The sequence below is a fragment of the Sphaeramia orbicularis genome, chromosome 19 (assembly GCF_902148855.1).
Source record: "Sphaeramia orbicularis chromosome 19, fSphaOr1.1, whole genome shotgun sequence".
Taxonomy (NCBI): Eukaryota; Metazoa; Chordata; class Actinopteri; order Kurtiformes; family Apogonidae; genus Sphaeramia; species Sphaeramia orbicularis.
The window spans coordinates 21,074,022-21,218,200 of record NC_043975.1 but is presented as its reverse complement, the minus strand read 5'-3'; the positions used below and the strand labels follow the sequence as shown (position 1 = coordinate 21,218,200).

The window sequence follows — 144,179 nt, the reverse complement described above, 5'->3', positions numbered from 1 at the left end:
TTTGTAATATAACACTACAACTCACTCTGCTGATTACTTATCAAGGAAAAGGAAAAGTGTATAATCCAGTGTCGATGGACATTTGTCATGCAGAGACAAAAAGGCATGCAATGCTTCCACAGAGACCGATCATCTTGCAGACCAAACACAGGGGTTTTAATCCAATATGATCATTGTCAGTCAATTTAACAAAAATATAGCTGCTCTTAACCCATAAAGACCCAAATATACACCAATGTCCAAAAGCATCTACTGATCTAAAATGTTTAATAACTTTCAAGCTATTACTCCTATCAATACATCTATTTGCGTAAAATACAGTGTCATCTTTTCATGGTCATCAGATATGACCCATTTGGATACTTAGAGGCTCTGTGATGAACACTGAAACACCATCATCTTCTACAACATTGATTCACCAGTAAAACCCATAGAGTTTTCATCGATGACAGTGGCTGGAGACACTTGGTTTATGCTCAGTTAATGATGAATTTTACCAATCAAGTCACTTTTTCTCAGGTTTTTTTCTGTTTTTGGTATGATAACCCTCAAATGTAATCTCAACATGATGATTAAAGTACATGATCAATAAATTAAATATAGGAAAATACCTGATTTTTACAGAAATAAATGCAAAATGGAAAGGATAATATGTGATAAATGGTGCTAAATCACATAAGAAAGGATTAAATAGAGATAAAAATTAATATATGAAGTCTCACAAAAGTAGCACTGGGTCTTTATGGGTTAATGTATAGACTTGGATCAGCACCTGAAGTCTATTCTCATGTGTTTTTCATGCCAATAACATCATTCTTGCCTAAAATCATGTTTAACCCTTTCACGCATGGTGGTCACTCCAGTGGACAGCTATTCAAAGCTGTTCTTTTGTATATGGATTTTTTTTGTTTTACTTGCAAATTAACCAACACAGTGGATGCTCATGCATCATTCCATACACTGCAATTCATACCATTACTGTAACTTTACTGTTCTTGATAAGCCTGATCTGCAGTCTAATTGCTGATTGTTATTACACCATAATTTTATTTTATTATTTTTTTTTTTTACACAAAACGTTATTTTTTTGCATATTATCTGAGTGAGTAATAACTAGTGTTACAGTATCTTAAAATGTGAGACAACACCAGATCAGCAGCATTAAAAATGTTTTTATTTCATAGTTTTCACACAGTATGTCAGTAAATGCATGTTTATGTGCGTCAAAAATTAAACACATGGTGTCCAGCTGAGTGGACATTTTTGTAACTCCATGAAAATAAGCTCATAAAACATTTTCAATCACATTGTTTTTTTTTCATGCCTAAAGAATGAATACACTTAAGAAAAAAAAAATAAATCTTGATTAAGGTTCTCATAATTCATGCATGAAAGGGTTAAAAACCTCAGATCCCACCTAATCTAGTCATACATAACAGTAAGGTGAAATGATATAGGAAAGTCCTTAAAAAAAGGGTTTTAAAACTACAATGCACTTTTGAGGCAGGTGAAAGTCTCTAAAAACAGTGTATTATTAATAACAAAGTGTTACTATATTCCTATGTGCTGTCTTAAGCATATGTTGGGTGTAGAATATTCATGTACAAGAGGTATTTTTTCAAAGTATCATGTCCTCGGGTGTTGTATCAGCCATATGTAGAACACTGGTGGGTATGTATTGTCGACACAGTGGCAGCTTGTGAACATCAAGAATACCGCTGAGATCCAACAAAAGTTTTATGTGATGTTTAAGTTTGTCAGGCGGCTCCACACACACCTCTGTAATTAGTTTGAATGCAGCTTCAAAGTTCAGCTTCATACAATTGAAAACGACAAGTGAAATTATTAAATAAATGGACCTACACTTTTTTCTGATAGGGACCAAGGACTTCCACTGTCTATTGTAAGTAATTCTTTATCAGACTCAGACTCACACTCAGTTTTATTGTCATTCGATCAATGGTACATGATAGGACAAAATGTAGTTACCCAGGTCTCGGTTTAAGCATAAGAAGGTAAAGAATAAAACTGAAAATAGAATATCTAAAGCAGGGGTGTCAAACATGCGGCCCAGGGGCCAAAAGTGGTCCGCTAAAGGGTCCAGTTCAGCCCCTGGGATGTTTTTGCCAAGTGCAAAAATTCCACAGTCTTGAATTGAATTAAGCAAAAAAAAATTTAGCTTGAATTAAGGAAAAAATCTTGAATTAAGCCAAAAAAAATCTTCAATTAAGTAAAAAAAAAATCTTCAATTAAGTAAAAAAAAAATCTTCAATTAAGCAAAAAAAAAAAAATCCTCAATTAAGTAAAAAAAAAAATCTTCAATTAAGCCAAAGAAATCTCAAATTTAGCAAAAAATCTTGAATTAAGCAAAAAAAAAACTTCAATTAAGTAAAAAAAAAATCTTCAATTAAGCAAAAAAAAAAAATCTTCAATTAAGTAAAAACAATCTTCAATTAAGCCAAAAAAAAAAATCTTCACTTAAGCCAAAAGAAATCTCAAATTTAGCAAAAAAATCTTGAATTAAGCCAAAAAAATCTTCAATTAAGTATAAAAATCTTCAATTAAGACAAAAAAAATCTAGAATTAACAACTTTTTTTTTTCTTTGTTTTAGTGCAACTAATAACATTAAATTATGAAAATATTTGCATTTACAAAATATCCTGTAACACTAAAAAGCGAATAACCTGAACAAATATGAACAACCTGAAATGTCTAAAGAAAATTCAGCCCAATTTTAACAATTTTTCTGCCTGTTTCTCAGTGTTTAGTGTCTTTGTAGATCTGATTCATAATGCACATGTAGAAATGAGAAGTTGAAGGCATGACATTGTTAAAATTGCTCTAAATTTTCTTATGTTCTTTAATTTAAATTTCAGTTTTTTCAGGGTTTTTTTTTTTTTTTTTGGATAGTTTATAAAAGTAAGTATTTTTATAATTTAATTTTTTTTTTTTTTTTACACTAAAACAGACAAAAATTTGGACTTGTCATTATTTATATATTATTATTTTTCTGGTCCGTCCCACTTCAGATCAAATTTAGCTGAAGATGGCCCCTGAACTAAAATGAGTTTGACACCCCTGATCTAAACGGTAAGTAGAGTAGAATAAAACTACAATAAAAAAAATAGTCCAGTTTAAAAATGATTGGTGGGATAGAGCTAAATTATAAGTCAAATCACTCCTCATCCTCTGCCCGTCTCAACCTAATACAATTGAAGGTGCTACATTAGATGCAAAGCTATTGGCAAAATATTTTCCTGGTACTAATGGACCATGTAATAGATGTGCCACTGTCCCATCCCACCTTGCCCATACCTTTTGGTCCTGCCCAAGGTTGTCTGGTTTCTGGAGGAATTTTTTTAAGAATATGTTTACAGTTCTAGACGCTGATATAACACCTTGTCCACTTATTGCCATCTTTGGAACCCCCCTAAATTATCCTAAGTTCAGCACATAGAAACTAACTGCGGTAGCATTTGCTTCTTTGATTGCCTGTAGATGTATCCTCCTTTTTTGGAAGTTGCCTAAACCTCCAGCAGAAGACACCTGGATAATGGATGTGATGTTTTTCTTGAAACTGGAAAAGATCAAATTTTCTCTGAGGATCAACTGAGAAATTTTGCATTACATGGAAGCCTTTCCTCTCTTACTTTGATAAAACATCTGTAGAAAACATGACAGAATAGAATAGCTGGAACACTTGTAATTAAGTGAATGTGGACCAATGTGGGTGGGGGGGTACTACTTTTCTCCTTTTTTTTTTTTTTTTTTTTTTTAGTTTAATTTTTTGTATATTGTTAGTTGTTGTTTTTTTTTTGTTTGTTTTTTTAGAAAACTGGAAAATTGGACCGATGTTTATACCTGTGCTGAGAGGACATGTGTACCGAAAATGTGTCCTAATAAAAAATTTATTTAAAAAAAATGCAAAGAAAAAAAATTGAAAAGGATAAAAAAAATAGTAAATTCTTAATATGTACAAAATTCACAGTATGCAGTAACAGTACAGTTTATTGTGTTTACATGGAATAATTGTGAACCTGACCTTGGTGGAGGGGTCTGAGTGCCCAAGTGATCACAGGAGCGATGTTGTAGGGCGTATTTAGCCACTGGTAGGGTCTTCCAACGCAAATTTGTCCAACACTGCAAAAATTTAAATCTTACCAAGTGTATTTTTCTCATTTCTAGTCAAAATATCTCATCACACTTAAAATTAGACATAACCTCCTAAAGAGTAACTTGTAAGTGAAATATAAAAAATTATTTTCAGACAATAGATCTTGAAAATCTTATTTCAAGAAATCTTACCGAGATAATTTTCACGTGTTCCATTGGCAGATTTTTATTTTAATTTTTTTGCTTGATTCAAGATTTTTTTTTTTTTTTTTTTTACAGAATCTGCCAGTGGAACAAGTGAAAATCATCTTGGTAAGATTTCTTGAAATAAAATTTTCAAGATCTATTTTCTAAAAATGAGTTCTTATATCTCACTGAAAAGTTTCTTTTTAAGTGATTGTGTCTTATTTAAAGTGCAATGAGATATTTTGAGTAGAAATGAGAATATTTAGATTTTTGCAGTGTAGGTGACGGATCATGTGATCTAAAGAGATAGATAAATAGCCTGAATTACCCCTGTTCCAAGTTTTTCTTGAATGTCAGGAATGGTTGTAAATTTATAAATAAAATGGAAATGACCAGATAAGACAAAACTAAATATATTGTGTTCATATTGTGTACAATAAAGTAAAATATTAATATTAATGTGATTTTCATGTTTTTTTTAACCCTTTCATGCACACTGGTCACTACAGTGGACAGCTATTCTACAGCTGTTCTCTTGTATATTCATGGATTTTGTTGTTCTTTTTGGTGTTGTTGTTGTTGTTTTTTACACATATCTTTATTAAAGTTTTAAGACACTACATATCTTTTCTGGCATGAACTGGTAACATTATGTAGATCTCTCCTGAGCATAAAGCCCCAGAATCACAAGCCCTCCCCATAGTTTTCACACAATTTATCAGTAAATACATATTTCTGTGTGTCAGAAATTAAACATGTGGTGTCCAGCTGAGTGGACATTTTGCAACTTCATGAAAAATAGGTTCATGAGATTTTTTTTTTCATTATTATTTTTTTTATGTATTTTTATTTATTTATTTTTTTAATTATTATTATTAATTTTAAAAATTATTATTATTTATTTTTCAGAAGAACATTTTTAATCGCATTGTTTTTTTTCATGCCTAAAGAGGAATAAAAACACTCAGGAAAAAATTTTGATTAAGGTTCTCTCAATTCGTGCATGAAAGGGTTAAAGCAGTAAAATCTTCATTCATCATTCTGAGGTCTCATAATTAAGGTAAATGGAGTCTAAGCAATGTTTGCTTATAATGAATGCAGAGATTTTCCATTGTTTATGCTAAGTTTCTTTGTAAAAAAAAAAAAAAAAAATCTCTGATGGCTCCTTGCATATGACCTACTACCCTATTATCATATTACCTTTCGCTCTGTCACTTTGATCAACACCTCATCTTACGCTGTCAAACTCTGACCTTCATCCGATGAGACTGTTTGGCTGATGGATGTTTGGGAGACGCCGGTGTGGTTGCAGGGCTGTGTAATGGAGGCGCTGTGGTTAACAGGGCAGAGACTTATATCCCCTTCAACTTTTCTTTGAAATGACAGTTGAGCCCATGTGTCAGAGAAAATAATGTTGCATACATGACACATCCAGTATTTCCAAAAACAACAATGCAAACTACTGCTAAAATGGGAGAGAATTCATGAAGTACTTAAAGGAATAAGGGTCTGTAGTCTATAAAATATAGTTACTGGCAGTAATGGGAATGAGGCAGTTTTGTTGTTGATATTTTGTTTGTCTCTGCTTCTGCTAATTACAGTCACAGCAGAAACCATGTTTACAGACAAGGTAGTGTGTTAAATGTCAGGTATGTTAGATTCAAGTCAGCTTGTCTGTTTTTGGCGTGCTTGTGTCAACATAACTTCACCTCACTAACCTGCCGACTGTCTCATCTGCCTAAATCCAAACACAATGCTTTCTGTGATGAGGATTTCAGGTAATTTTTCTTTCCATATTAATTCAATTTCTCTCTTCAATGGCACTAGTGATTAACTGATAAAGACCCAAACATCCACCTGCAACCAAAAGCATCTACGGATCTAAAATGTTTAATACCTGTTGATCCATTAATCCTATCACATGTACCTATGTGTAAATAATTGGCGTAAAATGCAGTTTGTCATCTTTTCATGGTCATCAGATTTGACCCATTTGGACGTTCAGAAGCTCCGTTGTGAACGTGGAAACAAGGTCATCTTCTACAACAGGGGTGTCAAACTTAATTCAGTTCAGGGGCCACATACAGCCTAATATGATCTAAAGTGGGCCGGACCAGTAAAATGATATAAATAATAGGATAAGAACTGATAAATGATGTCAACTCCAAAGTTTTCTCTATGTTTCTGAGTGAAAAAAGTAAAATTCCATGATGAAAATGTTTACACCTATGAACCGTACTTGAACCATGACATGAACAAAAATGAACAACCTGAAAATTCTTAAGAAAAAAAGTGCAATGTGAACGATATTACGCCTAAGTTGATCATTTATACATGTGCATCACAACTTAAAGATTTAGTAACAGGCAGAATATTGTTAAAATTCCATATACTTCTCTTAAGACATTTCAGATTGTTCATATTTGTTCAGGATATTCATATTTTTTGTAAAAGGATAGTCTGTAAATGTAACTTTTTTTCTAATTTTACTTTTTAATACTAAAACAAAGAGGAAAATTTGCAGTTTTCATTATTTATAGGTTATTGTGATAATATTTTAGTCGTCTGATCCACTTTAGATTGAACTGACCTAAAATTATTTTAACATCCTTGATTATTAATATCTTCAGTGTAATGTTTATATTTCACAAATTTATCCTAGGGGCCAGAATGGACCCTTTGGCAGGCCAGATTTGGCCCCCGGGCCACATGTTTGACACCTGCGTTCTACAACATTGATTCACTAGTAAAACCGATGGAGTTTGATCAATAACAGTGGATGGAGACGCCTGTTTGTACCTTCTGTTATTAATATCTTTGCTGAAAAAGACACTTTTGAAAATTTTTCTCTGTTTGTGTCTGAGGTTTAATGAACATCTACATAATTTTATTAATTAACTTAAAATATAGGAAAATACCAGATTTTTTACAGAAGATAATATTATAATAAATAGTGATAAACCACTTAAGACAAGTTAAATATAGAGATTTTTTTTTTTTTTTTATAACTGCCACAGAAGTAGCACTGGGTCTTTATGGGTTAATCAACATTTATTGTAATATTGTTCTCTTTGTTTTGTGTTTTTTCAGTGAAAATCAGGTATTTTCCAATGTTTAATGTACTGACCATGTAGATGTTCATAAAAGCTCACAGTTGAGGATTATTATATCAAAAACAGAGAAAACCGAAGAAAAAGTGACTTTTCCAGAAAATATATCAATAACTGAATGTAAAAACAAGTGTCTCCATCCACTGTCATTGATCCAACTCCATGGATTTTACTGGTGAATCAGTGTTGTAGAAGAAGACGGTGTTTCCATGGTAACTACGGAGCCTCTGAGCGTCCAAATGGGTCACATCTGATGACCATGAAAAGATGACAAACTACATTTTATACCAATTATTTACATGTATTGATAAGATTAGAGGATCAACAGGTATTAAACATTTTACATTACATGATGGATTTGTTCACAGGTTGATATTTGGGTGTTTATGGGTTAATGATAAGCTTCCAGAACACAAACTCTAACAGAACTGGACAGAACCAAGTATGTATGGATCATATTAAACACTGAATGGATTTCTTTCCATTACATTTTCAGAAAGTATTTTGAATAAGTGTTAACATTAACATTGTCCTTTAAGCCTCCCTCGTTGTTATTTTTTTCTCCTCATCCGTCTTAGAGGTCTGAAGCAGTCGGGCGCCCACCCTGCCATGCGCTCCAGGTTGGAGGTCATGTATCAGCACAGGTGGGGGGAACTGGGGGGTCTGATTGTTGAAGACCTCCTCTTCGGGTTACCATCTGTCTGACAGTGGGGTCAAACCGATCTGTCTCATAAATATGTGTGCGGAATGCAGAGCGAGGAGTAGCACTGATTAGGCATCATGTGGTGTCTTAGTGATACGTCAGAGTCTGTAAGTACAATGGTCGCCCTCAGTAACACACTTTAACATAATGTTTTGTTTGTTGTAGTCTGTGTTAGTTGGGTACAGATGTTCTAAGGTATTTTAACTAAGATTGGCCCACCACCAGTAAAAAGTCATCATTTTGTACTATTTTTATTCACATATTTTGGAAATGATAGATAAAATACCAATTTTTTCACCATAAGGTGAAAATTAACATCTGGTCAAAAAAAATTAATTACAATAATCTACACCAAACTTATATTTTTGGATAGGTAATTTCTTATATTTTCAGGAAAAAAATATTTTGAAATGAGAAAAAAACAATTTGAGGAGTTTTATGAGTGTGAATGTTTGGAAAGTGACAAAGTTTTCTGCCGTCATTCTGGGTTCATTTTATAAACTCTCATAAATAAACTACATTTATTCCAAATACATTTATATTTGACTATTATATTATTTATGTCATATGCTAAACACACAGTGTTTAAAATTAATAGATGCATAAATCTATGCAAAAATACATTTGAATATAATGTTAATATTTGTATGTTGTAAATATTGTGAAAAAACATGTATATGATATTGATAATTGAAATAAGAAATGTTTTATTTGATATTTACTTTTGTTGTCCATCCGTGATGCTGTCATTTGTCAAAACTCTTGCTATTTAAGTATGATAAAATATTTTTTTTCCTCTAACCAATCGTGATGTTGTGTTTCAAAAAAAAGTATACACTCAGAAAAATGCCTAAAAAATGAAAGTTCCATAAGTTTCAGAAAATATCTATACGGTTATTGATAGACCAAGGTCTCATGCTTTCATTACCACAATGGCAGGTATCAGCCATACCACGTGAGTGAGCATGGTCCTTGTACTTAATTGGGATAGAAAATGGCTTGCGCACAGATATGAGAGGGTTAAAACAAGATCAGACACCACAATTGGAAAGCTTAGGCAGGTGCTTTAATGCTGTGTAATTTACAAGAAAATTCAGTTAACCCTTTGTCTTCCAGAAGCCTCCAAACTTTGCACCCAGGCTGTGCCTTCCTTCACTCAAACAGCAAGTCCTTGCACGTCTGGTTCTGATCGTAGTCCATGCCAAAGAACGCAGGCACACACAGTTCAGTCTTCTACGTGGCCACCATTTCTTCGCAGGCACAGCTCTGCCCTCCTTAACATGTCATAAACCGCACGCCTTATCATTCCACCATCCTGCCTCAAAAGAGTTACTTCAGCTTCAATACGATCCTGCAGGTCATCCAGGTTTCTTGGCGGAGTGACGTAGACCTTTGACTTCAGATGGCCCCACAAGAAAAAGTCAAGTGGGGTAAGATCGGGGGATCTTGGGGGCCACTCAACGGGATGGTTCAGTGCCTAACATGGACTGTGGTCTGACAAATGTAAACAGTGCTTCTTAGCTTCCGAGAAATTTCAGTAGTCATGCCTGGATGGCTCAACCTGGGTGCAAAGTTTGGAGGCTTCTGGAAGACAAAGGGTTAACTGAATTTTCTTGTAAATTACACAGCATTAAAGCACCTGCCTAAGCTTTCCAATTGTGGTGTCTGATCTTGTTTTAACCCTCTCATATCTGTGCGCAAGCCATTTTCTATCCCAATAAAGTGCAAGGACCATGCTCACTCACGTGGTATGACTGATACCTGCCATTGTGGTAATGAAAGCATGAGACCTTGGTCTATCAATAACCGTATAGATATTTTCTGAAACTTATGGAACTTTCATTTTTTAGGCATTTTTCTGAGTGTATACTTTTTTTTTGAAACACCCTGTAGAGGGTTTAAGGTATACACTGAATATATTTTAGGATGAAAATATCATAGGAATTACACTTTTGAGAACTTTGTAATTTTTGCAAAAAATAGATGTTACTTTTTTGTCATCCATGACACAGTAGTTTTTGATATTTTTCATTTAAAACTATTTGAAAACTAAAATTTTGCCCTTTGAGTATGTTTAAGATGGCATTTAGACCTTTCCAGTTATGTATAATATTTGTCTTAAACTTGTCTGGTACAAAAGTTAAGAATCAAAAAGTGGTGGGCTGTCCATCTGTGACGCCCTTGACCTCACCCCATAGTTTCTCTGTATACATCCATACTGTGTCATTAAATCTGCTAATCCATATATTAATTACAGTACTTTAGTTTAGTTGGACCTAAACGTTGACCAAGAGACAAGTCATTATATTTTCAAAGGATGTTTGCCTAAGAGTGTCCATCCATGTTTTGCCTGGACTGTGGATATGAAGTTCATGCACAACATGGACTGGTTTATTAATACTACAGTTGGCATTAAACAAAAAATAATTGGACTTTCTCTCATGTTTGACAGGCGCAAAGTCACAGAACACAGTGCTAGAGGCAAACAAAGACCCAGACATAAATGCAAAACTGATAAGCATTTCCCTTTGCCATTTGTCCTACAAATGGTAGATAATTAGTTGGACTCATTTGCTTAAACTGGCCTTTGGTTAACATGAGCATGTTCATGGTGATCAAGCAATGTCATGCTTCAAAGATGTTTGACACAATAATAAAGGTGCATGTTTGGATACGCTGCTGGAGTACCCAAACAGGTCTTATAAAAAAATGAAAAGTATGTGGCCAGTGGTGAGAGGCAATTACTTTTTCCAGTTCCGAATGTGCCACCATTTAAACGATCATTTTACTAGACAAGAAAGTTGCAGTTTGGGGTAGTGAAAATAACGTAAATCTAATCTAAATCTAATCATAAAAGAACGTAATAAGCCTGGAGTTTATAAGTATACTTCTTCTCATTCCTTTTGGAATATGTATTATGTGTCTTATGTCTTATCTTTAAGTGTTTTGTTTATTTTCTTCTGTTTTGACATTTGTATTCGAAATCAATCAATCAATCAAGATATAGAGATATCTTCAGTGATTCTGAACAACCTGTGAAGAGAAATTATATTTTAAACTGTCAAACATGTTATGTATAAATGCTGGCAAAATAGAATAATAAAATAAAATTTAAAAAATGAAATAAGATCAAAAAATTACTTTTCCCTCATTTGAAATAAGGTCCCATGGGGTACAACTGGGAGGAACAGGACCCTGGCTTTCTATAAAATTGTTAAAGTCATCAATTGGATTAATTTTACTGGTCAGATGTGTATCTCAATAGGGGAAAATTTCAAAAGCACGCTTAATTTTACACTCAAATGTTACTTTTTCTGCCAGGACAAGAAAGAAAACTTTAACTGATTAACTGCTCTTTTTTTTTTTGTCATAAGGATTCTTCTATTACATCCTCGTACTGAAGACCATACACATCTTAGGGCTGCAAGGCTCTCTGGGAATGGGCCATCGGAGCCATCCAGTGTCTGAAAAAAAAACCAATGGCTAATGTTATCTGTTTTATGGGCCATTCTTAAAAAATAGGCCCCACCAGGAAAAAGCCCGATACACCAGATGGCTAGTCCAGCCCTGGTGACAGTTTGTGCGTGTATGTTCTTGGAGGTAAACCAGGTCAATGAGACAATATTTTAGTTTTATCTAAGTGGTTTTGGCCTTTGGGCTAAGTAGCCTTGCTCTGAATTAGTTCGCACAGTTGTTTTTCACTTGTGTATCTCTGACCTACATGTGATTAAATCATGTCTGTGTCTACAGTAGCTATGTGTGTGTGAGCTTTGTCATTGGGAGTGAAGTCTCGAAGTTGACATTTATCATTTTATGACGTCATATATGAAGGACAGAGAGGAGGGACGGAATATTTAGTCAGTCTTTTTGTGTCCGTCTGTTACCAGAGTAGGACATGTGGGTCACATGTTTTCTACTCCTATCATCTCGAGGACACTCATTGGCATAATGCATTATCTATTTCCATATGGTAGCCTTCCTAACCTTAACCATCAAAACTAAACGACCCTCAAATATCCTTTTAAAGGTCAGTCCCAAAGCGAATAACTCCTCATCTGCTATGGTCTAAACCTCATACAGAATTATATCCAAATCAGCTCACTTCAACCCTTTTCTGGTGACTTTCAAATTAATTTTTCTCTATATTTAATATTTCCTGTGTGATTTATCACCACTTATTATAATACTTTCCTCTACATTTAGCATTTTTCAGTGAAAATGAGGTATTTTCCTAAATTTAACGTACAGACCATGCAGATGTTCATTAAAGCCCAGAGTAAATTCAAAGGTTCGTACACCAAAACAATGAAAACTGAAGAAAATGTAACCATTTAAGTAAAATATAGCACTGTGGAAAAGTACTTGGCCCTCATGAGGTTTGTTGGTTTACTAAAGTTATAATGACCACTAGGGATGGGAATCGAAAAGAATTTAACGATTCCGATTCAATTATCAGTTTTGCTTATCGATCCAATTCCTTATCGATTCTCTTATCGATTCCTTATCGATTCTCATTGGGTGAGGGAATAAAAGAGTACAAATGGGTGTGTTTGCATTAACTGTCTTTTATATTTCCATCTCTGCACAGAAAATACACCATATACAATACGTACAAATAATAATAACAGATGATGCCTGGCCCGGTTTGGGGGGGGGGCACGTACAGTGAAAGTGAAACTACAGACTCTTTACTAATTCCTCTATTGCCGCATTTCCACTATGTGGAACCGGTTCGACTTGGCCGGTTTCCCATTATTGTGCACCTAATTTCCTTTCCTCTACCCTCGGAAACTTGTATTTGAGGGGGTACAATGTTTGTTGCCCGCACCGGAACCGGAACTGGGTCCGGATGACGGCCTAGTGTTCACTCTGCTGCTAGATTCACAAGCGCCGCTAAGTAGTGTATCAAATTAATCACATGCTGTGGACAAATGTTTGAGAATATTGGAGGGATTCCACCTTTTGAAGAAATGGAAGCTTTGACAGTGTTCCAGTGGACCTGGTGTCGTCTTTTTGGACTGTTTCTGCCTCAACGCCATGTTGGCTACGTTCCGACCAAAACAATGCAGTGTATGTGTGACGTCATCACGCATGTGCAACGAAGGTGGAATTGATAAGCAGAATCATTAAGCAGGCAGGCGAACGATTCCAAGGAATCAAGCTACTGGGATCTGGTTCTCGATTCCCATCCCTAATGACCACATATGCATTTCTCAGTTTCTGTGTTAACGCTCCCTTCACGTGCTATCCGTAAAATGATCGCTTCCACTTGTGAATTTGAAATTACGAGTGCATTGTGTTGAAGTGCTTTTGCTGTTGTAGTGAAATGAAAAATGGCTGACACACTGCTACATCTGCAACAGCATTTTTTGTAATTTATTTTTTAATTTTTTTGCTAATTATTTATGCTATAAATGTGCAAAATCATCCGCTAACAGCAGCAGAATCTTAATAAAAGCATTGTTTATCATCTGCGATGTATCCCTCATTGGTCTTCACCATGTTGACAAGTCCATAGGTTATTTCATCTCGGCAGTTTGTGTATCAACATTTTCTCACAGTTCTTCAGTGGACAATAAAACATGAGGGGGCGTTCATGTGCAATATTCAAGTTTGTAACTAGTATTTACTATAATTCCCATAGCATGTGAAAGCAGGATAAGATACAATCTGGATATATGGGAGTTTCAGGGGGAAAAAAAAAACAGCCTCTATAAATCAAAAAAGTAGTATTTAGTGTGGCACGACCTGACTCAGAGGAAGGACAAAAAGGAGGAACCACATGGGAGTGTATGTTCCCCAAACCTTTGGTGAAATTAATGAAACGCCACTGCCTACGATTATGGTTTGTAGGCCTGTGTCCCTACATATTGAACTACATTCCTATCATGTATGATGGACAGGGGAACATAGGGCTGACTTTGACCACACAAGACTCTTTATAGTATAAGATTAAAGCCAAATCAACCAAATTATCCAAACCAACAACCCAGAAAGAAGAAGGAGAATGCTTGCACCGGGCCCTTAATATATAGTGAAGCCTGCTTTGTAACTCAGGTGTGGACCATTCTTCCTGATAGGACCACACCTCCAGATCTCAGCAACAAGTAAAACAGGAACTGGACCTGAGGCAGGAGACTGTCACACCCCCTCCTTAAGAGTAAGGTGCGTAACATGTCCTAAATGGTTTTGTTCCAACAGTATTGAAATTTGTTGTATTAAATTTCTGATGTTTTACCAGGTTTCATTCAATACATGTCAGATGTTTCTAGCCAGGGTGCGATTTGTTGGGGGGAATGGGGGGAAACAACCTCCCCTCTGGTTTTTACATCCCTACTCCTGCTGACTGAATTTTTTCCTCGGGGGGGGGGGAGGCAACCCCGTCAATGATTAAAAACCAAATGAAATAACAGGCCGGTTGGGACTGAGTTTTCTTACACGTATAGTTGGGCATACTCGACTCTGTGGCTGTTCATGCGTACACTACCAGTCAAAAGTTCAGACTCACCCGGTTTTTCTTTATTTTCATGACTATTTACATTGTAGATTCTCTCTGAAGGCATCCAAACTATGAATGAACACATACGGAATTACGTAGTAAAAAAAAAGTGTGACATAACTCAAAGCATGTTTTATATTTTAGATTCTTCAAAATTGCCACATTTTGCTTTTATCACTGCTTTGCAAATTCTTGGCATTCTGTCAATGAGCTTCATGTTCAACTGCATCTTAATTGATTAGGTTTTATGTTCTGTTTTACAGTCTGATTGAGTTGCTCGTTCGCCATAAATCCTCTCCCATGCTGACGTGATCAGCCCCTATCCATGGTCCTGAAACTTAATTAGGCCACTCCCACATTGCAGATGGGACCATCGCAGAAAATTAAATATTTCATGTATTTTTAGTTTGCATTAAAGATGAATGTTCAACATGTGATAGGACCTACTGTTAACTTACAAGAGAATTAGGTCTGTTGATTGCTTGTTTTTTTAAGATTTAAAAAAAAAAAAAAAAAAAAAAACCCCTCTCTGTTTTTTTGACAAATCGCACCCTGTTTCTAACTGTTTGTGTTACTTCTTGTCATGGGTTTAGGGGTCACAATAAATAGTGACTTTAACCTTTAGAACCCATTTACTTCTGTTTTTTGTGTGTCCTTTACAGCTGTGCACATATTTCCTGTATTTTCTTGTTGAATCTGAAGAAAAGAGAATGAGAAATAAATATGCACGGTCATTTCAACCCTGCAAAAACAACAAAGCTAAAGGTGGCCTTTTACACAGTACTGTATGTCATCGACTGAACATCTATGAGAAGAGAAAGATGGGATTTTATGAGAATCAGTGTTGCAGAAGGTAACAGCGTTTTCACATTCACTACGGAGCCTCTTAATATCCATTGTATTATTCAGGTGGGGTGGGATTGTGGGAAGGATAAGAAGAAGAAATGAAAGAATTCAAGTTCTCTTTGTCACATTGCATTGTCATGTTGTTGCCTGTGAAACTGCTTCCAATAAAGAAAGTCCATAAAAAATCTCCATGGTATCTTACCTCAAATATTTCCATGTGATGACAGGATTAGTGGCTCAAAAGTTGTTAATTATTTTAGATCAGTAGATACTATACTAGTAGACACGTCTGTCTGTCTGTCTGTCTGGTAACCAGTGGTTGTTTAGGTTTTTGAGGGTTAATCCCATGGGATGAGCACAATAAAAAACAGTGAATTTGTTTCAACAATAGGCCAGTTTCACACATGACCTGGAAACAGTTTGAAACTATTGAGTTTGAGTACCGCTTCTTCTGATTTACTTGTAAACAATGGCTGAGGCGACATCAAAGTGTCACTGCTGTGTACCTCAATGAACCTAGAGTAAACAAAGGCAACCACAGTCCTGCACAGGTCCACTTTTCCAAACCAGCATCCGCCTGTGCCAGCAAAGCTAAGTACCGCAACCCAACCTGCTACCCACATATTTTTCGTGCCCAATCCGCTCCTGCATGCATTAGACCCACAACCTGACCCGACCTGTGATCAAACACATTGTCTACACATGAACTCACTTTTAAGGGCTTTATTTTTGGCTAAAACGCACACCATCAATAAATCTCAAATATGCGCTGCTCAATGACGTCTTTGGACGGATGTAAACAGAGGTGAAGCTCACTTCACAATAAAAAAAACTGGCTGTGGATCAACCATAGTGAAATTAGGTGATCATCATCATTAAATGTTGCCTTCAAGGATGTATGTATGTATGTATGTACTTATTTATTTATTTACTTTTCTGATATGTCTGTATGGGTGGGTATGTATGTGTATGTGAGGATGATAAGTGAGGTTAATAACTTGCAAAATATCTAAGGGACTTGACTTTTCATATATTATGTTGATAGGAAGCTAAAGGATAGACTGTTGTGTGGAGAAGGGGTGGGATTAAATAAGTTATACTTCCTCCCACTCCTTTTCGAATGTGCAAATACATTTACATTTACATTTATGCATTTGGCAGACACTTTTTTCCAAAGTGACTTACAAGGGAAAACCAATCAAATCAATCAATCAAATTTTATTTATATAGCGCCAAATCATAACAAAAGTTATCACATGACACTTTATATATAGAGTTGGTCAAAACCAGACTCTAAGACAATTTACAGAAATCCAACAGAATATAAACAAATAAACTCATGTATATGTATAAGTTTTGTTTTTTTTCCATGACTTCTTACTACCTGTTTTATTATTTTATTGCATATTCGAAATAAACTAAACTTAAAAAAAAAAAAGTCCTACAAATTGTTTTCATCCAAGAATCTTCTTTTATTTTTTACACTTCCTTGCCCACTATCACCTGCATTTTGTTTAATTTAAACCATAACCGCAAAAATTCTTAGCTTTTTTTTACCTGTTCCCACATGTTTTTGCTTACATATGGTTGCCTTTGTTTATTCAATGTACGTTGGAGTACACAACAGTGACACTTTGAAGTCGCCTCAGCCATTGTTGACAAGTAAACCCAAAGAAGCAGTACTCTGACTCAATAGTTTCAAACCGTTTCCAGGTAATGCTTGAAATTCCCCTATTGTATGAATATAAATCACTTACCTAAATGGCAATTAAATATCCCACTTCCAGTAATCTCACATTATCAAATCAAATTAATAGTGTAGGTGCTTTGATAAATGTTTCTTTTCAACATTATTTTGGTGGTACTGGTTAGATTTGGTTGCTTTTTACCTCATCATCATTGCCTAATTGCCTCTGAATCAACAATGCAGGCTGCTACAAATTTCATTAGTGTGGGCATGAATGAAGCAACGCTGCCATTTGTGATAATTGGGCTAAAACATGTAAAACCACCAATATGGGGATTCAAAACTCCCCCATCTGCTTCCATCATTCATCGGCTCTGTGGTGCACTCCAGTTTAGAGGTCATGTATGTGAACAGGTGGGGGGAATGTTGCTATTCTGTTTCTGGAAGACCTCCTTATGGGTTTACCATCTGTCTGGCAAAGACATCGAATAAATATGTACCATAATCTGATGCGTCCCATAGCCTGAAAAGAAATCTGTCCCTTAATCTGTTTTGTAATCTCCAAAATATTCAAAACTAATTGCAACACATCTATCTGTGACAACCAATGTGCTACATGTCTGACTCAGTGGGCAGTTGGAAAAGCAATTCCCCCACAGTTCTGCAACTCGGTCAAATGCTCCATGTCACAATGTTCTGAAAAGGTAGTCATGTTTCCATTGGATATCTACACAAAACTTTACCGATATTTACTAAAAGTCGAAAAAAAAAGAAGTGCGTAATGTCAATTTTTCCGTTAAATCACAAATACAATGATTTGTTTATTATCGCAAGATGACATGAGAAGTCATTCCATAAACATGGTGACAAATGTAAATATGGTGTTGATTTACAGATATATTCATTATTATTATATATTACCCCTCTATCTTGCACTAAATTAAAAAATGATCGTGTTTCCTGGTGTGTCCACACATATCACGACATGTTTCTTCTTCTTCTTTGCCTGTTGTAATGTACGTCAACATCCAGTTTTTTAATTCACCTGACTCTAGTTTCGAACTAGAAGCACTCGGAGAGCGCAGACCTCCGCCAAGGCTGATCAGTGCCCCCCCCCCCCCCACGCCAAGGAGGTTATGTTTTTGCCAGGGTTTGTTTGTCTGTCTGTCTGTTTGTCTGTTAGTGTGCAACATAACTCAAAAAGTTATGGACAGATTTTGATGAAATTTTCTGGTCTGCGCCCCCCCCCCCGTGGGCCCCCCCACCCCCGATCACCACCACAATTTAATCATTTCTTCCTTATCTCATTTCCAACAAACCCTGAAAATTTCATCAAAATCTGTCCATAACTTTTTGAGTTAAGTTGCACACTAATGGACAGACAAACAGACAGACAAACCCTGGCAAAAACATAACCTCCTTGGCGGAGGTAATAAAGGTCTTTCCATTGCAGTTTTGCGTGATACACCATTTGCGCTACACCTGAAAAACCACCTCTTGCCAGCACAAAAACTTTTAATTGAAAAATTAGACTTTTGGCGAAATTGTCATTTTTCCATTAGGCACATTTTTATGCGCAAATTATATTTGCCTAATTTGAGGGTTAATGGAAAGGTGACTGGTGAGAAAAATAAATCCAGGATTCACTCCTTTTTCAGGATTTGCTCCCAGGTTTTTCACCAAGTTTATGTAAAGTGCACAGGAGTCTCTGTATAATGCTGACTACAAACAAATCAGCAGATGCAAGCAATTACACTACTTTGTTGGCAGACTAATGTACACCACACTCCTGAAAACAACATTATACAAGACACGTTGAAGTATTTCATACACCCCACTCTGCTGTAAGTTTATTTGTTTATTGCAATGAATCCCTCCACATGTAAAGTAGTTCATTAGCTCGATGGAAGGAAAACCTGAGAAGGAAAATAAGTCAAATCATGAATGACCTATTTTGTTTATAATCTCCAAACCAAAGTTAACACATCTGATCCTTTCTGCTAATTATTAAAAATCCATCCATCCTGTGACACGTGCAGTAACATGGGCCAAAAAGGAGGTCAGGTTAAATAATAATTAAAAAAAAAAAAGAAGTAGTTTAATTGGTGTTCGTACAGAAACAAAGTAGACAGTCAGCAAAAGCAAACAAGCCCTCAAAGGGAGCAGGCAGGAAAAAGATCAGAAACTAGGGAGATCAAGAAAAAGGGAAATAGAACAGGGAGGTGGTCAGCATAAATATATATTAAAACAATGCGATAAGGCACTTTAGTAATACATAGATGTGCGCACATGACTTTACGGAAAAGACAGGCAGACTGACAGAAAATTATGCAAAAATCATACAAATGACTACAACTGATTGTTAGATAAATGTCAGGGTTTGCACAGACAATATTCCTTTAATTTGACAGGAATTCACATTTTTACACCCTACCATAAAATGTGAAATGTAACAGGAATTTTTAATGTAAATGAACCTTTCCTGGTTAAAAAATAGTAATATAATGCATCACTAACCCATCAGTGATATGGCAGATACAATCCAATCTGTCGCATTGAGTTTTCAGTCACAGTTTGTTTAGATTTAGGTCATAGATTGTATAAGAAGTGACTGAGCAACCATGACTCATTGGTTTGTGGACTAATGCTAAACACTTATTTACTGACTCACTAAAACATCAAAAAACAGTCTTATTAGTGTAACAAAGTCCACTCTATATCAAAGCCTTCTATTAGCCCTAAAAATTCATTACTGAAGGAATCATAAATATCAAAAAAATCATCAGGGTTTTATAGATGGAAAGCTCTTCCAACCTTTGTTTGTTTCCTTTTGGTGTATTAACCAAAACTACTGGTTAGGTTTGATAAAAGAGCACCCAGTTAATAGACATTTTGAAAATATTAGGACGCATATAAAATCATATGGCTGATTTTATTTTTTAGTTTTATTTTTTCCAGTTTTCTAGAAATTATCTGCCCCAGAGATTAAATTCATTCGAAAACAAATGACAAAGGTGCTGGTGCATATGTATGTATCTATGTATGTATGAATATGATAAGGAGTTTTTACACATAGATATTGGTTTATGTACATTTATATAAAAGATTTTAAAATATTCTTGTAGAAAAACGTGAAAAGTGAATGTATTGAAATGTTCAAACAATGTTTTGAAGTAGATGTGACAGCTCTGAGACAAACACTCCTGTTGAACTAAGATATGGTAAGATAAGATAAGATAACATCAGATAAGATTTTTTAAAAATTAAACAATAATGTTAATAATGATAATAAATTAAAAAAGAGAGGGGGAAAAGTATATGTATGTTGGTGTGTATGTTTATATATGTATATGTGTAGGTATGTAGACGTGTTGTGTAAGCGCGTATGCATTTGTTATTGTAAACATATGTTTGTGTATATTTGTATGTGTGAATGTATATACAGATATTTTATCGTCATTCACTATTGTGAACATGGGCAATTGTGTGTATATTTTTTATGAGTATATACAGGTGTGGAAATATGTATATTGTTATTAAGTATAGATGGGTATATTTATGTGCCTAGGAATTCTTTGTAAATCTCCTTCAATTAAATAAAAGTCTTAACAAAAAGTAAGATAAGATAAGATAAGATATGCCTTTATTAGTCCCACAAGGGGAAATTCCAACTAAAACCCATCCTCTCATTAATTCTCTGAATTTTCCATTTTGATCAAAGTCTGTATTTTTGAAACTTCAGCCAATCAGCATTTTTTACTTAATTTTGTCTTTGTTAGTATCTCAAACTCAAAGTAAAGTTTAATTATTTTTATTCCGGAGGCATTTTACTTGTAGACCAGTGCTATTTGTAGTACATGACAGTAACAGTCCTTGAAACTGAAATTAAACTCACATAGGTTCACAAGTGACGTAAACTTGCAACACATTCTATCAAAAGTATTTTAATCAGATGATGCTACGCGACTCATTGTGAAGTTGTTGACTTTACCAGGACAGTTGTTTGGAGAAGAGAGAGAATGTGTGGAGGGAAAGTTTGAGATGGAGATGGATGGTGTATAATTCAGAAGGCAGGGGAGACAGTCCTCCTCATCTGTCGACTGCTGCACCTGTTCTCTGTTCACAGCAACCAAACAGGACTGACACTCCATCGCCCTGCATGAAGCCACTGTGGGGAAGGACTTTGTGTAAAATGTGGTGTGTATCCTCTGGTTGCGCCTCAGGTCTGTGCTGTACTCGGTCACTTTGGGCTCAGTCACTTCACATTTTAAGAGGGACGTAGGTTAATGTTAGGCTGTGAATTTATGAACTGTTACCTTGCCTCCAAAGGTCGTCTGTGTTAGCAGATGGATGAGTACAATCTGAAGGCTAAAAAAGGCTAATTTACTGCATATTGCATATCATTCTCATGCTGGCACTAATGAAAGGTGGGTGGAAATGATCTGTCGGCCTGTCGATCCATCTGTTTAGGAGGTTTCATGACCTGCCCAAATAAAAAGGCAAACATGTTCTGTCATAAGTCTGTTTCTTTTACATACACCACGCTGAAGAGTCAGTTTTACCACAAATATGCATAATTTCCAGTTTACTGTACATCCGTGTCTGTACATATTCATATATTTAGTGAAGCCTTACTTGCTTCTGTATCTGTATGAAGTTTGTGTTTGTTGCCAATCTCTGACTCCATTACTATTTGATATTTATTAATGGCCTATTTGGCTGTTGGGATGAACTGGAGACACATGCTTCACAAGAATTAAGTGTTTCAGGAAATGGATGGATGGATGATTTATTTTATGGTGACATATATATGACATTCAAACATATACATGATATTCATTAAAAGTGATTAGAAGATTATGCCAAGAATCAAATTCAAAATACATTACATTTAACCCATAAAGACCCAAACAGCTACCAGCGACCAAAGTCATCTACTGATGTAAAATGTTTAATACCTGGTGATCCACTAATTCTATCAATCAATCCATGTAAATAATTGGTGTAAAATACAGTTTGTCATCTTTTCATGGTCATCAAATATGACCCATTTGGACATTCAGATGCTCTGTAGTGAACACGGAGACACCGTCATCTTCTACAACATTGATTCACCAGTAAAACGCATGGAGTTTGATCAATTACAACGGATGGAGACACTTTGTTTATGTTCAGTTAATGATAGATTTTACTGAAAAAGTCACTTTTTCTGCAGTTTTTTCTGTTTTTGATAAAATAACCCCCAACTTTACCCTGGTGCTTTAATGAACATCTTCATGATCAGTAAATTAAATATACACTACCTGTCAAAAGTTTGGACTCACTTAGTTTTTCTTTATTTTCATTAGTATTTACATTGTAGATTCTCACTGAAGGTATCAAAACCATGAATGAACACACGTGGAATTATGTAGTTAAAAAAAGTGTGACATAACTCAAAGCATGTTTTATATTTTAGATTCTTCAAAATGCACAGCAAATTCTGGTCTTTGGAATAAACTCCATGGGAGTTCAAATCAACTCGATTTAAGTGTACATGTGAGACCATAGAATACACTCTAGAGCAGGGTTAAAGTAACTCTTTTCAGAGAGTTGATCTTTTAACTCTTTTCAGGAGTTAAAATTTAACTCTTCTGGGAGTTACAAAAACAAGTCTCATGTAGAGTAAAACACAACTCTCGCCTGGAATTCATATTATGTGAACTCTGTCATGGAGTTAATATGTTAACACTTCATGGGGGTTAATATTCAACACTTAATGGAGTTCATATTTTGATTAAATTTTTTGGGGTGTGTGAAAATGATTATAAAAACAAAAAAACACCATCTAATGACTAGTTGTTTTGTTTGTGTTTTTTTTTAAAAGTGTGCTCAAACACATGCTATATAGATGCTCTTGCATGAAGTGCTTTCTTTCAACAATATAAATAGCCAAGGAGACAATCCATGAATTTGTTTGAGGTGCCTGAACAAAAGTAAAACAAAGGAAACGGCTCAACATTGTTGCTGTTTTAGCCAGTTATTGTCATGACTGAGTGAAAGACTGAACTCATGTGCATGGTGCTGAAGGGAGAAAATGGGTTTATTGTGGTGTACAGGATATGGAGTTTCTCTCACCCAGAGGATGTTGTGGCTTGTGGGGCGGGTTTTAGCACCCACAGTGAGTGTTGAAAGAGTTCCATGTTTTTTCTGGTGGCTGGAGAGCAATAAAGTTGGCTCGCTAGCAACTGGCTGGTTTCTCCTTTTTCCTCGCCACATTGGTGACCCCGATTCGAACATGTCTGATCCAGCTGAAGAGAGTGTTTCCTCTTCAACTTCGGCCGCGGACTCGGCCTCCTCTCCTCTCCAGCTCCCACAGCCAGCTTCTTTCTCCGCCGCCCCGACCACCATCAAGCTTCCAGAATTCTGGCACAGCGACCCGGCGTCGTGGTTCCAACACGTCGAAGCCCTTTTCCATCTACAGGGTGTAGACGCGGATGTTTCCCGGTACTATTTGGTGGTCGCGGCCCTGGACCAGCAGTCCACCCGCAGGGTTATGCCGCTGCTGCGTAACCCCCCTCAGAGCGGGATGTACGCCGCTCTGAAGCAGCTTCTGCTGCGGAGGTTCAGCCTGTCCTCCGCCGAAAGAGCGGATAAAATCCTCAGCCTGCCTGGTTTGGGGGACGGTACGGCCGTGGACCTTATGGACGATATGCTATCCCTCCTTGGTTCAGATGACGGCGGTTTTCTTTTCCCGCACATTTTCCTGCGTCAGCTCCCGCCGCAAGTTCGAGCGGCTTTGGCTAACTCTCCTCGTCTGATCGCTGGCGATTACCATGGTTTGGCGGAAGAAGCTGACCGGATCCTGCTGGCTACCAGACGCTTCATGGTGCAGAGTACTGCGGCGGAGCCCCAGCAGAGGACGGCGGAGGACCCGGCGGTGGTGTCTGCAGTCGGCGCGGGGACTCGTCGTCGTGGGAGTCCCCTGTGTTTCTACCACCGGAGATTTGGCAACAAAGCTAAATGCTGTGTCCCCCCATGCACGTTTGAGGTGTCTGGAAACGCAGTGGCTGCCGTGGGCGCCGACGGACGAGGTGAGCTGCTCTTTATTAAAGACTCCCTGTCGGGACAGCGTTTTTTGGTTGACTCCGGCTCTCAGAAGAGTTTGGTGCACCCCACCGGTCCAGGGATGTCGGACCGTGGGGGTGGCCCACTGCTAAGTGCGGCTAACGGTTCACCTATTGAGACTTTTGGCACAAAACGGACAACTGTTTGTTTCCACGGTCGTGAGTTTGAGTGGGACTTTGTAGTTTCCTCTGTGACTGTTCCGATCATTGGTGCTGATTTTTTGTGTGCTCACAGTTTACTAGTTGATGTTGCTAACCGCAGGCTTATTGATGCTGTAACTTTCACCACTGTTCCATGTGAGGCTTGGGGAGTTGGGCCGGTGACGCACGGGAATTTTTCAGCGTCTGGAGATATCTTTCAGTGTCTGCTGGCTGAGTTCCCATCCTTGACTACTCCTGCCTTTTCCTCCACAGTCACTAAACATGGGGTGGAACATTTTATCCCCACTAGTGGTCCGCCGGTTTTTGCGCACGCGTGGCGTCTTGACACAGGAAAACTAGCTTGCGCTAAGGAGGAGTTTACTACCATGGAGAGGCTGGGGATCGTGAGACACTCTAACAGCCCCTGGGCATCGCCCCTCCACATGGTGCCTAAAGCAGACGGGTCTTGGCGCCCATGCGGTGACTTCCGCCGTTTAAACAACGTGACGACACCAGATCGTTATCCTATTCCTCACATTCAGGATTTCTCCGTTCGGTTGTCTGCAGCCTCTGTTTTCTCTAAGGTGGACCTGGAGCGCGGGTATCATCAGGTTCCAGTGCGGGCAGAGGATGTGCCTAAGACGGCAGTAATCACCCCTTTCGGGCTTTTTGAGTTTCTCCGTATGCCATTTGGCCTCAAGGGGGCAGCCCAGACTTTTCAGAGACTTATGGACTCGGTGTTGCGCGGCCTCGATTTCGTGTTCGTCTATCTTGACGACATTTTGGTGGCCAGCTCGTCCCCCGAAGAGCACCACGCGCACCTCAGGGAGGTTTTCCGGCGCTTGGATGCTCATGGCCTGATTGTCAACCCAGCCAAATGCCAGTTTGGGTTGCCGGTGATCGATTTTTTAGGTCATCGCATTTCGGCGTGTGGCGCCGTTCCATTGCCTGTTAAGGTTCAGGCTGTAGCGGATTTCCCCCGCCCGGTTGTAGTCAAGTCGTTACAGGAGTTTTTGGGCATGGTGAACTTCTACAATAGGTTCATTCCCCATGCCGCCCATCTCCTGCAGCCGCTTTATGACGCCTTGCGTTCCAAGAAGGCTGCTGACACTGTTGTCTGGACTCCGGACAGGATTGTTGCTTTTGAAGGAGCTAAGTCTGCCTTAGCTAATGCAGCTGTCCTGGCTCATCCTGACCCTGATGCTCCTATCGCCCTCACGACCGATGCTTCTGATTTAGCTGTGGGGGCTGTTGTGGAGCAGCAGGTGGCAGATGCATGGCAGCCTCTCGCATTTTTTAGCCGCAAGTTGCGGGACTGTGAACGTAAATACAGTGTTTTTGACCGTGAGTTGTTGGCCCTGTTTTTGGCTACACAGCATTTTCGGTTTTTACTGGAGGGTCGTTCTTTTACGGCTTATGTGGACCATAAGCCTCTGACGTTTGCCATGTCTAAAGTATCAGAACCCTGGTCAGCACGTCAACAGCGTCACTTGGCAGCCATTTCTGAGTTCACTACTGACATACGTCATGTCGCCGGGAAGTCCAATTCAGTTGCGGATTGTCTTTCACGCGTGCTGGTTTGCCCCGTGCTCCTCGGGACGGATTTTTCGGCTATGGCCGCCGAGCAGCCTGCTGATCCGGATATCCTTGCTCTTCGCTCCGGCGGTACAGGTTTGAAGTTGGAGACGGTTGTGTTGCAAGAGGGAGGTCCCTCACTCCTGTGTGACATGTCCACAGGACGGCCTCGCCCCGTGGTTCCGGCAGGTTGGCGGCACCGCGTTTTTGACTCTATTCACTCACTTTCACATCCGGGTGTGCGCGCGTCGGTTAAGCTGGTTGGTTCCCGTTTTGTGTGGCCCGGTTTTCGTAAGGATGTTAAGGGGTGGGCAGCTGCTTGTGTTGCTTGCCAGCGGGCCAAGGTGCACCGGCATACCAAAGCCCCTCTTGAACCTTTTCCGATTCCTGCCAGGCGTTTTGACCATGTGCACGTGGATCTGGTTGGGCCCCTGCCACCTTCGAAGGGTTTCACTCATCTGCTCACTATGGTGGATCGGACCACCAGGTGGCCCGAGGTGGTTCCCCTGTCCTCCACTGCGTCCACCGATGTGGTTGGTGCCTTTCTCTCTGCTTGGGTGGCCCGTTTTGGTGTACCGTCAGACGTTACTTCTGACAGGGGCCCTCAGTTTATTTCAGAGCTCTGGTCTGGGATGGCGCATTCCTTGGGGGTACAGGTGCATCGTACTACGGCTTACCACCCTCAGGCTAATGGGTTGTGTGAACGTTTCCATCGTTCACTCAAGGCAGCTCTGCGCGCTACGCTCGTGGGTGATGGTTGGGTGGATCGTTTGCCGTGGGTCCTGCTTGGGTTGCGCTCGGCTCCCAAGGAGGATCTTGACGCGTCCCCCACGGAATTGGTATTTGGTCAGTCGCTCCGTGTCCCAGGTGAATTTTTGCTGGAGTCGGCCGCACCGAGTCCCCGTTCTTCAGTGGACCCCTTTTCGTCCGGTGGCGCTTTAGCCCCGGGCCCTGTGCACCACTGTTTCCCAGGGTCTTTCGTGCCTACAGCTCTCCTATCTGCACGTTTTCTTTTTGTACGTCACGATGCCCACCGCTCGCCCCTCCAGCCTCCTTATGATGGTCCGTTCCGTGTGCTTGAACGGGATACCAAGGGTTTTGTTTTGGATATGGGTGGGCGCAGAGAGCTTGTATCTGTTGATCGCCTGAAGCCGGCCTATGTTGTGGCGGGCGAACCTGTGTTGCTGGGCCAGGTTCCTCGTCGCGGCCATCCGCCTTCCAGGCCTCCAGTTTTGCCTCCTAGTACTGATTGTGTTCCTCATCCTGTACTGGACAATGATGTTCCTGCCCACTGTTCTAATGAGCACCTTGTTTTGCAGGTTCCTCACACTGACTTGACGGTGGTTCGGCGCAGTCGCTATGGGAGGCCAATTAAGCCCCCGTTGAGACACTGAGTTGCAGGTTGTGTTCCCTTCTGGGTGTTCGGGGGGGGGGCTGTGTGGTGTACAGGATATGGAGTTTCTCTCACCCAGAGGATGTTGTGGCTTGTGGGGCGGGTTTTAGCACCCACAGTGAGTGTTGAAAGAGTTCCATGTTTTTTCTGGTGGCTGGAGAGCAATAAAGTTGGCTCGCTAGCAACTGGCTGGTTTCTCCTTTTTCCTCACCACATTATTAACATAAAACAATACATGAGAAAGAGACCAAATCTGGGTTTGAAAACATCAGAGTCCACGAGAAGACAGGATCAGGACGGTGAGAGTCCAGGTTATGGCTCTGAAGTGAAATGGGATAAATGTCTGTGGAGGTCTGAAGCAGTGACAGCAGCAGCAATGATCTGGCACCATACTAGAGCAGAGGAGGTGCTTCTATGGGCTCCTAATGCAGATCTGCTCCTGGTGTGACAGGTGCCAGCAGGTGAAGTTGATAATTAGTCTGAGGGAGGGGTCTGTGGCAACGCAGGACTGCACCATGACACTTACTATTTGCTCAATAGCTTTGCTCTCAACTCTTGTATGAATTGTATGAATTACCGAAGGCTACAATGCAAGAAGACGTCGAGCTAAAATTAGCATGTTCGACATTCTAAATTTGCAGCAAGAGCTAATTTTAGCAGCTGGTTAGCAAGTTGGTCTGAACAGAAATATACACATGATACTGACAGAGCTGACAGAAAAGTTACTTCCAGTCTAATAAATAGCCTTGTTTTAGAAGAAAAATGGTAATTACACGACGCCTCACATGACATCCATGAGCACACTGGTGTTCTCTGTTGCTCTGTCCAGAAATCAACATCCATTATGGTGTTCAATCATGCTCCTCAACACCTGGTAAATGTACCTCGAAAATGACACCATCAAAGACACAAGCTGGAGTTAATCTTACAGAATGAACTCCAGAAATTTAACTCTTTCACTCTTTTTTACCTAACTCCAGATTATTTTACTCCACAGCTTTGCTGTGTAGCCACATTTTGCTTTTATTACTGCTTTGCACATTCTTGGCATTCTCTCAATGAGCTTCATGAGGTAGTCACCTGAAATGTTTTCCAAATGTCTTGAAGGAGTTCACAATGGTGCTGAGCACTTGTTCGCCATCTGTGATCCATCTCATGTCATTGAAATGAGAAGGTGAGTCCAAACTTTGACTGGTAGTGTAGGAAAATACATGATTTTCACCGAAAAAATTTCAAAATACAGAGGATAATATTGTAACAAGAAAAGCACTCGGAGAGCACAGACCTCCACCAAGGCAGATCAGTGGGCCCCCGTGCCCCCCCCCGATCACCACCAAAATTTAATAATTTCTTCCTTGTGCCAGTATCAACATTCCCTGAAAATTTCATGAAAATCCATCCATAACTTTTTGAGACATCTTGCTAACAGACAAACAAACATGCATGCACGCACGCAAACACACAAAGCAAAGCGATCACAATACCTCCTGGCGGAGGAAATAAGTGGTGATAAATCATTTAAGAAAAGTTAAATCTAGAGAAAAAATCATTCTGGAACTGCTGCAAAATTACCACTGGGTCTTTATGGGTTTAAAGGAGACATGAGTGCAGGTTTGTTAATAGACCACAGTTTAGTGGCTCTCTTGAAGGTGGTGAAATAACAGAGTTCACATAATCAGGCAGTGAATTCCACAGTTTTTATCCTTTCACACAGGGAGATGTTTGAGCTAAACACGTTGGACAGAACAGAACCTTGAAGCTGCTCTGGTGGATCTGACACTACAGGATACTACGCTAACAGCTGTCCCAGTTGCCTCCATCTATGATTATATCTATAATACACTTGGATTGTTTTGTGTGCAAAAATCTTATACAAACCTCAGAGTTTCTGATGCCTCTATTCTGCTCCTCTACAGTGGCAACAGTATTCAAAAACCCAACTAAGACTTCATAAAATCCTCCATATTGAACCTTTCATCAAAAAGATATATGTGTATTTGATGGTAAAATGTAAGTTTTCACTGTTGATTTGTATGGTTCAAGTTAATAATTTGTAGTTCCGAGGACCCCTTATCCACAGAACGCTTCCACAGTTTCAGCTGTTTGTGGAGAAAGCACATATGGCTGCCAAGAAAAAAATGTTTTGTCCAGTGCATTTATCAATTCAGAGCTTTTTTTTCTGTCAGCAGATGCTCAGAGAATTTCATGTTGAAAATCTCTGGACTTTTCTGAAAGGTGCTGGTGGCGTCACTGGTACTCAACCAGTGAGATGGACAGGCCTTTTCCTTCTGGTGACATGGGAAATGGAGGAGCTGGAGCTTAGAAATGATAATTAAAATAGAAGAGTCTATTTAGAGGAGGTGATCATCAGACAATGAATATGTGTTTTTCTTTTCATTGTAAACTAGTGTATGGTCACCGTGGTGATATGCTGTCATAGAAACACAGCCTACATGCAGGGATTATTTTATTTTTCTGTAGAATCATTTCATCCCACCACTCTGACAGTTCTTTTCTGGCAGAGAGGAGAGGAGTGGTGTTGAATAATGGTCAGAAAAGAACATCATGTGGTTATGGTGACGATCTTCGGATATGAAATGTCATTGTACTATTTCATCCTGTTTGAACATTTCTATGAAATTTTGTCATGTTATGTGTAAAACCATGTATTGTAAGGTAATCATGACCTTGACCATTAACTACCAAATTTAACTCAGTTCTTCCTCACATCTAAGTGAATTTTTGCACACTGGAATTAAATTATTTCAACTATTGAAATGACTTTCATCACAATTCTTTCTTCAAATTTGTAAAACCCGAGTGATAGAATTATTATCACTAATCTGTTAATCTTTCTGTGCTTATGCATCTAAAAATAAGTCAATAAAATAGCCCATAAGCCAAATAAATTTGAGGTATTTTAATGAGGATGTGTTACAAAAAGTAGTTTTAACTTTGATTTGAAGGGGTCATATTTTGTTAAACCCACTTTTATTTGTCTTTAGTACATTTATTTATGCATTTGTGGACCCTAATAGTTCATAAAGTTTGAATTTGAACCCTCCAGGTGCTGCAAAGCTATCTTTATATTCATTCCAGCAAAAATCAAGTGGATTTCTACAACCCGCTTTTATTCCTGCTTAATTTGTTACGTTGATAACTAGTTACATCACAACATTTGCACATATAAGGTCAAGACTTCCAACGAACATTTCTCAGAGTACGACATAAATGTTTGTCAACAGCAGTGGTTGTAGTCCATACTGAAAATATGTCCAAACTTCGAGCCAATTACCTAAAATGTTCAGTTGTTGTTTATGTTGATGGAGACAAGTAGCTGAACGGGACAGAGCAGCAAGGTCAACAACCTGGAGGCAGCGCTCAAAATGACCTTTCTGGTGTCATTACTCAGAAATATTGTTGAAGATGGGCCTGTGGAGTTGAATTAATGAAGAACTCAGACCCAAGTATAGCATTTACAGTTTATGTACACCGCAGGGAAATGTTTTAAAATGCATAATTCCATTTAAAATAGTAAAATATGACTCCTTTAAGATGTAGAAATAGATTTTTAAGTATCACATTACATCTGAAGTGCTTTGTTTGCATGTGTGGAGCAGACTCAGATGTGTGGCAGACCTGAAAATGTTTTGGCTGTGGATCCTGAAGATTAAAGACCTGCCAAAGATTAAAGCCAGGCAGCTGACAATACCCCGTCACATCACAGTTGTCTGTGATAGCTTGGTGAAGACAGTGCTATTTGTACCCAGGTGTGTAAGCGTACGTGAGCTAGAAAAACTCCCACTGGTAAATAGTGTGTCAAGTGTCAAGTCATGTCACTTTGCTTATTTGCATTGCTCAATATCACACACTCTAGGTTTGGGAGGACTATTTTGCAATGGAATAGTTTTGCCTAGCCATGTATTTTCTTCCCTTTCTTTATTTAATTTGAGCTCTCTGTGATCAGTTATTGATTTTTTTTTTTCTTTGTATTTTTCACAGAATGTAGTAGTAGTAAACCTTACCCCTTATCTTGCTTCCATTCACATCCCCCACCCTTCAGCTTATTGTTATCTCATACTTTTCTGCTCCTCATCCACTCTCAGCAGCCTGTGATATCCCTGTGATCTCGCCTAACTCCTGTCCCTGCAAACATCACCACTGTCCCCATAGCACTGCTCTGCAGCATCTCATCCACACATTACAAATGTGTTTGACCCATAGTGCTTCAGACAACACCCTTCTTTGTATTCTTGTTGCTTCTCAACAGGAAAGCTTTAGCCTCAGTTTGTTGCTGGCTCAAGCATTCATGGATACTGGTTTTTTCATAGCCACACAAAATTGTTGGCTTTACCCTGAAGGATCTGACTTGTTTTGTCTGGTTTTTCAATTGATGCTTGAAAATCAGAGGGAACCTATAAAGCTGAGGTTTTCAACGAGCAACACTTCAGAAACTTCAGACTGGTTGGGTGTCATTACAAGGAGGTAGGTTGTGGTTTTAGCTAAAACTAACATGACCATAATCTGTAAACCTGCTCTCCAAGGATGAAGCCAATGCTCTAAAACCAGCATTGTGCCAGAGATTTCACCTTTGAGCAGATGTTGATGAGTAACTGAAAGTTGTTAGAACAATAGTAGACACACAAAATGAGTCTACAGGGTGTGGAAGCAAAATTTACAATGAACATTTAGTTGTTTTTTCTCAGCAGGCACTACATCAATTGTTTTGAAACCAAACATATATTGATGTCATAATCATACCTAACACTATTATCCATACCTTTTCAGAAACTTTTGCCCATATGAGTAATCAGGAAAGCAAACGTCAAAGAGTGTGTGATTTGCTGAATGCACTCGTCACACCAAAGGAGATTTCAAAAATAGTTGGAGTGTCCATAAAGACTGTTTATAATGGAAAGAAGAGAATGACTATGAGCAAAACTATTACGAGAAAGTCTGGAAGTGGAGGAAGCAACAAAAAACGTACCAAAGCTTTTATTAAAGCTCTCAAATCCAAAATCCTAAAGGATCCAACCAAATCCATGAGAAAAATGGCAATTGAACTTGAGGTAGACAACAAGACCGTTAGAAATGCAGTAAAATATGATTTGAAGATTTAAATTCTCATGACTTTCAATAAACTAATTGATCATACAGTGTCTTTCAATCCCTGCCTCAAAATATTGTAAATTTTGCTTCCCCACCCTGTAGATCCTTTTCTTTCCCATTTATCTCACTCTGTAATAAAAATTTTAATCCAATAAAACAGCCAAGGTCATTCCTTCCCTCACTGCTCGCACTACACTGACCTGTCATATCCTCTTACACCACTGCACATGGACCAACACCCCTACAACACATGCAGTCGCACACTCATCCACAGGTCTGTTCTAACCTCTTGTACTTGCTGCACACAGACAACACATCTGTATAATGACCATGCAGCAGCAGTTGCAAGGTTATCATGTCCTTCGCATAATTACATTGTGTGGATCACAGAAAGGAACAATATATCATATATTCATTTTGCGGGCTTTTCTTTTTCTGCCTTTATGGACACAATTAGTTGCACAACACACGTTCAGAGTTCATTTATTGATATTAATCAGCCACAGCTACCATTGTTTATTGTCCAGTGTCTCACTCCTCAATAAGAAATAACTTATTTCCTGTGGCTTGATAGCACATGATTATTAGCAAAATTTTTACAAACAATACAGAGATGTTGTTATCACAAATAAAAGCGTGCATGCATTTACAATCACAGTGGAATATTAACACTATCAAAGAGCCAAGTGCTGCATATCTGTTACCACAGTACCAGACATTTGAACAAGTGCAATTCACAGTTCAATAACCAAGCTGGATACATTACAGTAAAGTTATTCTCACATAATTTTCGCTATAACAAATTATAAGTTTGGGCTAACACCTCTTTAAGTGTCAACTGGTACCATGATGAACCTAACTCATAGATTACAATTAACAGGAGTGAAAGTCTACAGCACCAAATGGCACTCCTTTTTGTCAGTATTGTTAGAGTTGTTGACATTAAGAAAAATACAGGGTAACACTAGTGTTAATTTTGTGAAAAGAAAGTCCAATAATCTTAGTAGAGAATCTAGTTTTCAATCAAACCTTCTGTTATCCCTAAAATCTTATTAACAGAGGGATAATTTGCAAACTAACTCTGCATTAGAAGATACTGAGGAAGCAGATGAGATCAGAATGACACCCAGAATAAATAATATTGACTTTTTTTGTTGAGAGAAGTTTGTGGAGACTATTTGGAGCCAGTGCTTATCCATCCCAGTGTCAGTGCTATTACACTTTAAAAGCAGAATGTGGAGACACACAACACTAATCCATCTCAGCCATCACTTCTTACCCACTAGAAGGGTTTTGTAGGGTATTTACCTGCAGGGACCCTGTCTTCTGCTGATAGTATATTGTTTTCTACTTGTTTCGCTGTGTTTGGGATGTTTCAGTGTATGGAACTGAGGGCAGTATGTTTGCACCTCCAAGAAATGTAGCACCACAGGTAGAACAAGACAAGAATGTAGTGATGAATGTACACTGTTTTCATGAAACTCATGGTAAAGTGCATGAAGTTGGAGTACCTCACATTTACAGCAGACACGAGAAAGCATGTGTATTGGTTGTATTATCTTAATTCATTTTTATTAAGCTACTTTCTTAATGTATGAAGGTGTGGACATGTTCATGTGTGTTAGAACATGACCACTGTGAAACAATCACAAAATTCTGTATTATTTCTGTTAATCATTGTACTCTTATATGTTCATTGGAGATATTGAATATTTTACCCTAAGTCCTCAATTTCACCCACATGTCCAAAACCACATCTCTGGTTTAAGATGTCTTCTATGATGAAGATTACGTTTACATTTTTGTAGCTTTTATTATATGGCATTGAGCAGGTTTTAAATGTGTTCAGGGGTCCCATATGTTAAGACAGTACTTCAAAAATAATAATAAAAAAATAATAATTATCTTATCATATAGAAGAGCATTTACAAAACTTGTTGAGTTGAAACTAAAAGTAGGTCATTGTTGCCATATGTGAGTTAAATACAAGATAGTGCTATGAAATATGAATGTTACCAAGTAAAATAGAATAAGTGCAGTGTCTTTCTTTCTTTTTTTTTTTTTTTTGCTACCTTAGTTGAAACAGAATTTGTAGAGTCTGTTTCCATTGCTTATTCAGATTTAACTTTATATATTTTACACCTTTTTCAAGTGCAAAATCATACTGAAATGTGAAAAAAATACTGATTATAGATCAAAGTGCAATCATATATTACTGAGTGATGATCACAGTAGGATTTATTATTAGTTATTTCCTTTATTTTCCTTTAATTCTTAGTTGAGGCACTTGTTTATGCGGATATGATATACAGTATACTAAAAACAGATTTAAAAAACAGGAGAATAAAAATATACGGATGGAAACAATGCAAATGCAAAAATGTTTATTATTATTATTATTATTATTATTATTATTATTATTATGACGACTTTTTTCTTTGTTTCTGTTGGTAGTTAGGTGTTAGTTGCTTGCTGACACAACTTGTCAGTGTTAGGAGTGATTACTTGTAATTGCTAAAAGCTAGATCTGTTGAAAACGACATTGCTTTGACCTTGACCTCCTCCGATTAAGCAATAATGTACATTTATTTTACACTGTTTTGATAGTGGGAGAGTTAACAAAGATGTTGATTATTTTGTAAGTTTGGGTCCCAAGGAGATGACAAAGTTCACCTTTGGGTCTTGAGCTGAAAAAATATATAGAGTATAGAGTATATACTATATTAATATAAAGAGATAGAGTATGTTGCACTGAAAAAAAATAGTGTGATGGCAAAAATAAGTTGGGATCAGACATATTTGAAAACCCCACACTCTGAAGTTACAAAACTTACAAATGGGATATGAACACTGGTTTCTTCCTGTACAAAATATTCAGACATTTTAGCAGAAAAAATGACTCTGCCGGTCGCTTTAACCCCATTAAACAATCAACCGGCACAGTAGTTTTACCGAGGTCAGGCTGAATAGAGCCACTTTCTCCTCTCCATACAAACTCTGTTTTTTCACATATGGGGGTCAGGGGAGGTTGGATCCACAGTATAAGGTGAATCAATTTTCCAGTGTGTGTGTGTGTGTTATGAGTCTGCGAGTGTGTCTTCAGCGATACAGCCGGCTCCTCTTCCTCCTTGTTAACCTCTCGCTTTTCGGTCTCGCTCCCAGCAATGCCAGAGAAAGATGGTGAACAGAAAAGGGAGGGAGAGATGAACGAGTGATGTTCCCATTACCGTTCTGTTCATTTGAGCCTCAGAGGGAGAAAAAAGAGAGAGAGAGCTGTAATAGACCACTCTGGACAGATGAGAGGAATACTATTAGTCTAGGTCTGCCCAGAGGAAATGAACATGTGAAGAAGTATCATATGTATGTATTCAAGAAGGTGTATGAATCGACAGTCTTTTATTAAAACATAAATCTGTCAGTTTGATCTAAATATCCTGCAGGTGCAACTATAATTTCGTGTTTCTCTTTGTACTTTAATAACAAGACATTCGTACAGGAACAAATGCAGATACAACAGAAGACGATTCATAGAAAAGCGTCAACTGTCTCTAATTGGTTTGACATGTGTCTTCTCCTGTGTTATTACCTTTCATGAAAAAGCATTGGGAATGTACTTCATGTCAGTCATTCACAAAAGGAGACAGCACTTCTAAATCCGAAGATGTCGAGGTCAAACTGCTTCACACAGTGATTATTTTTAGAGGCAGTTAGTCAGATATGTTTATCGCCGTTTATAGCGAGTAGAGCTGTTGACTTTCATGGCCTTGTCAAAGAGAAACATTAAAAAAACAGTCAGAAAATAAAAGCATGTCAACAGCGACCAAAGGGGAGTTATCAGAAATAGTTCAAAATGTGTGATTAGTTATTACAAAGCAACATAATTTTACACAAGGTAACAAACATATACATTTGGATGTTTTGATACCACAGAAATAATGTGTTGTACTATTATTGTCATTGGTTAGTTTTAAAAAGTAGCACTCGAAGCCTTTCAGGGCAAAGGTAAAAGCGAAACTCACTGGGTGTTTTTTCCTTGAGAAAATTATGAATGCGTTAATCAAATGAAAGATAGTTCTGTGCAGTTTATTACTCCAGTTGCAACCTCACATTTGTGATGTCAGCATTAGCCAAAATGATAAATATTTTCAAACCACTATATTTATTTTTGTGCATTTTGTCCACAAGACGACAAACCCATACAACAGAAGTAATGAATACTTATATAGATTACTGTTTCTTTAAAAGTCATATATGCACACATTACTAAGTAGGGGTGTGTATTGGCAAGAATCTGGCAATATGTTACAAATCACAATACTAGGATCATGATACGATATATCATGATATATCATGATACTGTTAAAAAGGCAATTTTTGTTTGTTTCTTTTTTAAAATGATTATTTCCTTGAAGAATTGAATTGCACCAGAAATATGCACAAATTCTAAAAACATTTTTATTTGATCAGAACAGGATCTAATGCTATATCACAAAATTTTCCTGTGTTAAAACTTAAATTATGTTTTAAAGACATTACAGTTTAGAATCCTGTTCAAATGTTCATATTCTATTAGTTTATAATGAACATCATAACATTATTTTGGTGAAATCCAAACAAAGGAATTAACATTATTTAATAAAAGAGTGTTAAATAATAATAAATAAAATAAAAAAAAAAAAAAAAAAAAAAGAACCTCCACAATATCTGCATTTGAATAAACACCTAAAAATATCGATACAGTACTTTTTAATATCGATATAGTATTGTGAAATGAAATATCACGATATATTGCAGAACCGATATTTTCTTGTACCCCTATTACTAAGTCACTATAGACTGGATGCCGCAAAGACACTGTGCTATAATTAATCAACATTTCTTTTATCTATTGGTGATTAAATCAGTGTATTACCTGCAGTAGTTCTCTGTTGGCACTGACACATGTACCAGTGTTGTGGTGAAATCTACATTAAAGCTGAATATGTCTTTCGTTGCCATTTTTTGATCAAATCCATAAAACCAGAGTCACAGCCTAAGTATCACGAATGCGTAAGCCTGTCCGTGATTACACACCTGAATCTCTTCCCTCACGATGAACATTTTCGAAGTGTACTCCAACATAAACAATCCATTTGTTTGTTACACATTTGATGAATCATTGGTAACGAAAGTCATACGCAGCTTTAAGTACATGTACATACCAATACTATCTGGAGGGGCCATGGTTTAACAATCAAAGACCACCATAAGTGGCTACAATGGCCATTTTTCCAAAATAATTGTACGCCTGTGCTTCTTTAAAAAGTCAAGTAAAGTGGGGTTCATCAGTTTTTCAGAGATGTTACATATCTTGTATTTGGATGTTGAGACACTGTCATGAATATGTTTAGACCATTACATTAGGCAGCTTAGATTCATTGTAATATCTTAATTTGAGCTCATAAAGGGCTATACCAATGCCTAATATTTTGAAGCAGGCACATGTATCTACAAGCTATGTCTACTTTTTATTTATTTTAATTTATTGACATATTTTTTATTCTCTCTTTCTGTTAGCTCAGATATTATTTTTTTATATCACAGATGTGTTACTGTTTGTACTTAATTTATTTTCTACTGCACACAGACTTTGTTATAATGTTCTTTTTCTTGCTGTTGTCCCTTCTCAGAGGGCATTAGGGTTGGTTTGGGCATGGGGGGGAAATGATATAAAAGGTAATGTATAATGCATGCACTGTAATTCCACTTCTTTGTATGTACTATTTCATTACTCAAGAAAAAAAGAATAAAATTAAATAAAATAGAGGGCTATACCTTCCCTAGAAAAGATTAAATAATAATCTTTTGAAGACTAAAACCTCTACTGTATGCTCTAGTTTCAAAATTAAAAAATACAAATTTCCATGAATTTGTGCAGCATTTTTTGTGCCATGTAATACAATCATTTTCTGACAAAGCAAATGTAAAATTCTGACTTTAAACTACGCAACTGACATTGAGCCTCTCCTGAATGAGATGATGTTTGACACCTCTGCACAAACGCATTAAACTTTATCACCTAGTTCCACAATTTTGCCACCTACTGACCAAAATTATGGGCTTTTTAGATTCCTCAGTGTGCAAATCACTCTCTCCGTGGCCAGGTTGGGCTGTAAACTCTATAAACCCTCCTCCACCATTAGCATAGGGTTGTTTCTGAGTCATTCACACTTCAGCTTGACCTACAGTCCATTTTAGATCATGAAAAATAACGTCGTGAGGCTTCTGTCTGTTATATATTACTCTCTGACACACACGAGATCTTTCAAGACCAACAACTGCAGCAGAAATGTCAAATATTAATTTTCATGATCACATGTTTTTATTTATAATTCATATATTCAGACTCAAACATTCAGTGATAGCTTTTTTTCCTCACATCTCTCAGTGAAACTATAGTTTTAGAAACCGTTTGGTAAAGTAACATCCAATACAACTGGTGTTAAAATGAAAGTAATGTCATAAATATAAATGTATTTGATAAGTAAAGAATTCTTGTTGGTTCTTGAAGTTTGTTCTTTTGTCTAAGATTGTCTTGATTGTTGATTTTTGTACTATTATTATTATTATTATTATTAATTATTATTATTAATTATTATTATTATTATGTTTAACTTGTTCACATATGTTACATTTCATTACATGTTCAGAATAAATCACTAAAATCAAATCAATGTGAAAGACAATATTCTGAAGGTTCTGCTTAAAAGATTTATCATTAACAAAATATGGGAGCCTCTTTTACACTGGGTGAATATGTTACCTGGCCTGGATCTGTAAATACATCTTAATTGTTTATATTATTATTGACATTTATTTATTTATTTATCTAGTTATTTATTTATTTATTTATTTATTTTCTTGAATGTACCAGAATGCATTGTCTTGACTGTCTTGTTATGCATGTTTTGTTTGTATTGCCTTTTTTTTTTTCTCCATGGGTTGAAATTATAAATGTTATATTTGTTAAATGAAAAGTTCTATAAATGTTGAAAACTTTTCTAAACAAAGTTAAAAAAAAAAAAGATTTATCATGAACAAAGTGCATGACAAAATACACTCATAATTTAGTTCAGTATAATTATATAATATAGTACTTGCTTAAATTACTTCCCTGCAGATCTAACATAACCTTAACCCCAATTACTTACGTTAACTACAATTAAAATAGAAACCACATTAAATCATTCTGGATTAAACTGGGGACACCAATTTTGTCACCAATTAGATACGCTGTCCCCAGCCAACTGGTCAAATTGCCCCAAACCACACACAGAGAAACAACACTGTCAAGAACAGGTATGTCAAGAAAAACCTCCCGTGGGAAGGGTTTAGTTTGACTTTCATTTCCCAGGTATTGCATAGACCCATTTTTGTTTCTGAGCTTTCAGGGCACAAGAGATGGGGAGCGATGTAGAGCGTGAAGCCATTTAAGTGGGTTTGGGAGTCACACTGACAGCCTACAAACCTCACAGAGATGTTCATTACCTCACCTACTTTCACCAACACTCTCATACAAACCCATTTTGTACACTGCCTGCTTCACTTACAATATGTCTCCTCTGTGTATTTCTAACAGTAATGCATGACAGTACATTTGCAGCTGCAGAGAGCAGGGACAAAAGTAAAAAAAAAAAAAAAAAGAAATCCAGCCTTTTTGATGCAGCTGTAACCTTTTACCCCATTGGCTTCATTATGTTTGCATTTTAATCCCCTAACATCTATTTTCATTCCAAGCTCATAAAAAAACAAAAAAAATTCTTCAATAGGTATCATAGATTTGTTTCTCAAGTTAGTGATGTGAAATGATATATGTGCAAATATGTGCATTTGTCTTAATAAACAGCATGAGTTTGTTAAAATATACCTTGGATTACCTATTTGTGAGGCTTAAACTGTTCTGTGCCTCTATAAAGTTAGAAAAATTCAATCATTTCTGCACAACCTTGCAATTTGTATCCAAACACTTCAACTTTGATTAATTATTATAGATTCCCATGAGTGTAACCCATCACATGTAGCAGTCAGTTGTGCAAAAACATTGAGATATACACCACCAACCTCACATTGTTTCCTATCAACACAAAGACATCAACATTTGGCTGTTTTTATTCTGTCTTATCCGCAGGTGCATGGATAATATTTTATTTTGTGCTTACTATATGCACTGTGTAATTACTTACTACACTCACAGTCATAAGATACATGCCCTTATAACAACCAATCAATGTCAAGAATAGGTTGTAGTTATTTCGTGCAAAGTCCTTATTATTAAAAATGCAATGTGAATCCAGAATGAAACAAATAAAATGTTTGCAAACTCAAAGGTATGAAAAGGCCTTAAGTTTCTGTAAAAATTCTAACTCTAGTAATTTATTCCAAAGTGAACATAATAACATTCCTTTGCTGTGTATGATTAACTATTGAACTGTTGCCTACTTTCGGATCAGTTGCATGAAAATCCTACAGAATATTTGCACAAGATCAACCGAGGCCTTTGGGAAACAGACACAGACAGACCGGCAGTGCATAATGTGATTACAATGAATTAAAGAGTATTAAATGCTGTGCAGCAATTACTCTCATACTGTGTGTTTGTAATAGATGAATACATCAGGCTTTATTTAAACGCAGCAAGGCGAATGGCTCTCTCATCAGAAATGAAATCAGCATGAATAAATAAGTAAACAAACAGAAGAGGCTGGCTTTGTGCTGATGAGAAGTGCCTGCTTGCTGGATATTAATCGATACCACCGCTTTCCATCTTCGACCTGGTGTTGTTTAACAAGAGATGAACAGCAGCAAACTATTAGCACTTTTAAATGAATTCTGTGAATCCTGCTTTGTGTATCAGTCTACCTATAGGTCTGGCTGGCTTTCAAGTATTGTTCTCATTCAGGTACAATCCACTTTTTCACATTGACTGTCTCTGTTTTCTCTGTTTTCTCTTTTGCCTCATTTGACCCATTTGCTGTCCTTCTCTTCTGTGCGCTGTTGTTGCTTTGCCCGTCTCCTCTCGCTGTATCTCTCCTGTTGTTGCTACTCTGTCCCTCTTATCACGCCGTTGTTGTATCAGGTTAGTGGTCGATGGCGTGAGGTGACAGCAGACAGGTAAAGATGAATGGAGTCCTGGCTCGGCTCTGCAGGCTGAGCTGGCGTTTCACACACGGATCACTGCCGGTGCTAATTCAGGCATAAACAGATTCAAAAGCACACAAAGAAAGTAATGAAGCATGGCTGATTGGACAGCGCAGACAGAGTCCCAGCTCAGTTACACTGGGATGTGTGCACATACACATGTAAACACACACCAACAATACCAACAGAGACACACACATTTAATGACATGAAAGGGCTGGCAAGTGTGCAACCCACTGCTGGGAAGAATGCATGTTCACCTGTCAGGGCTTCAGTGAGAACTGACCAACTGTGTGCATCTGTCCCAACATCCTTTCCTTTCCTTTCCTTTCCTTTCCTTTCCTTTCCTCATTCCAACATAGTCACTGTCAATAGAGTGACTCAATGTGACATGGTTTCATTTTTCTTATGTGACAGCATGCAGTGAAATTTACCAAAATGCAGGATGTCATTCCAATATGTGGACAAAAATACAGCACAGTCCCACATTAAGTGAGAGAATTCCTAAACCCAACATCTGTATAGACTTTAGTTCTGAGTTTGGCCTTTTGCCATCACCATCTTGGTGTTTTGGAACCAGAAATATTAATATTTAAACAAGAGGGTGAAACTGGGATTAAGTAAGTACTCAAAACCACCAAGCTGAGGTTACTGCTAACATACTAAAACACTGACCACACTGCGAATGAACACATGTTAAACGGTGCCCACTTTATTGTCGGAAGGCATGTTAGTCAGAAAATTAGTGTGGATGTATTTGATAAACCCTAACCCTTTTCTGATTAACAGGCCTTCTGACAATAGGATGCCTCCAGAGGTGATTGCTTTGGGACAGCAAGGGAAGCTGAACTTCCCCTAAAATTTCAGGAAATAAATGGGCAGAATTGCCCTGTTGAATTTACAATGAAGATACAAATTACATTTACATTAAAAGTGCGTAAACATGCACTTAATTTTAGGGCTGTGTCATTCTGGCCAGCTGTTTACTGTTTGCTTTCTGACGCGAATTCCCCGATACATTCTCGTATCAGTAGCCTACACTGTTGAATTCCCCACTGACATCAAGCACCAATGGGTTGTCTATGAGGCAGTACTAACCTGTTTTTTTCACTGCAGGGAAGCATGGTGGTCAATGCCTAAATGCATAAAATCATCCCACCCAAAACAATGGACGTTCAGCGGGGGTCAGTAGGCGGGCAGGACGCTGGACTTAGGACGTTGGATTGAATGAACTGTTGGAAAGAGTAGGTATTGGTCCGAAAGGCTGAACCCGTTTTGACTGACAGCGATGTTGAAACATACCGGCATCGGCGCACGTTGGAGCTCAGTTCCATGTGGATATCAGTGGAAGAGGTCATTTGCAAAAGTGCCGCGACTACAACAGCTGAAGAGAAAAACAGTCAGTTCATACACATGCAAGTGTGTGTTGCTGTGGTTTTATGGTACAGATGAAGCACAACAGCCTCCCTTAAGCATCGCTTTTATTTTTAATTGCTTTGTTTTAATACGACAAGTTTTATGATGGAGCTGTAAGATGTGCGTAAAGACCAGCAGCCGACACTGGGCACATCCCATGTTAAACCCCACCAAGTAATTTGAGCTTCTTAAGTGTTTGGAAAAAGTTTTCCTATAAATAAGGTCAGCTGTGTCTAATGTGAAACACACTAGCTGGCTCATCAGAAGGGTACCAGGCAAACCATGTAATGAAATATCAGTATGCGATTAAAGATGAAAGGTTCTGTGAGATGCAAAGGTCAAGTTCATTCATTCAATTCATGCATTTAATCTGTTTAGTAGATAATGCATAACATATATTTGTATTCATATTTATACCGTTAAAGTTAATATATTTACAGTTGAAATGTTGATGTACTTTTTAGAATCACATTAACGGTAATTGTTGTGTTTTATATGGATTTATCCCAGTATACCTTTCTGGATTTTGATTGATTACAGTATGTGGTGAGTTTATATAGTCAGGCAGTGAAGGTATGTCTATTTTATGCTAATTCTTTGTATTAAGAGTGACTCACCATCACCTATTGAATTAACACATTACAGCTCCAATGTTAGCCATTTGATTAAAACAGCTAACTAGCTGCTAATAAAGTTTTGTCTCATGCGTTGATGTGAGCCGTTCATATCACTGAACCTTCTTTTAATATTTACAACAGTCTGTCTTGTGGTTCAGCAAAGTGGATTTCTTAGCTGAGATGGGAGAGATTAGTGACATGTTTTGGTATGTTTGGTTATTTTCACTTTGGCTTCATCAGTATAAATAAGAAAAGAAACATAAAAGTATGTGTGTCAGCTACATAAAAGACTGTAGAGCTGCTGGAAATGATCTTCGCCTGTCACAACATCTCAAACTGTCAATACTGTCACAAAATGATGATTTTGTTAATATTAGATTGTATTACGTGGCGTTGTATTTTGCTAGTCTATAAATATGATGTTACAGATCATCACAAAGATTGTCTGTTGTAACAAAACCAACAGTTTTCATAAAATAGCTGGTAATAAACAACTATTAGTGAACTGCGTCAGAAGAGAATCTGGTCTCTCATCACTGACCTCAAGACAATCATGTGTTTACACCTAAAGATTGGAATTTCTTGTATTTAGTCAGAACACCTTTTGCAAAAAAAATAAATAAATAAATAACAAGGGAGTGAGCCATACAGACCAAAGCTGTTTTTATAACAGGCTGTAAACTTAAATTAAACTTGGTGTTTATGTAGATTATATTGTACACACCTATAGTTTTTGGCACTTTTGCATAATTCTGGATGTTGCTCCTTCTTCTTTTGTCTCCTTTTTACTCCTGTTCCTTCTTTTGATCTCCTCCTCCTCTTTTCTCTCATCTTCATATTCTCTCCCTTCTTTTTTTTTTTGCATTTTTTTCATTCATTAGGTCTTATTTCCCCCCTTTTCCCTCTCATATTCATCCCTTCCCTTCACCGTCATGTCCTTTTTTCCTCCCCTCTTCTGCTCTTCTCTCATTACAACCAGACCAGTGAGTTTGGTTTGATCTTTGCCTGATGGTGATCTCTCTCCCCTGAGCGCTGACAGGTACGATGGGCTTCACATCCTCCGCTCTCCAGCCCGATGACTCAGGCTGTGTGATCACAAAGTGCGATGTTCCCTCCTCCGTAAATGAAGGCACACAGGTTTATGGAAAGTCCGGACGAAGCAAGTAAGTTAACACAGGTGGATACAGGGGGCCACGAGACGAAAATATATAATACTGGCCAAGTCAGCATTCATCCTCCATTTCAGTGCATTTAACCCATAAAGACCCAAACAACCACCGGTGACCAAAACCATCTTCTGATCTAAACTGTTTAATACCTGTTGATCCACTGATCCTATTAATACATGTAAATAATTGGTGTAAAATGCAGTTTGTCATCTTTTCATGGTCATCAGATATGACCCATTTGGATGTTCAGAGGCTACGTCGTCTTCTGTAACACTGATTCACCAGTTAAACCCATGGAGTTTGATGAATGACAGTGGATGGAAACACTTGTTTTATGTTCAGTTAATGATATATTCTGTGACAAAGTCACTTTTTCTTCCGTTTTCTCTGGTTTTGATATGATAACCCTCAACTGTAATCTGAGTTTTTATGAACATCTACATGACCAGTATATTACACGTTGGAAAATACCAGATTTTCACTGGAAAAATGCAAAATATGGAGGAATATCTTAAATATAATATTAAATGGTGATAAATCACTTAAGAAAGGTTAAATAGAAAATAAAATTTATTTGGGAACTGCCACAAAAATAGCACTGGGTCTTTATGGGTTAATATACAGCATGCAGAAAAATGACTTTATGTGATGTGAGTGTGAAATAAATCAGTTCATATTTGTGTTTCTGCATAACTGTCAAGCAATCTTGAAGCCCACTTTTTAACCAAAACCCCAAAGTAAAAACTCATACTAGATATTCATTATTTTTGTTTTCCCAGATGCTAATTTGGATTCATTCCATTATCTTATTTGTTTGTTTTTGATACATTTTTGCCACTGTAAAATGTTGATCAACAGCTTTAGTGGCTAATTGGTGTCATAATTCATTAAAATGTGAAATTGTTAGAGCAGCCGCCTGCCTCTTGGACATCATTTCTCTACTGTACATTCTCACTAACTCAGCTCACATTGACGGCTGCTCAGGGCATCACAGTTAGCCCTGAAGCATGATTTTTCAGTGTGAGGAGTAGGCATCACTTTTCAATGCATGGGGTAGTCTGAAAGATATGTAGACAATGTCATGGTTGCAGTCTGGCTCAGGACGTGGGACATGAAACCACATTTTAGTTCTCCATCATGACCACTCCAACCACTGTTTTTTTTTACTTAACTGCATCACCTCACCTATGTTGTCCATTTTCAGAGTCTAAGGATTTACATTGGTAACATTTTACAATAAAGGTCCCTTAATTAATGTTTGTTAGTGCATTATTAAGCATTAATTAACTGTAATAATATATTATCAGTCATTACTATGTATTACTTAGCCTTAGGTAACATAGTTAATGTATTAATAAACCATTAATTAATGTTTACTACTCAAAGTTAGTTAATAAATTATTAAGCATTAATTATGAATTAATAATAATTTCATCATGTATGCACTACTCAGCATTAACTAACACATCGTTTATATATTAGTAAGCCATTAATAATGTCTCTAGTAATCATTTACTAATGGGTTGAGAAGGGCAACTAACTGCTACTTCATTCCCAGTGCCATTGTCGGTACCAGTTGTCGTCATTGGTACCGGTGCCATCGCAGTTGTCGTTACCAGTTCCAGTGCCCCGCTGGGGGGTCGTGCAGCCCAGCACAGGGAGCTTGAGTATGGGTGAGAGGAACAGGGAGACTGGGCTTGAGCTCAGGCTCTGAAGCTCAACGGAGCTTAATATTAGTAACCTGAACTAACCCTTAAGCATTACCTAACCATAGGTAACCATTAGTGAATGCATTTTGGACCCTTATTGTAAAGTGTAAACATGTATCCCGTAGGTAACACTTCATAAATGCGTAACTGCCTCATAACTGACAACTTGTCTTCAGTGTGCATCATACATGGCTGCTATTGTAACACTGAACTGTGGCTTCATTTGTACACAGCGTCTTGGAGTGATGGTGCCTTTTCCATCTTCATATGCACTCTGGTTTTTGGAGAAATAAACTAAACTGCACAGTGTCATCAGAAACTGGGGTTATACGTACCTAAAACCTTCCGAGGCTTCAGGGCGTCGAATCCTTTGATGAGCTTTTCTTTTCATAATTCCTGGGTAATTCTCTTGATCTTTTCCACATAAAATGGCTCAGGTGTTTTCACCACAGATGAGACTGAGGAATAATTTGGTCTCTTCATCAGTCTATGTTTTAGTCTATATTCTATGTTTTAGGGGAATATCCGGAAGATGCAGGAAAACAGAAACAGCCTTATTTAGAAAAGTTATCACTTCAAAAGTCAATGATTTTGCAAAATTGAGACATTACAGTGTTTGAGTCAGACGTTTGCGTCAAGGTTTTGTGACGCAAATACAAAATGCACATAAAAATGTGCTGATGGAAACAAGGCGACTGTGACTCAAAGTGATACAGAGCGAGAGAAGGAGATCACTCCCTCTGTGTCACACAGTTGAAATTCCCAGTGGAGAAATGGTGTTGTCTCTAAAAGCAGGGATAGTATCGTCTTTGACTCATACTTACACACACGCACAAACACACACACACACACACACACACACACATACACATACAGGTGGAAAACTCTATCAGTGTTGTCAGAGATGGTTTGTGCTGACTCAGATAAGGTACACCCATCTTATCGTTTCCCTTAAAGCACAAACTTGTCCACATTCATCTGCTCTGTTCAGCTCTGATTTCTCTCTCTCTCTCTCTCTCTCGCTCTCTCTCTGTCTCACACACACACATACAACACACACACACACAACACATTCTTGTGTAAGACACGACCTTCTTCGAGCTATGCTTATCACCTCTTATGTAGTGATAGCTCTCATCTCATGATACCGTTTTATCAGCTTCTTATATTAGAAAAAGTGCAGTTTTCTAAGATGAACAGTTCTTTGTGCCTAAAAGACAAAATAAGCTCAGCGGCTTCAAAGATGGGAAGGTTTTAGGCACGACTAAACATGACTATAATTGAAAACACAATCACAGTGTCTTTTGATTTTTGATTTTCTTTTTGGAAACTGCCATTGCTGTTTGTTTTTTGTTGAGTATAGCGTCAAATGGCTTTGAGATGGCCTATCAATATTTTTTCATCTTCGCAGGCAGTGTAACACTTTCAGCGTTCATGACAGGCCAACACAATTGGAAAACTGCACAGTGAGAGAGAGCGTAAGATTGTAAGGTTGCAAATATTATACGTAGCTGCAAATGTGTCCTTCCACTTAAATGTCCTTGCTCCAGGGTTTGACCCCTGTGGTGCGCCAAGCATGCGAGGAAAGAATTCCTAACTGCTGGTTAATATCTAAAGAGTATGACAACTTATCACATTCAACATATCATGCACACTCAAGTCAGCGTGTCAAATGTATTGTGCAATATGAAATCAATGTTGAACCCTGAAGCGAAATTGTGTTCTCTTAAATGTTCAGGCCAGCGTGAGGTTTGTGTGGTTGCAGTAAGTGAGAGAGAAGCCTGCCTCCTGTCCAGCTCCTTTTATTTGACCTACACAACAATACCCTTCCTTTTACTGACTCATTCCTCCAAAACAATTTCTACTAAGAATACAGATCAGTGAAGAAGACTGTGTCTGAGTTTGTCTCCATGTCTGTGAGCTGACAGACGATATCTGTGGTACCGGTGAAGGTCGCCGTGTCCCTGTACCCACTGAGTTGGAATCATCGTTCCAAATTTCTAATAGTCGCTGCATCCTTGCTGATTTCCTTGGGGGTACAAACTGAAATGGACTTTGCTCAGTTCAGGATACATTATGTGTCATTTTTCTATTTCTTTTCTCCCTTCAATTTGCTCACACCAAAGCCATATATATATTTATATTATGTACTGATATACATGTACTGCATAATATTAATGCTGTTTGGAACCAAATATGACAAATTAAAGGAAAAATCTATTTGAAATGTGTTAGTAAGGTATCATGTTCTACTTTCAGTCCTCTTCATCAATGATTCCTCACATCTGTAAACTCTACCAGGGGGATGAACACATCACTCCAAAAGACATTCCATGATTTGACGTTTAGATAGGCATGCAAGTAGGTGAATAAGTCAAAATCTCCCATAGGTGTTTAACTGGGTTGAGATCTGGTGACTGAAAAGGCCACAGTATATGAACCACTTCATTTTCCTTCTCATCAAACCATTCCATGGACTCGCATGCCCCCATGCACAGGGGCATTGTCATCCTGAAAGAGACCAGTCCCATCAGGTTTTTACATATGTGATTTCTTTACTTTGCATGCATGTAGCTTACGTATGTCTACTGTACCTTGAAATAGATTCTTGAAATCCAGGTAGAAAAAAAGAGTTATTTCACAAAGATCTTTAAGCTTCATGTGAAATAAATAATAAAGAATGCTATGCTTCAAGTTTTACTATTTTATTTAAGAAGTAATATAGGTCTGCACACTCATGGTTGACAATTCATAATAAAATACAACTTGAATATTACATCAAAATGATTTTCTAAAAAGAAAGCAAAATACACTTCAAATGAGTATGTAACTGATTCACTCAATCACACGTGTATTAATTGTTTACTGTCCACAGGAGTCCACTGTGGTTTTCAGCAAAAATAGTGCACATAAGTAATGCAAGTCTTGAAACCAGGTGGACAGAAAAATGTTGTTATATAATGTGAATCTTGAGAGGAGCAAAAAAAGCAAGTAAGAAATCCATCTGATCGCAGGAGAAACTCACCACTGTCCTGTTCAAACCCAGCAATGGGGATGATATATAAATGCACAATCCTCTGTAAATCAGCAGAAAAATAAAGTTTTATATCATCAAAAAGTGTTTCCTCTCACTTGTAAATATCTTAGCACTGTCCCTCTTAAAATGATTTCTTGCCACCATCAATAGTTAAAAGAACAGATAAGATGCAGATTTTACATTACAGTTGAACTATGGATTAATTAAATTACTTAAGTAATTAATTTACTGGCTTACATTGTTGTTACATTATTGACTGTAACTTTCCTTCTCATATAGGTGTTAACATTTGTTGATCTTGAAATCAATTAAATAAAGGCAACAAGATAAGAAAGTGAGAAGAATGAAAAATTAGATAAGAGACACACGGTTTAAGAAGAGAAAATCTGTCAAATGGAAGAGATTAAGCTTCACTGAGAAACAGAGACATCTTCTTGTCACATATTCGGCAGGGAATCCATCAAGAATGCACACAGCGGTATGTTGAAAAGGGTCAACAACTTTAAAAACTGTCTATTAATAACATCCAAACTAATATATCTTTTTCTCTTCTCATCTCATCTCATTTGGCGATCGCGCTTTGGGAAAGCAAAGGGCTGAACCTCATTTTAGCAGAGCTGGAAAAGGCTCTGAAAGGGGTAAAGATCCGGCTGATAATAAGGCCGCTCTTGGCTACAGGGTCAGGAGGGTGGGACTGGTTAATTAGAGAGCTCTGGGTTTGGCTTCTGGAGCCTTAAATGTGTGTGTGTGTGTGTGTGTAGGTGTGTGTGTGTGTATGTGTCTAGTTGGCAGACTGAAGGATGTCTGTTCACGCTGGGTAGTGATATAACGGTGTGTGCAAGTGGCCTGGTTCCTTGGTTGTGCCGTTGGTGGCTCATCTCGGGTTGTTAATTTGCTGAAGTAATCTTTGCCAAAACCTCCCAGGAGCTGTCACCTTGGAAGGACAAGGGAAGAGGTGGCGGGGTTTGTATTATAGTGTTGTTCACAGGACGTCAGCAGCACTACACCCACTAATCACAGCTGAGGCTTTCATCTGCTGACCTGTGATATTTGCTCATGTGGAAATCAAGATCTTCCAAAAGGTCTGATGCTCATTTTCAGACCAGAATGAGGTGAGCACAGAGGACTTGTTGTTTCTCAGTGGTTGCTGCAGCATCCTCACACACAGCTGATGATATATAGGTTGTGTATACACAGCTGGAAGGAAACCCAGACCTGGATGTGCCACATCGAAATTGCTCCCCGAAAACTAATTCAGAAAGTGTTGCACCCAAGGATTGGAGCCTCTGGTCTAATAGAGATCGCTGACAGTTTGGAAGGGAGGAAAAATCAGAATGATCAATGTGACGCTGAGGAAAATGCCACATAAGGTGCAACATGTAGAATGACATCATTATTCTTCTGTTATTTGCATTTTTTGACCACAACAAAAAAAAAAATGATAGCAGTTGCATATTGGTAAAAATGTCAATGTGAATGAAACTATTGCAAAAATAAAATAATCACATGTCACCAAATCATGCCAATATTTATCTAAGTTAGTGGTGTCAAACTTATTTTAGTTCAGGGGCCCAAAGTGATCTAAAGTGGGACCAGTAAAATAATGGGCAAAATAGCCTATAAATAATAATCCAAATGTTTGTGTTTATTTCAGTGTGAATGTTAAATCACTTTATAAAAATATGCATAACTTGAACAACCGTGTACAACCTGCAATATCTATTAAAAATGTAAGTGCAATTTCACCAATATTATGTCACGGATTATTATTAACACAATTTACAGATAACAGTAGATCTACAAATGCAGAAAACATTTGTAACAGGCATTATATTGTTAAAATAGCACTTATTTTTCTTAAGAAATTTCAAGTTTCCCATATTTGTTCAGGTTATTCACATTTTATTGTGACAGGATTTGTAAACATAAATATTTTCAAAATGAAATTTTAGTTTTTCACATCAGACCAAGGTCTAAATTTGGAGTTGTCATTATTTATCGGTTATTACCCCGCCTCCCAAAGGGGAGGCAAGAAGTATTGTTTTTGGTTTGGTTTGTTTGTTTCTTTGTTAACACTCTAGCAGCAAAACTACTGGTTGAATTCATACTAAATTTGGTCTGTAGATTGCCAGTGACCCAGGATAGATCTCATTACATTTTGGGAAAAGTAGGTCACAGTTCAAATTTTTTTTTTTTTTTAATGAATTTTTACCCCCCCCCCCCCCATTTACTTATAATGGGTGAAATGTCAAATGTCTGTAGCAGCAAAACTGTTGGTTGAATTCATGCCAAACTGGGTTTATAGATTGTCAGTGACCCAGAATAGATGTGGTCACATTTTGGGAAAAGTAGGTCAAAGTTAAAACATTTTTATGAATTTTTTAAAATCCCCCCCCCCCCCCCCCCCCCCCCCCCCATTTACTTCTAATGGGTAAATTTCACATCTATAAAACCATCAATTTTGTTTCAAATTTACTTCAAACTTGGCACATATATAGAGGAAGCTGATATGCTGACATCACCACATGTATAGACATGATGACATCAGCTGGATTGATGCCAAAATAAGCTACAATACGTGCAAGGGGCGGAGTTTGTTGTGCCTGGCACCGCTTGTTATGTTACTATTTTACTTGATATCACATTGAGTTGTACGTTGCCCCTGAACACCCTTAACTGTTAATATTTTCAGTGTAATTTTGACACTTCTGAAATCCATCCCACGGGCTGGATTGGACCATTTGGTCCATGGGCCTTTTGTTTGACACCCCTGATTTAAGTAATTTAAGACTGTATTTCTGTTGTCATGGGATGTAACAAACAGGACCAGAGCCCACAGAGAAGGCCTTTAATGGAAGCTTCAAAAATAGGAGTCTGTGAGGCAGAACGTAACATTGAGATCTGACAACGAATGTCTCAATGAAAACCCCTCACAGTCACCGTCATGAACACAGCTGTGAGAACACCCATTGTTATAGATCTGTCTTTTCACATGTGATTTCTATGTTTAGTCCAAAAAGGACAACCACAGACCTACTGGAGATACACAGATCAGCCATAACATTATGACCACTGACAGGAAAAGTGCTATTAATTGGATTATCTCATTTCAATGGGACCTGTCAGACAGTTGGTGGGATATATTGCTGTTCATTCCCAGTATAAAGTGGTTAGAACCTGCCAAAACTACAACCAGATCTCAACCAATTAGCATCTATGAGAGCAGAACATAACGTCAAAACACAAAGAGCTAATCACAGGAAGTACAAATACTGGTATGAAGGTGACACAAAGAACATGAGGGAGAGGGGAGTATATATACACAGGTGGCTGGGGATAACATGACACAGGTGGAACACATTAGGGTGGACACAGGTAATCAGGCAGGAGGGAAGACAGATTCAAACCAGAGAGACAAGACCTGAGAGAAAACAAAGAACAATTAACCCAAAAACATCAGACATTGATCCCTGTTTACATGCACACTAATACTAGAATCATTATCCCATTTCTGTAGTTATCAGATTATTCAAGTGATCATGTAAACAGCAAGACCTGATATGATTCATTAGCAGGACAGCAGTAATCTGATTATGACAAATCAAATTAACATACCTGGATTTCTCCCCAGTATTCAAATGTTCTCATGCAGGTTTACCTGTTAATCAGATTTATTTCATTCTTTTATGTCTACGCATGTGTAAAAGCAATTAAATTGTAGAAAACAGAAGTGATGAAGAGAAATGTGAGTGGGAAGTTTGAGTCTATGTACTCTGAAAGAAATCCGATAATGGACTGAAACGTCTAACAGGGTTTTCAATTATTGCATTTCAATGCATAAGATGTGATTGTTACAATTATCTAATTACTCCTAGTTATCAGATTGTGGTTATCTGAAAAAAGGCAAAAAACAAAACAATTTATTTATTTTTTAAATTTATCATGATATTTTTAAAAAAATATAACGTATTCTGTTTTTTCCAAATGAAGTTAAATAATATTTTATCAATTTTTGTGCATATTTCTTTTGAAACATTGAGTGTCATAGTTGCATATATAATTCTGTAAAGGTCTTCAGCTTTAGCTAACAAGGATCTTCCGGTAATGGACTAATCTTTTTGAAGCCAAAGGTTAAATCTCTGTTGGACTGAAGCTATAAGTGGTTTGAAATTTTCAGATAATCTATCGCATTGGTCTTTTTGAATGATAATACCAAGATATTTAACCTTATCCTTAAAGGTGCTGGAGACTTTCATGACCAATTTTTCATCAAATCTGTAAAACCTCAGTCATATCCTCTGTATCATGAATCTGTAAGTCTGTCTGTGATTACTCACCTGAATCTCTTGCATGACAGTGAACAATTTTGAAGTGCCATCCACCATTAACAAACCATGTGTTTTCATTATGAGCTGGGAGGTCACTTGGGCATCTTCAGAATTTTGTCATGCATTGTGGGAAACGGAGACTGGCGCAGCTACCTTACAGCGGCAGCTGCCACAGACACAACACGGAAACGGCAGGAGCTCCCTTCCCTCTATGCATATTCCTCCAGCCGTTTCAGACGTTTCCGCGTCATGTTTGTTTCATCCATATAATATATGGTTGCGCTGCTGCTGCCGCTGCAGACGGCTGCACGAACCTCCCTTTCCCACATTGCACATCACGACAAAATTCCGAAAATGCCCAAGTGACCTCCTGGCTCAGAATGTAAACACATGGTTTGTTTATGGTGGATGGCACTTCGAAATTGTTCACCGTAATGCAAGAGATTCAGGTGAGTCACGGAAGTCTCCAGCACCTTCAACAGGGACTCCAGAAATAATAGTATCTGTGAAGTTTTTAACAGGAGGAAGTTCACATTTTGGAATGTTCAGTTTGAGTCCAGAGGTCATTGAGAAAGTATTAATGACTTTGAGTGCTTCACAAACTTGAGATTTATCCTTTAAAAAAAGTGTTGTGTCATCCGCTAGTTGAGTAATAGACGATGCTCTGCCAACAATAGAGACCCAATACATCACTGTTTTTAAAATGAATAGAAAGTAACTGCATAGGAAGAAGGAAAAGGTATGCCAAAATTGGACATCCTTGATGGATCCCACAGTAAATATTAAATCTTTTAGTAGTGCCATATGGGAGTTTGGCTCAAAGACAAAATGTGCAGATGTGACACTTATTTATGATGTAGGTTCACCAGTGAACAGGTGACCTGAAGCCACACTCTGATTGGAAACTCCAGGACATGCTACACTTTCACTTTTATTGATAGCATATTGTGATATACATATATATATATATATATATATATATATATATATATATATATATATATATATATATATATGTATAAAACATATTTTTTACAACTTTTTTTTCTGCCCTTGCCTTGTGTGATACAACAGTTTTCACTGGGTTACCCATTGGTTGTAATTGAAAGTTAAGTTAACCAAACCTGCTCCAACACAAAGTTTCATCTTCTTTAGCTCCTTTACTGTCATAGCAGACCATTCAGTCATAATTTAGTCCCTTCCTGCACTTTATGCTTACATACAACAGCTGAATTGATTATATCGCATTTCTCATTTACATATAATTATGAAATAGTCATTTAATTGCAGCCTATAAAAACTATGTTAACCAGCAACCACTTCTAAGCAGTTTTCAAGATGCTCTGCTGTAGTAATGAAATCTTTATTTTGTGTCCATGATGGTGTTGGAGAAATAAACATATACTGTACATGTTAATGAAAACAACTGTTTAGATTTCAGCTTTTTTTTATTGGAATGTAAATAACTGTTCACAAAGACCCTTCAGCATTAAATGAAATCCTGAAAACCCTAAAATGCACATAGAGTTTAGTCAATCAAATCACATGGCTATTTAATACAAAATTTACAACTGTGATGATATTCTTGCTGCTAGGATTATGAATCTGGTAGCATCCTCAAAGCAGTGGTTCTCAATTCACCTCCATTTGTTTGTAGTCATCCAGTCAAATCCAACTAAATGTCTTTACAAAAAAGTTTCATTCAGTTTCTGTGTATAATCAGTGAACCATAATCCAATTATAACCCATTCAGGGTCATATTTGTGCTTCAACATTAACTTACGTGGTCACTTGTCAATCAAACTCTGCTGTTACCTTGGTAATGGTCAGCCTGTTTCATGCATGTCTGTCTAAATAAAAGATCATCAAGTAGGTAAAAAAGATAAACTATTAAAACAGATTCTTCTTGACCACTCTGACCCATTCAGAATGTCTCAGTTATATATAAAGTAGCTACCAATGCAGCATGATATGAGTCACCGTTATTGTGATGCAATGTGAGGTAGTCCGATTTGATTGAAGTTCAACATGATAGATATGCCTTTTATGCTGTTTGTGTTAGACATCGAAAAATGATTGGCTCTTTCACCAACAGGTCTTTACTCAAGTCTTCTGTAGAATTAAAAACCTGCTTCAAAACAACTCCGTCTTTCTTGTTTTGACTCTGTTTACACTTAGGGTGAGATTTCGCGATGAGATGTGGCAAGAATTGTTAAGTTGACAGTCGTGGAAATGAGACAGTTCTACAAAATGATTGGTCACATTTCTAAATAATAAAGGTATAAGGCCTCTTATCCCATGCAGAGACATTACAGACAAAACTGATTTCATCCATTACTCACTTTTTGGAGTCAGGACACTTACATCTTGAAATGTTGCAAATCAGTGAAACTTAAGGCGAAGACACACCAACGTGACTGCCGATCGTCACCAGAGAAGTAGCCCAACTTATCAGTTGCCTCCTGTCTCCCCCACACCCAATCGACTACCAACTTGAGCATATGTTCTGCACTTGCGCGAGACATAAAACCGGAAAATGAAGGATCATCTCTCTAGACCAAAACACAGAGCTCGCTGTTGTCAGTAATTATTGTTAGCAGAGAGTGCTGAGTAGTCAAGAAGGGTTGTTGTTGTACTCGTTTAATGGATGGCTAGTAATAAGAAGATACTGGCGTTGTCAGCTCTCGGGCTTCTTCTTGTGGAAGAAGAAAGATGTCACAGGCAAAAACTAAGGTGAAATTGCACTATGCTAGCAATGCTAACAGGGTTCACTTCATGGAATGAATGAAGTCCATAGGCAACACAGACTGGCACTCATTCAGATACGATATGAGCAGTGAATGGCCTATTATAGAAGACAATCATAGTGTGAAATACTTTGGCATAGCTGTATTCACATGGAAACTTCTCATTCACTGATTCACTAGTCAAGCGCTATCCCTCCACCAATCAGATTGGTCCGACTGAACGACTGGTAGTGGCCGATTACACATGTTGAATCGGTCGCAAAGGCAGGTGACAGCATTAACGACGGCCGATCACAGAGAACACACCAACCAGACTCATGTCACTGACCTCGCCAGACTGCCCAATGACGTCCGACTGCCCAAAATCGGGTTGGTGTGTCTTCGCCTTTACCCTCCCTAAAAAGTCCAAAACACAACATTTTTTTTGCAATTTGTCAAAATTGAGCCACAATTCATCTCCCTTATTAGGATGTCCATGTCAACCATGACCCTGAACCTAACACAAAGGACCGATCTTCATCAAAGTACTTATTGTCCTGGTTATTTCACAATGTGAAAAGAATAACATTTTTAAGGGTAAAAAGGAAATCTTCTCTATTCCGACTGCATCGGGCTCTGTGTATTGTTCTGGTTATTTGATTTTCTTTTTCCCCAAAACAGATTTGAATTGGAGGCTTGGTTTAGATCTGGGCTTCCTGAATGCTGGGCTCATTCCCTTCCCGGAGATGGGAGCGATTGTGGGAAGTGAGCCTGAAGATTGCTGAAGTAATTAACGTTCCTGCTGGCTGGCAGATCCAATCGTCTCGCCTTGGAGAGGAGCTGCTGCACAGGCTGACACACACACACACACACACACACACACACACACACACACACACACACACACACACACACACACACACACACACACACATAGAAATGCACACAACAGATTCTCAAATTCAAAGTTTAATTGCGTACTGTAGCACAATAAAATGTGTCCTCATATGCACAGACAGCTGTCACACTCAGAATGCTGTACTGCTTTGATGATTTAGTTAATGTGGTAGTGGAAGTGAAAACAACCACTGCGCCTGTCATTTATGTCACGTTTCTGCTTGTATGTCGGTGAAATAGTAATGATGTTGTCTTTGGTGCTTGTGTATCTTCTTATATAAGACAATCCTCAAACAATAATGAATTTTAAGTCCGGAAGAATTTTTAAAGGGAATTTTTTTCACTTGTATTTTCTATTCAGGTTTTATGCTTCTTCCCTATCATTTCTAATTTTATAATAGGTAGAAACTTAAAGTAGAAAATGTACTGTAAGTTTAATCCAGGGGCACCCACAATTTTTCAGTTTGTGAGCTACTTTAAAATAGCCAAGTCAAAATGATCTACCTACACTAAAAACAACAATTTGTTTATTTACTGAGTATACTATACTATACTGAGCATAATGGAGCTCCATTAGTGACAGGATGTTACATCCAAAGTGTGTGAAGGAGAGGTATCGCAGGTCTTTCCTTCCTGCAGCTGTCAGGCTCCACAACAGAACCTGGTCCAAATAATTCTGTGCAAATCCTGTGCAATAAACCATGCAATAAATCATTCTCATATGTATAATCTGTATACATGTTTATATATAATTATGCATGTAGATATGTGTGTATAGATGTACGCATGAGTATCTCCCCTATCCAACCTGTGGCATGATCAGCATGTGCACAGCTGTAAATAGTATTTTTTGCTTTGATTTGTCTTTATTTTTGATTTTGCTCGTTTTTGCTTGTGTGCTTTGTGCTTCACTATTGCTGCTGTAAATCTGGAATTTTCCCTTGTGGGACTAATAAAGGACTACCTTATCTTATCTTATCTTATCTTATCTTATCTTATCTTATCTTATCTTATCTTATCTTATCTTATCTTATCTTATCTTATCTTATCTTATCTTATCTTATAGATATACACTCACAATATAATAGGCACACTTTGCATAACTGCATGAAGCCTTACGGTACAATACAGTTTAATAAATTTAGTGATCAGTTCCTTACTCTGATGTCTTGCACTGATGGGAGTCATCTCGGTTTGCACAGTCTGGACAGTAGCTGCTGGTACCAGCCTCAAGCAGACTTCTAATGATCATCGATCACGGAGGAACGCTATTTGGACAAAAAATGACTGCTGTTCAAATAATAGTGTGTTAAGGTCCTTCGTTCTCTCTTTCTCAGTTCACTTTTCGGAGGGAGGCCAGTGTCATAGTTTTCATGAACAGTTCCATGTTTGCTTTCTTTGTAATATTAATGATAGGCTATATTGACAGATCATACAAAACACTTCGAATATGACATGGTCCTCCTCCCATTTCACGTCGATACAGCAAGGTTTTGGTTTCTTACTTGATCCAGCTTTCCCATTTTTATAGCCATTCTTTAGTATCTGTAAATTGGAAGGTCAGCTAGTTCACATCGTTCCCTGGAGTTTTGCAGTAGCTCACATGGATGACTGCACATTTGACCACGGTGCCTGGTGAACAATTCCATGACAAACGATCACAAGACAAACGCCCACAAGACAAACGCCCACTAGACAAATGCCCACAACCTTAATGAAAAAAAAGAGACAAATGCCCACAATTTGTAGTATGGCATTATTCCAATGGGGGAACTATATGAAGCATGCAAATACTAACCCCAACCCTAACCCTAACAATGTATATAATTTTGTTACTTTTGTTGCTAATAATGAAATAAAGTTGTGGGCATTTGTCTCTTTTTTCATTAAGGTTGTGGGCATTTGTCTTGTGGGCATATGTCTGCACACCCTGGTGAACCTGTGTTAAAAGAGAAGAGATCTTGACTGGATGCCCTGAATGTCAATCAAGTGCCAAATTTCGTAGGAAGGATAGAGGACAGACAATATCTAAATATTTTTTAACTGGTACATGTTTTAACTGCACTAAAGCTGTAGAGCATAGATTGTTTATAAAAATGGACACTAATGCTGCGTTTCCACTACGTACAACTGGCTCGACTCAACTTGGCTTAGCTCGACTCAGGTACCAGGTACTATTCCTGGAGACCCTTTCCATTACAGGATACTACTGAGTACGTGGATGTCATAGCGATGCAGCGTGTTACTTCCATGTCGTCTGCTCAGAGAGTTGCTGATAAACTTGCTTGTTGTGTGTTGTCTCGTCAAGCTCATTCATGCTGAATTTTTACATCGGCCACCAAAGACTGAATCTCCTCGACCGACCATGGTGTAGTTTTGCAGGCTGTCATCATGTGGATTAACCTACCGCTACATTTACTGTAAACTTCCATATCTGTTTTTTGTAAAATGGCGGGTCACAGAGACAACTCTCTGACCAATCAGTGGTCTGCAGTGTTTACATGTCATGTTTTAGTATCTGGTCCCCAGTCTTGGAACCCCGGTGGTGGTGATACCAAAAAACTAGTACTGGGTACCAGATTCCACGTCCTTTTTTTGTAATGGAAACGCAAAAAGGCAGAGTCGAGTCAAGTCGAGTCGAGCCAGTACCACGTAGTGGAAACGCGGCATATGACAGCTCCTTGAAAGTGAAGTCAAAAACACCACATCCCCCTGGTGGCTAGCTGCAGTATTGCCCATAAATTCTACCACTTTCTTGTTATTCTATGGAACTTCAGCCAAACTGAAAATGCATACATGTCTTAAACATTAGGTAGATTTAATGGCACTAACTTGTATCTTTCTAATTTGTTGGTTTTTAATAAGCTAATGGATGTTGTAAAAATAGGACCAATGGCCCTGTAGCTTACCAGCCAAATGAAAAGCTTTGGGAAATGTATCCAGATGCCATTTATTATCACCCAGTTATGTGTATTTATTATATTACAGAAATAGCCCATGTTTTGCTCATATTCCGATCAGATCTGTAAAAAAATGCAAATTCCGACTTGATATCATTGATACTCACTGATTTATTGTATCAATCCATTTCCTAACTCTTGTAATGGGAAAATTTTTCGAAGTCGCACCAAATCCAGAATCAGATCCGGATCCAAATAATTTCACTAGCTTTTGTTGACATCATCATAAAGAAGCTGTATACCAAGTTTGAAGTCAATCGGAATTGTAGTTTCGAAGAAGAAGACAATTGAAATTTTTGTAACGGATGACAGACTGTCGGCTGGTAAGCTAATAAAAATGGGTGTTATGTTATGTGATAATGACCAATCACAGACTGGATGGCTCCAAACAAGCTTCATCTGAAAAAAAATGCTCATCTACACATGTGAGTGACCCCTATCTGTCTTATTGCTGGCACCTGAGTACACATTTTGTTCATGTGCTACACTGGATGAATGATAATAAATAAACCTTGAACCTTATAGCAGAGTACTGGACTACACTGCTAAATTTAAGAGGCTCCATCTGTGGATGCAATTAGAGGTCAGTTCTTACAGATATGTGTACCCTTTAATATGAGTGTCTATTTTTTTAAAAAATTGTTCCTCCATTAATAAAATTTTAGAGTAATTTGAAGGATTTGAGGTTTACCATGTGGGCTTTGATTGGCAGATGTATTTGACAGCTCCCTCACCTGCTGAGCTTGTGTGTATTGAATAAAACATTTATTCTTTGACAGACAGCTCTACTGTAGTTGTGTTTATTAAGTGACTCTAACGAGGCCATCAAATAGTTCTAGTAAATAAATATTTCATTAAGTCAACAGTTTTAAACATGTCTTTAAGTCTTAGCATTAGTAGCTCACATATTGCTCCTTATGTTTGTCCTCATATGATCCCTTGTGGCTCCAGAAGGAAAAAAATGGTCACGGACAAAACGCAGAAAACTATTGTCCAAAAAAGTAATGAGAGATGTTACGACTCCGGACAATTTTTCCTCTGAAACTGAAGTGATGAGGGAGGGACATTAATATTAGTTAAAGCGTTTTATTGCTTCTTATTGCACAAAATTAGTCTATGCCCCAGAGTGCAGGATGAGTGATTGTTTTTAAAAAATTATTTTACAGGAAATGACAAACTCTGAAGCACAATGAAGAATACAGACAGAAAAACTTTTTTGTGTCATAGTTGGGTCAGATATGAGTGTTTAGGTGATACATGTGAAATGTCTCATAAAAAACACCTAAACATCAAATCTGATTTCATGAGGGCTTTCTGTGCAGCATCACACATGGCACACAAGTAAACCTCTGCATCCTGCCCACCTGTTCCCATATCAGCCGTCCTAATATCTCTCCTTTATGCTGTCCTCCTCTCTTATCTCTCCTCTCTTATTTTCATTTTTTCCTCAACACTCCTGAACTCTCCTCTTTTAATATATTCTCACACTTCTCTTCCTCTGACAATTCCTCATCACCTCTAGCTTCACTTCTTTGTAATACACTACATTACATTCTTGTGACGTTTTTTCCCCCTTACATTTCTTTGTCTCCATATCTCCTCTTTATCATCATTCCCTCCCTCACTCCCTCCCTCTCTCCTCCTCCTCCTCTCACCTATCAGGGAGGGCAGGCTAGCCTTTTGTCTCAAGGTGACTCAGAGCATCTGGAGTTGTTGCTCCGATATGTGAAGCAATTTATTCGCAGGCAGGAGGTGTGAGGAGACCGGACTCTGGGCCTCTGGTGATTCGAGACGTTGCGTCCGACGACCTCGTCAAGGTTGTGTTGTTTATGTTGTTGCTATTTTTTTGTTTGTTTTGTTTTTTTTTTTTAACTTAAACAGCATCTGCATATTTTAGAATTAGTGAAACCACCAATTTGAGTGAGACATTAATCCTATTTAAGAGTTCAACCAGCAGAGGCATATGTTTCATTGAGAAAAGTTAAAATGTCCTGTGGGAGAATGATGATGTGTGTGTCTGTGTGTGTACGTGAGTGAATAAAAGAATAATAACTGAGCTTCCTGGGTGGCCTTAATGGGCTCCCGTCTCCTTCTGACATGAATATAAAAACCCTCATGCTGGTAAAAGAGAGTAATTGTTTTACATGCAGACGTTTTCTACCCCCCTCCTCCTCATCCTCCTCCTCTGTCTTTGTGTTTGAGTTTCAGATTCTTCACCACTGTCCAAAAAGTGGGTTGGTTTGTAGTGTCCCAAGACTGGACACAAGCGTGAGTTTTTCCTGTTAATGTTTCTGTCTCTGAGCGTGTGATGTCTGCAGCCTGTCCCAGGTGCTCCATTTATGTTTTCATATGCACGACTCACATCTTTCATCATTTGGCAAGACAGGCCCTTCATCAATCCTGATGCAAGCACTACACAGACACAGCGATCTGTCCAGACGTCCAGGTATTTGGTGATGAGACAGAAGTGACTGCAGTGAATCTTAATCATTATGTTGTTATTGAAACCGAAGAAAAACATGACTGTCATCGCATATAATTTGAATTTCAAGTCCAATTATGAATCTGTTATTAAGTTCAATATGACTTTGGGGATGTGAATGTTATGTAAAATAAACCACAGTGAAGCTATAAACTATACAGGTTTATATAATGTACAGGATTATGATAAAATGGAATGTACAGAGAGTAGTTTTTCTGGTATATCAATTGAAATTGTGTATTTAATGTTGCTTATGTATTCACCTTAACTTATTTATTGTGCTTCTTTTGAAATAGCAAGTTTTACAACATGCAGAGTAGCTTAAATTGAGCTCTGTTCTTTGTATTTGTTCCGTAACACCGAAACCAGAAGGCAATCATTTAATAACGGTGACCCATTTAATCTGATAAAAATAGCCTCAAAATGTAAATGGTGACAGCAAGCAGACAACCTAATTTTACCTCTTTATCGTTCCGATCAGCTATTTATATTTAAAAGAACATCAGATCCACCTGTTATGTCTTCAAATCTAGGCTTTGTATTAGACCAGTGTTTGATTGCATAACAACTAAAGCAAGCTGAATATCTTTATAGGTTTTCAGGGATGAAAAGAAGCCCAATTACGTTGAACTCTAAAAATATGAGTTCTGTATCTGTGCAGAGGATTAAATCAATATTATAGCCCAATGCAAGGCAGTGCTCCAGTAACAAAGCAGAGAATAATGGAAAAATCAAAGCGTTCAATGTTTGGACCCTCTAACATTACTCATTGGGTCTCTTGAATGGAGTCTTATCTCGTCACGACAACAGCAAGGAGGGAGAGTAATTGCCAAGGCAACAGGTCACCTTGAGATGAACCAACTTTTCTTTGGTTGTCTTCGGTGATGCTACTGGGAGTTTTAGGTTTGTGTTATTATAACTACCACGCAGTCCAACATTAGCAATTTCAGCAAATTCTGTCCAGAGTTCAAAAGTTTTCCAGTTGACAGGAGACTTTAGAGTGCCACTTGATTAGGTTTATTTCAGCTGTGTATTTGTGTCAGTCAAAATTTGGCATGTGACCCAAACACCAGAAGGACATTCCTCCAGGATGCATCAGATGACTGACCTCCAAATGACAACATCAGAGCAGAAGGCTTTGATGATTTCATGATCATTTCATCCAGCTCCTCTTTTCTTCTTTCAGTCCTGCTTGCTCTTTCAAACCTGTTCTCTAGAATAAATGCTGCTGTTTTACATAATAATATGAACATTTTAGGTGCACTGTGCATTTTAAGCCAAAGTATATTTCATTGCAACAATTCTAATCCCATTTATTCTAACACTATAGTGACACGGTGCAGAACTTAAAATCATAGCAACTAAATTGTCCTATAAAACAAAAACAACAACAAAAAACAATGAAATGATTTATGCATTTGGAGCTGGTTCGTGATCTTAGCTAACTCCATTTCTAAGCCATGGTAGTCTTCGTTCCCTACATCCACCTCAGTAACCTGCATACTGATTTCTATGTAGGGAACTTTTGTTGGTTTTTCTGTTAAAATCCTTAAATTGCTCCCAACTTCTGCTATGTCACTTGTTAGCCTAGGAAACCAGTTATGTGAAAAAAACAAACAGGTCTCAAAGGCGCAGATACCAATTCAACTAAACAAAAGTATACTAGCAAATCTTACATATTCAATCTCTAAAGTGACATTGCTAAATTTTCTAGTGTCCTTTGGCAAAGATTCCATAATTACCTTCTCATATGTTGATATTCAAGTGGTCTGAGAAGGCATAAAATGTCTGAATCTAGTCCTTGCCTTCTATTTCAGGCTGTAGAAAATCGACCTATTAAACACATATTTTGTGGTGTTCAGTTTTAGTCCCCTGCTCTAGTCTCCACCTGGATTCAATTACGCAAATAGTTCAGATCCTTCCATTGGATAATTACTGCAGTGATTAATAGGTTTCAGCTGCAACAAGTTCTTTAACCCAAACTGATGCAGTGAGTAGCTTCTCATCTCTTAAAACAACCACAAGTTTGCTAGGGAGCACAAAAATTAAAAGATGTCAAGAATCATCAGGCTCATCAGGCTTATGAAAGAGTGACTCAGGACTGGACACCACAGAGTCCAGACCTGAACCACATTGAGAATTTTTTCTGGAGCAAATTTTATCCAGTGTTCTGACTCACCAATACAAGAACTTTGTGAAAAATCAATGCAAGTATGAACAAAAAAAAGTGTCATAATGGATGTCACAGTAAATGTGTTTTGTAATCAAAGATAAAATGAAATATTGGCCATGAGATGTTTTTTTTTTGTTTTTATTAGGTTGTATGTATTTAGTTCACAGCTAGTTTTTTCTGGATTTCAGCCCCTGAAGTTTAACCAACTGGCAAAAATTGTGTTCATGAGTGTAAACTAATGTAAACTGTCTGCAAACAATCCCTTCTATTACCTCCGCCAGGAGGTATTGTGATCGCTTTGCTTTGTGTGTGTGCGTGCGTGTTTGTTAGCAAGATAACTCAAAAAGTTATGGACGGATTTTCATGAAATTTTCAGGAAATGTTGATACTGGCACAAGGAAGAAATCACTAAATTTTGGTGGTGATTGTGTGTGTGTGTGTGTGGGGGGCAGATCTGTCTTGGCGGAGCTTTGCACTCTCCGAGTGCTTTTCTTGTTTGATTTTTGTATTTACTGCCAAAATAACCTCTATGTTCATTTACTATAATTTGACAAAAGTGCTATTAAACCTTTTATGGTTAGATTGAGGTGGTAAAACCACCTTGTTAGGGTTAAAAATAAATGCTGGGTTTGGAGTGGAGAAAAGTACAATCTGACAATGCATTTAATTATATCTAAACTCAAGCCGAAGCACTTTCATTGCCTCATTGTAAACACCAACATGAATCAGAATGCAAACTTCAGTCTCTTGTGGCAATGTTAAATTATGTTGAGATTATATCCATCTGTGATTTGCAGAAAAATATATTGTCAACATTTCATTCAGGCGTCTACGTTGGCTGAAAACTAAAGATGTGAAGCTTTAAAACACCTATTTCCTTCTGCAAGAAAAGCAGCGAACAGCAAAGATTGTCGAGAGAGAAACCACACATGCATGTTCATCCAAAAAGGCTCTTTAATTGATCTAAGTGATTAATTACAGGGTGAGGGAACCAGGTAATATAGATACTAGAATAGCTTTCAATTACCTCATTTAAATTTGATCATTAAACAGTTAGAGGGGATGGGGAAAAGAGGGATAATGAAGGAATATAAAAGAGTGGAAAAGAGAAAGTGATGAAAATCTTAATATAGGCCAACTGATAGTTAATACAGTAAAAACAAATATTCCAGTAAATTAGCAACAGCTTTACAAAAAGAAATTTAGAATGTGCCAGAGTGTGTGATTAGAAAATTGTAAGTAAGAGTAACTATAAATTCCTATCATAATATAGAATACATGAATATGACACAGACCAGCCTCAAATAACACATTTCTCTATATTGATATATTTAATAATACATAATTTATTTATTGTGAGGCCCTGTGTGATGTTGTGCTGTACTGCGGCCTCATACTGAGACCCAGTGAGGAACAGGAGTCCATGGTTTAAGACACCTAGTGCTGGTCGAAGCTGTCCCGATACTTTTCCATCATACAGATCGTGTTCATTTGGACTGCTTTCACAAAGCCCAATTCATCACTAAATGAAAACATGAAGGGTTTAGCTCCAAAACATTATAAATATTTAAAGAAGTTACCTGAAATGCATTACCAGATGTCTCAAAATGATTATTTAATCATTAAAAACAGCTGTTGAGTGTCTGGAGTCAAAATGTTTGTATTACTTTCATTTTGGCGTTAAACTCTTCACGTGTACATTGCAGATGTCTTCATTAATCTTGCTACAGTTGCTGCTTGTTTTTGGTGGCTGTATTTAAAGAGTCAATCCCTTCTTAATCCTTTATTTCTTTACAGCTGTAAACACTTCATCTACTTAACATCAACCAAGAAAGGTCCCCACCAATCCACGATAAAATATACACAACACATACAGCATGAAATCTGGTTACAATTTAACCATGCGCCAACAACGTGGACTGTTGTAGTGCACATTAAAGCACAGAAAACACACAAGCATTGTCGTAGGAAAGTAGCAAGATTAAAACCTGCCAGCTCCATCAAGCTTTCTTGAGGATAAATTGGTAACAGTGCAGTCTTATCATCTCACTGTACTGTTCGAGTACATCAAATCTGCTCTTAACAACTGTAAAATGTGTCAGTGTAAACCCAAACTGCTATCTTTGACTGCACACTGTCACATAGCAAATAAACTTCAAGTTTAAGCTTCCCCCTGGTACTTTAAACAAACCACTAACAATCCTCCACAGTGGTATTTGAAGTCCTGTGTAGTGTACCTCCAGTATGACTCCTTCATATGGTGGACCTCAGACCTCAGACTCCAGACTGGAGACCCGTCTCCATGGACGAAGCATGCAAGGACTCCCTGCTGGCTGGCCCCCTGCTCCCTGTGCTAACTTGGCCTCCGATCCAGTACGAGACCCCTGATAAACTCCATAGGCCCCGTACACGCTATCCTGGTACAGCAGTGCCCGCTGACCTCCACACTGACCACCACCACAGGCCAGCAGCTGGCACATAGGGTTGGCGCTTGGGTGGCTACAGGAGGTCTGGCTGTGGTGCTGCAGGTCCAGGGGGCCATGGTAAAGCGGCAGCCCAGGGTATGAGTTCAGGTAGTGGGCGTATTGTCTGCTGAGCAAACTGGTTGCTCTGCGCACCATTCCCCGCCCTAAACCACTCCCATGGCGCACTGCTTCGCCGTATGTCGGCAAGTGGGCGGAGTGGGAGTACCGCAGCCTCTGGCCCTTGCGCCCATTGGGCTTTCTCTGGTCCTCCCTTATGTGGAGGTAGGTCTGGTTCCGTGGGAGGCACAGGTTGTTTCGAAGGTGGGAGGGGTTGTAGGCCTTCGCAGCTGTGGTCGGTGTAAGAATGCATGGGAACAGGTCTGGTAGCGTGGAAGGTGACTGACTAGAAACAGAAAGAGATGACTGGGATTCATCCATCTGATTGATTTGCTCACTGCCCCAAGTGGCTTTAAGGAAGGAGGGGCGGCGGTTCCTGCGTCTCCCCCTGATAACAAGGTCCTCTGGGGGCCAGGAGCTGTAGTTATCCATCCGAGGACAGAGCACCTCCCTTTGGTAGATGTTCTCAACACTAGGGGCTGAGACATGGTTGTCCTGGAGGTGGTTGCTTTTGAGCTCACTTAGACAAACTGGAGCTTGGTCACTCTTTTCCTGGTCCCTGTGTTTTCTTCGCTCTACATCCCCATCCTCACACTGGAAACTCTTGGACCTCCTTTTCCGCCTTGAAAAGTCTTGAGCATGCTGATTTTGAGCAGATGTGACGGGGTGAGATGTGTAGATATCAGGCAGTTGGAGATCATTGTAAGGGATGAAAGGTGAGTGAGAATGACTGTCTACGTAAACCCTTCCAGTGGTCTGGTAATGATGGGGGTGCTGATGAGGGAGCGGCTCACTGACAGCAAGATGGGGGCTGCTGAGGCTGGACACAGGAAGTGGCCGGTCGTACAGACAGGACGCAGAGCGGGTTGGGAGGGTGTAACGCAGAGGTGTGGGTCTGGTCATACCTCTCTGTTGTTTTAGTGTAACAGCTGCCAGTGGTGGGGTGAGGGAGCGCTGGGGAAGAGACGAGTGATTCTCTGTTACATAGGCGAATCCTCCCGGTACCGCCTCTGTGGCGACCTGCGGTACACGAACGGGCAAGCTGCTGCCATGACGACTCAACTGTTCAATGGTCTTGGTAGCGTTGTCAAGGGAGCATTCAACATTAGCAGTAGAGACCAAGTCCTTGGCAGTGCGAAGCATCTTCAGCATGTTTGCTTGAGCATAGTTGGAGGTCAGGTCAGGTTTGGCCAAGCCGGATGAACGGCCAGCATCTTCCACACCATTGAAACAACTGTAAATACCCTGAGAGATGAAAGAACAGAGAGAGAACAGAAGGGATGAGGAGAAATGTAATAACAAAGACAAGGGATAGAGAAGTGTACAGCATGAATTAACTCCTTATGTTTAATAAAATATTAAATAATAAAGAGAAGCTTTCACAGCTAGCTTATTTGGTCAAAACGTTTTAGTTTCATCCAAACCAAAACTGGAAGCGTGACACCTCAGCTCAACTATGATCTCATAAAACAACTGGCTCGACAAAAAGAGACGATCTCACTCCAGATTCAGCTGAACCTTGAAAACACTAATTTAAATTAATTATAAGATATTAACTTAGTAGAAAATCTACATTGTGACAGGTTGTTTTGACTCTCATAGGTGTTAGACAGGTAGGGAGAAAAAATATGCAATTGACTGTAATTACTTTTGCCATTAACACTTTGTCAAACAAGACTCCTATATACAGTGGCTAATGAAAGATGCTTGGAAAAATGGCTTAACTTTACTATAGTACTATGAACTGTTGTCAGGTCATCTGTCTTTACATTTAGTTGTGCAAGGGAATAATGTGCTACAATGGCACACCAGAGGAGCAAGGCAGAAATGCCCTTATAGATATTTAACAAAATAATAAAAGAGACTTTGCTTGAAGATGGTGCTGCTGGTAGTAAAGCCATAATTATGTTTTGTTGAAAGTGTAGTGAATGTGCCCAATTCATTTTTCTTCATTCATATAGAAAAGACTACTCAAACACCAGCACAACAACATTAGATCCACAACTATCTGAAAACTATTCAAAGTATAGAGAGACAGATGATGATGTCAGGATGTATGTAGATATGCCTTTCAAATTTCTTTAGTGCACTATCAATCAATCAGATTTGATTTATATAACGTCACATCAAAACAAAAGTTATCTCATGACACTTTACAATTAGCACTGGTCTAAACCAGACTCTTAAGCAAAAGTAACATTACAAGGTTTAACTAAAAGTAACTGGTTCAAATCCATTCAATTTAACAAAAACACGAGCCTTGGTCTGGACTTTCAGGTGTGACAATCAAATCAACAGTAAACTAAACAAATAAACAGTAAACCCAAACTATTTAACTTAACTGAACCTAGTGGGCCTAAAGCTAAAACAACAGATATAATTTTAAGAAGAATTTGTGCATCTCAAAGCGCGTTTCCACCACCTAACTGACAAAAACACCTCTGGCAGTGAAATAAAAAACTGATTCTGTTAATATCTCATTTCATGACTGAGGCAAGACTTAGTCACAAATTCATTATGCATTCTCCCGGGACTCAAAGAAAAACAGTTTAAGAGAGGATTGCCCCAATAAACACACACGGACACACACATATCCAAAGTCCCCTGCAGAACAACTCGTCTCTAACCGCACGGACAAACACGGAGCCAAATCCCAGGACTGCTCTATGCGTACAGTTGGCTGAGAGATCCTAAAAGAGCCAAATTTAATTTGGCCCTTGGGGCCGCCCCATACGGATTAATGATCAGATAGTCATTTAGCCGTTAATCTGATAAAACCCAGATCCAGGCACAATGGTGTAATTACACAGCTGAGGAGCAAAGAGGATGGAGTCCATAGACATTTCCCCGTCTGTAACTTTAGCCAGAGCTTTTCCTTTCAATCACCGCATTCCCAAACAACTGCATCAACAAACTGGGATTTACATTGGTTAATTGAAGTCAATTAGCAATGAAAGCTGAATGCTGAATAAACACCAAAATTAAAGTTCTTTATTTCTGCTGATCACTTCTTTCTACCTCCATCATTAATAATAATTCAGTACTTCTTAAATCTAATATTCCTACTACACCCTTGAATGCTACCATACAATTACATGCAAATTAATATCCATTTGCACTAATTCATAATAGTTTAAAAGCTACTTCACTTAAAGCAGTTTATTGAATGAAAAAGCACCAAACAAATCATTTACAGTTAAAATAATCATCCTTTTAATCACTCAGCCAGGCTGTTACTCAACAATTAACAGGCAATCAGTTAGAAACAAATAGTAAATGCAATTTCTCTCATTACTCAATAGTAAAACCAACCCTGGAACCATCAACAACACACAATAATTTAAACAAGTAATGTTCCTGCAAACCTACCCTACTAATGCCCAACAGGAAGTCGAGTTTGTGCGACTTGTGGAGAGAATGTCGTAGTTTCCAGTAGAGCAAGTGCTCCCACGCAAACACCAGCAGGCTGAGGCCCATGGCCACGAGCAGCATGTAAAAAACTCCTGCCATGTTGTCGATGTCCAGCTTGCTGCTCATCACCTCATTCTTCTCGTTCTGGCAGATCCCAGACAACCACACCGTCTCCAAGCGCTGGGTGTCTCCTGGGAGGACAGATCAAACAAAAGAAAAGATTTAGAAAGTAAAAGAAAATATAAAGGAGAAAGCAAGAGGAAATAAGACAATTCTGCATTACCATTTTTTTTTTTTTTTAATTTTTTGTTTGTTTTCTTTGACACTTCTGTTGTTGCTTGTTAGTTCTGTCTTTTTTTCCCCAGTACATGAAGTTAGAGAGCTGATGTTCAGCCCGGAATTCAGGCTGTTTGATAAATCCGACATTTCATTTTTTTATGCACAATTTCCTAACTGTAGATAATACGACAAGTTAAGAGAAACCGAGATAAAGTCATCACATTTAATATTCAATTGACTGTCTAATGTCTCATAGACATAAAAAGATGCTTTGTAGTGTCCCTTGTGATACTCAGCCAGACTTGAGCAGCCCTGAGGTTCACTTCTACTTCAGCTTTGTTTTGGGAAATGGAAAGACTTGTCAAGACCTGATTTACCTGATTTTCACAATTTGGCCATAAAATAATCCAATGTTACTTCTGGGAATATTATTATTCTACTGCACTGCTCTAAAACAAAGGTATTATGTATATATTTATTAATGCCTTTCCATGGCTTAAATTGACTCGAACAAGTAGCTTGGTGTTATAGTGATATCATGGTAAGTACAGTCAAGTACTGAATTACACAATGACACAGAGCTAGTCTGACTAATAGTCTAATTTTAAGACCAGTTCAGAGTAAAGATGAAACCTTTTCAGCTTATTACCTCTGCCAGGAGGTATTGTGATCGCTTTGCTTTGTGTGTATGCGTGCGTGTTTGTTTGTTAGCAAGATAACTCAAAAAGTTATGGATGGATTTTCATGAAATTTTCAGGAAATGTTGAAACTGGCACAAGGAAGAAATTATTAAATTTTGGTGGTGATTGGGGGGAGCATGGGGGCCCATGGGGGCCCACTGATCTGCCTTGGCGGAGGTCTGCGCTCTCCGAGTGCTTTTCTTGTGTCAGTGGTTGAGTTTGTCAAATGGGCATAAGATAGTTGTAGAATACTGCACATATAGTGTGTGTTTTCTTCAGTTTTTATGTGTTCACCTGTTACCACAAAGAACAGTGTTATCATGAGCTGTTTCCCAGTAGATCACGTCTCAACATTCTATGATTTTTCTTATCAGATGTGACACCAACTCCTCTAAACTACAGAACTGCTCTGGGAATTGTTTCTACAGTTCAGTAAATATTAGACATGCAGGTGCAGTAAAAGGAAATAAGTCACTATCATTGTCCTCATTCATATTTAAAACAGTAAAAAAGCCAGTTAGAGACATAGAGCGTACAAATGTTGCCGCTATTGAAACAATGCAATGTGTCGTCTTTGTGCATTTATCTGATAACAGGTTTGAAAACACTGCAGAGAGTTCCATATGCTATCTAGTTTGTGTTATGTGTTGTTCTTTTTTATGCTATTCTTTCCTCTGTCCTCTGTCCCCTAACCTCAGCCAGGCAAGGCAGCTGGCGCCCCCCCCACCCCCCCGGAGCCCGGTTCTGTCTGAAATGTTTCCTCCTGTAAAATAAGTTTTTCCTCCTCACTGTCACCTTGGGCTTGCTCCTGCAGGATTTGTTGAGTTTACTCTCCGTATAATCTTCTTAATGCCTTGATCTGAATTTGTGAAGTGCCTTGAGATAATACTGTATTATGATTGGTGCTGTATAAATAAAACTGAACTGAATTGAATCAAAATGCAAGTAGTTTCAAGTTGCAGATTGTCTTGTTCTGGATCTTTGATCGAAAACAGGCTTTAATGCTACGGGTCACTTGGAATCTCAATGGAACTTGAGCAATGTGGTAGAAAATATGACCATGATATTTTTCCTTATTGATCTGGTTTGTTTTTATTTTGTTTTTAATTGTACAGCTGTTTTATGTCTTTTTAATCTATTCTTGTATTTTATTCTTTTATTTATCTTTTTTATTCTTCTGTACAACACTGTTTTAATTGTACAGTTCTTCTTTAATCTATCTTCAAATATAAAAAAACATCTGCCAAATGGATAAATGCGAATACAAATGATCAATATCAATATTTACCACAATATGTAATTGTATAATGTTGCCAGTTTGGATCATTGTTCTCATAATCTGGCTAAAGACTGAGCAAAATGCATGTTTGTTTGTTTGTTGCTGGGTTTGGTGCAATCATTTACCCTCCAACTACTAGATAACCTTCTGAGGTTTACTCACAACATGGAAAATCTACTCCTTTGGAGATTCTCAGGTGTAATATTTATTTCCACGGTGCAATAGGCTGGCAGATCTATCCACATTGAGCAAAATTATGGAAGCTTATCACTGTTGCTGACATAAATTTTATGACAGTCCCCTTTTGAGATGGTTTTATTGCCCAGTTGTAGTTCCAGGTATCCACAACTTTTGAGGGTTCATATGGTGGCAAAGGGCTAAAGAAGTCTCATCCTATTCACCCAGTAAATACGAGAATACGATTAACTTAAAGCACCTTCATTTTAGTACTAATTCCAACTTGTTAAAGTGCTTAAGATGTTTCAACCATTTATGAAGGAGCTCTAGATGCATTGTTGCTGGGCTGTAGTCCTTTGAATCACTTCCATCATTATCAATACACTCCTTCTCCAGGCTTCAGAACAGGTGGCCACCTCTTGAGCTGCTTTCTACCAGTGGCCTTCAGGGAGCACAGTCCATTTTATCACTCCGTTACCGTATGTTGACCATAAACATACTATTTATTATACTATCAAGAAGAGCTCAGGCTAACTGTGAGTGTGTGTGGGGGGCTCTTAAGCTCTCAGAGGAGGAAGGATATTAACTCCACACCGGCGGCCGTCATGGTGAGTCTGTTTGTGCGTATGTGTAGGTAGGATGTGTGTGTGTGTGTGTGTGTAATGGAGATAATCATATCCCTAACACTCCCTGCTGTTCTGCAGGATATTAACTCTTCCCTGTAAGCCTTCTTCCCTGCTGATACAGCACACACTGAACTGGATTGACTCCAATTCCACGGTTCACATACAGCATGCAATGTGAGTGTGCAAGGAAGAAATAAACTCAAACAGATAAAACAGAGGAGTGCATGAGTGCAGGGAAGGATTGTTCATCACTGAATGTTCTTACCATCTCCGAGGAACTGCAGCAGAGCCAGGTCTATGGGTCGTTTCCACCGGGAGTCCTTCTGCAGAGCAATACCATATCCTGTAGTAGCGAAAACTTTTCCACTTCCAATGGTCACCAGCTTGCAGCCCTCATCTTTCCCAGCCATGTAGTTCAAAACAGCAGCATCGTAGATGAAGGCATCTAGTTTCCTGTATCCAAATGAACCCTTGTCTCAGTATCTGATTTCTCAAAGCATACATGATATTTTACATTTTTTAAGAAATCGCTTTTCATCAAAATAACGTGGAAGGATCAGGGGTTAGAACTCTTACTTGCACCCCAGACATGTAAAAAATAATTGTATCCACTTGACAAAGTTTGCTTTTTTTTCTTGCAAATATACATAGAGTACTGTGCAAAGGTCCAAGGCCAGCATTAGGTTTGTTAGTTTAATTAAGTTATATTGACCACACATGCATTTCTCAGTCTTTTTACTAAGATACAATCTGCATAAATGGGAAGTATATAGTAGTAAAAACAAAGGTTTCAGGGGAAAAAAACAGGTTCTATAACCCAAATAGATAGTATTTAGAGTGATTTCCATTAGCACTTAACATGTCTTAACCCTTTTGTTCTCGCAATTGGACATTTATTGCATGGATTTTCTGATGCTTTATATCAGGTTTAATTCAACGCATGTCAGATGTTTCTAACTGTGCTGCTCTTGTCATGGGGTCAAGGGTTGCACTAAACAGGAACTTTAACCCTTTTTGTGTGTCTTTTAAGGCTGTGTACATATTTCCTTGATTTTCTTGTTGTACTTGAGGAAAAGAGAATAAGAAATAAATATGTTTGTTCATTTCACCCTGCAAAAACAAAGCTAAAAGTCACCAAAGAGTTGTGCACAGTACTGTAGATGTTCGCACATTCTAATTACTTGTATGTACGGTGGCCCTAAGGGTCAAAAAGCAAGAAAATGTTCTTGGTTACAGCAGGGCAATACTTTTCTTCTGTGACTGAACAGAACCCAGACAGAAACAGGATGGGGCACTGAACTGCCACTAAGGACTGCAAAAAAAATAGGTCTTGTTCCACTCTTCCCTTTATCTAAAATGTCATTGCGTTTGGTGTAAATGTTTTGTTTTGTGAAATTTGTTTTCTGAAATGTCATGTCTTGTTAGATGTTGTATTTGCTGTGATGTCTTGTCTTGTTTCCAACATGTTGTGTTTTCTGAAATGTCATTCTGTTTTGACCCTCTGCTCTACCTTATGTAGGGCCTCTAATTCATGTTGACTCAAAAGGTAAACTAAACAGTTTATTCTGTGCAATCCACACCTCCAACTGCTAAATGGAACTTTTGAGAAAATGCTGTTTTCAGCAGTGAGAGTGAAACATGAAGGGTCAGGATATTCAGGATGTTCATTGTTCACAGTGGAAATAAAAAGCTGTCTCCCTCTGTATTTGCCTTGAAATTTGACTTGGCAGTTTATTTTTGAGTTTTATTACTTTATATATAAATACAGTAAGTGGTTCTTAAAGTGTTTTTAACAATGACTTGGTTCTTTCATGCCTTTGACAGCACTTTACTATTAAAATTAAGCTGCACGAGACACAATATTTTCATCTATAAATACACCCATCACTTTGGCCTAATTTTCAAATCAGTGCTTCAACAAAAGGAGCATCAAATGTGCTGTTTTACAAAATGTAGGATTATTATCCCATTCTCAGCTTATGTTCTTGATGAGATGAAGAGCAGTCAAATGTAATGGGTTGAATATGACAAAATAAAAGTGAAACTTTACCCGTTTTTCAGGCTTTCGAGAGCTTCCTCCACCCCCTTCTGGTTGTATTTCATCATATGTGTATGCATGTCGGGGTAGTTGCTGCGGATGTTTCTCTCTGTGCTCCCATTGGGGACCGTCCCAAAGCGGAAAGGAGGGTAATGCTCTTGTGGTTTCTGAAACTGTAGGGAGAAGAGACAGGATGGCAGGAAGGGGACAAGAGACAAGGGACATGAGAGAAGAAAGACAGAAGGATATTACAACGAGGTAAGAGGAAGGAAAAGCAAAGACAAAGAAAAAAGTAGTGCAGAAAAATGAGAGAAGAGAAGGAGACTGAAGGGAGTGAGAGCAGAATAAGGGAAGACATGAGATAGAAGGGGAGGATAAAAACAAGAAAACAAGGATTGTAAAGATGAAGGAGGAGGGATGAATGGTAACGAAAAGGGGAGGAAAATATAGATTCAAGATAAACAACAGTGATATAACCACAGAGAGATGGGTGAAAATGGACATGAGAGAGATAGGAAAAGCAAGAAAATGGAGAATCATAAACAAAAAGGGAGTGAAAGATGAAAGGACATGAGAGACAAACAAAACTGCACAAATATTTGCAGTAAAAGGGAGAAAGTGAAGAAATTGCAAAAGCTAAAGAGGATAAAGGGCTACTAGTTAGATTAGATCTATTTTAGATTCAATCAATTTCTTTTTCCTATTTAATATAATCAGTGGATAAACTTAATGCTGCATGAACGGACCATTGCACTCACCTCAGTTGGATTAAATTGGACATCAGTCCACACCTATCTGTTTGAATCATTTCTCTACCCAGGGATGATCCTAATCCAGTTCAATCGGCGCCCGATCGAAGTTCACATTTCATAAGATGACGCATTAAGCTGAATAAAACTGGAGTACGTCTGTTAGAGCTCAATTAGACTGTAAACAGGAAAGATCTATTCATCTTGGTTACGGCATTGACCTTTTGAGCCGAGCGCAAATGAATGAGCCAATCAAAGTGTAAGTGTGTGAGTGGGTGTGTATGTGTGATGGTGCCGTTGCTCTGCAGCTGAGCAACATAAAAGTATTGGGATCCAGTTTTTAGCTGCTATTCAGATGTTTTATAATCAGCTGTTTAAACAAAAGCGCACATCACTAACAGATGCTTAGAAATAAAAGAATAGCAGCTGCTAGTCTATATTTTTAATGTCTTCTCAAAAGAGTGTCATGAAAAGGTCAAACTGAAGTGTTAGCAGATCAACCTAGCAAATATTTTGTAAAGATTGTCATAATGACCTTCAAAAACTGTCAAAAAATAATAACGATACAATTAAAGATAAAGTATGTGGGATTCAGGGGGCTCTTTTCATTCAACACCTGAAAATAACCATATCTAAAGGGACTAGGTTGTCTTTCATGGACATGTTTGTTCATTTGAACAAAAAAAAAACAACAAAGAGTGAACCAAACACAGACTCTAGTGAGGTCACTTTACATCTTTAACATGTTCAATGACCGTCATAGGTTCTGCTGCAAGCCTGGAAGGAGGAGATAACATAAGAGGTGTTCATCTGGTTTCAGTCTCTAACCTCACTGGAAAAAATCTAAATCTTACCATTTGTATTTTTCTCATTTCTAGTCAAAATATCTCATCACACTTAAAATAAGACATAATCACCTAAAGAGTAACTTTAATTAAGCAAAACAATCTCGAATTAAGCAAAACATCTGCCTATGGAACAAGTGAAAATTATCTTGGTGAGATTTCTTGAAATAAGATTTTCAAGATCTGTTGTCTAAAAATAAGTTCTTATATCTCACTGAAAAGTTACTCTTTAGGTGATTATGTCTTATTTGAAGTGTGATGAGACATTTTGACTAGAAATGAGAAAAATACACTTGGTATGATTTTGATTTTTGCAGTGCTCACTTTTAGATGCCACTAAAACCAAATAGATGCATCTTTAAATCACTTTAATTTCCACAAATCTTCATCAAATCATTCAGAATCAGGTTGTAGAAGGCTGTGAGTCAGGACTAAAACAGACACTGTAACTTGGAGAAGTTAAATAGGTTGAACATATAATAGTGTTTAATAGAGAGACGAAGAAAAAAATGTATTAGCCAACAATGAGAGTAGTTTTTGTTCCTCTGAGTTCTCATTTATACAAATAATGTTTGTCACTTTAAAACAAATTTTACAAGTGCAAAAAGTCTCAATTTGTTGTAAAACACTTTATCCTCCTGAGACCCAGCAATGCATTTCCGTCTTCTGTCGCAGACAAGAGTTTCACAGCTTTACTTAGTAAAAAAATCCTGTCCACTGCAAAGGACATTCCATAAAAAATAAAAAAAAAAAAAAGTAAAAATTGTATCTGAAAAAATGTTGCATCACACTTTTTCCAGTTAAGACAAATGTTTAATGTAAAAAAAACCCAAACATTTACTTCCTGGGTCTCAGGAGGTTTAGTATCAGACTGTGAAACTGTGAGACTGAGTTCTGAATCAGTAAATATGGCTCTACAGCTTCAACATGACCTACCCTGAAGTGGTTTTGTCTTTGTTTAATACGGTTTCACCGAACTCTCAAAGAATGAGGTTAAATATGCTGAAGTGACAACCATTTTTGTGTTGGTCACATGCAACAACAGATGCAGTCCACTAAGCCATATCACAAAAATATAGATGTTACTGCACTGTCTTTACCATAAACTGAGCCTCTCTTGATTTGTAAAATCATATTCTAAATAGATAAATATAATATGTGTAAATGACTGTACAATTCAAATTAGATTAAAACATTATTTGTCCATTGAGTGTAATGCAATTTTGTTCTGGGTTAAAGTCCCAAGCAGCACAGCAGAAGGGGCAGGACTTCACCTCTATATTGTACTAGGCTTCAACTAAAACAAAGAGGAAAAGCTTATAATGGTCATCAGGTTCTTTTCCACTGCAGAAACTTTTGCAGGAACTTTGATCATTATCCTGAACTTTGAAAAACCCTGGTGCATTTCCATCTAAATTACCAGGGTAAAAATCTTTCCCTCACCACCAGACTTTCCTCGATGAAATTCCTGGTAGGGAGGTAGTACTTTTCAGATTACCTGAATTCTTGAGGGGCGGAGCTGTGTGCTGGAGAACGCTAATTGGTGGACTACACTCACAGACATTCGTAATTCCGTTCACCTGCCACTAAGCCGCAGTAAACTTTGTTTTGTTTATTTCATTTCCACAAGGTTCGTCTTTTGATGATTCGGGAAATGGACCAAAAGCAAAGCTACAACAAGTGGACGAACGACAAGGTCCAGGCTCCTTTGAGCGTATTTGCGGAGGAGGAAATTCAGCAGGACTTTGAATTGCAGACACGAAACAATCAAGTTTCGAGTAAAATTAGGCAACAAGCTGGTGGAGCTAAATATAAGACACACATCTAAAGAAATACAAGAAAACTGACTGTCCTGTCCAATGCAAAAACATTTCAATGGAAAAAAAAGTGCCATTCTTTTCCTGCTGCTTGTTTCCACCATCTAAAAGCACTACTCAGCCTTTTCACAAACCAAAAAAAAGTCTCTCACAAAATAAAATAAAAACAAGCCTTGCCTTAAAGTGGTCAGTCTTTTTCTGTTCTGTCTCCACTTATGTTTTTATAACATGCCTCTGCCTTGGTGTCAGCCTCAAATTTTATTTCTACTCACATAAGACAAGGTGAGAACTGGCCACAGCAGCAGTAGAGATGACAGACATGCTTGAGAAAACACTTTACACAAAAGAATCGATCCACCTGTACAAATAAATGTATTGGTCACTAATAATTATTTGTGAATAAACCAGATTTTACACATGCAAATATGTTAGAAGTAATGCATCCTGATTTCATCCCAAATTATATCCTGTGCACACTGAATTGGGGCACCTGCATCTTTAATTTTATGCTGGTGCACCAATGTAAATCGATGACTCTTACCATCTGTGGTACAGTGGCAGTAGGACCAGGTTCTCCAGTCAGAGCTGAATACTGTAGAATACTGTATGTAAATGAGGCTTCAGGTATAAACTGGGAATCAGGGCAGCAGCAGATGACAGCAACCAAGAAATTCAGGGTAATTAAATTAATAAATAAAATAGAGTCCCCATCTTTTCTAAACTTAATGTGAATTCAGCCACAATTTCAGCCTGTGACCTTAAACCTGCCTAATCCACTGTCATGTCAGACCTCTGCATCCAGGGCCAGCTGAGGGCGGCTTCTGCAGGATCATTTATATTACTTGAGAGCGCCGAGGGACATAATGCATCTGCATAAAGTTAATATAGTCAGTTAATGCAACCGTAGATCACTGAGGTAGCTCTGCTGATCCCTGCCTGGGAGTTGTTTTCGCTATCTGTGAAGAATGAAATGCTTTCTTGTAAAGCTCCTCTGAGGCCCTGTTTCCAGGTTGAGTGTGTATGTGTGTGTCTCTGTGCACACATACATTTAAGAGAATATGTGTGGGTGTTGTTTGCTTCCGTGGCCTCGCAGTTTTTTTTAATCATTTGACATTTGCCGATCTTGTTTTAACGGTGCGGGCGAGACGGGAAAAGGAGAAAGCACAGGGGGAATATTGATGGACAGAGTGAAGTAGTGACAGGACAAGCCGAGACTCAGACACCATCTGTATTGACAGAAGGCAGTAATTGATTAGTTATTCATGCTACTGGGCTCCCCACTGATAGGAAAAGGACAAAGACATTCACAACAAAGTCCTTTTACTTGAATTCATCTTAAAGGCTTTTTGTTTTCGTCAGTTTATGGTATATTAGTCAATGCTCAGTGATGAACACAGGGAAGCAGAAATGGATTCAGACGCAAATGTATGCTCTCATATCTCACTTCTACACAAAACAGCCGGTCTTCTGCATGTCTGAATGGACTGTCAATAAGAGCTTCCACTCATAACTCAAAGGTTGTAACTCAAAGTATATCCGCTTCTTTCAGACTCTTACCTTCTTGTCAGAGAGGCCAGACACAGTATCAATGTACTGCTCCTGGATCATGAAGGCAGCCAGGTTGGCAGTGTAAGAGGCCAAGAAGATGACGGCAAAGAAGGCCCAGACCAGAACCATGATCTTACTGGTTGTTCCTTTAGGGTTTTCAATGGGGACTGAGTTGTTGAAGACGATGCCCCACAGAAGCCACACTGACTTCCCGATGGTGAATGTGGGACCACCAGGAGCTGAGAAACAGAGAGAGGAGAGTCTTACAACTGGTTTAAGTTTCACCAAGATGGTGTTAATCCTTTAGCAGTCTCTCCAGCGCTGCATTTTACACTTCACAACAAAAAATTACTGTAACTCCTGAAATGTTTGCGCTATCCACAAAATTCAAATGACATCGGAAAGCTGAGATGTTGAGCTTTCTGACACTTTAAAACACTTTACGGCTTTACAAGTAGAAAGGAACTGTTTCAGAGACTTCCACACACTGGAAATAATAAAAAATATGAAGCCGTAATATGGATACTGAATGTTCAAGACCAAAAGGCATGTTTGAGCAGATGTAAAATAGTTAACAGTTTATTTTTGCAACCTCAAAAAGTTTCATTATGGATATTTACAGTTGTTTCTGATAATAAATATGCTAAAAACTTCATGACCGCTTTTTTCTTTTTTACTAAAACACACTGTTTTACGGATTTAATATTAATAATAATGATAATTAGTGGCCTGATATTGAAAGTTAAGTTGCAAAATAATTGGCAAAAAGACATTTTCTAACATTTTTATTGCAAAGAAAAGATGAAGACACCTAGGCGGCCCGTTATAATGGGAGACTTAAAAGGGGTAATATTAAATGCACAGTGTGTAACATCTATTTAATGCTGATAAACACTATGTAATTCAGATATAAGCTGTAATTACTAGTTCAATGACAGACAGATAAGACAGTAGTCGAGCTTGAGTGAATTGTGCTAGCGAGAACTAAGCCCTAAATTAGACAACTAACATTATACTCAGATCGTTTCACATCAGTTATGTTGTAAAGCATGAATAAATACAATCACAACTTTGTCCAACCCCCAGGGAGAGTCTGCGAGATGTTTTATAGGTACAAGTGCATTTCCATCCAGTGTATTTCTAATTCACATTTTTGCAGACTATAGCAAACTTCAGATATCTATCATAATTAGAAATAAAAATGCTGGTAAAGTTACAAAAGACATAAGCAAATACATGCATTGGAAACAGATTCAGCTAATATTTGTGTTTTTCTGCACACTAGTAAGGAGGCTGCAATTATTCTTGATTTAATACAAGAAATAAAGCATTATGTGGGATGAAGCCAAACTTCTGTTGAGGCAAACAAGAGATAGACACATCAATAATACATTTTTGTGACCTCAGAAGTAGGATAGTTCACTACATGGCTTGTAACAGCTGTTGCCAAAATAGATCCTTCAAATGTCATAATCAAAAACGCATATATTTTTCCAAATTTTGCCCTTTTGTTTTGAAGGTGGAAATCTGTTCCACTTCATGACTGATTTAGGACAAAGTAAAACATCAGCTGTTGTTTGCTGTGGACATGTTGCATTGTTTTTGCAATGTCAAAAGCAGAAATAATAGAATATCAAGTCTTTTGTGTCTCTCTTTCTTTTTCTGTCATGTCTGAATATGACAACAGTTAGAGTTCAGATCCCACAGGGGAAGAACTTTACAGAGTTTGTGTTGGTTTGTCGTTCATTATTTGTCATTTTATGCTGCATCTCAAATTGCCATGAGCTGCAATGAGGTAGAAATATGAAACTTGGCCCAATATCTGAAAACGATGTGCAAATGCTTCCCAAGAAACATGAGGACAATCAGCCAGATGGTGGCACTGTAATTAAGACCCAAAAATGCAATTTTGAAATGGCCCCGCCCAACATACCTTGAGTCCAACTGACTTGAAATTTGACACACAGGTCCAGCTCAGTGGGCACAACAAAAATGACCGGATAAATCCCACATTTGAGTACCTCAAAACCCATCTGTGGTACACATAATCTTGGGGCAAGTATTAAGCAACTGACTGACTTCATATTTGACATCTACACATTAACACACTTTGAAAACAACCTCTTGAACACAAACACCAGCATATTTTTTAAAGCTAAATTGCAAAATGGGATGAAAAACACCTTTCCAACAGTATATATCATTGCAGGGCTGAAAATGTTACTGCAAATGAGTTCCAAAATCATGCCCGCCACTGACCAAAACATATTAGCAAAGAGGTTCCACAGGTGTAACAGGAAATTGACTGTAACTCATTGACCGATTGTCCAATTATTGTATATTCTTATATATATCTTCAGGGAATTTATGAAAATTGGTCCAGTTTTGACAAAATATAAAAGAAGCTACAACGCATACTTAAAGGACATTATTTACAGAGACCCAAAGTCCCAACTCTTTTGGTTGTGTGCAATAGGACCTTATTTCAGAAAAAAATGGTAAGAGACAAGTAATTGTTTTTTATCCTGTTTGAATTCTGCATTAATTACATGTGTGATATTTATCAGTTCAAAGGAGAATTTTACAAGTCAAGAAAGTTGAAGTTTGTTGTAAAATGGTTTAAGTATCAGACTGTGAAAACATGGAAATATTGAGACTACACACAATCATGGAGGCGAAACTGTTTCTCTTCACGATCGGTTCAGAGTTGATGAATATGTCTGTATATTCAACATGACCAGACATTTACTGATTTTCATCTCTTTTAATAACTTGACACCTCTCAAAAACTGAATTGAAATATGATGCATAACAGTGGTTTTGGTGTTGTAGCTCACTGAGCCATTTTACATGAAACTAGATGTTACTTCAGTATATTTGCCACAAATTGGAAGTTTCTTGGCTCATGACATTAAATTATATTACATTACATTGCATTTAGCAGACACTTTTATCCAAAGCAGCTTACAAAAGAGAGGATCAAATCAAGCACCAGTGCTAAAGTACAATAAGCAAAACATAATCAAGTGCAAGAAAAACTGGGCAAAATGCAATTGTAGCAACAGGAGGACTGAACAAAAAGAAAAAGGGATTTGATTGTTTGTCTAAGAATAAAAATAAAGAAATTAAAAGTTTCTCACCATTGACAACCATTCATATTGTTTCTCTGATATAAGGTCTTTATGGGGCACATCAGATGGTTCTGTATAAACCTCCTCTCGGAGTCTCATTGTCTCATTTTTATCTTTAGCTGCCATTCCATGTTTTTCTTTTAACAGATTTAAACTAACTGAGATGACATTGCTCAGCTTTTGGACAACTGAGCTGCCAAACTAAAAGACTAAGAGGCCAGGATCCATCAAATATGAAATCATCAGAGAAAGCTCAAAGCCTGGGTAAGGAAAAACTACAACAGCCTCTGATTTTGATGAGGAATGGGTTTTTGTTTGGAAGGCTAAAATGTAACAGCATACAATTTGGCATAAAATGGATTGATCATCAGCTTGATGACCTTGTTTTTAATCACTAATACATTATGAACTCGCATAAAGCAAAATATGTCTACTCTTCACTGCGCAAGGATTCATGAGTCATCTCATGCCCTTCTGCAAACTTCCAAACAACAATTTCACAGCCTCAGCTTGTTTCCATCGTTCTCTGCCACCGTCGCTCATGTGCAGCAAAGGAGGGTGCCACCGCCATCAATCACAGTTCGATTAGCCTCGGCGACGAATGCTAATTAAAACAGGAAAATGACCTTTCGGACCTGGAGACGAGGCACGCTCTGTCAGCACCGTATTCTGGGATTGATTAGCCCACTCTCCAAAATCCTGCTGAGGAGCTCTTAATTTGGTGAGATGTTCCGAGAAGTCGTGTGATTTTTCTATGAAATGTTTGGTAGCATGCATATGGAGTTTTGTTTTTTCACAGACTAATTTGATTTCACTGAATTGAAATCTGAGGTTCAGCAGGTAAGGCAGGCAGCCGTGCAGGGCCCCCGGCTCTTAGGAGGGGCCCCAAGTTCTAACAAACTGAAATCCACAGCAATGTCTCAAAATGTGGCAGCAGCAGTGACCGCAACTCCCTGCCCCTGAAACAATGGATGAATTGCAATGACATTTCAGTAGAAAAAATACCTTGTGTCATTCCTGCAGAACAGCATTGATGATCAGTGGCCTTACAATGCAGGTTTAGTTCCCTAAGAATTGCTCAGTTTTAGGAGAAAAAATGCTGGTAATATTGCTTGTATTTATTTATTTATTTATTTATTTATAATGTTCTGCTGTTGTATGTGTGCATGATTTAAGGGGGTTTCAAAAGGATTTAGTGGCAGAAATGGAATACAATTACCATGATTATATTATCAGCCAACTATTGCATAAAAAATAAATGTCTATGTGTTATCTTAGAATGAGCTGGTTATATTTCAAGGTGTGAGTCACCCCATGGTATCCCTTTTTTTGTTTTATGATGGGTGGCATCCAGTATTAATCTACATTACTGTCACCTCCTATGTTTGAGAGTAGACAAATATTAATATGCCCTTATAAAAAGCCCAGCATCTACATGTGTACATTTATTGTTGACTTATAAATGACAGTGTGATGATAGAGTGGCATAAAAAAACTCTCTTTATGAAGGTGTACTATTAATCACAGAACCTCATGTGACCGTGTTTACTGCTGTGTGGTAAAAATGATGGTACTGTTTAGCTAAATGACATTAAATCTGATGCACATACAAAAGAGGCTGTTGACAGAGTTTTGTAAGAGGAAAAGGTGTTTCAAAACAGAAACAGAGGATCAACCCATGCAGGAAAGTTGCCTTAAAACTGAGGTTTATTTTTACACCCTCAATATTTTTGTGGGATAGTTTTAGAGAATCGATTTTCTGACTTCAGAGAAAAGGCCAAATTATTCACGGTACTCAACCCAATGTGCTTTCAGCGCCCTGATGCTGTAGAGGAAATGCCGGAGCTCACATGTTTTTCCACAGTAGACATCTCCAGCCAGAAGTTATGTCAGAGACGAGTTATACTGTTTTTATAGACTGCATTCTGGGTTAGCCATGGATCTTAACATGAAGTTTCCACTGTCTGAGGCTCATTAGCAGCTGTGCGCGTTTGTGCATGTATGAGGTCAAACCCAATGTGTTGTGAAGTGAATGGGACTTTCACATTGACAAAGTGGAAGGCAGGTTTGTCATCATGAAGTTTTGCACTATGGAAGATGCAGAATACACACATCAGGAACACATCTATACTAGGATAAGCAGGAACGACAAACTGGTGAGGGATGAAGAAATCAGAATGTTGCTCACTCCGGGTGTCTAGGCTGTCTACTGTCTGGTGTTAACATACCGCTATGTTTATTTTATGTTTATTTTATTCGCTGTTTGGTCCTGTGCAGCTGTTCCGCCTGTCGCTGTCTATTGGTGCCGGTGCTAAACCGTTTGTCAGTGAATGTGCATGAAGTGAGCTGCGCTGTGGATACTGAAAACATTTTCACAGGACTCTCGACCTCAATCCTATGACTACTTTATGCCTATATTACTATATCATTTAGTACTGTGCACCTGGGCTGTCAGCTGTGGTTGTCTGCTGGTTGATGGCTCTGGTACAGGCGCTGGACTGTTTTGTCAGTCAATGCACATAAAGCACCGTCTCTGTGCTGAAACACTTGAAAGGGACTGGCATCATGTTTTCTTTTCTGTTCTTCGAAAGAAATTGCCTCAGTAAGAGAGTATTTATGCTTGTGAATGGGATATGGTTATTTTACATTAGTGGATTGTAAAATTGCTTTATCCACTAACATCATATACTTAGTAAACTGATCTTACACTTAACCCATAAAGACCCAAACATCCATCACCAACCAAAAGCATCTGCTGGTCTAAACTGTGTAATACCTGTTGATCCACTAGTCCTATTAATCCATGTAAAAAAATTGGTGTAAAATACAGTTTTTCATCTTTTCATGGTCCTCAGATATGACCCATTTGGACATTCAGAGGCTCCGTTGTGAACATGGAAACACCATCATCTTCTACAACATTGATTCACCAGTAAAACCCATGGAGTTGGATCAATGACAGTGGATGCAAATGCTTGGTTTATGTTCACTTAATGATATATTTTACTGAAAAAGTCACTTTTTCTGCAGTTTTCTCTGTTTTTGATATAATTACCCTTAACTTTAATCTGAGCTTTTATGAACATCTACATAATCAGTAAATTAAATATAGGAAAATACTTGATTTATACTGATAAAATGCAAAATACAGAAGGTAATACTATAATAAATGGTAATAAATCACTTCAGAAAGGTTAAACACAGAGAAAATTTCATTTGGGAACTAACACAAAAGCAGCGCTGGGCCTTTATGGGTTAATATATGTGACACAAAAAAGCCATGTGAATCCATAAGGCAGATTTTGCTCCTGTTTCCCTTAGTGTAGTCAGATGGCATATACAGTCAGACAGCCTGTTGTAAAACTCACCTTTGGCACTGACCAGACTGCGATTGTAGCCAACTGGACTGAAGTATTCGAACACAAACACTGTCACCGCCACTACAGTCAGGCACATCACAAACATCATGACCCAAACCGCTGGGCTGTAGGGCTCTGGAGGAAGAGGAGGAGAAGCACAGGAACATACATAAAGGATTAGAGTAAGCCTTTTGTACATCCTGCCTATAAAGCTCAGCCTCTGATGGAGGTCACCATGTGCGGTAGGTGGATAGGAGGAGGGAGGACCCAAAAAACGACTGATGTGAAAATGAGTAGTAAATACGGTTCGGGATTTTGTGCTGAATTTTGTTGTCGGGTTTTGGAAAAGGGATTTGGGTGTGTGCGCCGTATGTAAGGGGATTTAGTTGTAGGCTACAGTTATCTGAGGGACAAAGCTTAATGTGAAGTTTCCTGAAGCATCTGCAGAGACAGAACTCGTTAAAGTAGGCCATCCTGGGAAAAAATGTTAAGACAGAATACTCTTTGACCAGATTCAAGCAGTAACTTAAATTGAAACTAATAGACAGATGCAAGACACTTTTTTTTCTCACCAAGGAAGGCAGATGGGGACACTGTCCCATTGCTGCGGGCTACCATAACGCTGATTCCTGTCTCGACAAAAGGCACAGAGAAGTCTATGATTTCTGAACGCTCCTCGTTGATGGTAAGAGAGCCAATGGCCATGTCAGCTCGTCTATACACAACCTGAGAGAACACAGACAGAATATTGAGGAAAGCACAGTGGCATGGTTAGAATACTCACAAGTGGCATTAAATAAATACAAAAGTAAATACATTTCTTGTGTTTATCCTGCATGGGTAGCAATCCAATTTTGTTACAGTACTATGAAGTCTGTAAAATTGACCTAAATGGGTGTATCCCAGTGTCCCAAATGAGTGCCTGCAAAGTTCCTGTTTGCTAAAAAGAGAGCAAATTTTGAATTTCATGAGCAGTCAGTTTTAAACATGGGAGTCATAATGCAGCAAACACTCAGTGCACTGCATGCAGTCCTGACTCTAATCACAGCTGTCTGCAAAAATAACGCAAAAATATTTGTCTCATCAGTTGAACATTCGAGTGAATGCTCCATCCCAGGAGTGTTCATATTCAAGTGTGTCTTTCTGATGAGCAGGATTGTTTTGGAGTGTGCACAGATTTTTCTTTTTTTGTTTTTTTTTGTTTTGGGATGCACAGATACATTTAGTGCAGAAATACAGATCCCCAACAGAATGCCTGGAGGCACATAAACACAGGCAGAATTGGTCTCCTGAGGAACACGTGTTCAGGGTGTTTCTCTTTCAAATGTAGCTGCTTGATGTGCCTTGGTGTGTGGAAGAAAGTGTGTGTTGGTGCCACATGTATATGTATGACCTCACACCACTGACCTAATTAGACCATGAAAGGACCAGCATGGAAGCGTCTTCAGTGCTGTCACCTTCCAACTGTACTGTGTGCTATCAGTACTCAGCAGGTAAAATACTTTCATACTGCCTTTACTGTGTAATGCATCAGTTATTGTGTGTCATCTGTTGCCTTCAAGTCATTTAACTTCATGTTTTATTGTAACTGAAATAAATCGGTTCATACTTTTATTTTTGGGGTCTCGTACAATAGAATTACATGCTTTGATGTTCATAAACATATTCTCTCATGCTGCACACCTATTTCCTTTCTTTGAATTGCTCTGTTTTTAAATCAGGAAATACAATCCATGTTTAATATAATGCATGAGCAACCCCTTGGGAGTAATTTTAACGTCTGCTCATTTCTACTCCCTTTTGCTACTAATATCATTCTTTCTATCTTTGTCACACTGAGGTAATATCAATAGATGTGTTACTATATGTGTACAGTGTAGCAGAAAACCATAAAAGGTGTTGAGTTGAGTGGAAATAACTTATAATAACTTTAATTTTGTTGTGTCTTTTAGGTGTCAGTTATTTGAGGATTTTATGGCTAGTTGTCACCTAAACTGTATTATTATTAATTTAATAAACAAAATAGATAAATTACTTTTTTACTACAGACTACAGTTGCTGTTTTAGGCTCAATAAAAAGATTTGCAGGTGCTTGTGTATTTCAGTAAACAATGGTTACTGAGTTCTTCAGTGTCTCTCCTCTATTCCTCTAAAGCAACAACAGTGCACAACAGCTACCATTAGCTTAAAAAATAGGTTGGCTAATGCCAGTTAACAAAACAAAAATAGATCCCTGACCTCAGCGGATTAAAACATAATCTAGAAATAGCAGCAATAACTGTATTACTTTAGAAATACAGTTTTTCTTTACGTGCAGGCCAATGTTTAGTCCTGTTAACCCATAAAGACCCAAAAAGCCATTGGCAACCAAATTCTCTACTGATCTAAAATGTTTAATACCTGCTGATTCACTAATCCTATTCATCCATGTAAATAATTGGTGTAAAATACAGTTTGTCATCTTTTCATGGTCATCAGATATGACCCATTTGGACATTCAGAGGCTCCATGGTGAACATGGAAACACCATCATCTTCTGCAATATTGATTCACCAGTAAAACCCATAGAGTTTAATAAATGACAGTGGATGGAGACATGTTTTTATCTTCAGTTAATGATATATTTTGTTAAAAAAGCTCACATTTTCTTCAGTTTTCTTTGCTTTTGATATGATAACCTTTGAATTTACTCTGAGCTTTAATAAACATCTACAGGATCAGTGAAATAAATACAGAAAAATACATGATACACACTGAAAAATGCAAAATACAGACGATAATATTGCAATAAAAGGTGATAAATCATTTGAGAAAGGTTAAATAGACAGAAAAAATTGTTTGGGAACTGCCACAAAAATAGCATTGGGTCTTTATGAAATGCTCAAGTCTTAGGGTGACAGTTAAAAGGTCTGCAGACTTGGAATGAGATTGAGAGCACCATGAAAGAGTCTGCATCCCTGTCCATATTTAAAAAGCAATTCAAACAAAAACTGCTTTTGAAATATGTTTAATTTAAGCCTGTGTCATTGTATTTTTGCCTGATGTGCTGATGCGTTAATACTGTCTAAATTCTATACTGTCTGTATTTATGGAATTACCTTAAGTTGTTTTAGAGCAAGGGTTAGGTTTTAGTTTAGGTAGAAATAGGGATGGTCTTCATAATCAATTGTACTGTTTGCTTAATGTCTTGGGCTATGGATAGCTTCTGGGATTACCCTTTTTACAAAATCACATCTTGCTGTAAATTACGAACACAAGTGGCATACGTATTTTAAAGGATTTGTAAATAAAATGTGAACTGAACTGAACTTTATGGGTTAATAGACTTAATTGTCTCTTCTGGGCACCAGCTTTAACTGAATTCCTGACTTAATACATTAGATCTATTCATTTTCAGTACATGCATCAAAACAGCAACACCGCAGTCAAGGACTACCTCATATAACTTTGGTCTCACCTCTCCAATCATGCCGTTCCAAGTCCCTCGCACCAACTTGCCATGTTTTCCATTGGTGACCAGGTAGAGGTCGTAGGAGAACTTGATGGTGCGGGACAGCTTCTTCAGGATGTCTATGCAGAATCCTTTACAGCACAGTTTGGTGTATGACTCTGAGTAACCGATGATACTGCAAACAAGATGGGGAAAATGCAAAGTCACACATAAAGCATGTACAAACAGGATTGTTACAGCTGCTTATGATCAAAAACCTCCGCTTCTGGCAACTGGGACTGATGCTATCTTTAGCTAGAACGATTAAAGCTGTTGTTTCATTTTGCTTCAGACGCCGAGCGCTAAATAGTTGCATGCTCTCATGCTGACAGTGACCGGCAGCGAAGTGAAGGCCAGGCCGGTTCATTAGCTAAAATCAATGCCTGTTAACAATGTGTCTTTCCAAGGGAAGGAGGAGAAAAATTGCGAGTACGGATAAAGGCAGTGCTGCGAAGCCTCCAGTGGATGGTTGAATGACTGTGATGGCCTCTAATCAAAGGCCATTAAGGTGTGCTGTACATGAGCGAAACACATACTTCTTGTTTGTGGCCTTCCTACTTAATGGGGTGTAGAAGAGTAAGATAACAGAAGGGTGGGAAATATAATAGAATAAAAAATAATGGAGAACCGCCAAAGTGACAATGAGAGCCAGAAGCAGACAGAATCAAAGTGAAGTCAACACACTTCCTAAAATAAAGATTAAAGAAGAGGAGTGGAGTGGAGTGGAGTAAATAAAAAGCATCGCTCCCTGTTGTTTTATTCGGCCATCTATCCAGGTGCTGGTTCGGAGGCCAAAAATCTGAGTCATGGTGTTTGTGTATGTGTGGCTGTGAAATCCCTAGTATGTCTGTGAGTCAGCATTAGACCTCCAGCAGGCTTGTGAGGGAATATATCAGCAAAGTCAAGTAGGTAATTAACACAGTCGGTTATTCTCATAAGTGTAAGGACCCATTTAAGATGAATTTGACTGTGTTTAAAGGCTTGGAGTCAACAGCTCTGATAAATGCAGCATTAATTAATCGCTGCACTCTGAAGAAGCTGGCCACCTGTCGTCTTTATACACACTCCAATTACAAACACACACTTAAAATGGGCCGTCTCTCTCTCTCCGGTACACATACACATGCACACATATTGTACAGTATCCTTTAAGGATTAACAGCAATTGCAACATGTTCCTCAAAATGCCCAGAAACTAGTGCAGCGTGGAGGGAAGCACCAAGAGGGAGTTGCATTCTTAACCGAAGAACAGACAGGAAACGTATGGCATCAAGAAAGACGGGGCAAAGGCTTGAGTTTGGATGGAAACGAGGGCAAGAGCAAAGGAGGACAGACAGAGGCGGAGCTGGATGTGTGAAATTACAACGTCCCTGATGATGTGGGGTGATAAACGAAGCCCGCGTCTGACAGTAATTTAACTAACAATATTTAGCCAATGTCGGCAGGGCAGTCACATTGGTGTAGAGTAAAAAATATATCTGAAAACAGGCGTGGTAATTTACTGTTTTGACTTTGTTGAAATTTCATCATTGTGAAGATTTATCACAGAAGTGGTCACATTTGTTAAAAGGAATAGCACAAAAATATATTACAGACATTTATTGTCTTCAGAAGATGGAGGACTTAAAGAAGATGGAGTGACACATTAATTTTTTTCTCTTGCACTCTCAGCAAGTTTTTTTTTTCTTAAAGTTAATTAATTATCTCTCTATTTCAGTTTATGAGAAAACACTTATGACATTCCAGTAAGCCTTACTAAGCTAAATCTGTGCCTTCTTCTTCTCCTCTATACTTTAAATGGCAAATTTGGTACTTTCTTCCATATATTTATTTTCAACTTTTTATTTTTAACCTCAGTTACACTGTAGATTAAAGACTCAGTGCATCGATTCATTTATGTGGGAACTGCCTGTTTGCCGATAGTAGATGACTGCCTTTATAAGCTAACGGTGGCTAATGCTGCACACTGTTTTTACTGTACAGAAGTAGATAATTTGAGGATTGATTGAGCATGATGTCAGCCACTGGTTTCTGAATTGTCATTTTGAAGCAAATAACTTGGTGGAGTGGTCCTTGCCATGTTGGCTTCTCAGAACCAAGAATGGCCATATTTGGACAAAAGGGGTGGAGCTGGAGGAGCATGAAGAGTCAGAGCCATCTGCAAGGGGTCATGAGTGAGCTAATGCTAAATGGTAGATTACTGCGTCAGCAAACTTAAACAAGCACTGGGTAAAAAGTCATTTTACAGTCGAGCTGTGGATGTGTTTTATCAAACAAACAGAAGCTCCAAATGTCTGATGAAGCAGAACCGACACATCAGACATCAATGCTTCTGTTTGATCTGAGATCTAATTAACAGAGGAAAAAATAAAGATGGACCAGATTACTTATTAGAGGTTCCAAATAAAACTGATGAGACTGGAATAACTTCTGGAAAGAAAATATTGTCAGTGCTTGTTAGAGGGAAGTTCAGTGCAAGACTTTGGGAACCAAGGCTTTATGGAATCAACCCAGCGGCTGTCAATGGAATTACAACTTTAACAAACTTCTGTTTGGTTTCATTTTGGAACTGTGCTCCTTACCCCTGGATAGGAGCCAAAGAGAAGCAAGGATTTTCTCAGAAACAAACTCAGGTCTGTGTACTCTTATGATGAATATAGATAACTGAGAAAGTTGACAGTGATTCTTATAGTGGACCTCACATATTGAAGCTTTGAATGAAACTCACCAGAATGCATCATCATGTATTATTATACATGATGCTGACCAAAATTATGCACTAATTGAAGGAGTCCACCTTTGCCAGCTGAATATTAAATATAAACACATTAATAGATCAACAAATTAAAATTCTGAAATGGGCCATTCTGCACTTTTAGTTTGGGTATTTTACATATATTTTACAGGTAACACTTAATAAAATGCATTTTCGAATAGATGACATACTATTTTTAAATTCATTCATTCATCTTCTGAACCCGCTTTATCCCCACTAGGGTTGTGGGGGATGCTGGAGCCTATCCCAGCTACCTATGGGCAAAGACGGGGTACACCCTGGATGAGTCACCAGTTCATCACAGGTCCGACATATAGAGACGAACCTATTTTTAAACCATAATATCTAAAAAATATCTATTGGAGCACATATTCCCCATTTAGCTGCAGTAAAATTTGTCGGCCTGTTTGTTGATTCTTTTATTCATCCTAAAAATAAAATAACTGTCACTATAAATTACCCAAAAACCCATGATGATGTCTTTAAATTGCATCTTTGTGTGATCCAACAGTCAAATCAGAGATATTTTATATCTATAGGAATTGAACACTTTTTACAATTTTCACATTCAAATGAAAAGATTTATATAACGGGGGATGAGTGTCTTTTTTCAGGTTATAACAAAAGGAGTGTTCCCCACTCAACGGAAAACCTGTCAATGAGCAGAGCAAAAAAATGTTGCTCATATTGCATTATAGTAAAATTTTAGATTAGACATTTATTGGGCAACACCGAAATACATATTGATCTCCAAAACCTACTTTTTAATATGTTATTGATTGAAAACACCGCACGGTGAAAGTCATTATGGGTCTATTCACTGACAGTTTTTTTTTTTTAATGTTCGTGAATCATTATCGCTTCATCCAAAATTAGAAAACTTGTGTGGAATTCTTGCTCTTAATCAGCTGAAGGGGTGAGGCTCAGCTCTCTGGCGAAAGAAGCCATCATCTGTCCAAAGAAAGGATTTTTAATGAGCAAGACAAAAAGTTTTAATCACACTAAACATCTGCTCTACAGGGAAGCTGTTCAGACTGTGCAGCAAGATTAACTGATTTATATAGCAGCACTATCTCCCTCTCTCGCTCTCTCGCTCTCTCTCTCGGTTTCTCTGCCCTTTATTCCCTGTTTGTTGGTGATCGTCCAAATGGGACATGCCAGCGAGAGAGAAATAGTGAAACAGAGAGAGAAAGAGGGTAGGATGGGATAACACTGTTCCATGCTATGACAGATGTCCTCATGTTGGACACATAAATCTTCTTTACTGGCAATCAATGTGCCATCGCACCCAACAACAGCCGCGACATATCTCTCTCTATAATTAATGTGCCAGCTATGGTCACTGCTGCAATCTGCATAACCGATACATACCCACAGACGACACTCAGGACTGAACGCGTACATGGTATTTAAAGACTTTATTGTAGCGTCGGGTTATTGTTCAGGTGATAAAAAGTCTGTGACTGTGTCTAATTCAGCCCATTTAAGGGGGCACTTCTTTGTGATTGGTGGGCTGCTGAAAGAGTTTGGTCCAGGTTAGTTTGATAGGTGTTCCAGTTGGGATTCTCACCTCAAATGACAACTGATTTGGGATGACTATTACAACCACACAACAAATTCTCCCCAGTATCTGATTGTGTTTGTGATTTTAATTGACACGAAGTGTTGCTATGGCCTCAGGATGACAGTTGGAATGACAATAAATCTGAAATTGACTCAAGACATCAAGCAAACCTAGAAAACTGGAAGCTCAGGAGAGGAACATGTGGGCACTCATCCCTGACTATGTACACTGATCAGCCATAACATTATGACCACTGAGAGGAGAAGTGGTTATAAAACTGATCCACAACTGCAGGTCTTGTTGGGTGTTTCTGGTTTTCAGTGGTTAGTACCGACCAAAAATGGACAAAGGAAGGACATCCCAATCTCAGGCCAGTGGATCATCTGTGGGAGGTGTTGGACAAATAAATCCATCAATGAAGGTCCACCTCTCTACTACCAGGACTTCAAGGAGTTGCTGCTAATGTCTTGGTCCAGATACCACAGCACACATGCAGAGGTCTGGTGGAGTCCGGACCTCGAGTCAGAGCTGCTTTTGTGGGAAAAGAGGAACCTACACAACATTAGCCAGGTGGTACTAATGTTCTACTCCCATAGATGCTGGATTAGTTGATATCCGGTTGTTGTTCTTTAGATCACTTTTGGCAGGTTTTATATACTTTACATTGGGAATAAACAAAATTTTGAGATTTGACCATCACAATTTTTTCCCTAGTCAAAGTTACTCAGATCCCCACTCTTCCCATTTTGCTGTTTCTCAACTTGGCAGGCAAAAAATTCACTTGTTGCCTAAAATACCCCACCCACTGACAGGTCCCATTATAATAAGATAATCAACATTGATACCACTCCCCCTTGCTCAGAATTTTATGGCTGATTGGTGTATTTACACAGACCAAGGTTATAATAGTTTTAGATTTTTAATTATAGTTTAGTTTTATTTCGTTGTTACTTTTTTTTCTCTAATTCAGTTAGTTTTAATTCGTTTTTAGAGCAGGTTTGCTTGTTTTTATTAGTTGTCATTTTTTTTCTGAATGCTTAGTTTTAGTATTAGTTTCAGTTTTTTTCATATATTTTATCTTCCATCCTTTTCAAAGAAATAAGTGAGGTTACCCTGGACACTTTATTTGGGGGTGGGGTTAGGGCGGCTCTGATTGAGCAGAGACACAAACATTTGTACAGTATGATGTATAAATTCCCTATAGCAGGTTGGAGGGGGTAATGTAGGTGGGGGTGCGATCCATACACAACGTCACTTGTGTGAAAACGAAACTGAAACTGTCCATTCTTTCACCGTTGGCCTCCTGACATCTATACCCCTCTCATAACACTGACCTTAGACACAATTTTCACACGTTCTATCCTATATCAACATTGACAAAGATGAAAACAAAGGGAATTTTATCCATAATTTTTATGTTTTAGTTAGTTTTGTGAGCACACAATACAGTTTCAGTTAGTTATCGTTTTTTTCTTTTAATTCGAGTTTTTATTTATTTCAGTTAACGAAAATGTTTTTTCAATTTTAGTTTTTGTCATTTCGTTCGGTTTCGTTAACGATAATAACCTTGACACAGACTTACATAAATAAATACAGTTTGACAGTAATGTAACAGTCTGTATCTTCATTCTTTTAACAAACAAAGTGTATTTTATGGGCAAGGACTCACAGAACTTTCACTTCTTAAATCATGAACTTTGAATGTCCTGCCTTAACAAATCAAACCAAACCAGAAAAAGTGCCAAAAAACAATAAAGAAACACAGCCCAAATAATTTAGAAATGTGTCATATCATCCTCTAGTTGTTTTACTGGATGGTCTTATTACCAAATATAAACTATAACCCATGTGGAAATAATAAACACAAAGCATGACACAGGTATTTCAACACATCAGCAAGACAATTTATGAGAGTTGTAGCTCTATCGTCTGCAGTTGCTTGAATATAATGAAGACATTGTGTATTCAGAGGAGTTGTAGGTAGTTACAGGTAATAGCTGTTTAATGGTTCCTGTTGTGCTGCGAGCTGTGTGTGAGACTGGAGGTGTGCTTTTAAAATGCTTAGACACACAGCATACACAATTACTCTGTGTTTAATGAAGTGTGGAGGTTCATGGTGTCTACTCTGAACAGAAGTGGGGCAGGGGAAAAGTGCGACAGGGTGCACTTGTCTGTGTGATGCTTACTGTAAGCCAATATGATGCACCAGTTTTGGTCCTGACAAGAAAAAAAAATTAGGAGGATTTCAGATTTACTGGGTTTTTTTTAATTGACACATTGCTTTCATCAAAAATATGAATTCAACCAAAACTAATTCAAGAAAGATATGTAAACAAGACTGCACATCTGACCACAGCTGTATTTATGCACATTTTTATATGTGCAATGGGGAGAACTGGGTAACACAAGCCACTTATTTTATATTTGGTGATTGTACCGTAAATTATATGCGCATTTGTTTCAGTTAAGAGTTGTTATACTCTATGTACTGCAATGTTATGTGAACAAAAATGGCAGAAATAAATGAATAAATATTGTGACTGTGCATGCCATTTCTGCTCACTTTAAATCCTTCATGAAAAACAAGCCTGCGTTTGTCTTGCTTTTGAACTGCCTGTATATTCTGATCTTATCTGTTGAATATAAGAAAATAATACTTAAAGTATATACGTAGCCTATTAGCGCTTTTGGCTGAGGTGTATATCCAATTAGAAACGGTTTATGGAAATAGCAAGATTAAAAAAAAAACTATTATGCATAATGTTAAATAGAAAAGTGTTTTTCACGTAAAACCTGAATAGGGAACATTTAACTCACATGACTGATCAGCTGAAATGACTGAATAAGTCCTCTGTCTTATCCCAAATACAGCAGATGTTTTAGATGGAACATATCTACAATGCCATAGTTTATCAGGGCTTCAACATCTTTACTGTTTATGACAAAAAAGCAACATAATCCACACCATCACCTCCTGATGACATTTACAACCCACTTTATTTGCTCCACTTCAAATCACAACAATCTATAATATTGACTATTAACCTCTGTTTTGACAAGACAGTTTCTACAGTTTCTCAGATCACTAGTTATACTATGTTTACGATCCTTGTTTCACACAGGATTAGTATTATCTGTGTCTAGCTCTCTGTTAAAAAAAAATTACTTTATTTACTAATGGTTGTGTTTAGAAATATTATTATAACAAAAAAAACATCCATCTTGTTCAAAAATGTTTGTTTTAGTTCAGATAGACGTAGCTATGCAACCAGGCAGGCAACCAGAGTTAATTTTCCACTACCCAAAGCAAGAACAAATGCAATGAAGCGAATGGTATTATATAGAAATATGCAAGAATGGAACAAACTACCAGAACACATCACACAAGAAAACTGTAAAACGAAATTCAAGAAGTTAGTCAAGAAGCATCTATTGACCATAAATGATTGATACTTGGGCTAATTGAGTGTATGTACTGTATATGCTACACCGCCGCTAACTTAAAGGAGTTGTCATGTCTGTATTTGTCTGTTATTTATTTTCTTTCATTGTATGTTGTATGTGAAAAATTGTTTTGTATGATTATATTGTATGTTATTTGCATTGACTAGTTGTAAAGATTATTGTAAGGACCCCAGGAAGAATAGCTGTAGCTATGGTACAGCTAATGGGGATCCTAAAGAAAGAAAGAAAGAAAGAAAGAAAGAAAGAAAGAAAGAAAGAAAGAAATGATAATTTGTAACGATTATGGACGTCATCTGTGATCTTAGTCCCAAGCAAATCAGCCATGTGTGTAGTTTATAAAGTTAAATTCCAGTTTAAATTATCAAACTAGTTGTAGCAAACGCAGAGGTTCTGTGATAATATTAATCACGCATGAATTGACATGTCTGTAATTTGAGGGTAGATGTAACATTTTTTGTTCCCCCCGTGTATTAATTAAGCCAATTTCCTGGTCGAGGATGATGGAGGCTGTGCTGATGATGGTAAATCAAAGTTTTCAAAGTATTTTAGGTGGAAATCCAGGAGGCTCAACTCACAATATAGCAAGTATATTCACTGAAAGAGCAAACTTAAATCTTTCAGCGGAGCAACATCTGAAAAGATGGATGGATGACAAGCATGACAGCTACAGTAAAGAACATTTTTCCATCTTTCAAGTGATGAGCCTGCCCTTGACATCAGAACCAGGGAAAGGTCAGTAATTTTGAGTAAAAACAGGCTTTGCTTATCCCATGGGAATGTTCTGTGTGACACACAGACATTGGGGGGGGGGGGGGGGGTTGATTTCCAAATTAGGTCCACAAGTCATATTAGTTCTCTGCAAATAGTGCTTTACACTCACTCAGCATGTTAAAATGTTCAAAACTCATCTATTTTGCTTAATTTTGGACATGACAGCTTTAGTACAATGAATTAATTTGGTAAGACATATGCCACAGGTGTCAAACATGCGGCCCGGGGCCAAAACCGGCCCATCAAAAGTTCCAATCTGGCCCTTGAGATTAATTGACAAAGTGCAAAATGCAAAAATTACCCTGAAGATATTAACAGTCAAGGGCATCAAACTCAAAAATAATAGCATAATAACCTAGAAATAATGACTCCAAATTTTCTTCTTGGTTTAATGTGAAAAAAATAATATGACATTATGCCTATAAATAATGGCAACACCAATTTTTTTTCTCTTTGATTTATTGCAAAGAACATTAAATTCTGATATCCTTTAACAATAAAATGTCAATAACCTGAACAAATATGAACAACCTGGAATGTCTAAAGAAAAATGAGTCCAGTTTTAACAATATTCTATTCTGTGTCTTGCTAGATCTGATCTGTAATGCACATGTATAAAACAAGTTGAGGCATAATATTGATAAAATTGTACTTATTTTTTTTTCAGAAATTTCAGTTGTTTCCAGTTATTCACATCTTTTTTGTTTTGGATAGAAATAGTTTCATCATTTAATGTTATTTTTTGCGCTAAAAAATTTGGAGTTGTCATTATTTATAGGCTATTATGGTATTGTTTTACTGGTCCGGCCCACTGGAGATCAAATTGGGCTAAATGTGGCCCCTGAAAGAAACTGAGTTTGACACCCCTGATATATGCATTTTTTTGCTGTGGTTTACTCTCAGTCCATGTGTTTAAGTGTTTAAGATGTATTATGATAGTGCATTTTACTTTCTGAGACACATTGGCTCAGTATTATCCCATTATCACCTGTGAACAGATGTCCAAAATATGTGCAGGTTTGTGTGTTACCTCTCTGTGTGGTTGGACTGGCGCCTGCAGGGCACCGTGTTGCGTACACAGGTACCGGTCCCCGGGTCCACATTCTCCACCATGACGAAGGGATGCTCCTCCAGCGTGGCCACGGTCAGGTGGCGATCATCTGACACATGTTCCAGGAAGCTGCCGTAACGAGGCCAGACAGGGTAACGGACCTGGAGGATGCCCCGAGCATACGTACCCACCTGGACCAGCGAACACAGGACATGAAAAGAGCCTGTCAGTGTGAAGTAGATTTGGATTCAACTTCCCTTTAACCTTTCTCCACCTGTCACACGCTTCCCCCCTCACCTGTCTGGTCCTCTACAACTTCAAGGCAAATCATGTTTAATTTTATAAAGAAAAATTAGTAAGACCTGGAGGAAAAAGGATGAAAGGAGATGAAAGAAGAGCAGAGTTCATTAATGCACAGTGATGAGACTTAAAAGACATTTTGGAAGGAGAAAGACAGGGGGAGCGAAGAGCTGTTCAGCTGCATCAAATTAATATTACATCCCATCATGTGTTCCCTTCAATCTGTGTTCATTTTGTTGAGTGATTATTCAATTATTAATTTTCTCTTTTTCAGCTGAATAAACAAATTGAAATGTCACTGTTGTTAAATGTGAATATTTTGTGTGATTAGTTGTATTTATAATAAATGAATTTTTTAAAAAAAATGTAGGTGTTGTGGGGAATTACATCTTTTTAGGATGAAGTTGAAATTGAAGACAAAATTTAATGTACGCCAGAGGGAAAACTCCTGGGAAAAAAAAGCAATACATTGAGTTTTTTTCCCTTTATGTCAGAGGGAACCACTTCGGTCCAGAATCGCTGTATAATGTCACATCAGGGTTGTAACACAATGAGTAATCCCATCCGTGTCAGCGCTAAGCTCAGTAAAACCTTCTCTGTGAGAGCCAGGACTGTTTGTCAAATCAACCCAACCTAATGAGCCATACGGAGCTCAGCCAGCGCTGACTTACTGCATGTGAAACTCGCTCCCTAACAGCTTTAATGAGACCTCTTCTTCATACCAGCTCACTCTCATATACTCATGCTCTGCCTTCGTCATACGTGGATGAATTACAGATCTACCCCAGGGTACTTTGTGATGTCCAAGACTGATTTGTTTCCCTAAACTGTGAATGACACATTAGCAAGTATTGCCAGTTGTCAATATTCATCTTTTCTCTCTGTCCTTTATGTTTCTCATTTCCTGTGTGAGCATTTTTAACATGTACTTGTTTCTGTAACTGCCTCCATTTGGTAAGAAAACTCACTGCATAAAAATGGTCTAATGATTCACATCAGATAAAAAATTAACAAGATTAGCAAGATTACTGTTCAATGCAAGCAGCTCTCTTTTTGTTTGTGTAAGATTTATGATTTCGCAGATAAAACAAAACTTGTACAAGCCTTTATTAGGGCACTAACACAATGTTAATCTTCTGTTTTCTTGTTTTCCTTTTGATGGAGAATCATCAGTGTTACAGGCCTCGACGGTTCAAAAACACAGTTTCATTATTTTGTCTGCAACACTAAAATTACTCATGCATAATAATGTGATACAAAGCTTTGTAGCTACATTAGTGACTGTAAGACTTGTGCTCTTTGGAGTAAAAAATTAGGTTTGAACATGTTTAAGGGATTTGTGTTTTATTTTTTCTATTTCGGGGCAACCTCTGTTGCTTTAAACTTGGTTATTAATAAACTGCATTTCACAAAAGCTTCACTTAAAGCTTTTTATAAACTTTCTAAAGAAGGAAATTAAATGAAACATGTGTGAACATAATTTAAAAATAATTCAAATCTCAGATAATGAAGAAGGAAGAGGCACCAAAGAGAGATAAAATGTCACACAATCCTTCACACTGTGATAAGAAACATATTCAACCCTCAGAATGGAAAAGAAAGGCTTGAAAAGCTCATGACTTGTTGTCATGAGCTATTTTGCATGAAGCAGAGGAGATCTGGTTGTAATATGAGGGACAGAGAAGCAAAATAAGGATGCAAAGATGCATGTATGGTGCCATGCTCCAACATACTGTGTACATATACACCCCAATGTACTGCAGTAATACTACAGAAGTGAGTATACTGATGTAATACTGATAGGTCCACGTATGTGTGCGGCGTATTTGATGTGAATGTCAAAATAAGATAAAAAATTTTAGTGATTTCATTTTCATTTTCTGTTTCATAGGAAAAATTATAACACTAGAAAACACAAACTAAATGTTCTCATCTTCTAAGACCAGATGTTATTCTTTAATTTATTCTTTATACATGGACATGGAGCAGTGTTGCAAACAACAAAAGAGCTGTTTCGGGTAAGATAATGAAACAACTCAATCAACAGCCACTGTAAAGCTTCAACAAACAGCACAAAGAAATACAAGATTTCAAAGTGGAGTGGGTTTTCATTTTGCTTATTTTCTGAAAACAACACAAGCTGATTAAAAAATTGACAAGACAGCCACCTGATGGAGTCCATTGCACTTATTTTTCTCCTTAATTCTGATATTGATAAGCGGCTTAGTCAGATGCTATGTTTTTCAGTTCCAGATGCCTGTCATTAAATGTTTTGGTCCTTTGTAGATCCACTGCCATCTGTAAGCTTTAATTAAGAGCTGAGGCATAATATTATTAAAATTGCACTTATTTTTCTTAAGAAATTTCTGGGTGTTCGTGGAAGTTCAGGTTATTCATATTTAATACTGTAATTTTACTTTTTGCACTAAAACAAAGATAAATATTTGGAATTTGATTTATAAGTGATACTATTATTTTACTCTTCCAGCCCACTTGAGGTCAAATTGGGCTGTACGTGGCACTTGAACTGATATCAGTTTAACATTCATGTCTTAGACTCAATCACAAATATAAATAACCATTTTCCAATTATCAAGTTCCTTACATTGAACAAAAATAAACCTTTTTGAGTATATTTGTTGCATTATTTCTATACATTTCTGCCCTCATTGGTACTCTTGCCTTGCATATGAACACGTGGTAAACAGGATATTTTTTCATTCACAACTGATACCGAGAATCATCTGAATTTTTATCCCTTTTGACCATGAAAAAGGAAAAGGCCTTGTATGTCAGTGTTTTTTACTCTTCATGATGAATGCAAAATCAAATTGATCATTCAAATTGTGGTTTTTTGTCTTAAAAGAAATTATCAAAACATGCATGGACCAGTTGGCTGCACAAAATCTACACACACATACAGATGTGTACAAACCAAACCACACTTCTATACAATTACATGTCCACATTCATACACACGCGTATACATACACAGCAGCCAGGAGGTGACATTGATAAAGTAGGTTGGTCTTTCCAGGGCAGAAATAAATGAGTTCAACTGTAGCTGTGAGATTACGTTCAGGTCTCTCTGTTTAGTAGCACTTTTTCAATACACCCTCAGGCTTTGAAAAGTGTGTGTCTGTATATGTGTGTGTGAAAGAGCACACCAAAGAAATTGGCAAAAACAGGACTGAGACTGGGATACAGCTTCAACAGGGAACACACAGACGCAAGGCACAGCAGTATTGATTTGGACTTATGCCTTTAAATATCATTCCTCAGTAAATTCAGATGTGAGGTATTTGTTATTTATTCGTAGGGGTTTAGATATTTTGATTTGCTCTTAACCTGCCTGTCTACTGTGTTTGCTTTCTGAGGATGGTCTTCCTCATACACAACAGAACGAAAAACCTTCCACTGTCATTGTAATGTTTATAATTTTACTGTATCGAGGTCATTTTATGCCAACTCACCTAGAATGTTTTCCACTTCACGCCATGGATTTCATTGACAAATTTTCTCGGTGTTCTAAATCAGTATTCCGAATAATTTGTAATTATTTAGTTTTTATTTTTGGCTCTTGTAGATAAATGTCATAGTGCATAGTTAATCTCACCAGTTGCATATTTTTTCACAGAATTTGTTAGGTAGGTGTTCTGAAGATGTGTTGCAGATGAAATCAAGATAAGAAACATGATTTCTTACCTAGATGAACAATCTTTCACATTCAAAATTTATTACAACCAGTATTTCTTCAGTTTCTCACAACCAAATTTTGATTCAGTGTAGTAGTTATATAGTTGTGGCGTATTTGGAACTCATTTTGTCCTGCATGAAATATTTATTAACACAGGCCTTGAAAAATACAACTTCAGAGCTGAAAAAACACACTTTTTTGTATATTTCTCCAAGAACGTTTATCTGAAAACCCTTAAACATTTGGCGGACTACAAATTATTTACTTATGTATATATTACTTGAAACTAATCTAATCTAATAATGAAAATAGGTTTGAATACTCATCATTGGCTGTAATATTACATTCACTGTTTTGATTTCATAAGCTAGTATTATATTGTTGAAGTTAAGATTTTCTATTTCTGTGTGATACTTATTAGAGTGGTGGCCAAAATTACTAGAAAAGTTTCATCTGTTTTGTTTTGTTTTTTCCAAAATTTTTCGTGTGATCACTATCAGGCATGATTGTGGTTAAACTGATGGTGATGGAAGAATGTCCTAGATTGTATAAGGCCTAGACTGTTCATTAAGTAAATACTAAAGCTAAAAATAGAAAAAACAAAACAACCCCCCCCTCCAAAAAAAACAAAACAAAAAAAAAACGGTAGCACTCACATCAGCTGATATTCGTTGGGCTCAGAGCAACCATCTGCATGCTTCATGAATATTATGGAATGAAATTGCGGTTTGGAGAGAAGAAAAAGGTCAACATTTTCAGATCTGTGAGGTTTTGTAATAATTTTGGTCACCACTGTTCATGTAATATAAAGACACAGATGCATTTTGGATGTAGATATTTGTCTGGCTATTGTTCCATCTTGCACTGTCCATGGTGCTGAATTTATATCCTTGTTATTTGTGTACTTTTGTTTCCCAGTACCTTGTCCCAGAGTCTGTCCCGGTCCAGCGCAACGATAATCATGGACGGGTTGGTAAGGAAGCCTTGATTGTTGAATGACAGATCTCTCCTCTCCCACGTCACATTCAGCATATGCCTGCAATCATCACAATCATTAAGTCATAAACTCAAACAACAAAAGTAAAGAGTAGATATCGAGAGAGCTTTGATTGTACATCACACATAAATTTGCATACTCAGATATGTCGTCACAAGGCACGTAAACCCATGATGATCAGCTCCTAATTAAACCTAAAGCTCCCCTGGGAAGACTTAATCTAATGTGGTAGAAGGGAGGGTGCTCATTAAGGGATGACAGAGCGAGCTGATTGGTGGACGACAACGTCTTCCTACTGAGACATTTCACTGTCTGTTGAGGGATTGCAGACTTGACACACTGGGCTGTGAATAATGAATCAGGTCAATTTGCATTTCAGACCATATGCTTAAGATGTGCAAAATACTTACTTTTTGGTGTGTGCTATGTGAACATGTGTGTGCTGAATGATTGTCTGCACTTACATCAGTCGTGGTCAATCAAGTAGCAAGGTCTCCCATTTACATATAATCACAATCACAAAAGGAAACTCTTAATTAAACAAATCTCATGTAGTGTTCCCCAGGGGTCTTGTTCTGGTCCTTTATTATTTTCTATTTATATACTTCCCTTTGATTGGATAATTGTAATATAAGGTTAATTTTCATGTTCATTGTTATACTGATGACAACTTTATGGACCACACCATGTGACCAGCCATATACAGTAAAAATAAAGGATTTCTGAAACTGAGTTTAGAAATAAGTTAGAAAAAATGCAAACCAGGAACATTTCCACTGAGTAGTTTGAAGTCAAGAAGCCAATATGTAAAGAATGTGTCATCAGACAATAGTGGAATACGTTATTTTACCCAGTGCAGTAATAAACAGAGTAGAAGAAGTGGAGCTTTTTGTTATTTTTCACCTTTAGTGGCTGTGCTGATTTTTATGAATGAGACCATGGAGTGACTGGTATCCTCATCAGTCCACACTACCTGTTGCATGACAGAACTAACTTGAAATAGTGTTTCACAGTCAGTATTTTGTGGTCTTATCATTAATTACATTGTGTTGGAGTGACTGAGTGTCTCAAACCACAGTTCTTATTTCATTAATGTACACTGTAGTACACTGTAAAATTTTGTGTGTAACCTAAATCAGGGACAAGGTAAAATTCCTTTTGTATTCATTCATTTTCTGAACCCGCTTTATCCTCACAAGGGTCACGGGGGTCGCTTGGAGCCTATCCCAGCTACTTATGGGCGAAGGCGGGGTTCACCCTGGACATTTCACTATTTCATCACAGGGCTGAACATATAGAGACAAACAATCACTCTCGCATTCACACCTATGGGCAATTTAGATCAACCAATTAACCTATCAGTGCATGTCTTTGGATGGTGGGAGGAAGCCGGAGTACCTGGAGAGAACCCACACAGACATGGGGAGAACATGCACACTCCACACAGAAAGGTCCCACCACCATCGACTTGTGTTGGAATTGAACCCAGGACCTTCTTGCTGTAAGGCACGAGTGCTAACCACTGAAATATTTTTCTTCTGTTGTGTCTTTAGGTTTAGGCATTGCAATGCTTTATTTATTCTAACTTGTTGTACATCACTTTGTTCCTTTGTTGCTTTCCTTTGTTCAGCCTCTGCTGCTTTAAATGCTTAAACTTAACCCATAAAGACCCAGTGATACTTCTGTGGCAGCTCCAAAATATATATATATATATTTTTTATATTTAACTTATCTTAAGTGATTGATCACCATTTCTTATAAAATTATCCACTGTATTTTGCTTTTTTTTTTTTTTTTTAAGTGAAAATCTGGTATTTTCCTATATTTAATGAACTGATCATTTCAATGTTCATAAAAGCTCAGATTACAGGTGTGGGTTACTATATCAAAAACAGAGAAACCTGAAGAAAAAGTGACTTTTTCAGCAAAGGTATCATTAACTGAATATGAAAACAAGTGTGTCCATCCACTGTCATTTATCAAACTCCATAGGTTTAACTGGTGAATCAATGTTGTAGAAGATGACGGTGTTTTCACGTTCACTATGGAGCCTCTGAACATCCAAATGGGTCATATCTGATGACCATGAAAAGATGACAAACTGCATTTTCCACCAGTTATTTACATGTATTAATAGAATTAGAGGATCAGTAGGTATTAAACAGTTTACATCAGTAGATAGTTTTGGTTGCCACTGGTTGTTTGGGTCTTTATGGGTTAAATTTTGCAACATGAAACAACACAAAACATACTTTATCTAGTGAAGTTTTAAAAAGAGAAGAGAAAAGTTTAACTCACCTGAACAGGGTATTGTTGTCTGAATGTTTAGGTGGTTTGTTGCAATCACCGTGTCCTTCAGGAATAAACCCATGGTGCTTCCTGAAGCTCTCAGCACCTTTGGCAATGATGGCAACACCCTCCCTCACCCTCTGCCTCAAGCTCTTCCTCCACTGGTCTGTAATCACTCCAATCACGCCAACAGGGAAGCTGACAGGTGGAGTGTTGTCAGGGTTGCCTACAGCCAGGCTGGGGAGGATCCAGATGTATCCCGGTCCCAGCAGGCCCACCTCAGCCGCTAGACTAAACAAGTACTGCGCTTCCTCATGGGAGCAGTATGCCAGCAGAACTGAAGAGTCCAACTGCACACAAAAAGAAATCTGTCAGATCAAACTCCGAACATATTCTGGACATGCAGTGTGAGGTCACGAGGAACTTGTCTTGTCGCACCTGCTGCAGCATCCGACGAGCCCTCACGTCATTAGCCCCCACAGACATTTCCAGAGAGAGAACATCCTGTAGATTCCACAGAAAGTAGGATGTATCTATGTAGGACTCAACTATATCCACGAAGGTGTCATATCCTGGCAGCATGCTGGTGACGATGGCAAAGTCGCCCCAGTCGTACTCCTCCATGAGCTGAAAAAGACATAAGATTCATGCGTCACAAATGACAAATAGCTGTCTAGATAATTAATTTAATGCAGTGTAGTAGTAAGGATTTTTGGCAAATATAAACCTGTGGGGGAAATGATCAAAAGAGAGGCTCAAAAAGCATCTAGAAAATAACGCTTCACGCTTGTTAACATATTTTAAGTGGGGGTATGGCATAGAAAATCAACAGTAAGCTTAAAAATCCTATTTAAATTTGATTCCAGATGGATTTGTATTGAAATACTTCCCTGAGGGAAGGTGGGATATCACATTTAATGACACCAAGATTATCCTCTTGACTTGTGCAACACTGACATTAGACCCTCTAATCTCATGGGAATTGCACAATCTCTCATGAATCAATCTTTGTTCGTTTGAAAAAAAAAATTAATAAAAAAAAATCAGTCTAAGGACACATCTCCAATCTGGGATTCCCCCACTGATTATCAGGACGTCCATAAATCATGTTAATCTGCCAGCGTGGACCCAGATTAAACTGTCAGTAACAGGTTTGTAACTCTCACCTTTTGGTGTGTTGAGCTATTTAAAAGAGATTTACCCCAAATACTGCTTAAATGAGGTCCGATGACTATTGAAGCATAGGCTATAGTGTTGTATTTTCAAACCTTGAACATGCTGACTATCTGCTGCTCGAGAGAGGCCCCCATCTGCAGGAAGGAGGATCCCTCGGACTGTGGAGAAAAGGAATATCACTTAATGATTCAGGAAACTCTTTGATGGGCTATAATCTCTGTCCTTAGGTATTTTTTGGCGTATACATTTCCTCCACAAACCTAAATTGTGTTACTTCATTATAACAAAACAAAGCTGATGAAATTTGGAAGTGCAGTGATGTGAGACTGCAGTGCAAGCAAAAACCCTTAGTGAATGACTAGTCTAAACTTCAAAATAGATTATTAGTGAAATACAGGGTGTCCCATAAGTCTCCATACATAGGAGACATAATACATTCCATACATATATGGTTCTAACATGTATTTCTTTATATTTCTTCTTTATAGTTCTTCAGCAGTGGAGGACATGCATTGAAATGTGTTCCCGACAAAATGGCAGTCATATAGAGCATATTATATAAATAAAAATGGTTTATGTCAAGAAACGTTTATTTTTCCTATGTATGGAGACTTATGGGACACCCTGTATATTAACATGCATGTGCAAAACAAAGGTTTTATAGGTAAATACAAAAAAATAATGTGTGCTCATGTATGTGATATTTCTGCTGGGAACTGGTTATTTGTTGACATTTACTAACTCTATTTCTAAGATAATGGCTGTCTATCATCCACAGTAAAACCCTCTGCACTCTTATGCTCTCTTCAGTTTTTCTGCTCTAAAGCGTCAACAAGGTGCGATACGTAACTGTTATCTTAGCAATATAAGTTAGCTAACATCTACAAACTACTGACTACAAGAACACAGGCACCAAAACAAATAATAGGTGACATTTCTGCACGCACACATGCAGAAATATTACACACTGAATCTTTACAGTCATGTCTACCTTTTTATTTCCCCTGGAGTGTGTTTTGTCAGATGTTAGTGAATTTTTGCGGAAAATTCCATGGGAATCATTCATCAGATACATGAACTTTACTGATTTTTTTTTCTCTTGTTCAAAGCATTTACTTGCACTTTTGCTTTCAATATATAAGTACATTTTGTACCAGAAAGTTGCTTAAGAACACTGGCATTTGCTCACTCTCTTGTGCTTACGTGAGGTCTGGAATTTTGGGGTGCTGTCATATTATGCCATAGATTGACAAAGCACATTCACACACCACCTTCATCAAAATCGTCATCCATTCATCCCTCTGGGACACATGATGGATGGTACGACAACAAGTTCTTCCTGTGATGGCCTTGTCTTTGTTGACTGAAGCCCCTCCTGGTGTATACCCCTGTCACTACAAAGAACATTAGTTGTCTAAGTGTCTTCCAGGGTTTTCCTTTCTGTTACAGCAGCACATAAACCATACTGGCCACCAATAACGTCAAACTAAAGTAAAAATCAATGTGGAGAATAGAACAGAACAATTGAATAGAATAGGCTTTATTGTCATTACACCAGTTGTGCAACAAAATTGCTGGAGCTATTTGCCAGCGACAGTGCACTTACATCTAAGTAGCAATACAAAAAGATACAGACATCTTTAAAAAAGTATAAAAATATAAAGTGTGCAATCAAAGTATATACAAAATGGAGATATACTGTATGAAAGGCTAAGATTTAGCATCATATCTCATAATATTTATTTTACATTATTGAAAATAACATACAATTATCTGAGAGAATATGTATGTGCATACACTTTTGTCCTGTAAGGTTTCTTGGATAAAGGCTGAAAAAATGTGGGAAAGAAAACAAAACAAAACTTGGTCCAAAAAATGTTAAACCATCAACGAGACAGCCCCTAATCCTTTTGAAAACCAAACAAAAACCTTATATGTTTTAGTAATATGTCAGTTCTTCCATAAATAACATTGTAGAGCTCACCTTGAGGTCAGATACTGTTTTTTCACTGAGTTGTCACTTTATACACCTGATGGATTTTTGAACTGGAGCTTGGATTAGTATTTGAAAACAGGGAGTGAGCATGAGGATTTTTGCAGAACTGACCCGGGTCTTCCATGTATAAATCAGTATGCAGGCTGATATCATGGGTGTAAGGAACTATGCAAGTCAAATAAGGTGCTAATTTTTTAAGACGTTATGATCTGTTCACACATTGGGAGTAAGACCATGGGAATTTCTTAATACAGGAAAAGCTAAATAATGAAGTTTTTATTCCACTGACCAACTTTAATTTCTTCCAAGGTCATTTTCTGATGAGACAACTGTACTGTAGCTCAAGTGTGGTTTCTAGGTACATTTTCAACCAGTGAAGGTGAACAACACAACTGCGCTTTTTGTCTGAAACCACTTCTTATTCAAGGGCAGTTCTTTCTTCTTACTCTGCTCATGGTTAATTTTCACTGCTCAATAGGTTTCCTGTGCCCTCGGTTCATCAAATATTCTTCACCTGTGAAGACAGGGGGCTTTAAAAAATCTTGAGTAAATCAACAAAAGAACGTCCAAGTGCGGTGTTGAACTTTTCTGTCACAGCAGTATCCTAACATTTAAAATTAATTTGTCTGCTGTTCCACATTTGTGCAGAACCTTTGACTCTTTTACTGCTCTAGCGCATTTAAAAGTAAAACTAAATTATGTGTTAAGGAAATATATCCTCTTTATGGTCCAATGATCACTGGTTTGTAAAATCCTTAAAAGTCATAAAAGCCAGATAAGTTGATAAAAAAATAATGTGGGAAATGGACACAAAGGCACAAATGAAAAAGTAAATTATATATGGCAACATAATAATGGGGATAAATCATGTAGAAATCTGAAAATGACTTGAAAAATAACTTGCACAGCGCATAAGAAGGAAATTATAAAATAATATATCTATAATAAGAACTTTATTAAAACCTGATGTGATAGAGCCGTAGATGTCAAAGATACTCATATATAGATATATTATCACAGATGCTGCTATTTTACCGTACACCTTTAGTCTATATTCAGTCTCAGTCTGGTACAAAGTTCTCCAAACAGCAATCACTCAGTCCTGCTGCTCTATTTCTGTCAACAGTGGGTGGTACAGAGTAGGGTATGGGTTAGCATATATTTGCAAACCTACTGTGCACTGACAGATTCGATGGAAAGTTATTAGAAGTCACTGAAGTAATGTCCTTCAATATGAGGAGACGGAATAATTGGAGAACAAAGCAATATAAAACAACAGCGGGTAGATAAAGCTCATTCCGAAGGTTGAATGCACCTTGAAAACCAACTACAAGCCTTTCATGCACGTATTCACCTGACTAATCATCACATGAGCAGCATCCAAACCAGCAACATCAACAGACAAGGCCAAAATTTATTGATAAATGAAAGATATTCATGAATCTAGGTTCACAGTGCTGCATTTGGTAGAATATATTACAACATGAAGCAACAGATGCATTGAAATTTGGATCAAACAGGAGCTTTTTTGTAAAACTGATGTTTTAAAAAGATTTGCTTTTCATCTAGGTTTATCCCAGCTTAAATATACAGATAATAAATGAAAGGAACAACATAATGCCAGTGGTTTCTTTGCAAGGGCTCAATTTATATAATATGGATAAAAGTATTGAGACACAGTGAATTTGGGTTTTTCATTGCTACAAAACAGTAATGACACAGACTCTGTCATAATCAGTATTGCAATAAATGTTTCTGTTAGGACGGTTTTCTTTGAGACTTTTCTATTTTTTTTTTTTTTTTGCTTACACTGTCATCTAAGCTTTAAAAGTGCCTGAAAAGTTTGTTTTTTATTAATATTACTCAACATTTAATTTTTCTTTATCATTATGATTTTTCAAAATGTTCTACTTCTAGATTACTAAAACATTTGTCACCTTCCATCTATAGACAATCATTTAAACCAGAATATTAATTTGACAGTTAATGTGAAAATTGACAGAAACTGACATGAATATTTTTATCATAGTAATACTTTAAATCAATGGGAATGAAAGTCCTACAAGCTGTAGATGTGATGTGTCTGAATATTTTTGCCCATAAATTGTAAATGAGTTGAATCAGATACTATGGCCTATGGTTCAGTAGATCACAATCCACTAATAGAAGAGTTTGGACTGACGCTTCAGACTAACATCATCAAAAAAACACATAACAGAATTTCCACTACAGTTGCCAGACTTCATGGAAACTCTAGAGAATCGATGCAGAGGCACATTGAATCTAATCTACCCGAATGTGTTATCCACAGCACATGTTGGTCATGGTCAAACCAAAAACAAGCTAATGGTCTGTGTTGTGTGTGTGATCAGAACAACATAACAACAGCTGCCAAACATATGCATTAGACGAGCAAGACCTGAAAGTTCAATGATGCATCTGCTATCCTTGCATCAGCAGTATCTCAACTGTAACATCCTACCTACCAAGATTTATATCAGTTTGATTTGAAATTCCTCAGAAAATAAGAGATGGAAAGACTACACACCTTTGGAAGTTACAAAGGTTTTAACTTGAATAAGAAATTCATGTAATGCTGGATCCCAAAAGCCAATCTGCTCCATAACTCAGAAACAGACAATTATGTAACTGTTGCTAAAAGAGATTCACTCTTGACAGTTTTGACTCTTTGTGCTAACACTGGTGTTGTCATCAATTGAGCAACCTGCTGGACTCATGGTGTTACAGCTGAACTGTGCACATAATGGGACAAAGTTAGAATGACTCTGCATGCATAATATTTAGTGCTAATGTCCATAAACTCTGCTAGTACAAGCTCCTAGACATGATCCCTGGTGTGCTGCATTGTCAGTTATTGTCTGCACCATGATTTGGCCCTCTGTGATGCACAGAAACAGAATAAAATGGAAAGTAAAAAGTCAGGAAAAACCACAGGAATACCTGATAAGGTTTAAAACTGTTTATGTAACTTAATGCTAGCTAATGGTTGTACTTTACTATGAGATTGGCACAAGTTTTGGCTCTGATTAGCTGTCCCCAGCAAAAAATTCCTAATAAAAACATACTGATTTTGCCTTTAGAGTGGACACATTTTCTTATGTCTTACACTTTTCATCTCTATTTCCAGCCCATATTTGACCTGCAAAAAACCAAAATCAAAAGACACTGACTAAGAATTAAACTTTTGGATTTAACTACAAACTGCTGCACCATCATGAGTCATTCTGCAAAAGACATGACCTTGTTTAACCTTTTTGAGAGGACTCTAGAGTAGCTAACAAAGCTGGATGGAAGATGTAAGGGCCGAGCTGTGTTAAAGGGCAAAATTAGATCTGTGATGTAAGCAGGTGCAAGACCATGCTGAAGTTTAATATAGGCAGAAATCCTCTGACTTTGATAACAGGAAAGGGAGCTGGTGCAACAGGGTGATGATCGAAGTAATGCATTTTTGCAGAGGTCCAGAAGGACGGGAGTCAGCCAGCAAATTCAAGGCCAAAAATTTCTGGAATACAGCGACATACATGTATGCAAATGGAGAAGTCACGCATGAGGGACTAAAGCGGGAAGAGAGTGTGAGTAAGAGTGTTAAACTGTCAAGTGCCATTTGGGACTAGGTCTCATATCACTTCACAGTCTGTTCTTGTCTCAGAGGTGACTAACTGTCATCTCTCCTTCCTGTTGCTCTTCCTTTTCCTACAGTTCAGAGGCTCTGTTAAGCCCCAGGGAGCTGTGAGCTGGAGGAATACCACAGGAATATCACAGCTAGACTCTCCTCCACTCAAGTTTTACTAGTTTTATCTATCTCAGCTTGTTTAAGTTCTACCTCCGGAGGCTGAACTTCCACCAAACCACTGACTGGGCTATGAGAATGGCTTTAAAAATAGCAGTACATAACCATGTCAAGCTGTCACAGCATAAATAAAAAATAGCTCTGGATTGGCAGTCCTGTAGTGTCCCACTTCAGCTGATATGACGGAGGAGTGGTAAGATACATCATGTGAAAAAAGATCATTAAAAACCAATTACTTGTCTGAGCTATTAAACATACAGAAAATGTGTTACACCCCCCCTCCTCCTATGAGCAAATAAGTGTTTCATCACTCTACAATTAACAAAGACACAAATTGGGGAAAAAGCAAAGTAACACACATCTTTTTTTCATCACAGTAAAATCAAACAAGAGTTCCAACAAATTTATATTCTCCTCCTCCAAAAAACACACACATTCAAACCACACACATGAACAAAGTTCACCCACTCCCCCCGTCGTCCTCAACTTCCCAGCCGACTTGTTCTCACCACCTTGGCAGTGTGGCTGTCACACACCGACGTAATTAGCAGTCCTGCTGCAGCAGCGTATGCTAATGTGACAGCGAGACGGTGGACATGGTGGTTGCTCACACACTCCTCTCCTCCCACGGGAAGAACTTCCCACAGTGGAAAGACTGGTGCCAGTCAAACAGGAAGCAGGTCACACTTCATACAGACGCTCACTGACATATGGACTCAAACTGGGACTGAACAATGTGCAAAAGAAAAGTCAGATATGTGATGTGAAACAAACTGTTATGAGATGCAGCTGTTAGCGGGAATGGTACTTCTGATATTTCATTTTTGTGCTCTGGACTAAACAATCACATTTCCTTATGTCTGGTTAATATGACTAGGGCATCTTTGTAGCACAATCCAACATTTACAGTAGTATGTTGTGACACATTTAATTTAAACATATTTAAATCACTATTTTACAGTCTCTGAAAATGTCTAGAAATTTCCAAATATGTTCACTTCCATCCAATCTGATAGAAAAACTTTAAATGCAGTACTTTGACTCTATATGAAGAAATGTCTGTCAACCCCTGTGAGGTTTAAAGTCAATTTACTCAGATATTACAAGTCTAATTAAGTCATTCAAAACTCTGGATAGATTATAATTGAGATGCTGCTGATATAAGGATGACGTATGCATCACTGAATGTACAGTTCTTGTTACTCTAATACATGTATATGGCCACTATTGTTATACGGTTACTTTCATTCTATGATTTGAAATCCATTGTAATATATGACTTTTTACACTGAAGTATTCACATACATTTTTTCTTTGTTTTTTTTTTTTTGCTTTTGCTTTTAAACAAAATAAAAATCTATTTGCACTACAAAAAATAGGTCCTTATTGGTGAGAGCTGGATTCTCAATGTCACTTGAGTGAAACATATTAAGGTGATATGTAAAACACCTTAATGTCATTAGAAACATGTATATGTAGTTCAATTCCCCTGTCGGTACCCTTGACCAAGGCACCGATGTACATCTGGGGTTGGTCTGCAAATACCTTCAGTGGCAGCTCACTACATCTAATATGATAATACTAATGCTAATGCAAAGTATTGTATGTATATTATGATGAGTAAATTGCAGAGACTGGATTTCCCTACTGGAATAATACAGTTAATTAATGTTTTACCTTTACCCACACAAGAAGCACAGCAACACATAAACTCTACTTATGCACCTGGCCAAAGTGGTGCTTTACAAGTGTTTTAAATAATTCACTGACATAGATCAAGAATCAGTTCAGAATGTAGGCGTGATAACACATGTTCTTCTCCAACATCATCTTAATAATCATCATCTGATGCACATTCTCAGTAAGGATGACTGTCATTTTTATGGCTCTGCTCTATAATCAGGATGCATTGTATGTCACAAATGGTATTCTCTGAATAGACTTCTGCAAAGTATGGACTCATGTACCCTCCAGTCTCTGATTTCCGAGATGCATTTTAGGAATTGTGGTACCCTTCGAGGTACCCCAAATCATGCTTGTTCACAGAAAAGAGGATAAAGGAGTGAGGAGACATGCAAAGTACAAAATAGAAAAGTGAGAACATTGGTCAATTATCACTGATCCAAAGTTCTATATTTCCTCAAAGTAAAAAAAAATGAGTCTATTTAACATTTTTAGCTGGCTTCAATCTTAGGTAGAGAACATTCTGAACAAAAAGTACAGCTAGAATGCCTATGATTTGCATCTTTTATGTTATTTGAATAGTCCAAGCTGCAAAAAATGAAAAAGGAAATGACAAATGCCACTGAAAGCTTTAATTTCCCTTGGGATCAATATGTTATTTAATCTAAACTAATGTCATCTAAATAGAAAGAATCATTTTTACTGCTTGTAAACATTAATGTGGTTTGTTTTATTGGCCACTTAACCTCTATCCAGGCTGATGCTGCAGAATAAATGATAATTTCCCAACAATATCTGTGAAGCTCCAGTCGAAACATATTATGCTGTAGACACTACTTTTATGCAGAGGGAGAGGTTATAACATCACTTCTCTTGTGAAGCTCAAACCTTCCCTTTTGAGATATATATATATAAAAAAAAAAATAAATAAAAAAAAATCCACAATTATTCTCCAAAGATACAGGGTCTTAAATCCTCCTTGTGAGACCACGCCATGTGGAAGTCAATGGTATGAAACATCCTCCAGTCTATGATGGCAAAGATGATGATGCAATGTTGTATATCCTCATTATGTTGGCAGAACTTCTATTGTAATGTAAAGGAAAGCCTCCTGTCTTTCCTGTTTAGTTTATCAAATGCTCCCACAACCAATTTACTTTCATTCTGACACTAATCTGAATGCCACAGCATAAGTTATCAGACTGGCTGCTTTTCTTGAATTATTAGGCCATGCTTTGAGGGAGTCTGGACTGTAGGGTAATTTCATTCCCAGTGATAAAAGCAGCTTCTTGTGGGAATATCACTTGGCGTCTCTGGACTCCTGGTGACCTGTTTATGGAATCAGTGAGTTTCTGTTTTCTGGACCATGAGGCCAAGAGAGACAGAAGTGAGGAGGGTGTAGGGAAGAAACAGAAGGACAAACGGAGAAAGCGGGTCAATCTGGCCACAGTCACACACCAAAAAAAGAAACCACACTGTTATCCAATGAGAAACGTCAAGCTTGTTGCTTCATTTCAGTCTAACATCACAACCAGAATGTGACCTTAGATAAGACCCAAGACTAGGACTGTGACTCCTAAAATATAATCTTCCACTGACAGCCTCAAATTGTAATAAATGATGTTTTACGCTACAATACTCAAGCTCAACAGTTTCTTTGCCTCAAAGATTCATCATGTACACACTTAAAAGGCTCCATTGTTCCTGTTTACTGGCAAACACATAAAGCTGTCTGGCTTGTTTATTCCAGTCTAAATCATCATCTACAATCACTTATTATTTGATGTTTGTAACTGTAATCTACAAAACCCATTTACCGCCATAAAAGTGGCTTATGAATGTTCAAATATTCACAAAAACAATGAGGTATGAGCTGTCATCTGCAGCCAAATTATTGTAACCTGTTGTTTCCAAAAATGTATCACAAGACAGAAACAGCTATGACAAACAGCCCTCATTATTGAACACATATTTTACTGGGTCAAGATGTAAAAAAAAATAAAAAATAAAAAATAAATGATGTCCTATTTGTTTCCCTATAGACTCTGACAGATGACCTTGATGGAAAAAAAGCCATGAGGTCAAAGATGGATGTGAAGGATAAAGACAATCTACTGCACTTAGATTCTGTTACATAATTACACAAAGAGGGGATGAACCACAGAAAACACATAATACCTACTCTATCCTATTTGTTCTTATTGTGCCGTTTATGAAGGCTATACATTTTGGCAAACCTGGGCAAAAGTATTTTTATAAATTAATACAAAATGCAGCTACAAAAATGGTTGCAAACTAAAAATGCTGCTCTCACTCTGATTGCATGAAACTAAATGTTAAATTTATGCAACATAGACAACTTGTTAGGCCTATACTGCCCTGCACATATCATGACTCTTATGATTCAATGTAATCTGGCCCACTTTTTACCCACAAGTATGCTTAGCTGCTCCTAGCTGGATTTGTACTGTTTTTATTTTCCCACTGAAGAGAAGATTGAGTTTAAGGGTTTCCTAAAGGCTAGCCATACAATGCTAAAAATGAAATAGTGCATCTAAACTGTAGCAATGTTGAGTTTGACCATTTTACAACAACAGTAAGGTTAAAGCCTCAATATCTAAGATTTTTTCCCCATAGTAAAAATGCATATCAGCTAAAATGTAATGCAAATATTACACACTGAACCTTTAAATACACACTTTGCCTGTAGGTTTAATATACTGTGGAATGTTCAAAATACACAGTCTAAGTATATTAGCAAATTATGGCAACCTATTGTATAAAATTGGAGCAAGTTTAATAAACTATGGTAACTTGATGATCAGTGTGACTTGGTGTTGATGATGTTTCATGAATGTCTGCATAGTAAATTACTTCAGACATTGCTGACTTTTAGGATAACATTATTTCCTTTTCTTTTGATAAAGGATGATCCATTGTATCCTATGCTAAAAAAGATACTAAAGGAAGCACCGAAGGACATTTCCTGAGTATTTAGTTTAACTAGTCTAACTCTTGTAATCATAAACACAATAAGGAGAGAGCGGTGGTCAAGCGAGCTATAAAATGAATGGGGAGAGCTAGCGGCATAGCAAGAAAACAAGCTGTAAAATAGAAAAACACCATATTATGATATACTGATTCTGTCGGAGGTTATATTGTAAAACACAAATCAAAACAGACATCTTTGCAAAATTCTACAGGACTGTTGTAGAGTCAGTATGCTGTCAAAAACACAGCCTTCCTCATTTCTGCTGTGTGCGATCAGCTGTCTGTTAGAGATGATAGGCTGGAAGGTCTGTGTGTATGTGCGTGCTTTGCCCTGAGTTCTGTCTTTGAGACCGACAGTAAATGATAAGAGGAGAAAAACCATTCATTATTATCTTATTCCTCCCATGCACAATGTGTGATGCTGTTATTGGCTTTTAATATGAATTCACAGCCAGTAGAAACATCCTGAACACAGCAAAACAAGGAGAAAATACAAAATATAGACAGAAGATAGGGTCTCTGGAGGTAAATACACCACCACACACTGACAGAGGTTCAGAAATGATGATTGACAAGGTTATAGTAAGAGTCTAGACAATGCTTTAAGGAAAACATACTTTACATAGTCTTATATTTTACACATACTTTGCCACTAACTTGCTGCAAACTAATCAACACCATCTTTAAAGAGCAGTTAATCCTTCAGTTCATTAGATTTTTTTTCCGCTATTGCTGCCATATTAATATACCAGACAACAAAATGCTTCATGCTGAATAAATGCAAAGTTTTGTTGTAATTAAATTTTCAAGCAGCCTGCCTCTTCCTGTTTGTGTTTGTTTCAGCCTTGTGGGCAGAGTCCTGCCTCAACTCCTCTCCTTTTCCTCATCGTCTCCAACAAAACTAGTCCCATGACTCGACATCTGGATGCAGCACCCTCTAATGATCACCCTGCACACTGCAATGACTCACAATCAGCCAGCCACAAACACACAAAACCTCCAATTTTAACTCCTTAGAGACACACGCTGCTTTATCCCCCCCCCCCCTCTCTTTTTCTCGTGGGTCCTATTGAACAGTCTTTATGCCTTTTCTCAGCCGTTCCTGATGCTCTCTCATTTCCTCCTCTTCGCCTTTGCTTGATATATGTATCGTCTGACAAAAGACACACTTCCTCTCCTCCTTTCAATCTTTTCATCTTTGTCCCTTTCCCTCTTTTCTTGTTGTTTGCACTGCAGAGATCACTGAGACAGGAACCATAAATAGGTGGCCCGGGCGGCTGCTGCTTCTTTTTAAACCCGCCATCAAAGATATTCATCATCATCAGGCTATTGATAATCAAGCACTATTGAGCGCTTTTATCCCCTAAGAGAATCATGCTCTTACAAATATGTCTCTCTTCGTCCAATCCACCTGTCCTATTGTGTCAGACACCTCTGACAACCTTTTTTTTCCACTCACTGACTACAAAGAGTGCACAAGAAAAAGGAAGAGACGGGGGTGGGGGCTGAATGAGGCCTTCGACAGGCAGACCTCAGAGGAAAGTGTGTTACTTTTTGTGCTATATAGAGAACTGTCACTCAACGCTTCGGGTTCGTCAGACAAACGGTCGCTTGGTACGATAGATAATGTCCCATCTGTGCATTTGTCTTTTGCTACCGTCAAGCAGAGAGGTTAAATAACCCCGATGGCGCCAGCCCTGATTCGATTCGCAAAAGGAAACCAGACACTGTTGATAACTAATAAACTTTGCCCAAATATTTTGGAGACTCGGAGAGGCTTTGCACATTAGACGAATATGAATGCCTCAGCAGAGATGAATCGGAGAAGAGTTAGTTTGCCTGTAGATACAACAGCAAAATAGAAAAATAGCAAAAAGTACAAGTGATTGGTTACAGTTTGGGATGAGTGATAAAAGCAGTGGGGGGGTTTCAACCTCCTGAAGCGTCTAATTAGCAGTTTAATGGGGTCCTGGGGTTCGGAGAGAGCACAGGCCTCACGCCACTTTCCACAACTTTAACAGATCCAGCCTGGACAGACGGGAAAAAAAAAAAAAAAAACAGGACTCAAATGTGTCAATGTGTGAATATGATCATGGGAATGACGGTAAAAATGGAGTGAAAAAGAGAGATGGGGTAAAAGGAGAAAAGGTGAGAACTAACAGAGAGTGAAAAGACCGAAAAATCAAAAGGAGATGGAAAAGGACAGACAATCAGGGGAAAAGGAAAGGCAGAAAATAAGAATGACTATTGCACTTATGAAAGAAAGGGGAAGGGAGACTTATCAGTGAGACAGTAAAACACTGCCTTCAGGCAGCTGTCAGCCAGACTTCATCGAAACATCTTTCTGCTCTCTCTCTTCCCGCTCTGCCATCAAAATACAGCAAATCAATCACCCTCCTGCAGCTACAACTCCTTCTGTTTCATACCCATCTATGACGTGACATGTGCAGATATCTTTTGATTAACAGGCAGCTGATAAATACATGCTACAGTTTATAAAAAGTTGCCAGAGGATGAAATTCACCACTTGCAAGTCAATGTAACTACACATTTCAGCTCTGTTCGGATGCTTCTTGTGCTGGATAGGTGTGGGAATGCACCCGAGTGTGTGCTCACTTGTGAGGGTGTTCATTTACATGTGTGTTTCTATGTGTGAGTGTTGCTTCTATAAATACAAGGTGTTGATAATGGTTTAAAGGAGGAGCAGAAAGGATTGAGCATGGGAGGAAGACGGGATAGATGGAGCCATTTTGTGACTTGAAACTAGAGAAAAGTGTAGATTAAGAGCCTGTATCATATCATCAATCTCTTCTTTACAATATAACTATACAGCTAACTGCCATCTCCATTTATCAAGGAGATACAGGCTAAATCATAACAGGAAAAATCTGCTGCTCTTCAAGAGTGCAAGGATGATTGATTGAGGCACAGATTGCCTGTAGCACTTATCTCCCCTCGCAAAGTTTCCTTTCCCAAAACTCAGACTTTCCCAGCCAGGGATTAGAGGAGCTGATGAGGGTCGATGACTGCAGTCATCACTGATAATTCACCCATCTGTATTGCTCATATCCAAATATTTGCATGCAGTGAGTTGCTTGCCAAAGTAGGTTTCACCGCTCTGACCTACTTAAGTTGTTAAGCTGAATGACGCTGGTGTGGAAGAGTTGCGACTAAGACAGGAGGCTGTGAAGGGCTGCCGCTGCTGACAGACTTTACATTACAGGTTGCTGCTCATCATTCTTACAACAGTCTGTCCTTGCTTTCTTAAAGACTCATTATGTGTGAGTTATTTTACTGCAACACCATATACTGTATTTTTTTGCCATGTCTGTGGGATAGTGAAAAAAGAGGCCACTCTTCAGCCAAGGATCATGCTTCTGGGCAGAGATTGTCAAATAGTACGATGATAGTTTATTATTTTTGACAGTACCTTGTACGGTATGACAACTGCAGAGCCGCCACTGATACCCACAATAGGCAGAGCTGTCTGAGTGGAGAGGAAGTCCAGGATTTGTGCCACCTCTGCCACCTGAGGAACAAACGCAGAGATTACATTTTGAATTTAGAAAGTTAGAAACTATTCCCACCGCAATAAACAAGCAAGGAGTAATCAGAGAAATGAAGCCAGTGCTGAAGTCTGAACTGCTGCAGTCCCTCGAATGACTCAAAAATAAATAAATAAACTATTGCGACCCCAATGATAAAATGCCACACAATGCAACAGAAATGAACATGTTCACAGCTTTGTACAAAGAGCTAATTAGGTCTCTATGTGCAATACCCCCATTCGTGACAGCAAGACTTTGAGTAACCACTGGAGGATGACCCATAATAGTTTCTTTCCTAGTATTTTGCAAAGGCACCGTTACAACTTCCTGCATTCAGCGCTAACAAAGACGAGTGTGATCCAAAACTAATATAAGTCAATGTGTTTCAGTCCAGTCCCAGAAATTTAGATTAAATCCTGACATTTAACTGTAAATGGGAAACTGGGTCACTGGTCAAAACATAAAAGGTCAAAAATTAAATAGATTTTATTGTATCTTTTTTTTTATTTCATTTTAGTTGAATGAGCTGAATATTATATCTTTTCTCAAAGCTGCAAGACTTGAAATCAGGGTCAAAAAATGTCAGAAAAAAACATCAGAATTTGAAATTACACACCTTTCTTACAATTTTCTTTCTGGAGCTGATGAAAAAAGTCAGTTTCCCCCAGGGGATCAATAAAGGCAATCTGATTTTTGATTTCCTTTGGCAGTTCTCTCATCTCGCTCTGAATCAAAAGACTAAATATAAATATAGATGATCTGAGATCTGACAGTTTTTCATGTTTTTTACTTTTTCTTACTTCCATGCCATACAAGTCATGGAGCAGTTTTAGAGCAATAGAATCCTGGTGGTTTTCTTACTGAATCTCATCAGTGATTATTAATTGCACCTGTCAATCACATATTTAAACCCCTTCCAGCCAGAAAACACCTGTAGAGGATAGATTTTTCCCCAAAACAGAGGTAATGAGTGGATGCAGAAATCCAATGTGTTTTATGTGCTTTGTCTGTGCAAATACAGGGGTTGGACAAAATAATGGAAACACCTTAAAAAATCAACAAAATAGAATTTAATATGGTGTAGGTCCGCTTTTGCAGCAATTACAGCCTCAATTCTCCGAGGTATTGATTCATACAACTTGTGAATTATTTCCAAAGGAATTTTAAGCCATTCTTCAGGTAGAATACCCTCCAACTCTTTTAGAGACGATGGCGGTGGAAATCGGCGTCTTACTTGAATCTCTAAAACTGACCATAAATGCTCAATAATGTTGAGGTCTGGGGACTGTGCCGGCCATACGAGATGCTCAACTTCATTAGAATGTTCCTCATGCCATTCTTTAACAATTCTAGCTGTATGGATTGGGGCATTATCATCTTGAGGTGAAGGTGTTTCCATTATTTTGTCCAACCCCTGTATTCCCTATGTCTTGTCTTAGATCCTCTCAGACCACTGGAATCCTAATGGCATGAAAAGCATTTAAGGTTTTTTTTTTTGTTTTTTTTTTCCCCAGTGATGCTAAAAAAACAGTCAGCTTTATATGTAGCTAAGGTACTTTTAATTTTGCCAATATCAAATAGTGCAAGGCATTGCAAATAGTAAAGCCAAAACACACATGATGTCACAATGATCTTCATCCTTCATATTTGTAAAAGTCTATAATGTATTTACATTTTGCTTTGCAGTTTGTCAGTTCTTCCCCAAACTAGCATCATAATTTAATTTTAGCCAAAGCAGTGCATGCTTGGCATCTTAATTAGTCGCAATGGAACATTTTTCTCTGTTCCAGCACCATGTAGTGATTTAAACTGAAAGGACAGATGCGTTCTTACACAAAAATGCTGCCTTGTGCAGCTTTGGAAAACACTTACAGGTGACTGAATGCCATGACTCTGGAGAGGATGTTTTAAATGTAAAACCAAAATATTTTCTTAGGCATTCACCTGAGTGTCAGCATTTGAACCAACATCATCTTCAAACACAACTCCGTGCAGCTTTTCCGTTGCCATGGTATCACAGAGGCGTGTCAGCAGGTCGCGGGGGTTTGTGTCATTGACCAATACTGTCACAGGGCTGACCACCACGGGCAGGTCGACAAAGTTCTCCCCGCTGAGACGACCTCTGACCTCATTCTGGTAGCTGGAGCCGCTGAACACCACCGCCACGTTGATGGACGGGTGGAGGAGGAGGGGCCGGGCCTGCAGTGGGAGTGGGGAGGATATGAGGAGGAGGAGGAAGAGGAGGAGGAGGAAGAGAGGAGACCAAGGAGAGGGAGGAGGATGTCCCTTGGGAATGGCCATGTTGGCACCCTACTGCCTGGAAAGGGAACAGGAAGAGGGCGAGAGAAGAAGGGAGAAAGTAAAGAAAGAGAGCAACAGTCAAACATACAAGCTGCTTTACTTTTATGATGTTTTTGACATAATGCGCCCTAATCCGTCAGTACGTATCCATCCCTTATTTCCCTCCTTTGGCCTTTTTCTCTATCTAACCCTTTTGTACAACAGTATTAGCCCTGCATTTAGACTTTTGTGTCATGAGGAAAACTGTATGTGTGTGTGTATCAGTGTGTGCAAATGTGCGTGCATGTAATCCTCCATAATCCAGCCCCCAGTGTCATGACTGTAATCACCTCTCCATCTCTACACATCCCTGATTCAGCACACACACATACATACACTCACTCACACTCATGCAGAATGCCAAAACTGTCACACAGGTCCTGGACCCTCATCACTGGGATTACATTACATTACATTACTGCAACTAGCCTCTGACCACGTGGTGTGTTGTCATCAGCCTATTCACAGGCAACATGAGGTGAAGCAGATACAAAGCTAATTGCAGATAAAATCAGTAATTCTGCAAGCTAGTAGCAACTAAACGGACGGAAATTACATTCCTACATATTACACTCCCGTATTACTATATTCCATTAAGCTGAACTGCAAATCCGAAAACACTTTTGTTATTAATTTCACAACCACTGGTCCATCTTGCCTGCAGTTTCACAGAGGTGGACCTGCAAGCATGCAACAGGACTGGAAAGATTGCAGGCTACGCCTGGACAGAGCGAAGCCTAAGGAAACTCCTGACACGCAAATTTGTTTTCCGACTTGGGTAGAGGGGCAACAACTTATCAAACCATCTGGTAACTGGCTCCTTCCAAAGACTCCCTCGGGATAGCTGTTGCTCAGAGTTGCAGTTTTATCTGGTAAAATTAATGATTTGAGGTCTGGGAGCTGAAATCATCACAGCGTATCCTCATAGTGGATAAGAGAATAGTAAACTACATGCTAACAAAGTGTGACAAAAAATACATCACTGTATAGTTTTAAATTAAGTTCAAAATATGTATATTAATTCCACTTTTGGACATAAGCCACCATTACACGTTGCTGCATAATTCCATTTTACTACAACAAAATACAATTTTGTGCTGAAGTCTTAGGTAAAGATCTCTTTTGTATCAATATAAACATTGTGAGTCATTTTAACCACATCTCTGCAGACTTCTTCTGTATTAAATAAAACCCTGTTATCTTTCTCTAACACAAACCAAAGTGTCAATGCCTCAAGCTAGCCATGAAAAGTTTAATAATGTTAAAAGTGTTAAACTCAGGCATATTGTAAATCAAGGTTTAAAGATTCAGGAACCAAACAAATAAAGTTGCCTGTGAAAAATGTATATTTATGTTCATAAGTACTATTTTAAATGAATTCTTAAAATAATTGCCCTTCACATAAAAAAGGGAATGAGCTGTTTATTTGGACGGTTGAAAATAAACGCCAACGTGAAATCCATAATCTGTAATGAATGAACCCTTGTCTAACAAAATACTGTCATTACATGCTTTAAAACCTAAATTGAATTGACTTAAAGAGACAAAATAGTGACTTTTTTGCAATATTTGTCCTTGATGCAAAATAAACCAAACCAAAATGCAGTTGGAAAAATAAATAACGCAACTTCTGTACACACCCACTTCCCTTCCTAATGCTATAAGAGATATGTAGTACATAAAAGAAAGATTGGAATACTCTGACAGATATCTAACATGTTAATGAAATAAAAATGGACAGACAGACTCATTAATATTTAGTCCAGACTACCTAGGCCATCCCGGTAGAGAATTTCTAATTGTATATTTAATGATGCAAATACTGATATAAATAAGAACAAATGATTTAAGGCTAGTGCATTTCAAGTCACTCAATTGCTACAGTTTTTATTAACCTGCCAACATTTGGATTTTTTTCACAGCACTTCACTCAAACATGTGATGTTTAAAGAGCGTTTCTTATTGATTCAATACCTTTGAACTGTTGATAAAAGCATTTGGACTTTCTTGTACCAATAATTATCTGCACACCCTCACACACAAACGCAAGCATGTATTTTATATGGGGGTTGATAAGAAGTGTTGGTCTCATCTATAGCCTTCAGAGACAGACGGATAATTAACAACACCTCACAGCTTTGAATCAAAGCTTCTTTCAAAGCAACTCTGGGTTAAATGTGTCCCACCCCTCCTCCCCTCCACATCCATGCTCCTGGAATATCAATCATTCATCTTAATAAGGTTTTATGCTCCTGGGCTTTAAGTGCACAGGAGCAATAAATATATAGTTTGAACCTTTGATAGACATCCATTTCTGTTATTATGTAGGTGGTAGATGAACCAATAAGCTGATACAGATTCAAAGCTGGACTGATGGACATGGAGCAGCTTTTTGTAGGATTGTTCAGTTTAGAATCATAATCAGCTTTGTTGGCCAAGTTTGTCCACACAAACAAGGAATTTTACTCTTATTTACTCTTATCTGTCATATACCATAGAATAAATACACATAAAAATTCTGATTAAAAGTTTAAACGTTTTTTTTTTTTTGTTTTTTTTTTCACAAAACTGTAAAAATAGTTTAAAGGCATGGGGAGGGATATAAACACCAATGAGAACAAATGAGGGGAACTTCCATGGTGAATAAAAGTATTTACAGTATTTTAGGGCTATATTTATATTAATAAAAGAGTGATGAAGTTTGTGTATTGTCTTAAAGAGCTACATTGTCAGAAACATAAAAAGAAGCATCATCTGCATAGAATCGCATCTTGCCTCTTACTGTTTGTGCATTGTAGCAGTAAACCAGTGTATACTGATTTACATAGCGAGCAATGCAACATTCCCTAGGCTCTATAAGCCTCTCAACATCCAGTTTAACAGATATGCAGAGTTCACATAAGGTAATAAAACCCTCTATGGCTGAGTAAATACTTGGCTCAGCTGTTTTATCTCATTGCATGACTGTATTCTCATGTGAAAAAAGAACCACTCTTGACCCTACCCAATTTACTTAATGGACAAAAAACAACACAAGTGAGCTCCCCACTACAAGGTCAACTCCCTGTGCAGAATTAAATGTGACCATTTCATTTCTGCAAACTTGAGATACATATGATCGAAAACGTGAAGGTTCGATTGAAGGTGAAGTACATGCTTAAATGAAACCTTAAGATTTTTCATCCATAATAATAATAATAATAATAATAATAATAATAATAATAATAATAATAATACAATTCACTGTCTTCTACTATGTATAAGTGTGCACAAATCCTATCTTGTCTAAAAATAATAAAAAACCCTAAATTGACTTATACAGTTAAATAATATTGAAGTTATAATGCAGGTTTAATAAGTTAAAAGTGTGTTGTTTTACAGTATCATGGTCTGTGCATTACATTGAAATTAATTTCTTAGCAATGACTATTTAAGATATTAACATGCACAGACAAATAACATGTTTATACAGTCTGGCCTCTGGAGAATTATAACTTGAACATTATTATGCAGACATAGCCCTTTGTGGGTAATAAAATATAAGTTTTCGTCTGTGACACAGTAGTTTGTGCATGAGTCATTCTTACGTATCACAAATCCTTTATGCACAACCACCAGAGATTTTATTTTTAATAAACTGCTCATGTTTCAACCACAGCAAACAAAGAGCAGTTTACAATATCTGATTTGTACTCAAAATGTTACAAACTCACCACACCAGATGAAAATATTCATATATTGATCACTATAATTTATGTGAGAAAAGATGAAACCTCTGTGTATGTAATTCAGACAGGACAGACAAATGCTGATCCTACAGTGCATTCATTTAACAGTGTAATCTCTAGAAAAGAAACATAATGGGGTTTTAGATAAACAGTCTGTGCGTGGGGGAAGTGGGGAGTGGGTGTGTCAGTTCCAGATTAGCAGCTATATAACAGAGAGCAATTACAACATATAACGGATATCAACACAAAAAAATGGATTATGACAGTGCATATGAGCTGAAACTTAAACACTACCTACTAAAGAGGATTTTTTTATTGATTAAAGAAAATTATAAGGAAATTTCAGACATGAGTAACAGTCATAGAGCTATAAATAGCAAAAAGGCAGACACCAGATTATCAAAAATGTGTAATCACACTACGCTTAAATCCTGTCGTGTTTATGCACTTAGCTTCCAAAATTAAATTCACGTGCACAGATCAAGTGAGTGAATGTGGCAGTGCATGCACAGGACTTCTATCGTTATGGAGATTTCCAGACAGCGTGGAGCTTTGCTATGCCATGAGGGATAAAGCCTCTTTTTTTCTTTTTTCTCATTGGGATACAGGTAGAGCTACATCAGCAGAGACATGCGTGCCAATTTAAATGCATCATAAAGAGGCCAAACATCTGAACATCTGTGCAAATTAATTTTAAAGAATAGAAAATGGGCAGATAAATATAAAGCGGAAATAACAACAAAACTGAACAAATAAACAGCATTTAGTCTTTAAATGCAGTCCTTCATATATGGCCTATTATCTGCTATTTTTGGTGACTTTTCAACCAAAAATGTGATTTTCAGGAAAAATTAAAAATATTTGCTTCTTAAACCTTTATGTTTTATTGTTTTAATCAACTATCACTGTCAGTTAGAGGAGATTTATGTTTTTATAAAGTAAATTGAGTAAACACTTGTCATCATCAATTGATAATTAAAGTAATTATCAGCTGCAGCTAGGTCTATGGCAATAATTAAAAAGTCACATTATCACAATTATTTGAGCTAACCTCAATTATTTTTGTATAATTATAATCATCTCCATGGCAACACTTGATGAAACTCATAAGATTCGCTATTGTCACTGTTTGAGATTTGACTAGGGCTCTTTCAATAATATCCTCCCTTCATTATGAGGCAAAAAACTCCATTGATACCAGCCAACCAGTAGTTTCTTTGTACACTTCCTGGGCAAAAAAAAAGCCCCACATACAATATTCTACTGGATCCCCATTCAGCTTTGACTGCAGGATCCGTTTACTGTGGCATTGTTTATACCACACAACGCTTATACAGTGTCACAATAAATTTGTCACTACATTTCTTTCCACCCAGAGTTGCATTAATTTTTTTTCCAAGCTCTTGCATTGATGATGAGAGAGTTGGAGCGCTAGTTCGGCTCTGGACTCTATGGGGACCAATCCATGTGTGATAATTATCTGGTGCTGCCTGAATCACTCTTTCAGAACCCAGATGAGCAAGATGAATTCTGGCATTGTCCAGTCTTTATGCCCTCTACAAACTCATGGTTGTTTAACAAATGAGAAGCTACTCACTGCATCTGTTAGGGTTAAAGAAGTCTTACTTTTGACCTTTTTTTGGCTGGGCAGTGTATATCTTAGAATTACTCATCATAAGACTAAGTTACGTCAAAAATGCAATGTGCAACTTTGGGTTACAAGGCCTGAAATGCAATTCAATCGCAATAAATCACAATTACTCTACAATGAATGTACTGTACATGTATAAATAAATATAGAGGCTTATGCTATACTAGTGGCATAAAATCAAAAGAAAAAATGTTCATTGCAATTATTTGTGGCACAATTAATCACCAACAAAACTGTCATTACCGTGAAAGCCCTGAATATAATTTTCTACAATATAAGAAAACCTGTGGGACAAAACGTTTCACCACATGCTCACGAGCCTGTCTTATCTCCTCTGATATAAACTATTATATATAGCAGAGAACGTTCAATCATTTAAGTACTTAGCTGGGATATGATGGAGTCGCTTCCCTACGCTGAGTCCCCAGGGGGTGGAGGGGAAATGAGCAGAGAGGATCTAGTTGATGGGATGAGCATCATCACCAGAGAATTATCAACATGTCTCCCTTGAACGTTATTTTTTCAGAGCACCTTGAAACTGATTTGATTGCATTAATTGGGGAAGTATGTGTGAACTAACAGGCTAGTATTAATGTAGTCGCTTGCCCCCCTCTCATCCCCCTACCTCAGCTACGGCGTTCTGACAGCTGCATGAAACATAGGGATCGTCTAGAGCCTCATTTATGCAGATCTGAAATCAGCGTCAGACATTTATGTGTGGAAATACTCCAATTTATTCTGCAGCTATGAATTCATCATTTTATTTCCAGTAATTTTTTTTTATTAGTCCTTACTAATGATACAGTATACTTTACCGTACCAAACAGTGATGACAGTAAGCCTCAGTATTTTGCAGTGTTGATGGATTAATATCAACTGTCGCAGTACAACATGTGACCATTTGTGGCAGTACTGAGAACAGAAAAACTTGACAACATTTTAGCATCAATTCAATGGAGTCACTTTCCTTCACTGAGCGGCAAAGATTCTGTTTACAAAGAAAGTGTTTGAGTGGTGTGAAATGGTACACTTCCACTCCCAAGTGCAAACAGAAGGGATGAAAACACTGTGTGGCTGGATAAAAGTAGATTAATAAGGATAATAACACTTGTAACTAACAATACTTGTCATAATCATCTTTCACCTTATTTTCAGGCATGTTTTTACCTCCTGTGTGTGTGTTTAAGGTCTTAAATAAAGTGTATCCGAATGATGCCATGTTAATGTCAGATTGCTCAGAAGATATATGGGATTCTGTTGGGTTTCTGTAAATTGGTTTAGAGTCTGGTTTTGACCAACTCTATATAAAAAGTGTCATGAGATAACTTTTTTTGTGATCTGGCATTATATAAATAAAATTTGATTGATTGAGTGATTTAATTGGTTTTCCCCTGTAAGTCACTTTGGAAAAAAGCGTCTGCCAAATGCATAAACATAAACATAAACATAAACATATATGACTTGTGAAAACTCAGTTCAACATTTTCTTAGGTGACAATACGACAAAAGAATCAGTCGGCATCTGCAATCACATTCACTTCTTCTAATTGGAAGGACTAGGACATAATCTGCCACTGGGACTGAAACAGGAAATGACATCTGAGTGGACCGTCTTTTTATTGAACTGTCTTTGTTAGTGAGTCACAAGCATGGATGTAGAACCAAGTGATACACCGTTTAGTTTTGTTTTTTTTTCTCAGCGTTATGGATTTAGTGGATTCAATGTTTATGAATTATTTAGTGCTTATCATTTCCCGGCATTAAGAATTGAAGACAAAACTACCACTACTTTTGACTGTTCCCTTTAGGTGTCACCACAGCAAAACATCTGCTTCCATCTGACTCTGTGTCCTGCATCTTCTTCTTTCCCACCAATTTCCTGCATGTCCTCCTTCAAAACATCCATAAATCTCCTCTGTAGTCTTCCTGGTATCTCCATCTTCAATCCTTTTACCAATGTATTCACTATCTCTCCTCTGCACATGTCCAAACCATCTCAATCTGGCCTCTCTTGCTTTGTTCCTGAAATGTCCAACCTGAGCTGTCCATCTGATGTGCTTGTTCCTAATCCTGTCCATCATTGGCACTCCCAAAGAAAATCTCAACATCTTCAGTTCTGCTTCCTGTCTTGTTGGTCAGTGTAGCCATCTCTAAACCAAACAACATTCCTAATCTCACTATTGTCCTGTACACCTTTTTTAATCCATATGCCATACAGTAGTGCATTACTGAAGAAACACAGTCATTATTAATATATTATAGGTAGCGAACGGGTTTCATTTTTAACTTTGTTAAGCAAAAAAGGTCTCAAGATGTCTGATTCAGATTTTGCAGTTAGGATTTTTAACACTTTTTTTTATCAAGCAAAACTTCAGTTAATCACACTTAACAAACCCAACATGGACACATAGAAGTAGGTAGCAGTAAGTCAGATATCAAAAATATCCACAATATACAATAAGATCGGACTATGAAACTATGCATCAACCAGTCAACAAGTTGTTTTTATGAAATTAACTTGCATTACTATCCCCCAGAGAATTCAGTCTCTGCATTCTACCCATTCAAATTCCCACAGTACCTTGCATTTAATTAAGCACATTAGGATTGAAAGTGCCCTGGGACCAACTCCAGATCTCCACCAGTACCGCGGTCAAGGGCACTGACAGAAGAATTATCCTAGATAGGTTATACCTATTTTTAATAGCGAGGAAATGAAACCCATGCAGCATGCATGGAAAGAACAGGCAACCACAAAAAGGCCCTGGTTGAACTGGGAATTGTACCCAGAACCCTCTAGCTAGGAGACAGAACCACTACACCACAATGCCGTCCATGATATGTCATTATGTTATGTTCATGGCATACATTTCTGAGCCAGTCGAATCATATTAACCTTTGGATATAAAAATGACACATGGGTGCTTCTAAACTGGTCCCGAAAAACAGGACTAAAAATTCACACGAGATGTAGACTAATGTTATGAAGCATGTTTGGAAGCACTTTGGGTCTATTTTAAAAGTAAATATTTACTGAGATAAAAGAGAAACTATTTTTCAGATAAAATACATTTTTATATTATTTTTATACAAAAATCTGCATGTAACACAGTAAAAAGGAACTGAAAATTACACGCTACTATTTTTCGAATATCTTTTTATTCTCTCGCAGGTACATTTTGGGAATTGAACTAATTATGCAGGGCAGAGTGTTTCACAAAAATGGCTGCTGTTGCAAAATCACTCAGGATTTATGTGTTTAAAAAGGGCAGGTTCCGCATATAACGCCAGTGGACACAATAGTTACACACGAAACCTGAAATGAGACTGAGATTCATGAAAAATCTGCATGTCTGGATTCGAAAAACCACTAAGATCATCAAATTTAACACAGTGTCTTTATTTATAGCAGTATATAAGACCATTTCAAGCCATGTTTTCAAGATAAAATGCACTGACACTTAGGTAGCTTTTCATGTCCCAATTTTGGTCGTAGTTTTGGCCCCAATATCTTATTAAAAATTCATTAATTTTGGGATGGCTCAGAGCAAGAATATATATATATTTTTTGCATTTACCTGAGATCATCATTAGGTACATCCTGGGAGGAAATATGTCTAAATTTCTCTTTTATTATTGGGTCTAAAAAGCTGGTAAAGTGCCAAGTACCAAAATGAACCCAGTGTCATAGAAGCACTCATATAGAAATGTAAACCTAACATCCAAAATGCAGCTTCCCTGTTTATTTCAGTGTGTTTACAAGCTGGTCTTTGTCAAATAAGACAACATTGCCCAAATCTGAAATCTACACATATGCCCACATTCCCATAGAGGCTTTTTGCTCATTCACCCAGTGGCCACCCATGGGCCACTGGGCCACAGATTCACAACATCACCATCTGTGGTTCCACTAGGCTGAGTGGGATGGGGATGAAATGTTCATCTGAATTTGCCTTAATCAAATAATGCAAACCAGAAAACTTTCAGGTGCCACTGAGCAGCTTTTGGTTGAAAAATAAAGGCTGCCATCTTGTTTTCTCGTATCCAGAACATCTACAGCCAGAAGAAAATGACGTGCCATCTTGGTTTTTATGTGGGTTGCATAAAAATGTCAGGAAGCGCTGGGCTGTGAGACAGTTTTGGACATTTGGGTCACACAAAAACCAAGAGGCTAAAACATTTTTTCGAGAACACAATATAATCCAATTGTTATTATAAAAATTTAAAATTTTCATGCTTATTACCATCCAAAAGACTCAAAAAGTACCATCATTAAAATATTTTAAAGCCATTCTTGTCTGTGGAGATCATCAGTTTAATGCCTCTTTCTTCCAACCTTAATACGATGCAAAACCAAGTACACTAATTCCCAAGTTGTCCATCTGTCCTCTATCGTATAATCAATAATAGTTAATATCATGATATCAGACAAGGAGTCATAGGGCAAGAGTTAAAAGTCATCATCTCAAACTCCTTCATCATCCTCATAACACTAAAGTAAAAAGTAATGTTCTACTCAGAAACTGTTTCACTTGAGTAGTTTTACAGGGTTAGTAACATGAACCAAAAATTCTGAAAAAACTTCTCCTGCATCCTTTTTTTTTTTTTGGCTTTATTTTGTACCCAAGGCTATTACACATCAACTGCCTCATTGGTAGCATCATTTGCATTCTTTCCATAAGTCTTCACTTCTTGGTTAGATACATGTCAGTGTTCTAGAAAATAAAGTCATGGTTTTCAAGACCTTTTCCATGAATGTGACTAAGTCAATCACCTAAATACTGAAGTGATTTTTGTAACAATCACAACAGGAAATAACTTCCAAGAGTGACGGGAAAAAAACGCTCTCAGCATCAACCAATTCAACTACTCCACCCTTTTTTGATGCTTTCATTCCTCCATCTCCTTTCTGACTTGAGGAGTTGACTGGTGTTACCCATGCAGCTCACCCATGCACACAGCTGTCTACTTACACGTTTCAATATGCACGTACACCCATATAGCTCATTGATATTACAGAAATTAAACCCTCAATATGAATAAATTAACTTGTCATGCTTAACCCCTGAGCTTTCCCAAAACACATGTACAACGCCTAGCACATATATTCATCATAATTAGAGTTTTATCTGCTAACACTTGAACCACATCTCTCAGCGGGCCTCTGCTCTCACACGTAAAGATTTGACAGCTTTACAGGAAATCGTTGCAGGCTGGATATATGGGCCGAGATGAGTGACGTTGACGGGATGGAGCCCTTTGGAGATCGGCTTGGCCCCCTGCCACTCAAACGTACAGCAATCAAAAAGCAAATGACACCCAATCTGCCACCACATCTGCTTAAAAAAGACATGGAAAGATTTGCAAAAAAAAAACCAAAAAACTATTTGCAATCATTTAGACATGTACTTATGATTGCAAGTATTTTGGAATCTTTCCAGCTCATGGCATCCCAGATTAAGTAACTATCTACTTTGTAGCACAGGTAAAAACCATTGCATTATGTAAAAGACACCTGATAGGTTATCACATTCTTTTTCTACATTCTATTTACAAAAAACTTGTAAATTTACAATTATTCACTCAACATGCAAGTTTTTCTGATTGTCTTCCCACTTGCAACACAAGTTAAAACCATTACACTTAAAAGATATATGTATATTTGTCATCATATCTTTAATTGTGACACCTAGGGAACACTTTTTGCCATCCTAACCTGCAAGTTGGGAAACAAAACTAAGCAACGTCCAATATCCATAATCATGCATTTTTCAACTGAAAGAAATCAATTTGCGTGATACTGCAAGATGATATATATAAACTCAAGCAACTTGCAACCACAGATGTCCTTTCAGTAATGGAGAAAAATGAGAACTTCTATACACAGCTTATGGGAGAAATCAATGAGCATTACCAGGTAACTGATACCATGGCAAAACAGTAACTCCAATGATCTATGAGTAAATGAGTCACATTTAGAAGGAAGGAGTACAGGTACAGGTATGAATGGATCAAACCTCAGGATGCAAAAATGCTAATTTGTCCCATTACATTAGTTCTTGTTATAGTAACAACGGGCTGTTCTGTTTCTGTCAGCAGCAGATGGGAGCTTTCTCTCGAGGAAAGCCTTCAGTTATGAAAACTGAAAGTATGACTGCACTCCTGCTGCGTGTCTATACTCATCTCCTGCGCCCTCATTCTTTATGTCTTGTATCTGTCTCTCTGTCTCTTGCTCCATATCTGTCCTTCTCGCATATATAAAGAATGAGTCCCTGTATGGATCAAATTAAGTGACAGCACCAGAGTGTGTATGTGTGAGTGTGTGACAGTCTTACCTTCGTGTCGTGTTGTCATCCAAAAGCTCTAGCTGCTCCATACTGGTGCTTTCCCTCCAAACTCCTTCCCTGTATCTGTTTCCCCTTCTCACCCGGCTTTTACCTGCCTCTCTACCCTCTCAGCACCTGTAGGAGTACGCATTTAGACCAAGTCTGGAGTATGTGCACTTGTTTTTTCTTCAGAATCTCAGTGCGTCTTTATTTGGCACCTTTGGATGTCTGCTCGCTCCCTGGAGGACATGACAAAAGTATGTGATCTCCCTCACCTTGTTCGGCTTTCTCTGTCTTTTTTGTGTGTCTAACACTGTGGAGGAATGTACAAGTGGTCATGGAGGTGAAAACAGAGCACCAAAAGTGAAAGGAGAAGACGGGTGACAGAAGATGAGAGGTGCGGGAGCCCTAAGGCGCGCATCCATCCAGTTTGCGCGTGTGGTGTGATTCTTTTTTGTCTGTGTGTGCACTGTGTTTAGCTCTCTGCCTCGCTCTGTCTGTATCCCTCAGGCTCCCCGCTGGTCGGATGAGGAGAGGAGCGAGAGAGGGAAAAAAAAAAAAAAAAAAAAAAAAAAAACCAGGGAGGAGGAAAAGTGATAAAATGCCTCTTCAGCGGCGCAGCGCACACGCCGGTAACACTTGAGCGGCAGCGGCGCTTCTTCTTTCTTCCTCCTTTCTCCCTCTCTCCGCCTCCTCTGCCTCCTTTTCCCTCTGCCTCTTTGGGGCCAAGACACACAACACATCCATAGGAAGTCAAAAAAGAAATTACAAAAGCAAAAAAAATTGAAGTTTCACAGCCAAGAGACAGATAGAGACAGATCCTGCGCACGCGTCTTCATGTTTGGAGTAAAAGTTTCTCCTCCTCTTCCTCCTTTGGTCCAGTTCCTGATACTCCGCAGTCACTTAGGAATCCCCTCAAATCCACTGATGAGCCTCCTCAAGTCCAGACTGATCAGAAAAGACAAGGATAAGATTTAGTTCTTGTACCCCCTTGCCCTTTTCTCCATATGGATGCAGGGTGATCCAGATGTTAGCAGATACTGGGAGCGTCAGGAACACGGAGAGAACAGCGAGACAGATGGCAGGTCTGTGGGGTCGGACCGGCTGTGCACTAGCAGGTCCTCATCCTGTTGCACTGATTTGTTTTTTTTTTTTTTTTTTTCCTCTTTTTCCCCCCTCTCCGGTAGAGTTTCTCTCTCTCTCACCGTTGCGCCGCTCATCTGCCGGTGTTGTCACACCAGTAATCCTGCTTTCCATTTCCTCTTTAACTCCATCTTTTCTTTATCTCCCTCTATCTCCACTCACTCCATCACAGGAGGGGCTGCATGTGAGTCCTGATAATAATGGTGTGAGGATTTAGCATGCCTCCCCTACTCTCTCTCTCTCTCTCTCTCTCTCTCTCTCTCTCTCTCTCTCTCTCTCTCTCTCTCTCTCTTCAGCATCCCCTCCTCTTCCTCCTCCTCTCCCTGCCCACTTTGCTCCCGTTTGCTCGGTATTATTCACCTTCTCTTCTGGCATCATCCTGTCACGAATCCTGTCTTCTTTTCCCTGAATCATCACAGGATATTTCTCCCTCTGCACCCCGTTTTTCTCTGGGTCTTGAATTAGTTTATATTGCTATCAACAGGTCCACAAGGAATCTTATTCAAAGAACTGTGTTTGCATTCAGGACCCTCAAACACCATGTCTGAATATGAACATTTTTGAGTCAGTAAGTGCTGTGTTTCCCAAACTGAAGGTCGGGGCCTAAAATGGGTGACTGAGTTGTTTTTATTGGGTCATTAGTTGGCAGTGGAAGATACTGCACGTATTGGAATGATATGATGTGCAGGTTTATTTTTCTTATTAAAACAGAAGAAGAGTTTATACATTTTGACCTCGGTAAAGGCTCAGGTGTACAAAAAGTAGACACTAACAATGTAAATAATGTAAAAAGATTAAATTGATGTAAAAGAGGAAAAAAGCCATGTTTTGATTAAGATCTATAACACTTCATGACCTATTTTTGCAAATTTGGGACCAGAGGAAACAGAATTTCTGCTTTGGGTCTTGAGTTGAAAAACTTTAGGATAAAATGCTAAGTAAGGTCATGGGGCTGGGTAATAGGGCTAAAAATGTTGTCATGATAAAAATTCTGAAATTATCTCAATAAATCAATCATCGTTCATGCTTAGAGACGTATTTTTGGTTCCAAGTAAAAGCTGAAGAAACCAAATGTTTATTCCAGGGGTTTTACTATTCATAATGATGAAACTCTCAATGAATAAAATGTTCAACATCAAAATATGCATGAATTTATTAATTTAAACAATAAGACATTGAAACTTTTTGTGTTTTAGGTAAGAAGTGGACATAACCGCTGCAATATCTTTCATTGACTAATGAGCTGGGAAGTGGCCATATATAGTCAAAAGGGCGGAGTTGAGAATGAAGAAGGTATGACAGGTGATCAAATACTAAACAATAGTTTTTTGACATATTCAACATTAAACTTCATCAAACATCTGCATAATGAAGTTGTTTCTATCCTTATTAGTGTAACTTAATGAAAAAAAAAAATGTTTTTTTGAAATTCACCAAGTCTGAGGTGGTGAGCTGTCACATGCACCTGTCAGTCAAAGCCCAACACAGCAGGCATGAAAGCCTTCATAGCTGTAAAATATTATTAATGGAAGAATATTTTACATTAGTACATGCTTCAGCTGCCAAACTACATAAAATACTGTCATGACTGTGGTCATTATCGTGATATGTAAGTTTATATACTATATACACTTGTCACTGAAGGGGCACACATTTTTAGTACATGTCAGATGAATAAAGCTGATCAAAAACATTCCTCTAGGCAACAATCAGGGATTTTCTTTCAAAGTTTTGACACCTGTTATTCACTACTTTTTCCCCTTCACTCAATACACAGAAAGTTGTCATCAGCAGATCTAAATGACCCAGAATTTTGCTCTCAGAGTTTGATTTTCACATCAAGACTCAAATATGTTTTAAGGTTTTAGGCAATAAAAGCCATTTGGTTAGGAAAAGGTTGTTTGGTTTAAATTGTATTAAAGAAATTAAATAAAAATTAATTTTTAATTAAAATTAATTCTTTGCCCTTTTTTAATATTAAAATCATCTATGGTGGTCAGTGGCTAAACATAAGTATAGAATTATCATATAAACATATTTCTGAAAACCCCCACAAGTGATTAAAACACTACTGAGCATTGATGCTATTTAGAAATGTTCATATCAAATATATTTGGCGTTATCTGTGATCTGTGCAGAAATTACAGTGGCAACATCTTTTTCTGGTTCTGGGTTGGCTCTTTATTATCTAAACATTTTATTTTCCATGGTTTGTCTGTTTAGAGTTAAACTACAACATAAAACTCAGTCCACAAGACCCATCCTGAGCCTAAACTTAAGGACCAAACCTTTGCGCCTCCTGATGTGTGACCATTAAATTAGAGTCACAGAGCTGAGCAACAGTAACCCTGAATGTCAGTCAAAACACTCCCAGAATACTAAAATGACCTAATTCTGTTTTTTATACATGAGGAATGAACAAATGTTTTCACTTGCTTCCCAAGTTACAATAAAACAATCCAAACTTGCATAGAATTTAACTGATTATTCATGCATTGTGAAGAAAGATCAGTCCATGTTTTAGTGGCAGGATAAAAGGGAGCAAAGCCAACACAAAAAACTAAATTTTCCCTCTGTACTATAGTAAAGAAACATAAAACCACAGCAATATTTTACCAGTAAAAGCATTTTTTGACAATTCAGAAAAATATGTAGTTGCTTGTGTGAAATTACTATTTATTTGCACCTCCAAGAAACAAGAAAACACCCAGAAACCAGTAAAACCACAGAGACAAAGCAAAAACAACAATAAACGTCGAAATGCTACCCCCATACAACTGTGTCTCAAACTATTGTACACTGCTCACCTCATTCACTGATCAGACTGACTGATGGGAAAGCAATCATCTGCCTGCAAGGACGCTGAAAAGCAGGAGAAAATAAGGAGGGAAGGGGGGATCAATCCCTTATAATTTCTCCCTTCACAGAAAAAACCCCGTTGTTTTTTTTTTTTTTTTTTTTTTTAAATAATGCTGACTGGAATCGTGTTGACATCCATAAATGTGTGAGACTGCGAGCTGAGACGAGGAAGCAGTGAGTAATGTTGAGCGCAAGAGAGAGAGAGAGAGAGAGAGAAAACTGTCTGATTGCCTCCCGCTTTTTTCCCCCTCCTCTCCGTGTGGCTTACTTGTGACAGTAATTTTGTGAAGGAGAGACAAACAATTTCACTTTGCTCTCCTCCCCTCTTTCACTCACACTGTTGGACAGGCGTTTCATAGTTTTAAAGAGCGCTGTCTATTCGCAGGTTACCATCACTCCTAATAAAAGCTGTTTTCTTCTTGTTCCTCACTAGCAGCTTGGTCAGGTGACAGGCCTTTTAACACAGAGCTATAAATACAGATGAGTGTTAAAATAGAGTGTTTGAGATGAGAGACATGTGACTAAGGCATCTATATCAGTGTGTAGTAGATACAGCGACACCTCTGATGAATGGAAACAGACAATAGCAGACAGATGTTTCAGAGGCTCTGCCGTTAACAGCTGGACAGTATGTAAACCAGCCAGTGGATAACATATGTTCTCCGGCCAACAGCCCGATCAGATCCACAGATTAACTCAGATTGATTCAGCTCGCAACCAAATTATGTTTCCTAAGCAAAGCTTGCTAGCTGACTGGCAAATAATTAATTCTACAATTTTGTTTGTTGTCAAGACGGATTTTATGTTATACATGTACTGTTAAACGTGGATTTGTTGTGAACCAGTACAGCTATTACCTCATAGAGTACTGGGATCTTAGGCATAGTCAACTAATCCACTGTATGTGCAGCTTCTGCCAGGAAAAATGAAGCTCAAGTGTTTTGCTCTTGCAGCTACGTGGTGAAATAAAACATTAAGGTGTTTATTATTTTCACAAATATCTATCTGATATTGCGACAATTTCTTTGAACAAAATTTCGGAACAACTCAATGCAAGCTTTAAGTACTTTTAATCGATAAAAGTATGGCTTCTGAGTGTAATTGGTCAAGTACAAAGGGCTGTAAACATGACTGGAAGTTGAAGAAATGTAGTATCAGTTGTGCATTTTGTAAATTTTTTGTGTTAATATGTGTACAGCAAATATGAGGCTCTGGTATTTGATGGACAGCTCATTTACTTGCCGAGCTTCTTTTTCTGGAATAAGCTTTAATTTTCATGTCAGCTGCCCTGTAGTTGTGAGTAAAACAATACACTAACAAAATTATCATATACCTTTCTTTACCAGTACATCATCAGATTACTGGGCCTTTTAGCATAAATTAGCCACACCATCTAATGTTAGCATTAATTGTGGTCTGGACCTGCTAGTTAAACAGTGGCCTTCAATCATAAATATTATGTTTCTAGTAGCAGGGTTCCCATAGAGTCTTAAAAAGTCTCAAGAGTCTTGAATTTACAAATCTGCACTTAAGTTATGTCACCAAAAACTGCCATAAATGTGTCTGGAACTGTCCAAACTAGCAAGAAAGTAACGTTAGTCGACTCAGTTCCACCCATTCCGACCCGACAATTTATACTGAAATTAGGAACTAATAATTGATAACTTTGCAGCCCCCGATGAGAAATGACTCAGAATGATAGGAATCAAGGCGATGGAGTAAAGGAATACATTTTCCTAAACTCTAGGAGTCATGAATTTTTGCCAGTATGGCTGTGAAATATGCATTAAATTCTGTGCTAAGTAGTCTTAACAAGGTCTGCATGGCTTCTTCCAAAGACTTGAAAGCGGAGGTAGTACACAGGCCTCTGTAAATGGGAATTGTGTGGTACCATTCAGACGCACCACTTTTGGACAAAATGTACTGTCAATAGTAAGAGGTAAACTTTGGAATAGCCTGCCTCTCCCAAAAAGAGAGTGTCCAACATAAAACACTTTAAAAACTCACTTAAAACAGTGGCTCCTACAAAACCAGAAATACACTCACTTTTAATTGACATACATTTTATCACCCATTCACTTTCTCTGTTTAGTTGTATGTAAGTATAGAGGTGAATATATAGGCTAATGCCCCTGTGATAATCCTATGTCTATTTGTTTTTCGTTTGTTTGTCTGTTTGTTTTGATGATGCCTATCATCATTATGTGTATTTTTTAATTTTTTAATTCATAGCAAACGAGTGATGTGTTAATGTTGGCTGTTTTATGTCTTGTTTGTCACCTGTCTAGGGACTGCAGATGAAAAGTAGTTATTTTACTAATTCTGGCATATTTGCATGGGTGTATTTTTATACAGCAATGTTCATAAATGTGCATGGGCCATACTAAATGAACCAATAAATAAATAAAATAAATATAAGTCTTAAATTTAACTTGTAGAAACCTGTAGGAACCCTTTAGTAGGGTTGGCTGGCAGACTTCCATGTTACAAAATGTGTTGGTGTTTAACCAATAAGACTAGCTAAAACCTTTCTCTTCATGCATAAGTCTGGAGGCTGGTATTAAATTAATAATTCCCATATTAATTTAAATGACAGATGGGCTGGAATGAAGACACAAGCTTGGACAACAGTTACTGTTTTTAGATCCACCTCACCATCCTGGATATTGTGGTGTTTTTGGAATTTCCTGTCTTCATGCGTGTTTGTATCATTTAGTTATGTAGATAAGACCTCATTCTGGTTTTGAGGAACTCAAGTTAAAGTATTGTGATAGTATCTGTGATACTAGTGGCTCAGTTGGTAGAGCAGGTCGTCCAGTGACCAAAGCGTTCACATGTCGAAGTGT

General features: G+C 37.9%; 1 protein-coding gene and 1 long non-coding RNA gene across 3 annotated transcripts; one reads left to right on the top strand and one right to left on the bottom strand.

The window, feature by feature from the left end:
• Positions 1-66,096: 66,096 nt before the first annotated feature.
• Positions 66,097-138,655, bottom strand: LOC115410465 (glutamate receptor ionotropic, NMDA 2C-like). Of its 2 annotated transcripts, XM_030122122.1 has the most exons (17): positions 137,550-138,655; positions 137,341-137,466; positions 125,231-125,603; positions 123,169-123,267; positions 109,350-109,415; positions 108,520-108,708; positions 108,091-108,431; positions 105,717-105,831; positions 100,778-100,989; positions 91,139-91,307; positions 88,254-88,407; positions 87,691-87,816; positions 81,201-81,430; positions 76,245-76,405; positions 74,460-74,647; positions 71,112-71,344; positions 66,097-68,987 (listed from the first exon to the last, which is right to left on the bottom strand). In XM_030122122.1, the coding sequence occupies exons 3-17, from the start codon at positions 125,585-125,587 to the stop codon at positions 67,428-67,430; spliced, it is 4,200 nt and encodes a 1,399-aa protein (XP_029977982.1). In that variant the 5' UTR covers positions 125,588-125,603; positions 137,341-137,466; positions 137,550-138,655; the 3' UTR covers positions 66,097-67,427. The 2 variants fall into 2 exon arrangements, with proteins under 2 accessions (XP_029977982.1, XP_029977981.1); XM_030122121.1 differs by having other exon boundaries at positions 137,341-138,655.
• Positions 73,995-76,246, top strand: LOC115410466 (uncharacterized). Its single transcript, XR_003934097.1, has 3 exons — positions 73,995-74,176; positions 74,273-74,368; positions 74,470-76,246. It is a non-coding gene; the product is annotated as an uncharacterized LOC115410466 (long non-coding RNA).
• Positions 138,656-144,179: the final 5,524 nt, after the last annotated feature.

Bases quoted from the DNA above. Each gene is read 5' to 3' on its own strand.
- LOC115410465 (XM_030122121.1), bottom strand. From the start codon at position 125,587: ATGGCCATTCCCAAGGGACATCCTCCTCCCTCTCCTTGGTCTCCTCTC. The intron at 109,416-123,168 runs GTACTGTCAAAA...TTTTCTCCACAG, and splicing joins CAGTTGTCATACCGTACAAG to TCCGAGGGATCCTCCTTCCT. The intron at 108,432-108,519 runs GTGCGACAAGAC...TTTTGTGTGCAG, and splicing joins CTCGTCGGATGCTGCAGCAG to TTGGACTCTTCAGTTCTGCT.